This window comes from Zingiber officinale, chromosome 5A (assembly GCF_018446385.1).
Source record: "Zingiber officinale cultivar Zhangliang chromosome 5A, Zo_v1.1, whole genome shotgun sequence".
NCBI lineage: Eukaryota > Viridiplantae > Streptophyta > Magnoliopsida > Zingiberales > Zingiberaceae > Zingiber > Zingiber officinale.
In genome coordinates, this window is record NC_055994.1 from 132642735 (window position 1) to 132786913 (window position 144179).

General features: G+C 40.5%; 5 protein-coding genes, 1 long non-coding RNA gene and 1 other non-coding gene across 7 annotated transcripts in view; 2 read left to right on the forward strand and 5 right to left on the reverse strand.

Annotated features, from left to right (window-relative positions):
- Window positions 1-31364: 31364 nt before the first annotated feature.
- LOC121981891 lies at window positions 31365-32860 on the reverse strand. Its single transcript, XM_042534663.1, has one exon. It carries the CDS (start codon window positions 32843-32845, stop codon window positions 31523-31525), a length of 1323 nt encoding a protein of 440 aa, XP_042390597.1. The 5' UTR covers window positions 32846-32860; the 3' UTR covers window positions 31365-31522.
- Window positions 32861-33808: 948 nt separating this feature from the next.
- On the reverse strand, window positions 33809-54266 carry LOC121981892 (COP9 signalosome complex subunit 5-like). The gene is made up of 10 exons (XM_042534664.1): window positions 54019-54266; window positions 51590-51715; window positions 51418-51505; window positions 49989-50074; window positions 49720-49917; window positions 35431-35627; window positions 34609-34767; window positions 34436-34516; window positions 34290-34344; window positions 33809-34226 (listed from the first exon to the last, which is right to left on the reverse strand). The coding sequence occupies exons 1-10, from the start codon at window positions 54223-54225 to the stop codon at window positions 34035-34037; spliced, it is 1389 nt and encodes a 462-aa protein (XP_042390598.1). The 5' UTR covers window positions 54226-54266; the 3' UTR covers window positions 33809-34034.
- Window positions 54267-55639: 1373 nt separating this feature from the next.
- LOC121980033 lies at window positions 55640-70015 on the reverse strand. Its single transcript, XM_042532006.1, has 5 exons — window positions 69886-70015; window positions 69069-69351; window positions 60784-61001; window positions 57990-60670; window positions 55640-55941 (listed from the first exon to the last, which is right to left on the reverse strand). The coding sequence occupies exons 1-4, from the start codon at window positions 70013-70015 to the stop codon at window positions 57999-58001; spliced, it is 3303 nt and encodes a 1100-aa protein (XP_042387940.1). The 3' UTR covers window positions 55640-55941; window positions 57990-57998.
- A 13344-nt stretch (window positions 70016-83359) lies between these two features.
- LOC121983486 lies at window positions 83360-83465 on the forward strand. Its single transcript, XR_006112536.1, has one exon. It is a non-coding gene; the product is annotated as a small nucleolar RNA R71 (small nucleolar RNA).
- Window positions 83466-135107: 51642 nt separating this feature from the next.
- Window positions 135108-136417, reverse strand: LOC121980034 (F-box/kelch-repeat protein At1g16250-like). Its single transcript, XM_042532007.1, has 3 exons — window positions 136395-136417; window positions 135540-136086; window positions 135108-135356 (listed from the first exon to the last, which is right to left on the reverse strand). The coding sequence occupies exons 1-3, from the start codon at window positions 136415-136417 to the stop codon at window positions 135108-135110; spliced, it is 819 nt and encodes a 272-aa protein (XP_042387941.1).
- Window positions 136418-142170: 5753 nt separating this feature from the next.
- On the forward strand, window positions 142171-142920 carry LOC121981893 (transcription initiation factor TFIID subunit 15-like). The gene is made up of 2 exons (XM_042534665.1): window positions 142171-142598; window positions 142690-142920. The coding sequence occupies exons 1-2, from the start codon at window positions 142231-142233 to the stop codon at window positions 142766-142768; spliced, it is 447 nt and encodes a 148-aa protein (XP_042390599.1). The 5' UTR covers window positions 142171-142230; the 3' UTR covers window positions 142769-142920.
- A 256-nt stretch (window positions 142921-143176) lies between these two features.
- LOC121981895 overlaps window positions 143177-144179 on the reverse strand; it is a 5082-nt gene continuing 4079 nt past the window's right edge. The window contains exons 2-4 of the long non-coding RNA XR_006111949.1: window positions 143793-143854; window positions 143565-143620; window positions 143177-143481 (exon numbers count right to left, since the gene is read on the reverse strand). This is a non-coding gene — a long non-coding RNA (uncharacterized LOC121981895). The remainder of the gene's footprint in view (window positions 143482-143564; window positions 143621-143792; window positions 143855-144179) is intronic.

Below are 144179 nucleotides of genomic sequence, written 5' to 3' on the forward strand. Positions count from 1 at the left end.
TTGCAAGTTAGAAATTTTGTCGAAAAACTTTTGTAAATTGCAAAATATTTTTTCGAAAGAATTATGCAAATTCGAAATGATGTCAAAAACTTTCTTCGAATATTTTTTCAAATTACAAATTACTTTCTCGAAAGAGTTTTGCAATTCAGAAAATGAGTCATCAAAAAAGTGTTTCGGATTAAGAAATCTATTATTAATAAATCCTGTAAATTAGAATTTTTATTAAAAAATTCTTGCAAATTACAAAATATTCTTTCAAACGAATTTTACATATTGTCGAAAGAATTTTTTATAGCGTCGAAAAATTTTATCAAGTTAGAATCTATGCTATCGAAATATTTTTGTGAACTTAAAATTCAAAAAATAATAGAAATTAACATGATACAAATTGTTGCATGTTTAATATTTTTTGCTTTAAATCTGAAAAAGTGTGACTTAAGAATTTCTGATAAATTAAAATGGAAATTTAAACCTTCTGATTAAAGCATAAAATATATAAATAAATAAATGCATAGAAAATTTCTCTTTATGTTATTAATTCTCTGAAATTTTCTTGCATAAAGCTTTCTGTTCAGAAACTTCTTAATCTTGATGTCGAGTGACTTAGAAATTTGTCTTGACTTAGAAATATTTCCCTGAAAATTATTGAAATATATTTTCAAATTTTTTTAATGTCAACCCTTAGATTTCGTTTGTACCCCATTTTTATTGTGATCAAAGGGGGAGAAGGGAAAGTATAAGTCTAGGAGGAGGTAGAAAAAATTGAAAATTAAAATTTGGAATGTTTGAAATTTAATTTTTTCTATCATGTTGCATGTTATTGCAATCAACTGGTTAATTTCATATCTATTGTTGACCCTAGCTTAACTTGGGTTGATCACACCAAAAAGGGGGAGATTGTTGGAACCCCAAGGTTTTTTTGGTGTGATCAACAAGTTAAGTTAGGTCCTGCGTTGTATCTAACCTTGTGTCTAAGTGTGCAGGAGCTTAGGAGCACAGGTACTCGAGTGGAAGACGCAGCTAACGAGAAGGGCGGCACGCTGTGCGTCCGAGGGACGAGGTGCTGCAGAAGAGTACACCGGCGGACGAGAAGGAAGTTCGCGCGGTGGTTCCGAGGTACGAAAGCCGGAGCGGAAGATTGCTCGGGGAGCAAGAGACGCAGCTAGCGCGAAGGTCGGCACGGGGTGCGACCGAGGGACGAAGTCTGCGGATGAGTACGCTGGTGGACGAGAAGGGACACGCGGCAATTCTGAGGGACGAAAAGTCGGAGGGAAGCACGCTCGAGAAGACCGGAAGATGGGTTCGGGTAAGCCCTATTCCGGATGTCAGAGATCACCCAAGCAAGCGGAGCCGGAGCAGAAAGACCCGGACCAGAGGCGATCTGAACCGGAGAAGAGAGCACGGACCAAAAGTCAACAGGGTTGACTTTTGGCTTCGGGGCGCCCGGAACTGACTTTTTCCCAGGATCGAGCTTTGACTCGATCCAACCGTTGGGGGATAAATTTTATCCCCCCAGGGCGCCCGGAACCCTTCCAGGCGCCCCGACCAAGGCTATAAATATAGCCTTGGTCCAGAAGCTTTTCAATAATCACGATCATTCTATTTCCAAACACTTGTATGCTTTAGTTGTAGTTAAGCTTCTGTTTTCTGTGCCTAAACGCTGTAAGAGGCTTCTCCGCCTGAAGGAGTTTTTGAGCTTAATCTTCCTTGGATTAACAACCACTTCGGTTGTAACCAAGTAAACATCTGGTGCCTTGTCTTTTCTTTTATGCTTTTATTTATCTGCTTAATTCATTTCACAAGTGTTAGCTTAATCGTTCGAGGAAGGGTTGTTTGTTTTATTCAGGGCTATTCAACCCCCCTTCTAGCCGGCCCAACGGTCCTACAGATGGTGCCTCGACTATTCGACTATGTGACAATCTGCTATCTGTGCCCAATCAGGAAGATGAGATATAACACTGGGTGAATTTTCTCCTTTCCTTGTGCTCCCTCGGCTGAACGCCTTGACGTCATCCAAATTTCTTGAAGATCGTGCAAATCTTTGATCATTATGGCCGAGCACACGGAGATACCTTTTAATTAAGCCTCATTAATGTCTTCCACTAGCTGAACGTCACGTGTCCCACTCTCTGTCGCCGCACGTTTGACGTGACAGGCGGATATCCGCTGGCGACGTGACAGGTGCCTTTTCAAATTCAACGGCTAGATCTTCTCCTAGTTATTCGCAACCCTGGCTCGGACGACTCAGGTCAATCGGTCGCGAGGCTTATAAACCCCGTGTGCGTCGCCGTCTTCTTCTTCCTCACGCCTTCGTCTTCAAGCTTTCTCTACGACACTCCGCTTCTTCTTCTTCTTCTCTGGCGATCTTTCTTGTAAGCTCCTTCACCTTTTTTTCCATTTGAATATGTTCGTTGTTCTTCCTCGACCCCTTTTTTCGATGGCCAATTCCTCGCAACCCCCTGTCCATATCCCTGGGCTCTGGTATACTTCCACTGAGTCTAGGTTCGACGGGGACGATCTTGAAAGCTTAAAATTTATCTATGAATTTCCGTCCGACTACCAATTTGCTATTCCTTCTTCATCCGACCGGCCACATGCACCCATGCCTGGTTTTTTATGTTTCTTTAAAGACCAGTTTATTGTCGGTCTGTGGTTCCCTGTTCATCCATTCTTCTCCGCTATTTGTAAATATTTTCATGTTTCTCTTAATCAATTAGTGCTAAACTCCTTTCAGCTATTATGCGGGGTCGTAGTGTTAGAGTGTATACTAAATGTCTAGCTTTTTGTAAACATTTATTTTGGAAATAAAGAATCACATTGGTCAAATGTCTATATTTATATACTAAGTGTAGTTGTTCAATTAATTTATATTGTAGATAACATGGTGTGTGGTGTCACACACAAAAGATCATGTTATCAATTCCTTATAAATTATAAATAGTAGCTCACGACTAAGATGGATAGGAACAAACTATTGGAATAAGTCGTAGTGTAATTTGATATTAGTTTATCTTGACTATAAAATTACACTAGTATACTCTGAGTGTATTGAGCAGAATTATTTGAGGTAGTACTTTTTATACTGACTATAAAAGAATAATACCTCTGTTATTATGAAAATGTGTACTCTTAATCATGATATAATAACAAGCACATATACTTAATACTTATTTCTTTAATTTATCAAAGGGTGTGATTTAGCTCGTTAAATCAATAGATCCGATAAGTTGGGAAATGATATTATTTATATGGTGTGTTGTTGATTATAGAATGAAACTATGTCCTAGTAATCTAAGTTGATAATGCCCCCTTGAGGAGCTCATAAGGATTATTATGTAAACCTTGCAGGTGGACTTAGTCTGACATAACGATAAGGTTGAGTGGTACTACTCTTGGAGCTAGATATTAATTAAGTGAGTTGTCAGTAACTCATTTAATTAGTGGATATTCAATATCTTAAACACAGGGAGACTAACACACTCATGATAAGAAGGAGCCCATATAGTAATATGGGATTGGTGCGGTAATTCAATAATAACTCTTTAGTGGTGTGAGTTATTATTGATGAACTCGAGTTGGGTGTTCGGGGTGAACACGGGAAGCTCAAGTTCATCGGGAGACCAAAACCAATTCCTCCTCTCGATCCTTGTCATAGCCTCTTATTTATAAAGTCTTATACCCACCTAAACTCAACTTATTACCCACCTTAAGGTGGCCGACCAAGCCTAGCTTGGAGCCCAAGCTAGGGTCGGCCAGACCAAGGAGAGATGGGTTCAAGTGGTGGCCGACCTTAGCTTGGAGCCCAAGTAGGTGGCCAGCCACAATAAAAATAAAAGGGATTTTAATTTTAAAATCTTTCTTTATGTGAAAACCATGATTTAAAAGAGAGTTTTAAAATTAAATTTTTCCTTTTATAGTTTCTACAAAGGATTAAGAGAAAGATTTGATATCTTTCCTTATTTGTAGTTAAAAGGAAAATTTTAATTTTGGAGAAAACTTTCTTTTTTGTAATCATCCACATGTTTTAATAGAGAGATTTTAATTTATAAAAATTTCATTTTATAACCAACCATGGAGGGAATTTAAAGAGAGAAATTTTTATTTTAAAAATTTCTGGAAATAAATTAGGAAGTTTTAATTTTGTGTTTAAAACTTTCCTTATTTGGAGGACTAGTAGGGGCCGGCCACAAGATGAGTTAAGAGGAAATTTTAATTAAATTTTCCTTATTAGCCATTAGCAAGGAAAATAAGGAAATTTTAATTATGTTTAAAACTTTCCTTATTTGCCAAAACCAAGGAATATAAAAGAGAGGGTAGAGGTGTCTCACCTTATAACCTAATCTATTATTTCCTCTCCTCTCTTCCTTGGTGTGGTCGACCCTCTTCCATTGCTCTTCCTCTTCTCTTCTTCTTTGGTGGCCGGCAGCATCTAGTCTCAAGGAGATTTTTGGTGGCCGGATTTTGCTTGGAGAAGAAGGAGAGATAGGAGGCATTGTTTCTTAGCATCCCTTGAAACTTGGTTGGTGGCCTAAGTTCTTCATCTCTAGGAGATTGTTGGCGGCCGAAACTTGCAAGGAGAAGAAGGGGGCTTGGGTGGATTCTCCGAGATAAGAAGAGGAATACGATAGAAGATCGTGAGGTCTATAAGCTACAAAAGGTATAACTAGTTATTAGTTTCCGCATCATAACTAGTTTATTCTTTTGTTTAGATCTTGAAATACCAAACACAAGAGGCTAACGATTCTAGGTTTCGGATTTATGATTCGATTTTATGTTTCTTTTATTTTTTGATCTTGTGATTCGATTGTTCTTAATGGTTAAATCTAGGGTCACTGTAAGGAGATTAAATATTGAATTTCGTTAAAGACTTTGTCTAGGAAGTGGTGGATGATCCCATATCCAAAAAGGCCTAGTGTCTCGCCATGTTTAACCTGGAAGCCGGTCTCTGAAATAAATATTTAATCAAATTTATAACATAGGTGGATTTGGATTAATAATGTTAAGCATCGTTTGCAATCCAAGTCTAAACCTCTAAGAACATATAAGTTGGATTTGGAATCAATAATGTTAAGTTCTGTTTGCGATTCCAAATTTAATTTCTAAATAACACAATAGGTTGTTAGGAAAGGTTTAGGACTTGTACAAAATTTTTGTACAAAGGAACCGGTACGATATTCCGAGTAGCAACCAACACGTAGTTTTGTTCCACCTACACGGCATTCCTATCCATAACTGTCCGAGCCGGGGCCCTTTTGTTCCAAGCCAAAGTGGGCTTGGTCTTTTTGATAAAATCTCGTTCTCCAATAAGCATTGGAGGGACCACTACTTCTTTGTTCGATTTCTCGAGCGACCATATTTCCCAACCAACTGGCAGCTAGAAGTGACAAGCCCACCAGGCTCAGGAAGTACAAAAGTCAATCAGACTATCTTCTGGCAGCTTCAAGCTTAGCCGGTCAGAAGTACCACATTCATAAGTTACTGCTGGAGGGCGTCTTTTACCTGTTCGGCTTGAGTCTCATCCGCACGAAGCTTCTATCCAGCCTATGTATGCTCTTTCTTTCCCTAATCTTTGACTCTAACTGATTTTTCCTCCTCTTTTGCAGCTTGAATCATGTTGCGAGCATGTCTGACCGGCAAGTGCAATCTCACGAACGCAGAGATCAACGCTGCGGGTGTGGCCAAACTGAAGAGTGCAGCTTGCAACCGATCGACTCCCACGAGGATCTGCTCTACGAAGAGGAGGGAACGTAAGCGCTGGGGAGCGGAGGGAGAGCTAGCCAGACGACTACTAGTGGAGCGGCTGCTACAGCGGACCTTCCTCCCGAACGACCGTCGATAATTCTGATCGTGGTGGCTTCGGAGTCAGCCACTTTTGCCGAACCCCTACGACATCGCAAGAGATGTTGCGCTGAAGCGTCTTCCCGTTCTACCACTTCTTCATTGCAAACTCTAGCACGAGGCGGTTTGCAACCATCCTCCAAGCGGGGTGAGACATCTACGCCCGCTCCCCTCGAACAAGCAGAGGCAGCGCTCTACACCTCCCTTTCATCTGACCGGGTATCGTCCTTATCTAGGCTGCCGCAAGGGACCATTTGTGTATTGTCGGTCGCCTTCATGTCGCCTGCATCCTTGCCGGCGGCCCAAGTGGCTCGTATCCGACCAGTTCTGACATCCCGCTCTACGGGCAGGGCGACCTCAGACCCTTCTGGCCCGAGCAGCCATAGGCAAATAATGACGATTATCCATTTATCGACCGACGAGTATCGCGATGTGGACGACCTAGCGTCATCCACCCCCAAGCATCAGATAAGGATTCAAGGGCCACTCACATAAATATGGGCCGATGCTCGGGCCTATGCGATGGTCATCTCTCCAGGGGAGCTCGCTAACAATCATACACATATGTCCACTGGGGTATGTATACAGTTTTTGCATTTATTTTTTATCCATTCGGATCTTAAAATTTTCTTGTTGCTGCAGTTCTGGGTAGAGAGTCTGGTCATGTACCATAGGCTCACCTATTTGGAGCACGAAGTCCAGCAGCTGCGCGCTCCGAGCGGTCAATCATTAGCTTCACAGGCGCGCTTGGAGTAGATGAGCGCCGAGGCGGCCCAATTAAAGGTCGATCTATAGAGGAGCTCTAAGCTGCTGGAGAAAGAAAAGGGCAAGAGTGCCGAGCAGGCAACGCAGTTGGTGAGGCTGAACAAGCAGGCCACCTCCTTCCAAGCTAAGATCCACTTGGCCAACAACAGGAAGCTCTGAGCCATCAAGGATTTAGAGATCAAGAACAAAGAAACTCGAGTCCTAACTCAGAGTTTGAAGGAGACGGAGGCTACACTGAACGATGAATAGGAGGGTCGGTCAGCCAAGCGGTCTGCAACGAGGGCCTAGCTCGACGCAAAGGATGAGGAGCTGGCCACTCTGAAGGCAGACTTAGAAGCATCTTGATCAGCCTTGGAAGTTTACCAAAGCGCAGAGTCTAGCCGATTCAAGATACAGAAGCAGGCTTACCTCTGCTCGGACCCCTTCAATGACCGGCTCACCGATCGGGCGCTTCGCCTCTTCAACCTGGACATCGATGGAATGCTCGACTAGCTTAAGGACGGCAGCTATATCCCTACCACTCTGAGCAACTAGGTCATCAGTCAAGATAAGCTAACCAAGTCGCTGCTTGATGATGTGTTGGATTACCTCGAGTGAACTAGCCTCTTGCAGAGCTTGCCTCTTTTTTGTACTGCCCTCCTTATCCTGTATAAACTTGCAAGTGTTAATGTAAGGTCGCTCGTTTGACGTACCTTTTTATTTATTGTTATTCCATCATGATGCACCGTTCGGTGCTTCTTTGTTTAGCTTTTGTTGCAACCAGTCGTGCAATCATCGTTGCTCTGCTAGAATAGGGCTAAGAGCCACTTACTGCTTTGTGGAAAATTTCTAAGTGTGGCTCCATGGACTACTGATCGGCGACATAACTAATCATTGAGATGTCCAAACGACCACTTCAACGTTGTCGAGCAGCCTTTTCAAGAGAAACTATTGCTTCTCGGAGCAACATGAGTCTCAGCCGACCTTATTCTCGGCTCAGATACTCATCGATCCGTTACTCTTGACGTAGATTTAGTTTAAGATAGGCCAATTATACGTTAGTCGCTATAGACTCAGGTTTATAGCCGTTGCTCGGCTGTTGATTTGTCAACTTGGGTTTAAGGTCATCGCTCGACCATCGGTGAAGACCAGGGTTTAAGGTCACCGCTTGACCGTCAGTGAAGACTAGGGTTTAAGGTCACCGCTCGACCATTGGTGAAGACCAAGGTTTAGGGTTATCGCTCGACCGTCGGTGAAGACCAGAGTTTAAGGTCACCACTTGACTACTGACATAGACGAGAGTTTAAGATCGCCGCTCGACAGCTAATGTAGACGAGGGTTTAAGGTCGCCACTTAACCGCTGAAATATATGAGGGTTTATATTTATTCACGCACCTCTCATCCGATCCTATAGGGTTGAAGATGGTTCGCGCTCCACGGCCACTCGAGCTGTCTTTCATCTTCATCATGCAGGTAGTAGGCTCCCGAGTGGAGCTTCTACACGACATTATAAGGTCCTACCCATGGGGCTTCAAGTTTGGTGATGTCGTTGACCGGCTTTATTCTCTTCTATACCATATCGTCGACCTGGAATGACCTCGGGATTATCCTCTGGTTGTAGTTCTGCTTCATTCGCTGTCGGAACGCCATCAACCAAACGACAGTCTTATCCCACTCTCATCCACCAAATTAAGTTCCATAAGTCTTCACTTGGCGTTCCCCTCATCATAGAGCTGTATCCGATCGGATTCTACTCCGACTTCCATCGGGATTAACGCTTCACCATCGTACACCAGATGAAATTGTGTTACGTCGGTCACCTCCTTTGAAGTTGTACGAAGGGCCCACAGGATATTGGGGAGCTCATCGACCTAGCTTCCTCCTGCGTGGTCGAGCCGAGCTCGTAGTGTTGGGATATGCCCAAAGCGGTGTGTGCTAAAACATGTTTCATAAACATGCACAGCGGAAAATAAAATAATAATAATTCCAAAATTATTACATCACACGCACCACACATATACAAGGATACAACATACCAAACATGATCACATAATTAAATTTTTTTATAGAAAGTAAATTTATGCTAGGTGTACCTTACGGATGACATATAACCAGAAGGGCATCAACCGTAGCAACGTTGTCAAACCTAAACCCTAAAACCCTAAACCTCGCTTCTATTCGTATCCACGCTGATCCCCTCAAGATAACTCCTTGAGTACAAGCCTTTCCTTTGGAAGTTACTAGCCACGAGCGAAGAAGAGGGATCTAGAGAAAGAGAAAGAGAAGCACACAAGAAAGAGATTTCTTCCTTGTGGTGGTCACGGCAACTAGGAGAAAGGCTTCCCCTTGTTGGCGGTGACAAAGAGAGAGGGGAGAGGGAGAGGAGAAGAGAAATTGGGTTAAGGTTTTCCAAAAACCTTACAATCCAATTAATGATCTCATGTGTATAATTTTCTCTCAACCATATCAATATATATCCCTTATTAATGAGTTAGATTAGAAAGCACAAATCCAACTCATTATTCCTTAACCAAAAATTAGCTCATTAATCTCTTGATTTGGATAACAACTAAACCAAGTTAGTTCATTACTAATTCATGATTAAACCAAATATGGTTCAACTCTTCTATAAGAGATATGGCACATCCACGCTTCCATTGCGACAAATATTTCCATATTTGTCTTATGTATGGTTCAACCAATCATTTATCTCTTAATCTAAGAATCATATTTTTTTAACTTGTTTTACGTCTTTTAGAGACTCATTAGTGCATGTGACCTAATAGGTTCTCGGTTTATTTTAGCCGTCCATAACTAACTACTTAATTATAAAACGATCATGAGTGACACCTAGTAGTATATCATGATCCTCAATTAGTCAGAAAATCATAGTTGATCTTTGAATTAATTCTAAACCCTTCGGTAGTTACAGTAAGTTGTGTCTCGTTCCTTTCACTCATCTTATACCCACTTGGTTCAGGACATGGTCTATGTGTCTTGTCCCCACTAGGCTGATTACGTCACACCTAGCCCAAGTAATACTTTCTCGTTCTGTGGATTCAAATTACTCATTCATGTGTACAAGAGTCTCGCACTCTTAACATGTGATACTTTGGCCAAAGAGTTTGAGTAATAATTCTAATGAGTGGTCATAGGGTATACATCTCCTCACAAGGAGCGGTGAATCCTCTGTGGGCTATCCAAACACCTTCGAACATTTCAACTTGTAACGACCCGGCCCCTCGGCCCCTTGGGCGGCCACACTAGTGGCCCAACTGGCGGCCCAACCTTGGTCCCTTGGGCGGCCACAATGGCGGCCTAACTGGCAACCCCTTTTGTCGTCAACTGACGACCCTTCGGCCATACCGTTACTCACAAGGACTTCCCACCCTGGCCAGTGGATTTTTGCCTTCCCCAGGATTCGAACTCTAGATCTCTAGGTTAAATACTAGAGTTTATGAATCCTGGTATAAGGCAAAAATCCACTTGCTAGGGGTGGGAAGTCATTGTGAGTAACGGCACGGCCGAAGGGTCGTCGGTTGACAACATAAGGAGTCACCAGTCGGGCCGCCATTGTGGCCACCCAAGGGACCAAGGTTGGGCCGATAGTGTGGCCGCCCAAGGGGTCGAGGGGTCGGGTCGTTACAATAAAAAGGCGCCTTTTATTGTAACGACCCAGCCCCTCGGCCCAACTAGCGGCCCCTTGGCGGTCCCTTGGGCAGCCCATCTGGCGGCCAAACTGGCGACCCCTTATGTCGTCGATCGACGACCCTCGACCGTTCCGTTACTCACAAGGTCTTCCCACCCCTGGCCAGTGGATTTTTGCCTTCCCCAGGATTCGAACTCTAGACCTCCAGGATAAGTACTAGAGTTTATGAATCCTGGTAGCCAAGTGAGTTGTCACTCACTTGGCTACCAGGATTCATAAACTCTAGTACTTAGCTTGGAGGTCTAGAGTTCAAATCCTGGGGAAGGCAAAAATCCACAGGCCAGGGGTGGGAAGACCTAGTGATTAATGGCACGGCCGAGGGGCCGCCTTGGGGTGTCCAAGGGGCCGAGGGGCCGCCTTGGGACGTCCAAGGGGCCGAGGGGTCGGGTCGTTATAATAAAAAGGCGACTTTTATTGTAACGACCCGACCCCTTGGCCCCTTGGGCAGCCACACTACGTAGCGGCCCAACCTTGGTCCCTTGGGCGGCCACAATGGCGACCCAACCGACGACCCCTTGTGTCGTCAACCGACGACCCTTCGACCGTGTCGTTACTCACAAGGACTTCCCACCCTTGGCCAATGGATTTTTGCCTTCACCAAGATTTGAACTCTAGATCTCCAGGATAAATGCTAGAGTTTATGAATCCTGGTAGCCAAGTGAGCGCCACTCACTTGGATGCTTGCTTATAAGTCCACACCTCAATAAGATGCTTGCTTAAGATGTCAAAGTATAAGTCTCCATAACCAAGATGACTTGTATACCTCAAGTCGAAGGAAACTTGCACTCGTGCTACAGTAAGAACTTCACAGACATATCTGTTGGTTGCTAATCGGAATATCGTACTGGTTCCCCTGTATAAAAATTTTGTACAAGTCTCGAACCTTTCCTAACAACCTACTGTGTTCTTTAGAAATTAAATTTGGAATCACAAACAGAACTTAACATTATTGATTCCAAATTCAACTTATATATTCTTAGAGGTTTAGACTTGGATCGCAAACGATACTTAATATTATTAATCCAAATCCACCCATGTTTCAAAGTTAATTGAATATTTATTTTAGAGATCGGCTTCCAGGTTAAACATGACGAGGCACTAGGCCTTCTTGGGTATGGGATCATCCACCACTTCCTAGACAAAATCTTTCAACGAAATTCAATATTTAATCTCCTTATAGTAACCCTAGGTTTAACCATTAAGAACAATCAAATCACAAGATCGAAAAACAAAAGAAACACAAAATCGAAACATAAATTTGATTGCCTAGAATCGTTAGCCTCTTGTGTTTGGTAATTCAAATCCCATACAAAGAAAACTAGAATGATGCGGAATAAGACAACTAGTTATACCTTTCTTTGTAGCTAAAGACCTCTTGCTCTTCTGTTGTATTCCTCACCTCCTCTTGGACGTCGTGTGGGCGACAATCTAACAAGATGAATTCCACCGGGACCACTTCTTCTTCTCCAAGACTCTTGAACCTTCAAGAGATGCCAAAATAGGAAATTTTCTTCTCTTCTTCTTCCTCTCCAAGCAACCGGCCACCAAGACGATGAAGCTTGAAGAAATGCCAGCCTTGAAGGAAGAAAACAAAAGAGAAGAGCATGGAAGAGATTCAGCCACCAAGGAATCAAGGCTTGTGTGTCGCCGGACCTTAAAAAAACAATAAGGGTGCTGGCCACACAATGAAGAGAGGAGAAAACCTAGGTTGTGTTATCTCATGAGGCACCCTCTCCATCTCTTTTATAATCCTTGATCTTGGTAAAAAAAAAAAGGAAAGTTTAATTAAAACTTCCTTTTCTTCTTCCTATGGTCGTCCACATCATGGAGTCTAAAAAGGAAAAATTTTTACAATAAAAAATTAAAGCTTCCTTTTAAACCATGATGTCTACAAAAAAGAAAGTTTTAAACATAATTAAAACTTCTTTATTTGTGGTCTCCCTTTAAAAGAGGAAATTTTAATAAAAATTAAAATATCTCTTTTTAAATTTCCTATTGCACATGGCAATAAAGGAAAGTTTTAAAAATTAATCTCTCTCTTTTAAAACATATAGACAACTGCAAAAAATGAAAGATTAATTAAAACTTCTCTTTTTAAATCATGGTTACAAAAAGGAGAGTTTTATTAAAATCTTTCTTTTAAACATTATAGACAACTACAAATAAGGAAAGATTTTAACAAAATTAAAATCTCTCTTTAATCTTTTGTATATAGTTATAAAAGGAAAGATTTTAAAATCTAAAACTCTCTTTTTAAAACCATGAAGATGACTATAAAAGGAAATTTTAAAAATAAAATCTCTTTTAAATCCCTTTCATGAATAGCTACAAAAGGAAAGATTTTAATAAAAATAAAATCTCCCTAATCCTATGTGGTCGGCCCCATGCTTGGACACCAAGCATGGTTTAATTTGGTCGGCCACTACTTGGGCTCCAAGCCTATGCTTGGGCGGCCCCCTTGCTCCAAGCAAGGTTGTGTCCGGATCATTACTTGGATAAGAAGTGGACTTAGTGGATACAAGATTTTATAGAGGCTACAACAGGGACCGAGAGGAGAAATTGGTTTTGATCTCCCGATGAGCTTGAGCTTCCTATGTTTGCACAGAACACCTAGCACAGCTCAAGTTCATCAATAATAACTCATACCACTAAAAAGTTATTATTGAACTACCGCATCAATCCCAAATTACATTATGGGCTCCTTCTTATTATGAGTACATTAATCTCCCTGTGTTTAAGATATAAAATGCTTACTAATTAAATGAGTTACTGACAACTCACTTAATTAATATCTAGCTCCAAGAGTAGTACCACTCAATTCATTGTCATGCCGGACTAGGTCCACCTGCAGGGTTTACATGACAATCCTTATGAGCTCCTCAAGGGGCACCATCAATCTAGTTTACTATGACACAGTTTCATTCTACAATCAACAACACACCATATAAATGATATCATTTCTCAACTTATCGACCCTATTGATTTAACGAGCTAAATCACACCCTTTGATAAATCAAAGAAATAAATATTAAATATACTTGCTTGTTATCATATCACGATTAAGAGCATACACTGTTGATACAGTCTGACCTGGCTGTTGTTTTGATGTTGACACTGATTTAAGTTTGTATCAGATATTAATTAAACTCAGACTGATTGATGATCAAGGTTGATCATGAGGAGAGGAAAAGTCCAAGTATGGATACTTGGCACGCAAAGTCAGAGAGGGCTCGGTAGCTCGTTCTCTGGACCGGACGAAGTCGGAGAGGGCTCGGCAGCTCGTTCTCCGGACTAAGTCAGAGAGGGCTTGGTAGCTCGTTCTCTGGACCGGACGAAGTCGGAGAGGGTTCGGCAGCTCGTTCTCCGGACTAGGTCAGAGAGGGCTCGGTAGCTCGTTCTCTGGACCGGACGAAGTCGGAGAGGGCTCGGCAGCTCGTTCTCCGGACTAGGTCAGAGAGGGCTTGGTAGCTCGTTCTCTGGACCAGGAAGACGTTAGGGTTTAGGGCTGGGAGGCTCTAAAACTAACACAAGGACATTGGATCGGTCTGTTGACCGATCCAGTGATACTCTGGTTGTCTGGATCGGTCGGCAGACCGATCCAGTGATACATTAGTCACCTGATCGGTCTCGTGACCGATCAGTGACCACACAGAAAGTCTCTGTGGGTTATCTGATCGGTCTGGGGACCGATCAGTAACCACACAGAAGCATTCTGTGGGTTATCTGATCGGTCTACAGACCGATCAGAAAGAAGCGATCAGAAAGACGCTGGACTCAAAGCGAGAGGGGGGATCGGTCTGTGGACCGATCCACCCATAGGCTGATCGGTCCACAGACCGATCAGACTCTTCCCAGACCGATCAGGATGAGTCCTGATCGGTCCAGAGAGCTATGGATCGGTCTGTTGACCGATCCACAACATGTCGTTTGTTTCTGCTGCTTCTCTGATATTTCTGATTCACTTCTGATTCACCTGATCAAATCATCTACTGTGAGATTTTTAAGTTACAGGTTGCAGGTATCGTGCCATTGGTTAATTTCAAATGAAGCTCCATCAGAAGAATAAGAACAAGTGCCCTTTATGTTGTATTTCACTGCAAGTGATGTAATTCGAGCTTCAACGTTCACTGGCCGCGATCAGTTGGACTCTTGCTCATTGGTTCGAGCTCAGAGACACCAGGGAAGACCATGGATGGTATTGGTGTGAGTTCAGAGAACCAGATGAGAAGGAAGAGTGATTGGCGACGCCTGAGTTGGTTGCAGTGATTTGACACAGGTGACAGTGATTCGGGACAGTGAGAAAGCAGAATAAGAAGAAGGAAGAAGAGAGATTTGAAAATGTTCTGGAAAAACTCTCTGTCGATCAAGAGGCTGTGTTGTTGAGCTCTTGACTGAAGACTTCCTTCTGTCTTTGCATGCGTTTTGCTTCGTGGCTATAAGTTTCATTTGTTCATTCCGTTAGCCACAAAACTCTATAAGTCATTGTGCTTTGTTTTCAAATCTATTCTGTGACTTTTGTGGAGAGGTTACTCCACCGAGAAGGAGAAACACTTAGCCGAATTTTGTCCGGGGTGTGATCTACCGAAAGATCAAGGGATCGTCCACCTTACGGACACGCCGAGGAGTAGGGGCAAGTTATCCCCGAACCTCGTATATACTTGTGTAAGCTGTGGGTTGGTTTTTCTTTCCTTGCATCAGTTTTTGTTTTGTTTATTTCCGCTGTGCTAACAAAGTTTTGTGAGGAAATTGATTGGATTTTTAGTGGAGGCTATTCACACCCCCCTCTCTAGCCATCCGAAGGTCCTAACAAGTGGTATCAGAGCTTGGTGCTCTTCATCCGGATTAACACCCTAAAGAGCAAGAAGATGGCTATGAAGGAAGGTTTTAGTACCAATCGCCCACCCTACTTCGATGGAGCAGATTTCCAATATTGGAAGAGTCGTATGGAGTATTATCTCAAGACTGACATCTCCATGTGGTTCTCGGTCAAGGAAGGTTTCACACCTCCGAAGGATGAAGAAGGTAAGGAACTAGAGTCGTCAAGGTGGTCCGCCGAGCAAACTCACAAAGGACAAGCCGATGCCAAGGCGGTGGTCACACTACAATGTGGAATAGCCAAAGATCAGCTTGTCAAGGTAGGTCCATTCGTGAGTGCAAACGATTTGTGGAACAAGCACATCGAGCTCCAAGAAGGAACTCGAGACTCTTGGATCGCCAAGAGAGACTTGTTCCTAAACCAACTACAAAATCTCACCATGAAGGAGAACGAAACGGTAAGTGAACTACACGGAAGGTTCAAGGAGATCATCAATGGTCTTCATTCCGTGGATGAACGCGTAGAAAATCGCGATCTCGTAAGGTACGCTCTCAAAGCTTTTCCAAGGAATGTCTTGTGGTCATCTATGGTAGATGCCTACAAGGTCTCCAAGGACCTCTCAATTGTTAAGTTAGATGAATTCTTTTGTGAAATGGAACTTCATGAGCTTGCTAACAAGGGTCAAAAAGAGAAAGACATTGCTTTAGTTGCAGGAGAAAAGAGCAAGGATGGAAGAAGGAAGAAAGAAAAGAAGAAGGAGAAAGAAATTCCTACATCCTCATCCTCCTCCGAGTCCGATGATGAAGGAGGATCATCATCAAGCGAGATGGCCAACTTTGTGAGGAGAATCATGAGAAGGAGCCGAAGATACAAAGGGAAAGGTAAGTCTATTGATTAAAATATTGATAAGACTAACGTTACTTGTTATGAGTGTAGCAAGAAAGGACACTATCGGAGCGAGTGTCCGAAACTCAAGAAGAAGGAAGAAAGGGCCAAGAAGAAGAAAACTCTCAAGCTTCTTGGGATGAATCCTCCTCAAGCTCATCGGAGGAAGAGAAGGAGAAAAGCACTCGTCAATTAACACTCATAGCAAGGGAGGAATCGGACTCCGGAAGTGATACATCAGCCGCGGCTTCATCATCTTCGGATGATGAAGAGGTAACCTCTCCACATTTAGAAAAATGCTCTAAGACTATTGCTCATTTATCTACACTGCTTAAGAAATCAAAAACTGAAATCAAATTATTAAAAGAAGAAGTAGAACACTTGAAGACTCTTAGGGAAGATGAGGTTGATGACCTTCATCAAGAGCTTCTTGAGGATGAAAATAATGCCCTAAAAAGTGAAGTTGAGAAACTCAAGAAAATGCTTGAGAAATTCTCAACTAGCTCTAAGACCTTAGATATGATTCTAAATGCCCAAAGGGCGGTCTACAACAAGGCTGGATTAGGATACCAACCTAAGGAGTCTAGTTTCATTTCCTTAGTGTCTAGAACCCAATTTCATAGATCACATGCTTCTAGGGTTCATGAGACTAGGAAGGGTGTGACCAAGGCATGGGTTCCTAGGTCTTTCATTGTAGATGCATTAGGTCCTAAGATTTGGGTACCTAAAACATCTATCTTTCGTGTCTTGTAGGCATTTGTCAAGGGGGAGCATCTATCAACTTGGTTTGTTGATAGTGGATGCTCCAAGCACATGACCGGGGACAAGTCACTCTTTACTACCTTTCAAAACAAAAATAGAGGTAATGTGTCATTTGGTAATAATGGTAGCCTTAAGGTTATAGGAGTTGGAGATATTCAAATTTCCGAATGTCTTCAAATCAAAAATGTCCTTCTAGTCAAGGGGATGACTTTTAATCTCCTAAGTGTCAGCCAATTGTGTGATACGGGTTACACAATTGAGTTTCATTCAAGTCAATGTCTGGTCAAACACATTGACACACTTGACACGGTACTAGTAGGCACAAGGGTAGATAACATTTACCAAGTATCCTTTAAAAGTGCTACTAATGCCTCTGCTAAGTGTTTCATGTCAAAAGAAGAAGAATCATGGTTGTGGCATAGAAGATTGGCCCACGTAAACATGAAGAATATTCTAAAGCTGGCCAATAAAGGACTAGTGCGAGACTTACCAAGCATCAAGTATCAAAAGACAAAATTATATGATGCATGTCAAAAGGGTAAGCAAACAAAAGCAGCTCATAAAGGTAAAAGCGTTGTAAGTACATCTACTGCTTTAGATCTATTGCATATGGATTTGTTTGATTGCAGTAATGTTATTTCATTGAATGGAAGTAGATACTGTTTAGTGATCATTGATGATTTTAATAGATATACATGGACTTTCTTTTTGAAAAATAAGGATCAAACCATAGATGTTTTTGTTTCTTTTTGTAGAAGAACTGAAAATGAAAAATCAAGAACAATTAAAACAATTAGAAGTGATCATGGTGGAGAATTTCAAAACCATAGATTTTTAGAATTTTGTCAAGAAAAAGGATATAGGCATGAGTTCTCTACTCCAAGGACCCCACAACAAAATGGGGTTGTGGAGAGAAAGAACCGAGTCTTGCAAGAGGCAGCACGAAGCATGCTCAATGAGTATTCACTACCGAACTACTTATGGGCTGAAGCGGTAAATACCGCTTGTTATGTGCAAAACCAAGTCTTGATACATAGGTCTTTAGGAAAGACTCCCCATGAACTTTGGTTTGGGAAGCCCCCTACAATTAAACATCTTAGGGTGTTTGGTTGTAAGGTGTTTATCTTGAACACCAAGGATCATCTTGGAAAGTTCACGGCTAAGGCTGACGAAGGGATACTAGTCGGGTACTCTCTCACCAGCAAAGTCTATCGAGTCTACAACAATAGGACTAAATTGATTGAAGAGTCCTCTGATGTAGCATTTGAAGAAATCCCTAAATCAAATGATCAATCAAGGGATGTAGGAGAAATTCAATTTGAACTTAGAAATCTACGTTTAAATGATCAAAACATAGAAAGAGTCGAAGTTGACTCTGATGACGATGAGCAAAGGCAAGAGAGGACTCAGTCTGATCCTTTACCTGATATTGAGCCCTTGCCTGTGTCTAGTGAGACCATTCATGAGGCACCGCCAACACCAAGGCAATCTAGGATAGCCTCTAGTCATCCCCAAGACCAGATTGTGGGAGACATTCAACAAGGGGTTAGGACTAGGTCATTCTTTAGAAATGAGTCTAATGAGGTCGCCTTGATCTCAGAAATCGAACCAAAATTAGTTGATGAAGCATTGCACGATCCTGATTGGATCATAGCTATGCAAGATGAGTTAGGTCAATTTGAAAGGAGCCAAGTGTGGGACTTAGTTCCTAGACCTAAGAAGACCACCATTATTGGAACCAAATGGGTCTTCAAAAATAAGTTAAATCAAAAGGGAGAAGTAGTAAGAAACAAGGCAAGACTTGTAGCCAAGGGCTATAGTCAAGTCGAAGGCCTCGATTATGATGAGACTTATGCTCCCGTGGCTCGATTAGAATCCATTCGCTTAATGCTAGCTTTTGCTGCACATAGAGGCTTCAAGCTATATCAAATGGACGTTAAATCGGCCTTCTTAAATGGTTTCATTAAAGAAGAGGTCTATGTTGAACAACCACCGGGGTTTGTAAATACCGAAGCTCCAAACCACGTGTACAAGCTCAAGAAAGCTCTTTATGGGCTTAAACAAGTACCTCGAGCTTGGTACGAAAGGTTGTCAACTTACCTATTAGAAAAGGGTTTTGTAAGAGGTCAAATAAACCCAACACTATTTCTGCGTAGAGATGGTGAAAATATATTTGTAGCCCAGGTGTATGTCGATGACATAATTTGTGGCTCAAATAACAAGGGTTATTTAAATGAATTTATCACTCACATGGAAAGTGAGTTTGAAATGAGTCTGGTGGGAGAATTGACATTCTTCCTTGGACTTGAAATCAAACAAACTCGAGATGGCATTTATGTCCATCAAATAAAATATACTCAAGAGATGCTTAAGAAATTCAAAATGAGTGACTCTAAGGAAGTATCCACTCCAATGGCGACAAACACTCGCCTTGACAATGATGAGAGTGGAAAACCAGTTGATCTAACGCAATATAGAAGCATGATTGGTAGTCTTCTATATCTCACAGCTAGTAGGCCGGACATACTTTTTGCTGTGGGCATGTGCGCTAGATATCAAGTCTATGCCAAGGAATCTCATTTAATTATAGTTAAGAGGATTCTGAGATACCTTAAGGGCACAATTAGAGTAGGTCTATGGTACCCTCGCACGGAGTCTTTTGACTTGATAGGTTATACCGACTCCGATTACGCTGGGTGCAAATTGGATCGGAAAAGCACTAGTGGGGGTTGCCAATTTTTAGGTTCATCATTGGTTAGTTGGTCAAGTCGGAAGCAACATTGTGTTGCTCTCTCCACGACCGAGGCTGAATACATTGCCATGGGAGAGAGTGTATCACAATTGTTGTGGATGATCCACACTCTAGAAGATTATGGACTTTCGTATAAGGGAGTGCAAGTGTTGTGTGACAACATCAGCACAATAAACCTAACAAAAAACCCAGTCCATCATTCAAGGACCAAACATATTGAAGTGCGTCACCACTTCATTAGAGATCACGTAGCTAGGGGAGACATTGCACTCACCTATGTTGAGTCAAAGTCAAACATAGCCGATATTTTCACCAAACCTCTTCCGGAAAATGAATTTAGTCATTTGAGGAGAGAATTGGGAATGCGTTTGGCTCAATAGGCCATTAGAACCCCATCATGATCAATAAGGACAATTAAAACAACAAGAGAAATAGGGAAATTAATTTGGACAACTTGGGAACATCTCACACAAACCATAAGGTTTAACAAATGATTTTTGTTTGCTAGAAATGGGGTGAGATGCTAGGATCAGCTGAATTATTCAAAATGTATCATGCATCCCTTGAATAATTAGGTTGAAGAGACATAAACTGAGTATGGGGAAGACCATTACATAATTCATGTGTAGTTGGTTCCTAGATCTTACTCATATATGCCAACCAAGGAAACTTGGTTGGACCTTTACCTAGAAATTATGTAACTTTGGTTGATGGACTGTTTGATACATTTGAACGATGCTTTTCATGATTTTGATTGATACTAGGACAAGTCCTTGAAAGAATGATAGCAAGCTGGTTATATTTTGACAAACTTGAAACTAAACATAACAAAGGTCGAAAATTTCAGTTTTCAGGCCTTAAGTTGTCTGTTTTCTAAATGTCTGCAACTTTAGGGCTATAAACAAGTTCAGACCATAATTTTTAGGTAATAGTTATGCTTGTAGATCCTCCAGGTTCTAGGTTCTGAACTTGGAAGTTTTCCTAGAGAAACTTCCACGAATTATCGAACATCTCTATGAATTTCAGTTACTGAAATTACTAATTTCGATTCTTGAAATTCTGGAGAGATCTAAGTATCGAACGATCGGTCTCACGGACCGATCAGTCACCACCCGCCATCGATCACTTTCGATCGGTCTGACCGATCGAGAGTTCCCGATCGGGAGACCGATCGATCAATTCGCACGCAAGGCCATCGATCATTTTCTCGATCGGTCTGACCCGATCGAAGTTCCGATCGGTCGAGGACCGATCGGTAATCTTGATCGTCTCCTGATCGGTCTGCGGACCGATCAGGATGTTCCTGGATCGGTCCAGGGATCGATCAGGAGGCTCCTGATACCTCCTGATCGGACAGCCGTCCGATCATTTCATCAACTGTACACCCATCAGGAAACCCTTAAATCTTCCCGATCTTTTCTTTCCTTCTTTCACGCAGAAGCCCTAGCCGACTCTTCCCTACACCTCACCTCTTCTCTTCTCTTTGCACGTCAGAACCCTAGCCGAAGCCCTAGCCAAAGCTCAATGGCACCAAGGTAACTCCTTACTTCTCTAGAACTTAGCATTTCGATTTCATTTCTCACCATATTTGTGCTTTTTGTTTCGGGTGTTGGTGGCTCCGGTGCTCATTTACTTCCCATTGTATCCCATTGTTAAATCTTAAGAAGAAACAAGTGGGTGAGGAGACCTCTAAATCACCTGAGAAGTCTAAGTCTAAGGCTCCCTCTCGTCCTCAACCATCTGTCTCGGGGAGATTCCCTAACCACCATTTTGAACAAGCTTTTAAACAACGGACCTTTAGATTACTTCCTTGTAGGTCTGTAGATCGTAAATTCATGGACGAATTTTGTCTAACTGTGTCAGAAATCATTGCCTACTACAAACTTGACTCACTTGTCTACTTAGAACGGGATATCAACTATGACTTGGTCTCTGAGTTTTATAACAACCTTCATCAGACTAATGATGTAAGTTATAAAACAAAAGTTGCTAAGCAGACTCTTGATTTCAGTTTCTCATCCTTCTTTAACTATCTCGGTTGTCGGAGGTGTTTGGTAATGTCTTTTCGATATATCCTGACTTACCAGATCCTTTACCTCCACCCTTTGATATCTCATCTGACAATATTTATGAGTACTTCTTCAGACATCCTAGACCGGGTGGCCTTGATGAGCTAGATGTTGACTTCCCTACTTTTGCAGCCTTGAGATTATCTCCTCAAGACTACATTCTTTTTAAAATTGTCACAAACTGCCTTCTGCCTATACATCTAAACCATTGTCTGAGATCCGACCATATCATTGCCTGATGCTTTATGGATTGCATCGGCGTCTCAACTTTGACATCATGTCTAGCATCTACTCTTCGATCATCTCCTATAGTGAGCCGAGCGGTTACACTGTTTATATGTCTTATGGGCATATAATTACAGATTGGCTCAAGACCCTTCAGATTGATGTCTCTAAGGGCAGAATAGTCAAGATGGTCAGACAGGATTGCAGACTTGGGAAACGGGCATTTTCCAAGTCTGGCATCATAGGACAAAATGGGGATGTTCGGTGGAAGGATGGGAGAGCTCTAGGTGAGTTACCATGGGGACCTCCACGACAGGTTGTGGCTGCTCCTGTTGCTCCTCCTGCTGCTGTTGCTGACGATGGAGAGGCAGACCCTGATCTGCGCTGGCAGATCGCCGAGCTGGAGAGTCGTTTTGATCGGCACGATGAGCTGCTAGTCGCTGAGCTCCACGGGCTGCGCGTCCGGATTGACCAGCGCTACGATGAGTTACGCAGTCAGCAGTTGGCGACACATCAGGCGATTATGGGATGGATGGCCAGATACCCACCTCCGCAGGATTTCCCGGGCTATCCATCCTCGAGCAGTGGCATGCCACCTCAGGGACCCACTCCTCCCATTGATGATGTTGATGTTCCTCATGATGAGCAGGCTGATTGATATACATTATTCTATGATGTCATTTTGACTGTCTATGTTTTGGATGTTGTTTGTTGGATATTTATGTCTGACCTGGATACTTGTTCATTTCATCTATGTATGCTGTTCATTCTCTTGTTTTCCTTATGTTTCACTTCTTGTTGGTTTTTAATATGCTGTTCATATGCCATGTCTTGTATGTCTCTTATTTCTTTATCACTGTCTTATAATACACGTAGAGGTATTCTAAGTGAATTAAGAAAAAGACAGTATGGGTTAAGGGGGAGTCCTTAACGTTCTCTTACCTAATTCGCACTTTTTCGGTGTTTGACAAAGGGGGAGAAGATAACTAAGTTTAGAGATAAATGGAAGTTTGGCTTTAGAGGGAGGACCTTGATTCCTCTATCCTTACATGGTGTTGTATTTGTCTTAGGGGGAGGATCTTGATTCCCCTAAAATTAGGGAAATATGGAAATATGAACATTTCTGATCTAAACTTAAATTGTGTTGTCAAACAACAAAAAGGGGGAGATTGTTGATACAGTCTGACCTGGCTGTTGTTTAGATGTTGACACTGATTTAAGTTTGTATCAGATATTAATTAAACTCAGACTGATTGATGATCAAGGTTGATCATGAGGAGAGGAAAAGTCCAAGTACGGATACTTGGCACGCAAAGTCAGAGAGGGCTCGGTAGCTTGTTCTCTGGACCGGACGAAGTCGGAGAGGGCTCGGCAGCTCGTTCTCCAGACTAGGTCAGAGAGGGCTCGGTAGCTCGTTCTCTGGAACGGACGAAGTCGGAGAGGGCTCGGCAGCTCGTTCTCCGGACTAGGTCAGAGAGGGCTCGGAAGCTCGTTCTCGGGACCGGACGAAGTCGGAGAGGGCTCGGCAGCTCGTTCTCCGGACTAGGTCAGAGAGGGCTTGGTAGCTCGTTCTCGGACCAAGCCTAGGGTTTAGGGCCGGAGGCTCTAAAACTAACACAAGGACATTGGATCGGTCCGTTGACCGATCCAGTGATACTTTGTATGGATCGGTCGGCGGACCGATCCGGTGGCATTAGTCACCTGATCGGTCTCGTGGCCGATCGGTGACCACTGAAAGTCTCGTGGGTTATCCGATCGATGCGGGGACCGATCGGTAACTCCTGAAGCGTACATGGGTTATCGATCGGTCTGCCGATCGGAAAGAAGCGATCGAAAGACGCCGGACTCAAAGCGAGAGGGGATCGGTCGTGGACCGATCAACCCATAGGCCGATCGGTCCACGCACCGATCGGACTCTTCGAACCGATCGGATGAGTCTGATCGGTCCAGAGCTATGGATCGATGCATGCTGGCCGATCCACAACATGTCGTTGTTTCGCCGCTTCTACGATATTTCGATTCTCTGATTCACCTGATCAAATCATCTGCTGTGAGATTTTTAAGTTACAGGTTGCAGGTATCGTGCCATTGGTTAATTTCAAATGAAGCTCCATCAGAAGAATAAGAACAAGTGCCCTTTATGCTGTATTTCACTGCAAGTGATGTAATTCGAGCTTCAACGTTCACTGGCCGCGATCAGTTGGACTCTTGCTCATTGGTTCGAGCTCAGAGACACCAGTGAAGACCATGGATGGTATTGGTGTGAGTTCAGAGAACCAGATGAGAAGGAAGAGTGATTGGCGACGCCTGAGTTGGTTGCAGTGATTCGACACAGGTGACAGTGATTTGGGACAGTGAGAAAGCAGAATAAGAAGAAGGAAGAAGAGAGGTTTGAAAATGTTCTGGAAAAACTCTCTGTCGATCAAGAGGTTGTGTTGTTGAGCTCTTGATTGAAGACTTCCTTCTATCTTTGCATGCGTTTTGCTTCGTGGCTGTAAGTTTCATTTGTTCATTCCATTAGCCACAAAACTCTGTAAGTCATTGTGCTTTGTTTTCAAATCTATTCTGTGACTTTTGTGGAGAGTTTACTCCACCGAGAAGGAGAAACACTTAGCCGGAATTTGTCCGGGGTGTGATCTACCGAAAGATCAAGGGATCGTCCACCTTACGGACACGTCGAGGAGTAGGGGCAAGTTATCCCCGAACCTCGTATATACTTGTGTAAGCTGTGGGTTGGTTTTTCTTTCCTTGCATTAGTTTTTGTTTTGTTTATTTCCGCTGTGCTAACAAAGTTTTGTGAGGAAATTGATTGGATTTTTAGTGGAGGCTATTCACACCCCCCTCTCTAGCCATCCGAAGGTCCTAACATATACTTCCATAATAACAGAGATTTTGTTCTCTTATATAGTTAGTATAAAAAGAAACTATCTCAAATGGTCCTGCTCAATACACTCATAGTGTACTAGTGTAATTTTATAGTCAAGATAAACTAATACCAAATTACACTACAACCACTCCAATGGTTTGTCCATTCCATCTTGGTTGTGAACTACTATTTATAATTTATAAGGATCTGATAACATGATCTTCTGTGTGTCTCCTTACACCATGTTATCTACAATATAAATTAAATGGGCAACTACACTTAGCATAAATGTAGGCATTTGACCAATGTGATTCTTATTTCTAAATAAATATTTATACAAAAGCTAGGCTTTTAGTATACTTTCCAACAATATCTATATATATAGAGAGAATCATATGAAGTCTTACAGCGAGTCACTCCAATGAACTAGTTATCATAACCAGCATCTACGTTTAACTCTCTATATCCCAATGTCTCCAGCGAGTGAGAAAATAGCTGCTTGGTCGAACCAAGGAGTATAACCCGTACTAGTTTTACAGAATTGATGATGTCTGAATATATCAATTCGACAACTAGGGAAATTTCAATATATTCATAATTGCACATATAGAGATAATCACTAGTTGTGATCCAATCACAAATTCTCTCATTCTATGAATTATATTACGGATATTTAGTAAATGAGTTTAAGACAATCAAATATATGATATGCACTCAAATAGTAAATCTATACTTATCAAATAAATAGAAAAAAAAATCGTAAAGCGATTGCCTTAGGACATCCCTCAAATTTTAACACGTAGACCTCTGAGGATCTCTCAGTTGGTGACTTCCTGTTGGCCATTGCTCTGGGGGTAAGCCACTGAGGTGAAGGCTTGCTAAATGCCATAGCCCTCACACCACTCCCTGAGCCTCTGACCGGCAAACTACCTCCCATTGTCTGAGACGAGCCGGTGGGGGATGCCGAACCGGCACAAGATGTTTTGCTAGATGAATTTGATGACCATCTGTTCGGTTATCTTTGCTAACGGCTCGACTTCCACTCATTTTGAAAAATAATCCATGGCGACGAGCAAGAATCTTCGTTGAGCGATCGCCATTAGAAATGGTCCAACAATGTTCATGCCCCATTGGTCGAACGGGCAAGACACTGTGGACGTCTCCAAATCCTCGGTTGGTTGGTGCGGGATATTATGATATCTTTGCAAGACAGGCAAGTGGCTACTGCCCAAATAGCGTCTTCTTGAAGCGTGGACCAAAAATATCCGGCCAGAAGGATCTTCTGGGCTAATGATCGACCACCCAGATGGCTTCCGTAGGAGCCTTGATGTATTTCTTAGAGGATGTACTCTATGTCTTATAATCCAACACACTTGAGCAGTGGCCTCGAGAAAGCTCGCTTATAAAGCTGGTCCCCGATCAACATAAATCATCCGACCCTCTTTTTCAATAGACGAGTCACTTCTTGATCGGACGGGATGCCACGTGATCAGAGGAATTCAATCAACGATGTTCTCCAGTCACTTGGGAAGGAGACTCCCTCCATCCAATCGATGTGCGCCACCAGTGAGACCTGCTTGATCGGGTGGTTTATTACAACCAGGGATAATGAACTAGCTAACTTAGCCAACTCGTCTACTACCTAGTTGTCTGATCGGGGGATCTTCTGTATAATGACTTCTTAGAAATTTGCCTTCAGCTTCTAGAAGGCTTCTGCATATAGCTTGAGTCAGGAGCTACTTATTTCGAACGTCCTTGATAACTGCTGAGCGGCTAACAGGGAGTCCGAGTGGATGAGGATTTTTATAGCCTCGATGTGCTAAGTTGCTTGTAGGTTGGCTATCAAGGCACCGTATTCGCCTTCATTATTCGTCACCTGAGAATCCAACTGAACAGATAGCTGCATTCGGTACTCTCGGGGTAAAATCAACAGAATGTCGATCCCATTGCCTTACCAAGTGGATGAGTCGTCAACGTATATTTTCTAAGTTGCATCTGACTTGGTGTTCTGGACCTCTATGATGAAATCAGCTAAGGCCTAGGCTTTAATTGTCGTTCGAGGCTGATACTGAATATCGAACTCACTGAGCTCGGCCATCCACTTGATCAGCCATCCGAACACCAATGGAATTTCGTTGCTTGACGCAGCACCTTGAAGAACTGATGACTTCAGTCGGATGACTTGGAAATGAACCTTGACAACACGGTGATCCATCCGGTCAGCCGTTGGGCCTCCTTCAAGTTGCGGGGCAGGGGCATGTCTTGTAGCGCCTTCACCTTGCTCAGATTCGCCTCGATGTCCCATTCGGTGGCGATGTATCCGAGGAAGTGACCACTCTTTGCGCTAAATAGACATTACTCGGGTTCAGTTTTATCCCATATGCCCTTAAGGTTCGGCATGTTTCTTCAATATCTACACAAAGATCAACAGCTTGAAGTGATTTTATTAATATGTCATTGACATATACTTTCATGTTACGGTCGATCTACCGATGAAACACTTTATTCATCAGCCTCTGGTAGGTGGCGCCGGTGTTCTTCAATCCAAACGGTATAATGTTGTAGCAATACGTTCCGTCGGCCGTGATGAAACTGATATTCTCTTGATCTTTCAGGGCGAGCGACACTTGGTGGTATCCTTGGTACCTGTCGAGCATGCAGATCAGCTCGTAGCTTGCTATAAAGTCCACCATCTGATCGATCCTAGGCAGCGGATCAAAATCCTTCTGGCATGCTTTATTCAAGTCACGGAAATCGATGCAGCTCCTCCACTTGTTGCCCAGCTTGGAGACCAGTATGACATTAGCGAGCCATCTCGGGAATTGGACTTCCCAAATGTGTCTGGCCTCCAGTAATTTTTCGATCTCTGCCCGGATGATCAAGTTCTGCTCCGCGTTGAAGTCCCTCTTTTTTTGCTTCACGGGTCTAACGTCCGGTCGGACATGAAACTCATGCTGACCCACGCTCGGCGAAATCCCAAGGATCTCATGTGTCGACCAGGCGAACACATCGTGATTTTGTCTGAGGCGAGCGACCAACTTTGCCTTCTTATCACTTTCCAAGTCGGCGACGACAAAGGTAGTTGCCTCCGACCGGCTCGGGTGAATCTGTACCTCCTCCTTTTCATCATATACCAGCGTAGGAGGCTTCTCTGTGATAGCGTTCACCTCCAAGTGTGGGTTCTTCCAAGCAGCCCTTGCTTCGGATTTGACCCTCGATGTAGCACTACTGAGCGGCCAACTGGTCGCCTTTGACTTCGCCCACCTTGTCATCCACCGAAAATTTGATTTTTGGGCAGAAGGTGGACACCACTGCTCAAAACTCATTGAGTGCTGGTCAGCCCAATATGACGTTGTAGGCCGACGGCGCATTCACGACAATGAAATTTGCGGTCCTTGTCCTCTTTAGCGGCTCCTCCCCAAGCGAGATGGCCAAGCGGACTTTGCCGATTGGCAACACTTTGTTGCTTGTGAACCCGTAGAGTGGAGTCATCATAGGTAGCAAATCATTCTGGTTGATTTGCAACTGATCGAACGCCTTCTTGAATATGATATTCACCGAGTTCCCTGTGTTAACAAAGGTTCGATGAATAACGTAGTTAGTGATTACCGCTCGGATGATCAAAACGTTGTCATTAGGGATCTCCACTCCCTCTAAATCTTTTAGGCTGAAATTGATCTCAGGTCCTTCGGCCTTCTCCTTACTGCAGCCAATGACATGGATCTCGAGTCGCCAAGCATGTGACTTCCTCGCCAAGTTGGAATCACCACCGGTCGGCCCACCAGTGATTATTTCTATTTCTCCCCGAGTGGCGTTACTCCTGTTCTCCTCCTCTCGAGTTGAAGGTCTGCTCCGCTCGGCAGAGGTTCGGGTAGGACTCTAGTTGTTCCCCCTTTGAGATTGATGAGGGTGTGGTTCAACCACTGTCCTTTCTTCCTCCCTTTACCCGACTGATCGACGTCTGTGTCACCATTCAAGAGATGGGGATTAGGGTGATATCCCCGCAAAGCTGGCCTAGTAGCTATTAGCATCAGGTCATAGCAGTCCCGTGTGTTATGCGTCACCGACTGGTAGAAGGAACAGAACATTGGCGTCCACACTTTGCCTTTTGCAACCATTGGGTGACCGACCACCACATGCTGCACGTCATGTGTCCTGGGCTCGTTGTGTGGCTGCGCTCTCCCGAGCGAAGCCCCTTGGGAGGCTAATAGTTGCTCGACGAACACCGCTCAGGAACTGCTGCAGGGTTCGACTGACACCTCCTTTCTTCTGTTCGCTTGAACTTCTTCCACGTTTATATATTTTGTGGCCTTCCTTTGCAAGTGGTCGAAGTCTCTTGGCGGCTTTCAAATGAGCGATCGGAAGAACTCTCCTTCAGTGAGCCCCTGGGTCAAGGCGTTCACTAATACATCTGAGCAGACCGCTGGGATGTCCATTGCCACCTGATTGAAACACTCGATGTAGGCCCTCAATGCTTCCCTGGGCCCTTGCTTGAGTGAGAACAAGTTTACGCTCGTCTTCTGGTGGTGACGACTGCTAACAAAATGGTATAGGAATGCTGCTCGGAAGTCCTTGAAATTGTGGATGGAGCCTATCAATAGTCTCTTGAACCAACGTTACGCTGATCCAGAGAGGGTGGTGAGGAAGACCCGACACTTCACCCGTCGGTGTACTGGTGAAGTGTGGTTGCGTTGCCAAATTTAGTCAGATGGTCATCCGGGGTCGATAGTTCCGTTGTATTCTCCGATCGCCAGCGGAGTGTAGTGTCGGTGCAGGGGATCGTTCAGAATCCCTTGCGAAAATTATTGATTGATTCGCTTGGGCAAATCATCGTCCCTTGGCGCCTTGCCTTTCCTTGCCTCCCGAACGAATGCATCATCCGATGAAGATCCCCGATCTTTATCCGCTCGGCCTCTTTCCTCCGATGGGGTCCTGAACAGTGCTCGGTGGAAGGGGATTGGCGCATTGGACGCTTCCCCATACGTGTTGGTCGGCTTCTTGTTATTCTCTCAAGCGGATATTTGATCCGCTCAGTCAACGTGTTCAACCAGTTGACCAGCGGCTGATGCTGCGGGTTCCTACGCTTGGCGCTCGACCAGCGCTTGTTGTTGTTGCTACTCCACTATGTTTGTCGCTCGAGCTTATATCAGCATGTCAAGCTCCTCTTGCGTCAACATCATCGTGGTGAATCGTCCAGTATCCTCCATCTTCTCGTTCGGATGTAGACTACGTTCGCACAGGCGACACCAAAATGATCCTGTCCGAAAGCGGAAAGGTGGAAAGCTAGGGATGTGGTGACTTCACTGACCGTAAACCACGCTCCACTCTACAAAACAAGTAACGTCAGTGCCGAGCCAGGGAAGGAGTCCCCGACGTTGGTCCTCCGACGCTCATGTCAATCACCAGAACTATAGAATAACTATAGAACTAGCGCAAACATTAATAACGCATACCTCCACTGGTGATGGACCCCCCTTTATATAAAGCCTTGGTGGGCGACGTGCACGCTTCTGGAAACATGAACGTGTTCTCCAATGTGTCGTATGAAAGGACATGTCAGGAAAGTACCTCTGACAGCCTACATTAACAGGGCATGCATATCCCTAACAAGACAGTAGAAGCTTCTGCTATACGATCCGCTTATGGATCATGTCTCGTGCCAATGACACTATCTCTCAAAAGGATGTCGAGAGATACTATAGTGATCTCGTTGCTTGATCGAGCGGGATAGTCGCTTGGCCGGAACTTCTACGCTTTATCCCTAGCCAGTTCTCATTGCTTGGCCGAGCGGGGTAGTCGCTCGACTGGAACTCCTCCGTTCTGTCGGCCTCAGTTGCTCTTCCCTATGGTGACTATGTAGTAACAAGCCCTCCCCCGTTCAGACAAGCTATCTGATCTCCTTTAGCGTCCTGCTGCTCCGTACTAAGCGTCGGTTGTCTTACGTATCATCCCGAGCTGGACGGATGGTCTGCTCGGACATGTCTCTAGTTGATCGAGCCTTGATTGACTCAACCGACCGTTATAATTATCCTCCGTTCGGCCCTTCAACATTCGGACATTGATCATCTTGACTTTGACCTCCACTTTGACAGTTAACCCCGTACCAAATGGACCTCCATATATATATATATATATATATATATATATATAATTTAAAACGCCTACAGAAATAACTATACGGCAACATGTTAAAGAAATTATTTATCAAGATTTTTTTTCTGGCCAAACGATTAAGGTCAATACTATAATAAACTATTTGTTTATGAGGATGTTGGTGGGCGCATGAGAATGAAAACACTTAAAAAGTAGACGTGCCAATGAAGAAAACCTCAAGAAGATTGACACAGCATCAGGAGAAGAAGGCAAGGATTCATTGTGCAAGCCTTAAGTTAGACCTAGAGAAGAATTCGAGGGAAAGCCAACCAATTGAATCCTCAGGCGTCCCGGCGGAGACAGGTTGTTGGCAGCTCTGCCACTTGTTCAACGGAAACTGCGTGCAGAGTGCGACGGTTACTTCGTTCCCTGAATTGTTTGCGATCCTTTTCCTTCCTTCACCTTTGACATGCATCTTATCGAGTATTTGCCGTGCTACTCTGTCCAACATTTATTTTTCGGGACAGCGACGTGGTAGAGAACAAAATTAGTAGGGCAATTGTTTTCGTCGACATTATGCAAAAGGCTTGTGATGCAAGAGAGAATTGAAATAAGGAGACGGCAAGAGAATCTTGATTCATGACATTATGTACACAAATTGCAGGCACGACGAACTCCATCTTCGCGCACACACGCACACACAGTTTAGTGCTACTGCATCTTATTCGCGTGCTTCCGATATGTGGAAATTTGCACACGGAATTCAAGCGGCGGAGAGGGAAGACCAGAGGGAACGGGAGAAGGTGGAGGAGAGGGCGATGCCGGCCATGTTAAGGCCGGTGGTGCCGCAGTCCGGCACGGGGACGCACGCCCACTTGCCCTGGGCCCGGTGGTAGGAGAGCCACGCCAGGTCCCAGCATCCCCTGCAGTTGGACATGAGCGCCATCCGCACCACGCCCTCCCGTTCCACCAGGCATCCCATCATCGCCGTGTACGGACGCCACCGCAGGGCTTCCACAATCGCCGCCGGCGCACTCGACGTCAACTCCCACTCCGTCCCGTCCCCGCTCAGCCCCAGCAGCTCCACGCCAGTAACCACGCGCGTCCTGGTAGTGCCGCCGCCTCCAGCGGTCTCCGACACCGACGAGCGCACCACCGCCACGTTTCCATCGCCGTACACGTGGAAACGGTCGCTTGTGTTGAATCCCACAGGCGGGCCCCCTTGGAAGCCAGCTGGGAACCTCGGGCGGTGCGCCAGTACCACTGCCGGCCCCTCCTCTCCTCCGCCGCCGCACGAAAGAACCACGCTTTCGAGCCCCAACTGAACCACGTTCAAGCAAACATCCCTTCTGCTGCCGATTCCCGTCGAGCCAGCCCCAGTCGGCTCCGGCTCCGCCTCGACCGCACGCCACGAGTCTGTTTCCGATCGATACTCGAAGAGCACAGAGCGGTTATGAACCATCTCCGCAAAGAGGAAGCGAAAGTGATCGACGCCGGAGGGATCGGCGACCAACTTCAACCCCGATCTCCTCCACGACGCGGTGCCGCGCGGCCCCATAGGGCTGGGCGGGATCCGCCGCACGGAGCGCGTGGCGATGTTGACCGCGACGAGCTCACGGCGGCTGTTAGAGGCGAAAAGGAAGACGCCCCCGGAGGCAGCGAGGAAGTAGAGGTCCTCGCCGGGGGCGACGGCCGCGCTCACGACGGGGATCTTGAACCACCGGCCGAAGCGGTCATTGAATCCGCGCAGTACGGAATCCCTAGGAGGCCTCTTCTTGTAGATGAACAGCCATCCGCCGCCGCGATCGGAGCGGAGATCGTAGAGGCGACGGAAGTCGTGAGCGGAGACGAGAGAGGCGAGGGCCTTGGATACGGATCGGACACGGAGAAGCTCCGGGAGGGCGAGGCGGAAGAAGATCTCGTGGAGGAGCTCGGAGGGGAGAAGGCAGAGACCGACGGCAGTGGAGCCGCGATCGGCGTCCCTCATAATTTGGGGTGGAAGGAAGAGGGGTGGGTTGATGGGGCGATCCCCGAGGGGGAAGGGCTGGGGTTTGGGGGTATTTATGGAAAATAACGGCAGCAACATAGTGGCATCCTGGTCTCCGCGGTATTCTTCGCCGTATCAGCTTCGGAATTTCTCGTTTATGTTCTCTGTAACAAAGCGTGGTAAATTAAATAAGTGTACAAAGGCAGCGTAGTTTATGTACTGTTAGTCTGCTACCTGCTTTATCGGTCTGCCTACGTTTTCCCCACCCCACGACTAATCCACGATGCCCCCTTTTCAGTGTGCACCACTGCCTTCACCGTTACAGTGCTCACCTACTCAGTCCGCTCGGCCTGATCGACCCGATCCGTGCAGTGGCTTTGACGATTGTAATCGTTTCTTTGTTGGTGGTGACGAAGATGCCATTTCATTAAAAAAAAATTAACATATGGATTAGTTTAATAAGGCGAGACGGGTGACGATACGAAGCACGCGTGAAGTGGTATTGTTCGATGCTGTTTGTGTTCTCATAAAATACTAAGGAACCGCAGCAGGTTTTGGATTGGTTTCTGAATCGCTTAGTGACATCAGAATCTGAATAAACTAACCAAGACGTTGAGGAACACATTTGAGATTAAAATTTTCAAGAGTTTTTAGAAGGTAAATAAACTAAATCATTGGAAATATCGCCACTCGCCGGCCTTTACCTAACTTTTCCTCTATGGAACTCGATGAATCTTGTCTTTCCAATTTCTTTACTTTTTCTTATGGAGGTAATGATGACGGCGCCGGCCAATCACCAGTCCAAACCAGCTCCAACTCTCCAAGTAAATTATGTCCCATCGGAGCCAACCAAACAAAAATGGTTCAACTGCTCTTTCGATTGAATAGTTACTTGTCTTATTAATTGGTGATAAGGTTCGAAGCGAATTATCAAGGTGCTCATCTGCTGTCTAACAACTGGTTACTTATGACTGAGCGAGCCAATTAGCTGCAGCTGGTTCTGGGATAATTATAGTAGTTCATGTTGGATCAACATCTTATGCTAATCACTAAGAAAATAGGTTTTAAAGGAATCCTCCACCTGATATCTTCATGGTTGAGAGCTGCTGTATGATTCCATTACCAGTTAATCTATAACAAACTACACGTGCAAATATGCCCAAAGCTCCCGACGAGTTCCACAAAACTCAGGAAGAGATCGAGGTAGAAGAATACATGTTTGACAGAAATCAGAAGATCATTGCGAGGATTGACTATCCAAATTATCTTACTTCAGGATTGTATATAATCATGGAACCTTTCTCCTGCTGCCAATGCTGCTGGGGCTCCTCGGACCAGCAGAATCATGTGACTCCTTAGTCGTTGGAACGGCGGCACTGCTACGATTTCCACGATGGTGAGGATTCTCAGACTTAACGCCACTTTTCACACTTTGTGCGACTGGCTCCAGAGATTTCGCCTCCTCCATTAGCGTAGCTAGCTGGTACAACAATGATGTATCAGTAAATAGCAAGCAACCATGAATTGGCATCTTCAAACTTACCTTGATTTCATTTTCCTTCAGACGGTCTTGCAGAATGCTGATTGCTGGGTTTAAGCTGCAAGGATTAAAATAACCAGCTCAAGTAAACAAGATTATAGTTCTCTGAGTTATCATAATGAAAGCAAAAGGATATGAAGATCACCTACCAATATTCCATCAGTTTACAAAGTGAAGCCTGATATGTAGAAGTGTGATGAATATAATTCAAGGGGTGTATTCTCCCGTCACTTGTTAAAACATGGAAGCAATTAAGCAAACACGAGTTATATGTTTCAACTAAAGATTGTAAAGGAGTTTGTGAATCTTGCAGAAATAGTACCGCATGTTTTGAAGTATGGCTTGCTTATATGCTGATCGTTCTTCCTCAAATAATACATGCTGCATGTCTGTAAATGATGACAAGGGAGAGTCGAGACTCCAGAGATATCTAGCTGGCAAAACTTGAAGTGGTACTTCCTTCCTAACATACTCTGCACCACTGTCAGCCAAGACAATTTAGAGAAATAAATTAGGAACCTTGTTAAGGTCAGCTTTTTATCAGCTTTTTGTGCTCCTGAGAATAAGAATGTATTAAGAGATTTCATGTGTTTCCAGAACCTTGTTGAGGTCATACATAATCCAATAGAAATCACAATTGACTAGCAAGCCATGTGAGCTAAAGGAGAGAAAGACAAAGGATGTTTAGAACCATTCACATTAAAAGCTTACTGTGCGCCTGCAAGCACATACAATGGAAAGCAAAACTGAATATGTAAAAGAAAATGAACTAAGAAAAATACATATAGAAGGAAAGTATGTCTGTTATGTTCAAAAATAGAACGCCTATAGTTATGCACAAGAAAATGTCAAGCCAACGTTTCCAATAAAAAATATATTGTGAATGACTTGATCTCTTGTGTCCAATGGTCAGGTACTAGAACTTCGTGCTTAAACAATTAATTCAATGCAAAATAGCTAGAAATTACTCTCAAGAAACCTATGAAGACATACAAATCAACACAAAATTCTAGTAATATAAAGTAACAACAGGTTGTCCAAGTTAAAGAATGAATCATGGGCCGAAAATTCCTACACGCGAGATCAAGTAAAAACCAATGGCACAAAAATGTCTGGCAGAAGCAAAATTCAATTTTCTAAATACCTCATATCCATGTTCGAACGATGCAATGCCTCCTGCATGCTTGGAGTCATATCGGAAGAATCTAAGCTGGCACCTGCATTAGTTACATTACCTTCATTGTAAACAGTCAGAGAGCTTTCTCTTGCCTTTTGCTTTGCCGAATAATCTACATCAGCATAAGAAAATAGTTCCCCTAGCTCTGGAGATCTTCCCCCGACCTAAAGAAAGCATGTTGCTTATGTCATATTATTAATTGGTGGAAGTTTCTCAACAAGTTAAGATCATTTGCTCACATAATAAGTTTTACTCAGTAGAAACATGCATCACAATGCAACAAAGTTCTACCGAACATAAGATGTTACCGACTCTGCAAAAGAACAATACTAATAGCAAAACATTAAGAATGATAAGTTTTTCAAAACTCTCTAAATCCAAAAAAAAAACACTTTAGTTTGAGAAGCCAAGTGCATTTTGGTGATCAGCCATTAAGTCACAGGTACAGTACCTAAAACTAAAATGTTAAGTATGAAAAAAAAAAAAACTAATACAGCCATAACCACCCACGTGCACACACCCTCCCCCATACCTTCTCCTTGTTCCTTCCTCTTTTCTTCTTGATCCTGGACGGCCAAAAGGATAAGGGTGCCGAGTCAGTCTGTCCTATAAAGCAAGCAATAATGGTAAAGCATCTACTTTAGAGTCTGTACAAATCTATAGTGGGTACAAGAGATAAGAATCGGCTGAATGATGATGGGGCCCAATGCGCACCCAGTTCACCGATGAAACTCTATAAAACCCATAGTTCTCTCGAATGCAAGACACATAGCACATCTTGCTACAAGTCTTACTTCGAGAAGCACCTAAGCTTGTAATCTAAGCTTGTAAGTTTCTTACTTCAGTTCTTAATCTTAAGTCTCAGTCCTGTATATTATTTCTAGTTCTTGTATACATTATCTGTGAGTTAAGATTAAAAGACGTTTCCGCAACTTTTTGGTATCAGAGCTAGTTTTATGGCTAAATAAGTTTTATAACACGGTACTTAGGGGACAGGTCCCTGAGTTACGTATCACCTCCTGAAATTCCTGAGATTCTTCTTAAAAACAATAACGAACATCTTTCTTTAAAACTCAGGCTTAGCGAATTGCAACTGTTGATCAGTTATAGCAACATCTGAAGGCATGTCTAGTGAATTGCAACTGTTGATCAGTTATAGCGAAAACATGAACTGATATAATGTCTTATTAACTAATTTTCCTTAAAACTATGGTTTTTAATTTTATTGTGATAAGGCGACCGGGGAACGACGGGTGGAATGCAAAAGAATAGGTCCTAACTTGGCAACAAAGGCTTGGGAAGCCGCTCTAGTCCAAGGGCACACCTATGTGAGCATGAAAGCCTTTAGAACCCTCTAAGCCGTAAGCAATAGGATTATAAAAGATAGAAAAGGAAAAGAGGTTATAATTGTGTCTATGTCTAGACAATGGGAGGAACGAATTCAGGAATGATATACAAACTCTCATACCTCGAACCTTGAGTACCTTGATTTAGCAAAAACTAGTAAGAAGCCAACCCAAGAAGAACTAGCTCATAATCTTTCAGTAATTTACGACCGAGTTTGCTTGTCTTGTAGAATCCACTTAAAAAAAAACGTCAAACAAATTCAAGAGGAAATAGAAGTTCTCAAAGAAGAAAATAAGAAGCTGGTCAAAACTCTAGCAAATTTGACAAAGGTGAAAGTAGAAAATAAACCACTCACAGAAAGACAACTTAAAGAAGTGGTCTTAAACCAGATTCGACAGCCCAAAATAATCGAAGAACGAACTCTACAATTATCAGAAGAGTTAAAGAGGAAACTTGATAGGGTTGAGACCCTGTTGCATAAAATCGAGACCTGGACGTCTTCATGAATGAGCTACATCAATACCCAGGTTACAAATTCATATAAAGAAGCTCTCCAAGCAACTGAAAGTCTAGAAGCACCTTCTTTAGGCTTTTGTCGACCAGCTGAATGTAAAGGAGCTATTAGTAGCTCTATAGCTACTATTAAGCAATCAAACACTCAGATTCAGCTATTAGTAACGATTCTTGAGAAGTTAGAAACTCTTGATGAACGGCTAAAGAAGCTTGAAGCCATAGTCCAAAAATCAGGAACACCCTCTTTACCAGAAACAGTTATTGACAATTTAACTGAAAAAAATCAAAAGCCTCAAAATACAAGAAAAACCAAAGGAGCAAAAAGGAAAACTCCGAGTATTCTCGGATCCATTTACCCTGTTCAAAGAACAAAAAGCCAGGGAGAAATAATGGCAACCAGAACAAGGTTGCAAAATCCTCCTGTAACAACCCTCACCAGAAGAGCAGAAACAGCGGAGCACCCACTGTTCGAAGATCAAGTAAGAGAATACAGGCAAGGATAGAGGCGTAGATACAATGCTAAAAGAAGACTCTAGAGGATTACCAGAAGCATCACTGGCCAAGGACCTTTTAACCAGTCTCTAGAGTAGCAAGCTTGATCCACGAGTACAACTAAGGTTATCTATGCAAGAGAGAGCATCAATAGTACCAGCTGAGGTACTATATCACTCGCGAAGAGATGATGCCCATCACCGAGTTTATATGCATCGATCAGAGGAAGCCATCCTGGTCACCACAAACCAGGTTGATCGAGCACTTATTCAACCAGAAAGCTTTATGCAACTTCAAAGGAGCGGGATGCGATTTATCCATATGGGAATCATTCAAGTCAGAGTTCAAATACTCCATAGACAAGAGGAAGGTACACTTCTATTAATTGTCTTTCGAGATAACAGGTGGCAAGGAGACCAAGCTATCTTCGCCACTATGGAAGTAGACCTCACACAAGGGAGCCAGCTAGTATATGTGGTACCTGACAACATGCTAACTATTTCAGATTTCTATAAAAATATACAAATTTCTATCCTAGCCAGGGGTTATGAAGGCTGGCAGAACGACGAGGCCAATATTCTAGTCACCATAGGAATGGTTGGGCGGCTATCCAACACCCCAAATGTCGGGTTCGCCTATGAAATACAGAATGTGGTAGACTACCTAATCACTCATGGAGTTAGAGCCTTACCAGGCAGGAGGTATAACACCAGAGAAGTACAAGGGCAAAACTGGATTATTCACCAATCCGGCATCAACATTCCTATGCAACTAACAGAAGTAAACACTCGGAACCTGCTAGATGGACGTGTCTCAATACATTTTGATAGTTATCAGGCAGCAATTACAGCAAACCCACCACACTATAATCAAAGGGATGAAGAAAATTTTTCTGATGAGCAAGAAGTTCAACATCAAATCATTGATGTCCTTCTTCAAGATCCGGACGTACTACAAGTCAGAAGAATTAGTAGTACAGCATTACTTCCCCAAAGAAAGACTGAAGGATCCGCTGGTTATGACCTAACTATTAACAGAGAACAATTTGTACCTAAAAGGGACAAGAGCCTCTTAACCACCGGCATTTGCATCCAGATTCCAAAAGGAACTTATGCTAGAATAGCACCAAGATCTAGCGCCGCCTTGCGAGGCCTTATTATCATGGGAGGAGTTATCGATGAAGACTACCGAGGGGAGGTAAAAATTATTGCTTACAATATTACTAATAAGCATGTTTACCTTCAAAAACATGAATGTATTGCTCAAATTATTCTGGAGAAAATAACAACACCAGATTTGGTTCCACTACAAACCTACAGAAAGAGGAAAGCAAGGGTTTGGCTCCACTACAAATCTAGCATACCCCTCTGAAGCCCCCCCCCCCACCAAGAGTATGCACAGAAGAAGAAAGTCATCCTGAATGCCCTGGATGTGCGTACTGTCATGATGGTGAAGAAACAACTAAGCCTTATGAGTTTTTACGTATCCCCCTAACCAGGCTACATTGATGATCGTGAATATATAGAATACATGCCCTCATGCCATCAAACAACGACAGAACCAACTTCAAAGGACAAACAAACATTTGATGAAAGTCTTGAAGAATACCAACAATTTTGTCAGGAGAGTGATTGACTGTACCGACGAGCTATGGTATCAGAAGATGAACCTATGGAAATAGTTATTTCCTCGACAAGACAAACCCTGAGGCGGTCCCGGGATTACCGACAAGAGTTGCAACAACAGCTTGATGCTTTAACTCCTTCCTCTTCTACCAACCACTATGGCATGACTATTACTAGTGATACTGATGATGACTATATTGGTTATCTACAATATTTAGCCTTGCAGGATTCTTCCCCTTCTACTGAAGAATTTATTAATCCTTTCGCAGAAGGTGGTGGAAAGATGCATATCATTGCAGAGGCACAGAAGACACTATTGCAGGCGGCACCAAAGACACTACGATGGAAGAAGAAGAATGGATTACTGATTATCCAAAACTCAAAACCCTTACAGAGCAAATCTATTCAACAGAAGTTGTCTCACGATATAGGCCTCCAATGGACACAACGATGAACCTCATCGGATATCCCCCAACAAACAGGGCAAAGACAGAACCTGTTAGTATTGTTCCCCCAATTGAACCGGGAAAAGGGAAGCATTTCAAAAGCAGGGATACATCTGAATGGTGGAATCTACCGTCAGCACACCAACAGACATGCGCCATCTTAACCCTGCCGACGCAGCTTGGTAAAGTTGAGGATGTATTTTTAAGATGGGAAGGCATTACTAAAAATATGGTTGCTTTGCAGAATTTCACAGACAACCAGGACAAGACCGATTTTATTGAAAATCTTTTAGGAGAAGCAGAAAGACTGACTTGGATTCAATGGCGAATGGCCTACCCTGAAAAATATCAAGAATTGGTAAATTCGGCTGAAGGACGAAATGGTACCCAAAACATACTTTCTCAAATAAGAAGGGTATTTATTTTAGAAGATCCTTTTCAAGGTTCTACAGATATGCACCCATCTTAAAAATACATCCTCAACTTTACCAAGCTACGTAGGCAGGGTTAAGATGGCGCCTGTCTGTTGGTGTGCTGACGGTAGATTCCACCATTCAGATGTATCCCTGCTTTTGAAATGCTTCCCTTTTCCCGGTTCAATTGGGGGAACAATACTAACAGGTTCTGTCTTTGCCCTGTTTGTTGGGGGATATCCGATGAGGTTCATCGTTGTGTCCATTGGAGGCCTATATCGTGAGACAACTTCTGTTGAATAGATTTGCTCTGTAAGGGTTTTGAGTTTTGGATAATCAGTAATCCATTCTTCTTCTTCCATCGTAGTGTCTTTGGTGCCGCCTGCAATAGTGTCTTCTGTGCCTCCTGCAATGATATGCATCTTTCCACCACCTTCCGCGAAAGGATTAGTAAATTCTTCAGTAGAAGGGGAAGAATCCTGCAAGGCTAAATATTGTAGATAACCAATATAGTCATCATCAGTATCACTAGTAATAGTCATGCCATAGTGGTTGGTAGAAGAGGAAGGAGTTAAAGCATCAAGCTGTTGTTGCAACTCTTGTCGGTAATCCCGGGACCGCCTCAGGGTTTGTCTTGTCGAGGAAATAGCTATTTCCATAGGGTCATCTTCTGATACCATAGCTCGTCGGTACAGCCAATCACTCTCCTGACAAAATTGTTGGTATTCTTCAAGACTTTCATCAAATGTTTGTTTGTCCTTTGAGGTTGGTTCTGTCGTTGTTTGATGGCATGAGGGCAAGTATTCTATATATTCACGATCATCAATGTAGCCTGGTGAGGGGGTTACATAGAACTCATAAGGCTTAGCTGTTTCTTCACCATCATGACAGTACGCACATCCAGGGCATTCAGGATGACTTTCTTCTTCTGTGCATACTCTTGGTGGGGGAGCCAAACCCTTGCTTTCCTCTTTCTGTAGGTTCTAAGTAAGTTACTTCCACCAAATCTGGTGTTGTTATTTTCTCCAGAATAATTTGAGCAATACATTCATGTTTTTGAAGGTAAACATGCTTATTAGTAATATTGTAAGCAATAATTTTTACCTACCCTCGGTAGTCTTCATCGATAACTCCTCCCATGATAATAAGGCCTCGCAAGGCGGCGCTAGATCTTGGTGCTATTCTAGCATAAGTTCCTTTTGGAATCTGGATGCAAACGCCGGTGGTTAAGAGGCTCTTGTCCCTTTTAGGTACAAATTGTTCTCTGTTAATAGTTAGGTCATAACCAGCGGATCCTTCAGTCTTTCTTTGGGGAAGTAATGCTGTACTACTAATTCTTCTGACTTGTAGTACGTCCGGATCTTGAAGAAGGACAGCAATGACTTGATGTTGGACTTCGTCCTCATCAGACAAGATTTCTTCATCCCTTTGATTATAGTGTGGTGGGTTTGCTGTAATTGTTGTCTGATAGCTATCGAAATGTATTGAGACACGTCCATCTGGCAGGTTCCGAGTGTTTACTTCTGTTGGTTGCATGGGAATGTTAATGCTGGATTGGTGAATAATCCAGTTTTGCCCTTGTACTTCTCTGGTGTTATATCTCCTGCCTGGTAAGGCTCTAACTCCATGAGTAAACAAGTAGTCCACCACATTCTGTATTTCATAGGCGAACCCAACATTTGGGGTGTTGGATAGCCGCCCAACCATTCCTCTAGTGACTAGAATATTGGCCTCGCCGTTCTGCCAGCCTTCATAACCCCTGGCTAGGATAGAAATTTGTATATTTCTATAGAAATCTGAGATAGTTAGCATGGTGTCAGGTACCACATATACTAGCTGGCTCCCTTGTGTTAGGTCTACTTCCATAGTGGCGAAGATAGCCTGGTCTCCTTGCCACCTGTTATCTCGAAAGACAATTAATAGAAGCGTACCTTCCTCTTGCCTATGGAGTATTTGAACTCTGACTTGAATAACTCCCATATGGATAAATCGCATCCCGCTTCTTTGAAGTTGCATAAAGCTTTCTGGTTGAATAAGTGCTCTATCAACCTGGTTTGTGGTGACCAGGATGGCTTCCTCCGATCGATGCATATAAACTCGGTGATGGGCATCATCTCTTCGCGAGTGATATAGTACCTCAGCTGGTACTATTGATGCTCTCTCTTGCATAGATAACCTTAGTTGTACTCGTGGATCAAGCTTGCTACTCTAGAGACTGGTTAAAAGGTCCTTGGCCAGTGATGCTTCTGGTAATCCTCTAGAGTCTTCTTTTAGCATTGTATCTACGCCTCTATCCTTGCCTGTATTCTCTTACTTGATCTTCGAACAGTGGGTGCTCCGCTGTTTCTGCTCTTCTGGTGAGGGTTGTTACAGGAGGATTTTGCAACCTTGTTCTGGTTGCCATTATTTCTCCCTGGCTTTTTGTTCTTTGAACAGGGTAAATGGATCCGAGAATACTCGGAGTTTTCCTTTTTGCTCTTTTGGTTTTTCTTGTATTTTGAGGCTTTTGATTTTTTTCAGTTAAATTGTCAATAACTGTTTCTGGTAAAGAGGGTGTTCCTGATTTTTGGACTATGGCTTCAAACTTCTTTAGCCATTCATCAAGAGTTTCTAACTTCTCAAGAATCGTTACTAATAGCTGAATCTGAGTGTTTGATTGCTTAATAGTAGCTATAGAGCTACTAATAGCTCCTTTACATTCAGCTGGTCGACAAAAGCCTAAAGAAGGTGCTTCTAGACTTTCAGTTGCTTGGAGAGCTTCTTTATATGAATTTGTAGCCTGGGTATTGATGTAGCTCATTCATGAAGACGTCCAGGTCTCGATTTTATGCACCAGGGTCTCAACCCTATCAAGTTTCCTCTTTAACTCTTCTGATAATTGTAGAGTTCGTTCTTCGATTATTTTAGGCTGTCGAATCAGGTTTAAGACCACTTCTTTAAGTTGTCTTTCTGTGAGTGGTTTATTTTCTACTATCACCTTTGTCAAATTTCCTAGAGTTTTGACCAGCTTCTTATTTTCTTCTTTGAGAACTTCTATTTCCTCTTGAATTTGTTTGGAGATTTTTTTTAAGTGGATTCTACAAGACAAGCAAACTCGGTCGTAAATTACTGAAAGATTATGAGCTAGTTCTTCTTGGGTTGGCTTCTTACTAGTTTTTGCTAAATCAAGGTACTCAAGGTTCGAGATATGAGAGTTTGTATACCATTACTGAATTCGTTCCTCCTATTGTCTAGACATAGACACAATTATAACCTCTTTTCCTTTTCTATCTTTTATAATCCTATTGCTTACGGCTTAGAGGGTTCTAAAGGCTTTCATGCTCACATAGGTGTGCCCTTGAACTAGAGCGGCTTCCCAAGCCTTTGTTGCCAAGTTAGGACCTATTCTTTTGCATTCCACCCATCGTTCTCCGGTCGCCTTATCACAATAAAATTAAAAACCATATTTTTAAGGAAAATTAGTTAATAAGACACTATATCAGTTCATGTTTTCGCTATAACTGATCAACAGTTGCAATTCACTAGACATGCCTTCAGACGTTGCTATAACTGATCAACAGTTGCAATTCGCTAAGCCTGAGTTTTAAAGAAAGATGTCCGTTATTGTTTTTAAGAAGAATCTCAGGAATTTCAGGAGGTGATACGTAACTCAGGGACCTGTCCCCTAGGTACCGTGTTATAAAACTTATTTAGCTATAAAACTAGCTCTGATACCAAAAAGTTGCGGAAACGTCTTTTAATCTTAACTCACAGATAATGTATACAAGAACTAGAAATAATATACAGGACTGAGACTTAAGATTAAGAACTGAAGTAAGAAACTTACAAGCTTAGATTACAAGCTTAGGTGCTTCTCGAAGTAAGACTTGTAGCAAGATGTGATGTGTAAGGGCTTTGAATTTTGGATAATCAATAATCCATTCTTCTTCTTCCATCGTAGTGTCTTTAGTGCCGCCTGCAATAGTGTCTTCTGTGCCGCCTGCAATGATATGCATCTTTCCACCACCTTCCGCGAAAGGATTAGTAAATTCTTCAGTAGAAGGGGAAGAATCCTGCAAGGCTAAATATTGTAGATAACCAATATAGGCATCATCAGTATCACTAGTAATAGCCATGCCATAGTGGTTGGTAGAAGAGGAAGGAGTTAAAGCATCAAGCTGTTGTTGCAACTCTTGTCGGTAATCCCGGGACCGCCTCAGGGTTTGTCTTGTCGAGGAAATAACTATTTCCATAGGTTCATCTTCTGATACCATAGCTCGTCGGTACAGTCAATCACTCTCCTGACAAAATTGTTGGTATTCTTCAAGACTTTCATCAAATGTTTGTTTGTCCTTTGAGGTTGGTTCTGTCGTTGTTTGATGGCATGAGGGCATGTATTCTATATATTCACGATCATCAATGTAGCCTGGTTAGGGGGATACGTAAAACTCATAAGGCTTAGCTGTTTCTTGTTTCCGAGGTGACCGTTGGAATGTCCATGGCCACCTGATTGAAGCGTTGGATGTAAGCTCGGAGCGACTCCCTCGAGCCTTGCTTGATGGAGAACAGATTGACGCTGGTCTTCTGGTGGCGCCTGCTGCTCGCAAAATGATGGAGGAACGCCGTTCGGAATTCTTTGAAACTCGTAATAGATCCGTCCGGCAGCCTCCGGAACCACCGATGCGCTGATCCCGAAAGGGTGGTGAGGAACACTCGGCACTTCACACCATCTGTGTATTGATGCAGAGTGGCAGTGCTGACGAACTTACCCAGATGGTCGTCTGGGTCGGTTGTCCCGTTGTATTTCCCGATTGCAGGGGGCACATAATGCCTCGACAGTGGATCACGCAGGATGGCATCTGAGAACTGCCGGTTGATTCGCTCGGGTGACGCGTCCGTTCGGGGCGCTTTTCCTTTTCTGACGTCCCGGACGGGTGCTTCGTCTGATAAAGATCCTTTGTCCTGATTAGCTTGCGCGACCTCCGAGGGCGTCTGGAACATAGCCCGATGAAAAGGTATCGGGGCGGGCGGCGCCCCCATCTGGGTGCCGGTCGGTCCCTTATTTTGCCCCCATATTGAGAGCTGCTCCGGCTACTCTTCGGGTGCCGCTCGGCCCCCCGATGCTGATGTCGCCTGCTGCGCTGCCCGCTCAGCCTGAGCTTTCTGCTGCTGCTCCACGATTTTTGCTGCTCGCGCTTGGATGAGTGCTTCGAGCTCCTCAGAGACAGCGCCAATTTGATCCTGTCCGAGCGCTGAGTCGGCGGACGCTGGGGACATGGCACGCTCCGCTGTCTCTGACTGGTGGGGTAGATTTCCGGCGAACCTGCAAAGAAGCCGAGCCGGGAGGGGTTTCCCGGCGACAACCCTCCGACGCTCAAGTCAGGCAACGAGAAATGAGAGAGGCAGCATAACTGTGGCTATAGTGAGAATTGCGCATACCTTCGTCGACGTCTGGGGGTCCTTATATAGGACCCCGGGGAGGCGCGGGCACGCTTCTTGATGCGTGCACGCTTCCCTAAACATACCTTAACGAGCCCATGTCAGAAAAGTACCCCTGACGCCATTCCGCAATCGTCCAAGCATATCCCGGATGTGACGGTAGAAGCTTCCGCCGTATGATCCTGTGTACGGCTCGGCCGCCAACTCTGCTGCTTGTCGGCAGCAGACGTCTCGAGAATGATGTTATCCCCTATCTCCTTTGTCCTCTTGCGCCTCCTGTCTGTTCGAGGGCCGAGCGGTTCGGCCGCTCGGCAGGCATATCACTTCTGCCCCGGTTGTAGGTATCGGTCCGACCGGGAGGACTCTCGGTCGTATGCTCGGATGAGATTGCTCCTGCCTGTCTTTGTTGCCTTATGCCCCGGCCGAACGGACAGCCCGCTCGGCCATGAAACCTTTTTACCTTGAGCATCGGAAACCCGACCCCTAGTTGGGTTGTCTTTCATTCGGCTCGGGAGATTCCCGACCGGTCAGCCTTCTCAGCCCGGTTGGTCGGGTGGCCGGTCGGCCCTCTCAGTCCAGTCGGTCGGGTCTCAGGGTTGAATCTCTTGACCTTTGACTTCCACGTGTCGTTGATCTTCCGCCAACGAGGGTCCCCTGTCCTTACCACCGGATCACTTCTCTTCCCCACCGAAGCCTCAAACCCCACTCTCTTCTTCTTCTTTTCTCTTCTCCAAGGGCAACAAGCTTCCCCTCCTTGCTGTCTTGCTTCTCGACAGCACTGTCGGAGCTCCTCGGAGTTTGCCGGAGCTCGCCAAACCACCAGAAAAAGAGGAGAAAACAAAACCCTAGTTGGCGTTCTCTTTTCTAGCCAAGCACAACAGCTACCAACGCTAGCTGTGGCAATCACCGGAGTTCACCTAGACAACACTGAAAAGGAAAAAGGTTTCCTCTCCCCTTTCTATTCCAGCATCCTCTCTGTTTTCAGCCTTCTGCAACTAACATTGCCTTTCTTCTCCAACAACCAAGAGCAACAACTCTAGTTGCTCTCTCCTTTTCCCCACCAACAGCAGCATCTTGCTGCCTTTTGTCTTCTCCAACCAGCAGCCTTAGCTGCTGTCCGTTCCTTGGCAGCACCACTAGAGTTTGCCGGAGTTCACCGGAACTAGCTAAGACGGCCAACGACGAAGAGAAAACAAAACCCTAGTTGCTGCCCTCTTTTTCCAGCAACCACAGTACCCATAGAAGGTATATTTTGGGTTGCTTTGTATTAAATTGATGTGTAGTTAGGAGGGCTATCTAGGTTAGAGAAGAGTTTTCATTTAGGAATGTGAAGTGATACGAGATAGTGAGATCAAAAATAATGATCTAGTGGCTTCGAGTCGTAAATCATGTTCAGATTTTGTCATGATTTTATTATCATTTTGCTTATTTGAATTATTATATTTTGTAGATACGAGCTCGAATTGAGCACGGTGACCTGCCGACACTCGAAGATTTTTGCTGTACATAAGGTGGATACATCTACTCTTGTATATTTCCTTGTGCATGAATAAATATATAAATTGGATTATGTATATGTTGTATCATTGTTTTCAAAATGGGGATTAAAGTGATATTATAAATAGCGAAATGAATTAAAATATTAAAATCATTGGAGGGTAAATAATTGATATTATTTCTTGTTCACATGTGAGATCATACTGGGATTTATATGGGAAGGGTTGTTTTTAAAATTAAAGAAATATTCTGAATTACTCTTCTGTTGATACCTTGTCTTTTTGACTTGCTTGACCTTTCATACTCCATGCTTTTGATACTCTATCTGTTGATACTTGTAGCTTTTATACGTGGACCCTATAATGATAAATTAACAGACTTGATACGAAAAAAATACTTTAATTGACCATTCAATATGAAAAGAGAATAATCATGATAAATGGATAAATATAATCATAAAGGTGAAATAATAAAGATGGTAAATGAAGAATATTAAAAAGTGAAGACGGTGAGCCTAACTTTGCATCAGAACTTTATATTAGAGTACTGGATCGCCCACATATTATTATGGTAGCGCGGCGGCTCGTGGTCCAGAGTACCTGACTATACACCCGAGGCGTGGTGGCGTGATGTAGCCCTCGGTCAGTGTTTATTGTGTCTTCCACCGGTGAGGGCTGATAGCCCGTACGACAGATGACGTATGCGACAATCTTATACTCTAAGGAGGCTTTTAGCCTATCCATGTGATATTACACTCTGATGATATTGGCTCAAGTGATTCACTTTTTAGTTGATTTATCAGATTTAGACTATGGATATACATGTTGATATTACTATGATAACTTGTATATCGATTGATTAAATAATAAGATTGAAGAATTGTTTTTAATTGATGATGACAAATGGTGATAAGGTGAAGATCCTAAACTCTAATATAATAGATAATGAGAAGATAGTTATACATATATATGTATAAATGTAGAACTTTAAGAATAACCTAAAGTTGTAACAAAAGATTGTGAATTACTCTATTTCTCTGACTTCTTAAACAAGATTAAATTCATGCACATTTTTCTTAAGTATCCACTTAGCCATTTGGCTAACTTTCTACATTTCTTGGCCTCTAGTTTTGCAGGCACAGGGATCCTTTTGATATTGTAGTTGATTTTGGACTTCCATAGGGTTGCTCAGAGATCTCGATGTGCTGATTTTCTGGTTTGTTTTACTTTTGTTTCGTTGTATTTACGTTCTGAAATTTTATTCCAAATGTCGTTGATCTGTATAGTCTTGTAGTCTACGAAAAACTAAGACATATATATAAATTTGATACATTTCTTGGTTATTCTGTTTGGATAGTTCCTAGGATTTCTTATATTATATTGTCACCGAGTGGGGTACCAGGAACTATACCCCCGGGGCGTGACATAGAAAGTGAGTCACTAAAGTAAACAGATAAAGAAGTGTAAAATCTTAACTGTTTGTCAATGAGCAGCACTATAATAAGGCAACCATACTATAACTACTAGTTTCTGCACCATATGTAACTGACTCAGCATTTATGTTTTTCCATGCACAAACTACACAGTAGCGCGTGATGTTTTTCACCCCAGATTGATTTAACAAAATAAATAGGTACATTAATCATCAAAGGCCAATGGTAAAAGGCTGCATGAATCATATCCATCCATTAAACTCTATCAAAGGATATATCACTAGTAAACAAGATTTTACTGAACAAAAATAATAGTTCACTAGGCAAAGCCATCCCACATCTATTTTAATATAGTATTAACATAAACAGCTGGCTGAAGGCTAATACTTGATGGAAATTTATACTTATAGGAGATTTGCAAGTTACACCAATAACTATTCTAACAGTAATAACTAAAATAACTTTTACCACATCAATGTAGTTTTAAGTACTCCTTTCACAGAAACTGATCACAATAATTGCCTAGAAACCATGCCACAAGTTTTTTCTAAATCAATAAAAACTATTGCAAATCCTCCATTTTTCATAATTTCCCTCACTTGTCTTATGAGACAAGTACTGTCCTCTTTTGACATAAATCCTAATTGATTTTGTAGATTTTGCAAAAATCATTTCACCCTCTTATTCTTTCTTCGTTCACTCTTTTCCAAAATTCATGATGTGATTCAACCATTAAAGAGAAAATTGGAGTTGTGCCTATAGTAGATTAGTAGGGGATCAAACTCAATAGCATAGGAGGATCCATATAGTCATCCCCACTTAGTAGGATAAAGGCTTGGTTGTTGTTGTACTCATTAACTTAAATGCAAATATAATCCTCTAGGAAGGATTTATGCATAAAAAACATATTTTAGTGCATCATAACTATGGATAAAATTGCAAATCAACAATATAAATACATAGATAATAAGATAAAGGCATCCTGTTATGTAATAGGTTTATTAGGAACTGTGTTCAGAAGTAGAAAACAAACTGGCTTTGATGGGCAAAAAAAACTGAATTCCACATGTTACCCTAGTACTTTTGGATGCTCTAGAATCTCCAGTATCCTGTTCAGTGTTCTTGATTAAACTGGAATTGAATGGTGACATGCTATTCTCCGAGGAAGTCCAAGATGTTTCGACTTCTATGATGGAGCTGTTGGTATTCAATGGAACTTGTCTCTGTTTTCCATCCATAGATTGGAAAGCAATTACTTGAATTCTTCCCACCTGTAAAAAATTATATCTGGTATCAAGCTAAATGAAGCTCTATGTTGTAGAATGGTCACTATACTACAGACCTTCAGGGAATCTTCACTATAACAAGAAAATATCAAACCAAGGAAACCATTGTCCAGAAGTTGATACATTGCCTGAGTTCTAACATCTGCAGATGGCAAACTCAAGTCCAATATGTCAATGATAAATTTGAGAAGAAAAAATAAGTTAAATCAGCATGTATCACATAAATCAAATCATACACATGTTCTCCATAATTCAAGGTACAAAAGTAGAAAAACTTGATACATTATCTTATGGATATGTACACCACAGAAGAATATATCAGATGGACAATCTGCTAATATATTCTTCAAAAAATTGTTTCCCATTCATATGTTATTAACACACGAATTGGATACATTTATATACAGAATTTTCTTATAGAGGAAGATTTAGAGGTGCAAGATTTTTTTGGAGAAAAGGTGACCTGAGATGCAACAGTTACTTTAAGAAGTGTATTGTTTTAAGCTAACCCATTTCTTCCTTTGTTCATGACATGCATGAACCAATCACTCTGAATCTACAACAGATGCATAGACAACTATGCGTGGGAACCTTGGAGATAAAGACTGAGCTTCTAGCACTTGACATCATGAATAAGTTGGTCTTTATTGGAGTTTGTAACGTGGACGACTGCAGAAGCACGCACTAGCTTGTGTCAACATTATCAAAGGTAGAAGTTGTGAGGAGTCGGTGAGCATGAGCTACTATGGTGGTGGTCCACATGATGGAAAATCTCGGTGTCGATGTTTGCAGACTTGCAGTGTTGCCAGATAGGAGGAAAATGATCATTATGCCAGCTTTTGCAGCTTGTCAAAGAAGGAGGTAGCTTAAGCGTGATGATCAAGAGCAGAGATGAGCGTGCTTAATTCAAAAGAAGCATAAACAAAGGCATTAGGATGATGGCTCACATGGGTGCTTTTTCTCTAAGTGAGCTAAGGTGTAGAGAAGGATGGTCACAGGATTGTTGCAAGCAGATTTAAAGTCATCAAGGTGGCTTCCTTGTCAAGGAATCCTAAGAGCAGTAGCAAATGAAAATACGGCAGCGCTGCTGCACTGCACAGGAGGGAATCCAAGTACTGCTGGTTTAAACAGAAAAGAGAGGTTGGGATTAAGCTGAGAGATTTATTGATGCATGAAGGTTATGTTGCAATTTGAAGTGAGCATAGGCATAAGCATAGAACCAGAATGGGATAAAGAGAAGGGTCCCATCCACTACATCATGGATGTTGCCTCCCCTTTCATAACCCTGATCTTTGATACAAAACTGAAAGAAAAATGGCTGATTTATAAAAATAAACAATCACGCTTATATATAAGACCTTGGTATAATAATTAATATAGTAATTCTGCATGAGGACCATATATTCTAATGGCAATACATTTATAGCGAGTTGGACAAAGTACAGTCAGTTATGGCACAATCAGCAATTAAAAATTTCAGCTTACCTACATGAGATGGAAGGACTGTAATGTGAGGATGAGAATGGTACCAGCCAATGACCCTTGTTGTTTTTCCTGTTACCAAAGTCATTCTGTGCTAAAAGGTCAAGTTTCACACTCAAAGGTCACCATACATTAGAAACAAGAAATTAGTAATGAAGAAACAGATGATGGATATCTCAGCTTGAGCTGAAGCAGCTGCAAGCAACTCCGGATTAGTCTCCACACGGTCTTTACGACGGTCAGATCGCATCTGTGGTGATGCTCCCCAGATAAGTGCAGTTGCATGACCACCATCTGAATACTACAATATCTGGAGTCAGAATATGAACTAAAGATAACTAGCTAAAAAATAAAGCAAGCGTAAAGATAAATAAAATTATAATTGTGACACAGAGCTAACATGCAAAGTATCCATACAAACTCACAAGACCCAAGAGTGCCATCGTATGAAGCAGAAAATTATCGATGACAAAAATAATACAAACATACAGGTAATTGAATCAGTTGTGCCAAAGTAAGAGGCAACAATTTCACCCAAACAGTTGGGAATGCGCTCTTCGGTTCTGTTAAAGACATTATCCTTTTCTTTTTCCAGGAACAACAACAGCTTGCATAACTAGTGAGCATATGGACAAAAATTCAGTCTTTATCATTTGCGTCAAAGGAACTATGGATATTGGAGCTTCAATTTCTTAATACATATTGCAATTTTCTCAACTACCAAAGTAACTGATGTGTGACAGAATTTGCCAACAATTCATTTAACCACTTAACATATCCCAAAATTGCTGTTTTGTTTCGGATTCAAAAGACAAATCCTGGTTCAAGTTTACCAAAAATCTCAACAAAAAAGCACTCAAGGATCATGATGATCTTGGTAAACAAACAACTGGCAGAAGACTTGCATGATTCCATTGTACAGCAACTTCAAACTATAATTATCTTGATAAGTCACCTTACCGTATTTGAGGCTCCTAGTGTAATTTTTTTATCAAATTTTTTAAAAGCATATGCAAATGGTATAAAGCCTCTATGTGGATCATACAAAGCCAATATTAAAAAAAAACATAAAAATTTTATATTGACAATAATGCATAAATTGCCTATAATAATATGAATAAATTTATCGTTACTATTGGTTATAGTTGATTCACTAAGCGCTTGTCCTAAAAGCTCGAGTGGTAAAGAAAAAGACCAATTTATATTTATATTTACAATGGACCACCACACTTGACCATATAGGACCAATAGTGTGGAATCTTCTAACTTTAATACGGAAGCTCATATCCACATCATAACTTAGAGGTAGGAGATTTTTTTTTTTTTGACACGGGAAGGATTTGTACCTTAGATCTCCTACTCTAATACCATTTTAAAGTATATGATTAATCACTTATCCCAAGAGCATGGAAATAGACTGTTTTAGATTTATTAATAGACCGCCGCACTTGACCATGTACAGCCAATGAGTGTGGAATCTCCTAGCATCAATAATTACAATATCAAAAAATGATCCAAACAAATAAATACAAAATGAAATTAACATAAATGGCTTAACATGTCAATCAAATCAACTTAAGTAATCAGTAATTCCACATAAAACACTCTACATTACCAACATGTCCTTAACATGCAAATGTAGGCCTAAGGAAGGCCAGAAGTGGAAGGTCAGAGAACAATGTGAACAAGTCCTACATTGCACATTTCCACAAATTCCTTTGAAAGAAATTCAGCAACGCATGGATAAAGTCATAAATTGAACCCACTAAATTTTCCCTATGTATGAATAAAGCATCAGTGCTTGTCCCAAGCCTGGATTAGAAGGGCTGAAGAGTGAAGTTAGACTTTAACAGACATCCTACAAAATATCTAAATACAATCAATATGGAATGTAGTTGTATGTCTTGGATAGAGTTTAGTAGAGGGATAAGTTCCGTGTAACTGACCTAAAATAGTTGGGTTTATAGGTTTCGTTTCAATAAGTTGGCTTTCATGACAGATTAAAACCCACAGCATCTTTAAGAAGAAGAAGTAACAGTGAACACCCAATCTACAACCTGACTCTTAATCACGAAATGGAAGTTCCTTGAACAACTCCCAACTCACTAGATAAATGCCCCACGTACAAATGAACTGAGCAAAATTCCAGAAATCACGTCATTAAGAAATCTTAACCAAGTTGAACTCCACTAAAATAGTGCCGCTACCCACAAGCCAAAAGGAGAAATTTTGCACCTGATGAAATATATGAAATGGCGGTGCCCAAAATGGAGCTTCGTATTTTGACCTAAAGTGATCCTGGTTCATCTACTCGTGAAAAATAGCACTACGTTAAAAGTTAATCAAAACCCTAGTGACCAGAGCGCCATCCACAATACGATCAAATAAACAAATGGATCATCGATTATTTCCTACATCTCAAGAAAGAGAGAAATCAACAGGCTTTTCTACGATTTCTACAAATCCATTTTTAAAAATAAAATACTGATGAGATTAGAGAAAGAAACCCCGCCGGAACATTGAAGCCCACGAGAACAGATCCTAAATACATATACTAGAAAAAGAGGATTGCAAAGGGGGCGGGGGAGGAGGTGGATGGTTTACTTGGATATCACCGAGGAGGAGGCCCATGATCTCCTCGGTCTCGGTGGTCAGTGCGTGGGTGAGACAAGTGAGCCACACCTCCTCCGCCATCTTCACCGACCCTAGCGACATGGCCCGGCGGATCTTGCAATGGCGGAATCCGTCGCCGTTTACTCGCTCTGAGGATGGATTTCCGCAGACGAAAGAAGAAGAAAAATTTAAAAGCATATCAATTTTACTTCCACTAGCTATACGATAGATCTTGTCGCAGCTGGTTCTTTTGGGCGTAATATTGCCAACTTTCTATTATCATCCGCAATCTTTAGAGTATTCTCTAAACACTCTTATTTGCTGTGGGAGGATTGAACTTGTTTCCGCAAGGACAACATATAGAGAAAATTTTATTTTGCTACCTAGAATTTTATGTATTTTTAAAATGCGCCAGCGTATTGAAATTATCATCGTTTCATCTTTTATTATGTTGTCCAGATACCTAAAAATGAAGAAGGCAAACTTTGCCGGAAGTTTTCAATCGTAATTTAAATTTTACATAAAATTTTCATATTTAAAAAAAATTATTTTCACTCCCTAATTAAATATAATGGAGACTAATTTATCTAATTATTTTTCATATTTTTTAAATACAAAAAACTTAAAAATGAGTATAATTCCTCTTAAATTCAGCACATTAAACTAGAATCTAATATATTTTTTTTATCAAATTGAACATGATTTTTTTCCATCTTAATTGGATGAAAAATATATCAGATTCATTTTTAATTGTGCTCAATTGGATGAAAAATATATTAGATTCTTTTTAAATGATACTAAATTTATGAGAAATTATATTAAGTGGAAAAAAAATCGTACTCAATTTAATAGAAAATATACTTGATTCTAATTTAAAGTGTTGAATTTAGTAGAAATTATACTCATTTTTAGACTTTTGGTACTTAAAAAATATGAAGGACAATTTTAATAGAAAATATATTCAATTCTAGTTTAAAGTGTTGAATTTAACAAGAATTATACTTATTTTTAAACTTTTTGTATCTAAAAAATATCAACGGCAAATAGATAATGATGTTTACATGAGAGAGTTAAAGTAAATAAAATTTTACATTCGGTGAATGAAAATAAAATTGCTTTTAACATAAAGACGGCATGCAAAATTAAAATTATGATTGAAATTTTTTTTCTAATTAACCCAAAGAATAATCTCGAGTTAATTTGCAAATCAGCTTGCAAAGGAATGTTTGTGTAAGAGATTAAAGCTAAAGATCAAATTATGATTTAAAAATCTTTAGAGGGCATTTTAAACAGCAACTAGATTCTACCTAAACTTTAAATTTTGTTTGGCAATTAAACAGCACCTAGATTCTACCTGTTTAAAATTTGTTTGGCAATAAAACAACACCTAGATTCTACCTAAACTTTAAACTTAAGTACTAGTGTAGGATCAATAATTAATTATCGAATACATATTCCTAATTTCCACTGTTTTATTAAATTTCATCACAAAATAAAATCCAATCAGCAACTATAAATATTTAATAATTATTATATATTAATAAATTTAACTTCCATTTTTTTGGAAATCAGGGAGATTTTTTTTTTAAAAAAAATGCACTGGTACGTTCTCTAAATAACAAGTTTGCGTATTTATATTCATCTGAGTTCAATTAGCCGGGTTACTAATCTCTGCTTCCACAGAAGATTTCTTCGACCAGCAACATCTGATACAATATAAATAAGAATCAAAATTTGGTATACAAACTAACAATCTAGCGAAATATCCTCTCAGAGTAAATTGCCTCCTCCCAATAAATTATCGAACTCTAGCTTGATATCTGTAACATGCTCCACCGCTGCTCCAAAGGCGACGATAAATAACTTGCTCTTGCGACAATAATCTTGTCCTTCTCAGCAATCTGTCTCTGCAATCTGTTGTATCGGAATAGGCTAATCAGTATACTTCCAAGAACTCATAAGACAAGAGGCAAAACAAAATCAGCTCAAAAGGTTAAGAGAAAGAGAACACAAAAGAACCTTAGCAAGTTGTCAAACAAACTTTTCACCAGTGATTTAAAGCAATTAGATGGATGGAGAATCAATCCACTAGAAGAGAAAAACCGCAATCTGCACATGTTCGAGAGATTTTGAAGGTTTCTATCCTAAACTGAGTGGGTAGGACAACCATTTCAATAGGAAAGGTGCATGGAACAAGAATATATACACTGCTTTCTCAAGATATTTTGTAGAGTTTGTATCCACATTTTACTGGACATATGCAGCACATGGGGAAAAGAAAAGAACTCCCAAAAAGCAAATAAATATTAGTAATACAAAGAGAGGGAGGGGGGACAAGCATGTAATGTGTAGTGAAATAGAGTTGTGGAATAATAATTGTGTTTCAAGCACGGAAAATAATTAGTTGTTGGCAGTTTGAAAGCTACTGAAACAGTTTGAAAGCTACTGTAACATTTTTAGTGTAAGTTACCACAATGAGAAATCAAGAAACATCAACAATGTTCAAAAGAACAGAAGTACAAGCAAAGTAGATGAAATAAAAGGAATGATAGTACAGATGAGAAAAGAATATTAAATGAATGATAACATAAATTCAAACAATCAAAAGTTACTGCATACAACAGAAGATGTCAAAATAATCAGCATTAGAAATTTGAGCCAGATTCCAACTTATTCATAGGGTTGTCCCAAATAGTTGAGACAAAAACGGTAAGACAAAAAATTAGAAAATTATTATATCATAATTCTTTGGTATTGTACCTAGCTGTGAATTATCAAAGAAATTACCATCCCACAGAATAACAGTGCTTTAATTTTCTGTATCACATAGCTTGCTTTGCTGTATAGGATCACAAAACTACCTAAAATAGCTCTAAATTTCAGCTGAACGTTTAGTCCTCAAAGTTTCATTTCTTATCGAAAGATCAATGAAAAACCCAACCACTATGAATGACAAAATGACAATTGAGAAACAAGGGAAAGATCAGGAACATAAAACAATGGGAAGATCATTCCCTGACTTTCCTCCACAATGCTGCTTTTGCCCGAGTCAATTGCAACTGATAAGTTCATAGAAACAACTAAAAGTTCAAATCAATTGATTCATCTGAATATTAATTATGAATCTAAGTTTGTAATAAAAAATTATTCCACCTCTCCTAACATATATGTGAATTCTTTCCTATGAACTTTCTCTGCCTTAATAGAAAACATTGTGTTAGGGAGGAAATGAGCACTAACAAGCAATCGATGACTTATATAGAATTCAAATCGTGTACTTGAATCATGAAAGTGTCAAATATCATGCTGGAGGTATAGAAGGTTGATTGTGCAATTTGATGTGTCACATATGCTTTCAAGCAGGTTGAGCTGCTAGATGATCTTGCCAAGCGTACAAGAAGCAACAGAACCTTGATGAGGATGAATGGATAACATCCCTGTTTGAGGTGATTCAGGAAAAGATTAGAGCAAGTTGGTCTCTTCCGCGACCTGAAAAGGTGTTCTATTGAGTCAATCAGATGTTGACCAAGTGATTCCCAATGAAATTATCTCAACTCCAGACTTCAAAAAATTGTGAATCATTCTTCTAAGAACCCAATAAGTTCAATCTGTTATAATAATAAGAATTGCATCCCTAGAAGCTGATGTCTAATAGGTACAGTCCTAACATACTCAAGAGAATCCATGTATTGGGATTGGATCAATTTTGTCCAATTTGTTTTCTAACATAAAGTATAGAATGAATCTAGCTTCATGTTTTTGGTACAAGTGATCACTAAATAACATTTAACAATGTAAAACATCAGCACAAATGATTTAATTAAGCATTATTTAATAAGTAATAACTAAGAAGAACTTAAGTAGTAATAAGAAAATACCAATTAAAAAAAAAGAACTTAACATTTACAAGTATCAGGTTTGTCAAAAATTTAAGAAAAACAACCTAAGCCGTGGAAGATTACCTGTTAAGATTACCAATAATCTTTGCATGAGCATACTCCATTCTCAAAATGATGAAATCTCTTAGCATCTCTTGCAATGATTAGCCTTCCAACTAGCTTTGATATGATTTTCAAAGCATTATGGCAATCTCCACAAACACGAAGATTTTTCATAATCTTAATATCTGATCGAACAGAGGAAGTCATAAGGGCATAAGAAAGAGCCAGCCTCTCACTGTGAGCAAGTAAAGCATCCTCCTTAGATTCCTGGTCAACATCATGGAGCACAAATCTTGTGTCTGGCACATATCCAGCCTCCTTCATTTGTTGTTGCAAACATCTTAGCTGCGCATAAAGTTTGTCATTTTCAGGATGAGATCTGTCTCCTGCTCTGTATTCACGAATTCTGCTCTTAAGTTGAAGACCCTTCTTCTTTTCTTTCTCCTTTGCCAAGTCTGAATCTTTCACAAGCAACAGACCCTTCTTAGATTGTTCATTTAGCCTAGAAGCATCTAAATGCTCTACAACCTTAGCACATAGATCCCCTAGTTCCAAATTTCCATTTAATCTAGAAAGAGTCATTAGTGTTTCCCAAATATCAATACTCGGCTCACATGGCATCTGGTGAATGAATTCAAGAGCTTCTTCCAAATATCCTGCTCTCCCAAGCATATCTACAATGCCAAGATAATGTTCCATGCCAGGAGCAATACCAAAATCTTTTTCCATTGATGCAAAGTGTAACAGTCCTTCCTCAATAGCTCCTAGACAACCACAGACATAAAAAATTGATACAAACAATCCTCCATCAGGTGCCAACTCTTTCTGTTTAAACCCGGTGAACATTTCAATTGCATCCTCTCCGTACCCATTATTTGCAAGACCCATTATCATGGTCTCCCAAGATGTCAAATTTCGATGAGGCATATTATCAAATAACTGAAAAGCATCAGATGTTGAACTGCATTTGAAGTACATATCCAAAATCTTGTTGTTTACTCTAACCTCAACATTTTCAAATCTTTGTAATATGTGGCTATGTAATTTTCTTGCTTCTTCTATAAACTTGTCATCATCACATGCTACCATCAAATTCAAATACCTTGGAAGGTCCACCATAAACCCATTCTTCTCAAGCATAGCCAACACTTCCATTGCTTCTTCCATCTTCTTTTCTTTGCAAAGCTCGTCCAGTTCATCAATTGTACCTTTGTATCTACTAGAATAGCCAATTTCAGCAGATCCAATAGAAGATTCAGAAGTATTTTGTCCTGCTGAACTACCAGAGAAAGCAGAGTTCTGATGAACTACAGGAGGATTCTCTCTTTGATATCCAGCATGGTCATACAAAATGTCAGTTGGCATTTCTTTTAAAAACCCATGTGACCTTTGATGAATATTTCCTTCTCTATCTGTATAAGTTCCTTTCTGGTTATTTGGAAAAGTTCCAGCTGTGTTATCCAGACAATTAGGATTTGGATCATGTTGCACATTTCCTGGATTGTGTCCATATTTTTCATTGCCGAAGCGTGGATATGTGCCCGAGGGTTTTGGATATCTCTCTCCATAATGGCCACTAGGATCTTGATATAATTCCTCCCTTCTATGACATTCTTTCCAATTTCCATATGATTCACCGTTGGCTATGGTGTTATGGCCACGAACAACATTTGAACTATTGGAAAAACCTTCTTGTTGGGCATCTCCACCATGTATGCTAGGATTATGTGCCCAAGTTCCTGCTCTGTTATCCAGACAATTAGAATTTGGATCATGTTGCACATTCCCTGGATTATGTCCATATTTTTCATTACCAAAGCTTGAATATGTGCCGAAGCGTTCTGGATATCTCTCTCCATAATGGCCACTAGGATCTTGATATGATCCTTCCCTTCTATGCCATTCTTTCCCATTTCCATATGATTCGACATTTGTTATATGGCCAGGAACAACATTTGAATGATGCAAAATACCTTCCTGTCGGACATCTACACCATGGATGCTAGGATTCTGGTGGAACTCTGCTGTGTTATTTTGGTAATGCCAACTTGTTTGTGGACTATGGTAGTGCTGATTAGTAAAAGCACTTGTACTGTGCCCGCCAGGTCTAGAATAGCCCTGATTGTATCTATCAGAATTGACAGAAAATTCATGTTTGTTTCTCCATTCCTTGCCGGTGGAACTCACATGCGCAGGGCTGCTAGTGTCACATCCATTTGAGTTTGAACTGAACTCCTCGTGGATGCCACTTCTGTGGCAATTTAACTGATCATGACTATACGTTGGAGTTCCTCCCGCCTCTCCACTCCTGTAGCCATCTGGACCCTGATACATACCACTGCGAAACGATGAACGGGAGTTGTAATGGGGTTCACTGACACTCTCCTGGTGGGCATAGTGGTCAGGTGGAAAATCATTTCTTTGAGTAGCAGTGCTCAGCCACCGAAGGCACAGGGGTGTAGAAAGTGCATTGTGGGCAAAAGTCTCATGCAAACTCCCAGGGTTTCGCAGAGGAAGTCGGAGAGAATATGCGAGAAATGAAGGAGAATACAATCGAACCTGAAATAACAGAGACCGGGAACTCTTGGCGAGGATCGGTATCTTATTCTTGAACATTATACGCCGCCTCCAGTCAGTTCGAATATATTGCCTTCGACAAGAACAATTGAGAGCCCGAGTGAACAAGGACAGTAAACTGGCTCCTTCGAAACAAAACCAATAATTAAGCAAAACTTACAGAACGGATAAACAACGAGCAAAAATTTAACAAAAGAAGAAGAAGGAAAAAAAACTCAAGCTTGAGTTCGGAAAATACCTAACAAGTGGAGCGAGAAGACGGAGGCGTCGTCAGTCAACCTGTCCTTGCTGCCATCATCATGAACCAGGAAGAGGGGCAGATCTAGTGAGGCGGCACCGCCGCCGACAGCAGGTAAAATGAGAGGAGAAAGTCTAGCGTTGGCGGCGGCGAGGGAGGGCCGGAATGTCGAACGGAAGGGGTTATTAATGGGGTTAGGGTTGTTTACGAAAAAGACACTTTTAATAGTAATATTTGGTAAATATTTGGCAAAAGATGAATACGTTCGCCCTGCGTCCTTGTCGGTAGGGGTGTAATCGAGTCGAACCGAGCTGAACTCTTTGATGTTTGAGTTTGGCTCGTTTATAATCGAGCCGAGCTCGAGCTTTATTTAACGAATGTATTCATGACTCACGAGCTTATTCGAACTTTTATCGAGCATAAACGAGCTTAATAAATATAAATTATAAATTTAAATATTTATTAAAAACTAAATTATATATTTTTAAAAAATTATAATATTCTTGTTAAAATTTATAATTTTATTCTAATAAATAAATTTAATATATTTGTCTATGTTTATCATAAGTAGAGTGTAAAATCTATAAATTCAATATCAAAACTATTATTTTTTTATTTAAAAGTTGATTTATGATCTTAACGAACATGCTCACGAGCTAACGAACCGAATATTGTGAAGCTTGAGTTTGGTTTGTTTATCTTAACGAGCCTCATTAAACGAGCTCAAACGAGCTTTTATCGAATCGAGCTTCGAATAGCTCACGAGCGGCTTGACTCATTTACATCCCTACTTGTCAGTCTACCTCAAAACCAACACGAAGGAAGTAAATTATAATAACTGAGAAGACAAGTGGCAGGTGAGGTGGGTTTACACGGATTGCAGGGATTTACGTCCCGCCAGTTCCGATATTCAACCTCAAGACTTTATGTGGCAATCAACATAGCACTTACCAACTCAGCTAAGCCCGTGGGATAAAATTTTGGTAAATATTGCCAGGATGGAAGATATACTAGCTTTTTTTACTGTAGATTACTTTAATTTCAAAATTACTCATTACGTAACTACTTCCATTCTTGCCTCATTTACTTTCTAAATGTCGTCGTAAGTACTTCTTGATTTATTTTAATGGTCGATAGAAAATTTCTATAAGATCGGATCGATCACCTCAGGCTCAATATTTCTCAGCCCGATTAATCATTTTTTTAGTTACTTCTTAACTGAGTATTAGTCTAATCAAATTTTTTTAGTCAGTTTTAATTTATTTTTATTAAAAAATCTTTGCTCTCAATATATTGGGTCAAATTGATATTTGAGAACATTTTTAGAACCACAATAACTAAACAAACACATAGGAACTAGATTCGTATCATTAATGTTTGAGGATATGGATATAATTATAAGAACTAGACGAACTCATATGATCCAGTTTCATGTTATTTTAAGCACACTAGGTCCATTAATCAATTTGGTCAAATGAACCTTAAAAGTTTAAGCCAAAATCAATTAATGGATCTAAAGAGCTCAGCATGATGTGAAATTAGATTCTATAAGTTTGGTCTAGTTCTTATGATTATATTCATGCCTTCAAACATCAATTTGACCTAATATATTGAGAACAATTATTTTTTGAACATGAATTAGTTTTTCGGACATATTCATATTTAAAAATCATTGCTCTTAGTATATTGAATCAAATTGATGTTTAAGGACAATTTTATAATCATAAGAATTGATTTCGTGTCATTCTGAGATCTCTAAGTCCATCAGTCGATTTTAGCTGAAACCGATTGATGGACTTAAAGGCCTTGGAATGACACAAAACTAATTCCTATGTATTTGTCTAGTTCTCATGATTATAAAAATGTCCTCAATTATCAATTTGACTAAATATATTAAAAACGGTAATTTTTTAAATACAAATTAGTCAAAACTGACTAAAAAATCAACTCAACGGCTAAAAAAGGCACTTGATCAGGAATAGAAATAGGGGTAAAAAGAAAGTGGATATATGATTTAGTAATTTTAAAATTAGGATACGTGACTTGGTAATTTGGGAAATTTGTCTATATGGTTTGGTAAAAAGCTGAAGATATATTATGGTGGGAAGAAGTTGAGGTATAAAAATGGTTCGACTGCCTACCGTAGAATCGGAAAAAACACTAGAAGGGGGGCAGCAGAAGAATAAGAAACAATGCTAACACGACCAAGTTTTTTACTTGGTTCGGAGCCTTTAACGACTCCTATTCCAAGGCCCGCACTCGTCAAGTGCTTTCGTTGGGCAATCCACTAATAGTTCGAAATGGTTACAAATTTCAAGTACAAGAAATATATATATAAATTACCGACAATAAAAGAAACTAATTAAAGCTGAAGTGCGGTTGTCGGTGGAGCGTAGCAGTGCTGCGGGAGCCTTTTCGAAGCACCAAGTAGCAGAGAAGGTCGTTGCAGTTGTTGTTCTAAAGCTCCGGACCGAAGGCCTTTAAATAGGTCCATTCTAAATGTCTGAAACCCCTCCGGGCACCTGGACCACGTGGCTCGGTCAATCGACACGCTCCACGTAAGCTTGTGGATCAATTTTCGGGTCCGGGTGCCTGACTGAGTCCGAGATCCTAGATCGCTTGGGCACCCAGACCGCTTGGGAACCCACAGCCCTACCCAGGCAAGCCTACTCCGGATGCCTGGACCAACTCCGAGTGCTCAGACCCTTTTCTTCAGCAACTTCCACCTGCAAGAAAAGGTTACTCCAGGCAATCAAAAAATAGATTTTATCTTGCAAAACAGATTTAGCACAACATAATAGATTATGAGTAGTAATTAGATCCTGTCTTTTTGATACCAGGATCTAGTCAAGGTCTCAGCTTAGGTTTTCCAAATGGACCTAAGCTGGACTGAATCCTACAGTCCCCTCAATGGGGAATGCGTCCTCACTGGATCTCTCTTTCAATTGCATACCTTTACTTACCACTTGCAGTCACTCGACTTGTCGCTAACCCACTAGGTCTTCCTGCCAGTTGTCAGGTCCGCAAACCCAACTGGACTTTGGCCAGTTGTCAGGTCCACAGACCCAACCGGACTTCCCGCCAGATATCGGGCCCTGCGGACCTATCTGGACTTCGCACCAGCTATCGGGCCTCACGGACCTAGCTGAATTTAGCATATTTGTCATACATCAAAACCAGACTGTTAATGTAATCTGCACCGACAATCTTCTCCCTTTTTAATGTAATGACAACCTGAATTAAAGTTAAAAAAAAATGCAATAAAGTAATAAAGCATAAAATGTTTTAAAAGTTAGTTCAATTTTTCTAACTTAACTCACTATCCTCCCCCTTTAGCATACATCGAAAAATTAAGACATAATGCATAAAAAAGTGAGAAAATATTGCAAGCAAGTTTCAAAGAGTTATGACAATATAAGAAATTTTGAATACTAATTACTTTAAATAATTAGGGTTTAGGGTTAATTGGAGGGTGGAATAAATATTTTGAGAAATTTTGCAAGTAAGATTTCAAAAGTAATATCTTTTTAAAAATATTTTGAGAAATTTTACAAGTAAGATTTTCAAAAGTAATAACTTTTCAAAAATATTTTAAAGTTGTTTTTCAAAATGATTTTAAAAAATTCAAAGTTTACTTTAAAAAAAAAATGGTTTAAAGCAAAACTTGAGTTATGTATATAAGAGCATTGTTGAAGTAAAGGTTTGAAAAAAAAAACTTCTTTAAAAAAAATTCAAAGTGGAATAACTTTTCAAAATATTCTAAAAGTATTTTTCAAAACATTCGGCTAAAGTTTTTCAAAATAAGTTTGTCAAGAATTTTTAAATAAACAAATTATATTTTTCTTGAACAATCCAAAGTACTTTGAACTATGTAAGGCTAATTTTGAAAGTACTTCAAAAAAAAATGAGAAAAATTTTTGAAGTAAGAGAGATGTTTTAAAGAAAAAAATATAGAGAGATGATTTTTAGTAATTATTTTTAACTTATATAAGTAAATTCTCCCCCTTAATCTGATAACATAGTGAGATCAATCATTATGTAATAAACAATAGCAAGTCAAATCACTAAAGTAAAACTGGCTAAAGAGAGATAGAATACTAGTAACTGAAATGAAAGTAAAGTCACATCAAGTCAATATGTACAAGTAAAAAGAAACAATCAAGGACTGTACTACTGTGAAGACGAGGAAGATGGGTCAAAACCCTAGGAGCGCAAGAAGTCCATCAACTCAGTATGACAAGTCCGGTTCTCCTCTCGAGAACTGGACATGTCCTATCAAAGATCGGAGACCTTCTGTCGAAAACTCGTCATGGCAGCCTCAAATCTGATAACTTGGTCGTCTAGAGTACGAGGGACTGGAGGTCGCAGTGCCCTAAAGAGATCAACAATGTACGCATCTAACTCTGCCTCCTCACCTAGAATTGGATTAGGCTAATCCTGGGCCTCAAGGTCAGGCTGGGGCGAGGCAGCTAGATCGGGCTGGTGTTGGGCCCCTCTCCTCTAAGACAGGACGCCCTCATCATCTATATGTACACCTCCTAAGGAGAAGTACCTAAGATCTACCATGTCAAACTCATTTAGGGCTCTAACATCACCTACAGTGATATCAACATCCAATGAGGTAATGTATGCAATCAAAATATAGCAATATGGCATGTGGACCCATCGACTAGTGGTAATACTAGCCGAATAGTATATATCTAATCTATGACATAATGCATAAAGGAGAAAGGAATGAAAAGGACGCATCATCACTACGTCGCGAGTGGTGGGGGGGGCAAAATGCATGTAACTAGGACTCGATATAGGACATAGTCATGGACTCTAAAGGCAACTGATCGAAATAGGGTCACAATCGATACACGTTGACCCCCAAAAAATATGAATAGATCGTATCAAGTGTGATATATGAGTAGGGATCACCAAATGGTGGATCTCGAGGAGGGTAGCACTAGAAGGGACATGTGGATGGACGCAAACCCAAAAAGTCACGAATAATAGTGGGAGATAAGGTCATATCTATACCAGCGACCCTAGTAGTATAGATAAAATTATTGACTCTAACTAGGTTGTTATACAGCTCAGCACACAAACCTATGTTAACTGAACTGAGCAATAAACTAATCGCTGCAAGCTGTAATAATTAATAATTTCTACGGTAGGAATGCATGATCGCATGAAAAATTATCTATCTAAAAGTCTAGAAGGTATAGGAACATATATGGTAGAGGAAAATCTAACCCTAAGTTCATCAATAGGGAACCTAGGGTATGTACTAGCGGTCGAGGGGCCAGCACCAGAACGGGATCATTTCCTAATTAACAAATAACAGCCTAAAAATAAAATTTTAAGAAAAAAAAATTAAAGTTTAAGGTTAAAAATAATTTACCAAGGCATCGGGAATATTTATAAAAGAACTGGCGATCTCGATTGATCCGTAACACACGACTTGATAACCGAAGTAAGAAAGTTTTAGGAAAAAAATATTTTTCCTTTTCTTGCTTTTGCTCGTAAAACCTGATGAGGGGTTTTTTACAAAAGAGAAAAGGTTGGGGGCGCCCCTACCCCCCCCCCCCCCCCCCTTCTTCTTTTTTATAGGGCTTTTCGGGCGCCCGGACCCAGTCTGAGCGCCTGGAATGGGGGCGCAGTGTCCGGGCACCCAGATCACGATACCAGGGGCAGGCACCCCTGGGTTTGGGCTCCCGCTCATGATTTATTTACTTATTTTTTATTATTATTATTATTATTAATTAATTAATTAATTAGTTAGTTAGGGGTTAAGTTTAAGGATCTATTTAAGTTAAATTGATTAAGTTAAAGATTAATTTAAGTGATAAATTGATTCAAGTTAAATTGTTTAATTAATTTTTATTAGGTGAAATTGGAAAATTAAGTAAAGAAGATGATTAAGTAATTGTCTTATGTTAAACAGTTGTGGTATTTAGTTGAATTGGAGAAAAAAAATGATTAAGTTAAAATGGTTAATTTAGTTATTAAGGTTAAGGATTTTAATTGAGAGTTTTAATAGATTAATTAATTTGTTAAATAAGTTAAGAGATAATTTGGTTAGGTCAATTCTTTAATTTGGGTTAAGAATTAAGTAAATTTATAGAATTGATTAAATAAAATAAGTTGTGTAAGTTATAAGTTAATTTCAAGTTGTGAAATTAAGTTTAAGTTAATTAACATATATTAGAATTAATTTTGACGATTAATTAACTTAAGAAGATTGATTTACGAAAAAGTATGAATTTAATTAATGGTTAATTAAATTGATTAACTTGAGGATTAATTAATTCAAGTTTAAAGCTTATTTTGAGTTGATTTCATTAATTAATTAATTAATTGAAGATTAATTTAAGTTAGTAATTAAGTCAAAGATTAAGTTAACATAGGTTAGAAGATTAATTGAGATAAAAATTTAAGAAGAGTAGTAGTAATAAAAGCTTAGTTGAAAATATTCATCTATTATTGGTCCTTAACTATCTAACCCTTGATTACTAACTAACTATCAGAGGATAATAGTGTTTACCTAGTTAGTCAAATCAAGTATTTATGTCCAATTAGATATTATTGAAAAAAAGATTACTTGATTTGATTAATATTTTATTGTATTTTTCACCCAGACTTTTGTTGATGCACTAATATAAGCATCTGAAATCCAAGCAAAATGTCTACGCATCTCATACCATTCTATGTTTATAGATACACAATCAAGGTAATCTACTGTGTTTGTGAGATGTTCAATTCCTAGATCTATATGATCATACTTTCTAGGGGATTAATCTAGGCTAAGGCCAAAATAAATTTTGGAAAACTAATGAAATAGGAAATTTTTAGAAAATATAAGTAAATAAATTTTCCTAGAATTTTAAAAATTATCTGAATAAATATCTTTTCCCTTAATCTAAGATTTTTCAGACACAAGTAATATCTTTAAACTTATTTGTATAAAATTTTAATGAATTAATTATTTAATTTCAATTTAATTATTTAGATTTAATTTACTTTTAAATTATCCTTATTCATCTCACTAGTCTAAATTTTCAAACAAGAGGGATCCTATGATTTTGTGAGACGAGTCAAATTGAATTTCAGGATTTTGTTTAACTTTGTGTTAGATTCAAGTTTACCTTTGGGTTCAACAAATAGACATTTTTCGGATAAACTTCTGGGCTACGGTGAGTCACTTGAATATCATTAGAGTAACCATACCTTCGAGGTTTTCCAAATAGTCCTATCCACTGAACTTAATAACAAAACTTTGGTCTAACTATCTAGGATTGGTAGAGGGTAGATTCAGTTAGTTCCACTAAGCTAAATGCACTAGGTCGAAGTTATATCTTCCTAGACATGTATAGACAGAGATTCCCTAACTTACTATCATCCAAAACTTCTCCAGTGCTATTTTCAAGTTAAACTTTTGTCTCTATTTGATCTAATTCTACTTACCCAACCGGGTAAACTAATATTTTAGAGGTGCCAACTAATTTGGAGCCTCCCCTAAATTATTAAGTTTTTATGTTTTAGGTTTATGTCGTTTATTTTTATAGTTATAATAAACTTGATGGTAATTATTTGATTTATTTGAGTTTGAATTGTTTGACTTTATTTTATTATTTTATTGATTTGACTTTATTTGATTCTTTAGTATTGAGTTAATAGGTTTAGTTAGTTTTAGATAATGAATTTCAGTTTTGGGTACATAGAATTTATTGAGCCCTACTTACGTGGTAAGACACGCTTTTGGAACCCCAGCCTTAGTTTGTTTCTTATTTTGGCTTATAAGTGATATAAATGTTTTATTTGTTGAGATGGATTTGTATCCAAGCCCAGATTTATTGTAAACAGATTTTTGAGTTTTAAGAATTAAATTTAAGTTTTTAGATCTAGTGGTAAAAGCTTCTAATAATCCTTTAAGTTTGTTAATTTTATTATTTAATATTGTGTTTTCCTCTTCAAGTTTTATAACTTGATTTGGATTTGTACTTTCAATCTATTCCTTGAAGTGTTGATTTTTCTCAAGGAGCATTTCATTTTGTTTTCCATAGTTAATTAATTTTTTATTTAAACATGCAATAATTCTAAAGAATTTTGAGGTTAGGATAGAAGATACCTTGTTCAAACCTTTAGAAATGAGTCCATACTCGTGGCTTGATTCGTCTTCGGACTCATCGTCTTGTTCCAACTCGCTTTTTGATTCTGATCCTGTTGCGATCAGTGCGAGGTAGTTGTGATGTTTTTGATCTTCGACATCTGATTCTTCTGAAGATGATTCGTCTCACATCGCCTTGAGTGCCTTTTTCTTTCTGGTTATTTTAGATTTGTCGTCTTTCACCTTTGGGCACTCGTGCTTGTAGTGTCCTTTCTTGTTACACCCGTAGCATGTGATCTTCACCTTCGTGTCATTTGACTTGATTACCTTTTGTAGATCCTTCTTCGAGAAGCTGTTCTTTCTTCTTGTGAACATTTTTCTGACCATGTTCACAAGTTGTTCTTCTTCGTCTTCTGAGTCAGATTCAGATTCTGACTCTGGTTTGTTCTTTTGTTTAGTTTCTTTTGAGGGACCTACAAAAAGAGCAATACCTTTCTCGACTTATTTTGAGTTAGTCTGTTCATGGAGTTCAAGTTCACAAAATAATTCATCGAGTTTTAATTTAGTTAAGTTTCTAGAAATTTTATAAGCATCTACGATAGATGCCCATAATGCATTTCGAAGAAACACGTTTAAAGCATACCTTATCAAGTCTCGATTTTCCATTTGATGACCGATTGTATGAAGCCCGTTGAGGATGTCCTTTATCTTTGCATGTAGTTGACTCACATATTCTCTTTCCTGCATTTTTATGTTAAATAATTTATTTAAATAAAGGTCCCTTTTTGCTACCTTTGCGTCGTTAGTTCCCTCGTGAAGTTACATAAGTTTGTCCAACAACTCCTTCGCACTTTTGTGTGAGCTGATGCGGTTTAGCTCCTCCTTTGTTAATCCACACTAGATTATGTTGAGAGCCTTGAAGTCGACATGGGCCTTCTTCTTCATTTCCGGGTTTCAATTTTCCGGGTCTATTGGAATTCCGACATTGTCGACAGGAGCCTTGTAACCTTTGGTGATGCTGAACCATTGGTTGAAGTTGGTCATCAGGTATACCTCCATCTGCTTCTTCCAGTACAGGAAGTCATCACCGTTAAAGAGGGGAGGACGGATGGTGCTGTATCTCTCATTTTGGGCCATGAATCTTGCACACAAAGAGAAAAAGAAAAGGCGGTCCCAAGATTGGGTCTTGGATTAGCAGCGTGGGAGAAAAATTAAAACATTAAGACTGAATTGGTGTTGCATCAATTTAGAGTAGTTTGCAACAAAAAAATTATTCAAAGAGGCAACTGTACCAATTTGGATTATATCGTGATGCGGCGATGGAGGGAGGCCCACCTGGCATAGGGTCAACTGCCAGGGTGGAGGATTGGTCAACTCTTGGGTGTTAAAGGACCAAACGGAGGACAATTACAAGGGTCAATCGGGTAGTCAGGCCCCTACCGACGGGAGACAGGTCCAAGCAGACCTCCAATCTAGCTTGGGATGATACGTAAGACAGCCAACGCTCAATACGAAGTAGTAGGACACCAAGGAAAACCACACAGCTGGTCTGAATGGGGAAGGATATGTTACTACACGTGCTCCTTCCTGAAATCTACGAAGATGTGCGCTAGCTCCGGTGAATGACGATCTCTGATGAAGAGAACCTCCTGTAGTTTTGGGAGAAGCCCTCCACAACCCTGCGCACAGCGAAATAAGCCAATGAAGCGCTAGTGACCTAAGACTGGGGTGGAGATCCCTGGCTAGGTCCTCCGACGCTCAAGTCAGTCTCTCTCTCAAAGGTGGAAGAAAGGAAGAAGAAGAAGAAGAAGAAGAATAACTGCAGTGAAACAGAGTTTGGATGCTAAACTTGCGTACCTTGCCAATGGAGAGGATCCCCTTTTTTATACTACCTCACGTGACCTCCATAGTCGTGAAGTGGTCTCGGTTCGTTAGGGTTTGTTAGGAGATAAAGTCATCTTCTATACTTCGTGCAATAATCTTTTAAGGAATCTTTTCTGTGCCCCAGATATACCCGTTTTTCATTTATGACTTGTATGTATAATGGGGACACGTCATCATAACTGAATAGACCTGCAAAAATAACACGAACTTTCCTCGAATGTTATAACTTAATTAAACTAACACTGGCATAACTTAAATAAGAAACTAGAAAGAAGAGGCACAACGAGGTTTACTTGGTTACAATCGGAGAGGTTGTTAATCCAAGGAAGTTGAAGCTCACTATCAAAGTCTCCTTTAGGTGGAGAAGTCTCTTACAACAGTTAAAACACTCAAAATGCAAAGCTAGACAAAGGAAATTATTTGCAAGTGTTCTGTCTAAGCTTCTGGGACTAGGGCAGTATTTATAACCCTGGTCGGGGCGCTTGGAAGAGTTCTAGGTGTCACGCCCCCAGAGGAGTCCCTACCGACAAAATTTCGATAGCATCTCCCCTGTACCGGTGACAATATGAAGCATAAGTACATATAACCACAGACATACTCATCAGCAGTATACAATAGCCCACACAGCTGGATAAATAACACAACCACGTAGTTTTAATAGCAGCCCACACGGATGAAACATAACACAGCGAAAATCACAAAATAAGGAACATAAAACAACAGAACAACTAACTGCGAGCCGACTCGGCTTGACACAATATTAACAAACCAAATACAAGATACCACAAACGATACTCCAAATAAAAGAATACACAAGTACAAGAACAAGTACAAAACCAAATACAAATAGCGTAAGGAATACCAAAATCATAAGGTCGTCCTTGAATGTGACGTGGGACTGACGGACAAGACCTCTAGGCGACTCCATAAATCCTTTACGTGCTACCTGGCGAAATAACCAGTTTACGGGGTGGTGAATATAAAGACTCAGCGGGTAATAGACAGATAGTGCATGAGTATAGTAAAGAACTAGAGATACAAAGGTATACAGTCTCGTAAGGAATATAGCAGATACTAAAGTGATATCATAGTAAATGTCCATACCTGAAACAATATCCTAACCTAGTAATAGAAGGTCAGGAGTAGTAAAGACCTGCTACAGTACTGCTCATAACTACATGGATATCATGTGAGTCATATACATGTTATCAATAAGTAAGCTAGTGTCTAAACACATACAACAAATGTATATCTCAACATATGTAAGCATAACAGCATAAAATAGCAATAGCAACATAAGTAAGCAGCAGCAGCATAAGTGAAATAACAACAGCATATGCACAGATGGTCACCCTGCCCACCTCTCTGCACCACGACCCCTGTATGGTCGAGAGATTGGATCAATGACAACTGTACGACACTCTAGCCGCCACTACTCTCGAGTGACCGAGTGGACAGTTTGCATAGTAGCTATCTAGCCACGTAGCAATAGGGTCCCTGCTACTCACAACTCCAGCCGCCACTACCCATGAGTGGTCAAGTGCGGCACGATAAGATAAGCGGCACACTCCAGCCGCCACTACCCATGAGTGGCCGAGCGTGCGGCCCTAGCCAACGACCCTCTCAACCACAAGGGAGACATGGTTGCCGGCATACATGCAATGACATGATGCGTCAAATGCAGCAGTCATCATATATATATATAAACAGAAATCAGGTATGCTACATGAAGCCAGCATGCTCAATAAGAAACATGTATCGATAGCGATTAAAGCAAGTAAACATGGTATCAGGTGTCCATATCCAATATCTAATATCCAGTATCTAATATTTGGTGTCTGATATCTGCTAAATATCATATAGATAGCAACGAGAGACTGTATCGACATAGAAATGAGTAGCTCAAAGATTGAGTGGAAGTATCAAACGCAGGAAAAATAAGAGTGGAGTCAAGATAAACACAATATCTATCTGAATATAAAGCTCATGCACTAGGGGCAAAATATTAAAAAGATAAAGCAAGAAGTACCCGCCTTTATACGTAGATCGTGTCAAACAATCCCACGTCAAGACGCTCGTTCCGAATCCAAGTCCTGTGATCACATAGTATATTTAGCTAATTACATAGAAAGTAATTAACTAACAACTCCCTCACTTAATTAAAGTAATTCTAATTACACATGGTTATAGATTAATCCCCAATTAACCTTAAGCATACTACAACCTAATTAGATTAGGTTTACCATGAATCATCTCTATATAGCTCCCCAAATCAACACATCATTTAATCCAATACAAATTCATCTCTTAATTACCAATCCACTATATAATATGACCAATTTCTACAATCCATCAATACTAATCCCAAACCAACATAGAAATGGAAATCAACTTCCAAAACTCACCGAAATTGAACACTCCGCTATAGACTCACAACCAGAGAAACTCGCTGCTGGAAAATGATAGTCGGTGCTACACTTGCTGCAGAAACTTTGTGGCTAGAATACAACGGAGTTGCTGCCCCCTTCAACTTCAACATCCCAATTCGTAATCAATACCATCATAATTAGGAATTAAACCCTAATTCTTAAGCCACAACTTTTAAACTAACAACGTACCATCAATCGATCATCAAATCTGGCGAATCTTGTTGGAAACTTCACATATGATCAGAAGCAAGATCCAATACTGGTGCTGGAACCAGATGGACGGTCGAAGGATGATCTTGAATAGTCCAAGATCCGGTGAGAAGGCGTCGCTGGACCTCCTTGATCCAAATCCAGTGATGAGGAGGGGCGATCGACCTCCACGAGCAACAGCTAGGGCTCGGCTCGGAGAGGAAGAACACACCCCCCCCCCCCCAAGAGGGAGACAACGACGTTGCTCCAAGAAACGATAGTCGTATGGCATTCGAAAGTTCTCAAGAATCGGCGTTAGGGAGAGGTGATCAACCTTCGGGCGGTGGTCGACGATGAGCTCGTGACGGCTAGGCCAAGGCGGTAGCGGTGACTAGCCGGAATCACTGCGCGGCGCGACATCGAGCTGAGATGCATGGCGTGGCATCAGGAGGAGATGCGCAGCATCAAGCGAAGACTCGCCGCGCAGCATCGGGCGGCGATGACTTTCCGAGGAACACCTTGTGTGCATCCATGGTAGATGCCTACAAGGTTTCTAAGGACCTCTCTACTATTAAATTAGATGAGTTATTTTCTGAGTTTGAGCTTCATGAACAGACTAACTCATGTCCGGCCGAGAAAGGGTTGACTTTGATTGCAGGTACAGGAAGAGCACGCGAGTCAAAATTAAAACGCAGAACCGAACAAGAATCAGAAGAGGAACAAGATTCAGAAGATGACGACGAGCTCACAACCGAAATCGTCAACCTGATGAAGAAACTCTACAAAAAGAAGGGCTTCAACAAAAAGGATGTCAAAAAGGCCATCCGAACCAAAGAAACCCAATCAAGCTCAAAGGTCAAATTCGAGGTGACTTGCTACGAGTGTAATCAGAAGGGACACATCAAGGTGAACTGTCCGAACCAAAAGGATCCAAAGAAACCAAGAAGGAAGAAGGCTCTGAAGGCAACTTGAGACAAGTCTTCTTCCGAGGAATCCGACGACGAAGAAGTCGAGTAGGCAAGCTTCCTCGCATTGACAACCCGGGACTACACAAGAAGCGAGGACGAATCAGAAGCCGAGTCCGAAAGAAGCCACGGATCTGCATCCGTTTCTGAAGGGCCAAACCCCTCTATAAGTAAATGTTGTTTATACAGTTTAATCAATTATTTAATGCATAAAGTAGCTAAGTCCAAAGTTCGAATCAAGTTGCTTCTAAAGGAGATAACATTCCTTAAAGAAGTGACTAATACCGAATCCTTAACTGATCCAGGTCAGACTGGAACCTCAACTCAACTTCAAAAACTTGAGGAAGAGAATTCCAACCTGAAAAGTCAAGTCAAGGACTTGAAGACCGCTTTGGAACGATTTACATTAGGCTCCAAGAATCTTGACTTGATTCTTGGGACACAAAGAGCCATTTATACTAGAACTGGACTAGGTTTTAAATCCAAAAGGAAATATCGATCCTATCTATCCTTAGTCAACAAACCAAATAGTAAACTAGTCCAAGCATGAGTACCCAAGTCCAACTTGGTCAATCAAGTTGGACTTGATCAATATTGGGTCCCCAAGGATCAAGTTCATTACCTTGATAAACCTTATCAAGGCTATGATCCAAGGGGAGCCAAAAGAAAAACTGTCTTAATAAATTAATAAATAAATAAATAACTATATTAATAAATAAATAAAAATCATCTCAATAAATAAATTTATATATATATATATATATAATTCAAACTTTAAATTAAATAAAAGTTATAAAGGAATATGAAGGGAGACTCCAGAATAGCTGGCACCTCCAAAAGGTACCTACCCGACAGAGTAATTAGGACTAGAATAAAAAGGGTTAAGTTTAACTTGACCCACGGTACTGGTGAAGTATTGGATGATAGTACGTTATGGAAGCTTAGTCTATGCATGTCTAGGAAGATATGACTTCAACCTGGTGCATTTGGCTAAGTGGAACTGACTGAAGCTACCCTTTATGGATCCTAACTAGTTAGACCAAGGTTTTGTACTAAGTTCAGTGGATAGGACTATTTGGAAAACCTCGAAGGCATGGTTACTTTAATGGTGTCTAAGTGACTCACCATAGCCCAGAAGTTTATCCAAAAAATGCCTATTTGTTGAGCCCAAAGCTAAACCTGAATCTAACATAAAATTAAAACAAACTCAACATTGTCATGTAAACCCTGCAGGTGGACTTAGTTTGACATGACAATAAGGTTGAGTGGTACTACTCTTGGAGCTAAGATATTAATTAAGTGAGTTGTCAGTAACTCGTTTAATTAGTGGACATTCAATATCTTAAACACAGGGAGACTAACACACTTATGATAAGAAGGAACCCATATTGTAATATGGGATTGGTGCGGTAATGCAATAATAACTCTTTAGTGGAATGCGATATTATTGATGAACTTGAGTTGGGTGTTCAGGGCGAACATGGGAAGCTCAAGCTCATCAAGAAACCAAAACCAATTCCATCTCTCGGTCCCTATTGTAGTCTCTTATTTATAAAGCCTTATATCTACTTAAAGTCAAGTCTCTTACCCATCTTATGGTGGTCGGCCAAGCCAAGCTTAGAGCCCAAGCCAGGGCCGGCCAAGCCAAGAATTGGAGCCATGTTATATGGTCGGCCAAGCTTGGAGCCCAAGCTAGTGTTGACCACCGCAAGTGTACGAAAATGTCACAAGTAATATAAAAGATTATCGTATCCATAGGGACTGGAATAAGTACTAGAAATGTTTCAACACGAGTTAGCTAAACAACTAATCAATTAGTTTCCAAAAGCTAAATGTAACTAATGAAAAGTAAACATAGAAATGAAAGATCAACAAACAAGATTATGGGCTATGATAAAGGAATGTTCTAGGAGTTTTGGTTTCTTTGTAAGACTCCTCAATGTAAATGATCTACCAAATCCTGTTTCTCAATTGCCCAACATTTATAGAAGGTTGTCGGTTCTCTCTTGCAATAGACAACCGGCCTAGGACTGAAATCTATACCTAAATGTGATCAATTAGATATGAACTTATGTTGTCCTTACACGGACATGTTCCTGTCAAGAAGATCCCTCAGACAATCAACACAAAGATCATACTTCTCAACCCATAAGATATAAAGATTAATCCCTAAATCTATCCTACCCTCTTAAATTATCCTATTTTCCCTAAATCTTATCCCTCAAACATCCTTACATGGGCTTGCACCTTTCGCGTGCTTCTCTCGGAAAATTGAGTGGGAGATAATCTCTACAAGATTTATAGGACATTCAAACAATCAATCTAAAATGAGAATTAGGTCCACATCACAACAATTCATTCAAGATTGAATTGATACAAATAAGACAATATCATAGAAACAAGGAAATGGCAAATCCACAAGAGTTTACATCAATTCATCATATAAATACTCCCTCCATCCTAAAACAAAGAGATCTACTCCATGAATCGAAGAAAGAAATCCGAAAATACAAAGATTACAAACATTTCTTTGATCCCTAATCCAAGAAGAGGAGAGAAAGAAAACTTATCTAAGATGAAGCTTGGTCTTCAGATCCAATCCACGCTTCCGGAGTCGAATCCGTTGAAGATCTTCCTTAGATCACCAGAAATCCTCCCAAGATTGGAAGGAAAGACCCAAATCTCGCTTTCTCCCCAAGAGGGAGAAGATCCCCTTTGAAATGAAGAAGAAATCTTTATATAGAGGGGGAAAATCGGGTGCCACACGGCCCCATGACCTGGCCGTGTGTGGGACATGGCCTGGCTCACTCCCCTCTCTGCCTATCTCACATGGCCATGTGTGAGATACGACCATGTTTGGCTCTGCCACTGCACTCCTTGCACAGCCGTGTAGATCCACACGGCCATGTCATTCTTCTCCTCTAGAAACATTACATGGCCATGTGGCTCACACGACCATGTCATTCTTCTCCTCTGGAAACCTTACACGATCGTGTGGCCCACACGGCCGTGTGGAGCTCACACCCCCCTCCATGACATGACCATGTGGCTCACACACCCCCTTGATTGGCCCTGCATAGCTATGTCTTATTGCAACGTCTTTTACTCCATCAATATGGGATTTTCTCTAGTTGAAGTCTTCATCAAAGTTGTAGATCCAGAAGTATCTACACATTGGTTCAAAGAACAGTCCAAAACTCCAACGGATGACAAAGTTATGCCTATTTTACTCTTGGTGTGCAGTGCAGGGATTCCACACGGCCCTATGCTAAGGTCGTGTCACATAGAAATGCATTTTAGACCTTCAAGACGTAGTTTTCTCTGGATGAAGTCTTCATAAGAGTTGTAGATCTTGAATTTATCTACATTTTAATATCTGGAACAACTCATAATTCCAATCGAGTACAAAGTTATGGTCATTTTACTTTTGGTCTACAGTGTTGAAAGTTCCACACGGCCTTCGCACGGCCGTGTGAGGTTCACACGGTCTTTACACGCCCCCCACACGGCCGTGTGGGTGCCACACGGCCAGAACATGAAGAAAACTTAGTTTTTCATGACCCTGTCACTCTAGAAGCTCTCGACTTCATTTAAATTCCATTTTTGCTCCAAATCATGTCCTATCAATCAAAACAAACAAAGAATAGATCTCCGAACAAAATATAATGGAAGTATGATATTATAATGAAATAGGGTGCAATATGTTGGTTGCTACTCGGAAAGCCTAGAGGTTCCATTGTACAAAAATTTTGTACAAAGGTCTGAACCTTTTCCTAGCTACCACGTGTTCTTTTAAATTAAATTTTGGATCGCTTGTGGAACTTAACACGTTTGATCCAAAACTTAATCTATTTGTTCTTTTAGGTTTTGACTTGGATCTCCTGCGGAACTTAACACGTTCGACCCAAATCACCTTAAGTTATTAATTCCATTAAATATTAATTTCCATAATTGGTTCCCAGTACTGACGTGGCGAGGCACATGGCCTTCTTGGATATGGGAGCAACCACCACCGACTAGACAAAACCTTTTATAGAAATCTAATATTTAATTTCCTAAAATAACTTTAGGTTAACCGAAAAGAACAATCAAATCACAAGGAAAAATAAAACAAAAAAAAAACACAACTTCGAAAAACATATTCGAAATACTAGAACGTAAACCTATTGTATTTGGTATTATTTACATAAATAACTAGTATGATGCGGAAAGGAAAAATTACTAGTTATACCTTCTAGAAAGACCTCTTGATCTTCTACCGTATTCCTCTTCTAACCTCGGACGTTGTGTGGGCAACGATCTTCCGAGATGAGAAACCACCAACCACCTTCTTCTCCTCCTAGCTAGGTTCGACCACAACAAGGAAGCTTCACCAAGGAAGAAGATCAAAACACCAACCAAGCTCCAAGAGATGCTAGTTTTCTCTCCTTCTTCTTCTTCTTCTCCAAGTAGTATCCGGCCTCCACAAAAACTCCAAGCAATAGGGATGTTTCGGCCACCACAAGAGGAAGAGAGGGAGAGGATGATGATGGCCGGCCACAACAAAGAACAAAAGAGGGAGAGAAATAATAGAGGTTGTATCTCATGAAGGCACCCCCACCCCTTCTTTTATATTCCTTGGCCTAGGCAAATTAGGAAATTTAATTACAATAAAATTCCCTTAATTTCCTTGACATGATTTAATTGAGAAAAATAAAATAAAATTTTCAATTAAAACAATATTGGCCGGCTACATCAAAAGAAATAAATTAGACAAGTTTTAATTAACAAATTAAAACTTCCTAATTTGTTTCCGAAAATTTTAAAAATAAAATTTCTCTTCAAAAATCTCTTCATGGTTGATAAAAAAAAATTTCTATAATTTTAATTTAACAATATGTGAATAATTTTTAAAGAGAAAATAAAATATCTCACCAATCTACAAATAAGGAAAGAGATCTAATCTCTTTCTTTAATCTTTTGTAGATCTTTTACAAGAGAGATATTTTAATTTTAATTCTCTTTTAATAAATTATATCTTCCACATAATAAAAATTAAAATTAAAATCCTTTTTAATTTAATATGGCCGGCCCCTCTAGCTTGGGTTCAAGCTAGGGCCGACCACACCAATTTATGCTTAGGCCAGCCCTAGCTTGGTTCCCAAGCTAGCTTGGCCGACCCCTATTAGGTGGGTATAGAAAGTGGGTATAGGTGGGTATAGTGCTATATAAATAAGAGGCTACCATAGGGACCGAGAGGAGGAATTGATTTTGGTCTCCCGATAAAATTAAGCATCCCGTGTTCGCCCCGAACACACAACTTAATTTTATCAATAATAATTCATTCCACTAGAGAACTATTATTGAACTACCGCACCAATCCCAAATTACATTTTTGGGCTCCTTCTTATTATGAGTGTGTTAGTCTCCCTGTGTTTAAGATATCGAATGTCCACTAATTAAGTGAGTTACTAACAACTCATTTAATTAATATCTTAGTCCAAGAGTAGTACCACTCAACCTTATCATCATGTCGGACTAAGTCCACCTGCAGGGTTTAACATGACAATCCTTATGAGCTCCTCTTGAGGACATTATTAACCTAGTATCTCTAGGACACAGTTTCCTTCTATAATCAACAACACACACTATAAGTGATACCATTTCCCAAATTATCGAGCTTATTGATTCATCGAACTAAATCTCACCCATTGATAAATTAAAGAAATAAATATCAAATATATGTGCTTGTTATTATATTAGGATTAAGAGCATACACTTCCATAATAACCGAGGTCTTTGTTTCTTTATAAAGTCAGTATAAAAGAAACGACCTCAAATGGTCCTACTCATTACACTCTAAGTGTACTAGTGTAATTATACAGTCAAGATAAACTGATACCTAATTACACTACAACCTTCTAATGGTTTGTTCCTTTCCATTTTGGTCATGAGCTACTGTTTATAATTTATAAGGTACTGATAACATTATCTTCTGCATGTGGCACCACATACTATGTTATCTACAGTATAAATTAATTGAACAACTACAACTAAATGTAGACAATTTGACCAAATGTGATTCTTTATTCATAATGAATGTTTACAAAGCTTAGGCTTTTCAGTATACACTCAAACACAATAAACATAGATTATGCGCATGAAGTACAAGTAGATGTGCGTCAAAGTATGTATAAAAGTGTATATAATCTACGCACATCACACCCCCAGACTTAAACCTTTGCTTGTTCTCAAGAAAAATGCCGCAATCACGATTCATGTATTCAACAATGCATCATAATCCTTAATACACTCTCCTAACTCTATCCACAAGTTTTATTAATGAGCATGATCATAGAAATAAACCTAGTATGGCTTAAGCATAAGTTTCTTGTGCACGGTGCAAATAAGTAACTCAAAACCCTTCAAGTTTCAATCTTTGTCCTAGTCAAGTCTTCATCCAATTTGAGTTCCTAATGTTTTCGGTGATAGACATTTACCTGCCACACACTTGGTTCATATTTCTCAATCAACCCAAGGTCTCAAAGGCGTGCTCAATATCAGGAGAACCATAGAAGTCATTTCCCCAGTAACCTAACTCAGTCTCAAAGGGGTGACTTTCTAGTTTTCACTCACGACAACTGTTTTTTATATCCCTTTTTTTCACTCTTTTTTTTCCTTTTTTTTCATCATGCACCTTTTTAAACACAGAGTTTTTAGGCACATAAGTTGGGATATTTTGATTTTTTTTCAAATGAGTTTTTCAAGATTCGAGCCTCATCCAGCAACCAAAATGAAGTTTGAGAAATCACCATAGAAACCAAGTACTAAACAAATAGAATGAATCATGACTATTTCAATGATATCAACTATTCAAGTATCAAGTCAAAGTGTAGTGAAAGTAAGATCCTTAAGGTTAGGTCAAGACTAAAACTTATTTCTAATTGATACTTAGCTCAATTCATGCTACTCAAGATAGAGAAAAGAAGTACACTAAATATACTATCATCATTTACAATATCATGAATCAAGATAAAGAACGTGCTAACAATTTGCTTTAGGACAAGAAAACATAAAAATGGAGTTTCATGTTCTCAAGATGTATGCCACAAAAAATCAAAGCAAAATGCAAGGCATAAACAAAACAAAAACAAACAAAGTAAATCAAATGCATCTAATACATCCCTCCAGACTTAAACTTTTCATTGTCCCAATGAAAACTAAAAACAATGTGGAGGAGATTTTAAGAGAAGTTACCAAGTGTTGAGCTCCAAATGGTTGACATTCATGTTTTTAAAGATACTTCTCCATCTAATACTCACATTCCTCCACAACTTTGAATTCTACAACAATAAGATAGACAAGAAAAATTAAGTAGAGGATACATGTTTATTATAAACTCAGAACTAAAGACATAAAAGAAAATAAGGAAAATGAACTTGGGTTGCCTCCCAAGAAGCGCTTGTTTAAGGTCATTAGCTCGACCACCTCATTAGATTTATCTAAATCTCACTCTTGGAGGGGTAAGATACTTTAGAACCCTCCTACTAGGGGTTCTTGTTATAGAGAGAACTTTCATCAATGGAGCTACAAAGTAAAGTATAACTCTCTCCATCTTCGTCTTCTTAAAAGTTTTTTCAGGTGGTCGAAGACGGTTCAGATTGAGCTTCCAATCATTAGCCCAAGTGAAATCTGCACATGCAAAGAAAGTACAAATCTCCCATAAATATATTAGATAAGATAGAGTCATAACCATATTAAGATAAGCAAAATAAGAAATAAAAATTGAATCACATCTAACAAAGTCAATGATAGGTACCTCTATAAAATTTTCCAAAAGATCACAAGAAGTACTAACCTTGCTTTGCTGAGAAATACCTGATATCTCTAAACATGTGGATATGATTTCCTCTGAATCAAATGATGGTTCTGGCTCAGACTCAACTGTTGATGATATCAAAGATGGTGATTCTTGAGACTCTGCTAGCTCTGCATAAGTCCCTACACATTGTTCCATAACATGATCAATTCTTACAACCTCTAAGGGTTGTGTGGACAAAGGTTGTGATCCTTGAGATGCTGCTTCCACAACACAACTCCCTACACATTCTTCTAAAACATCATCATCAACACAAACATCAAAAAATAAACCAACATCTATGTCCTCAATAGGAGAATCAATAACAAGAGGATCAATAACTTCACTTGCAGTTTTAAGTTGATCTACCACATCACATTTATCATCTGAAAACTTATTTACCACTGCATTATCTTCACAATCCTCATCTGAAGAGTCTTCATCTTTATACAAATTCAAAAATCTGCAGTCAACCTTACCAGTGTCACAGAATTTTTTAAAGTCATAGTTCTCATTGACACCCACTATCCTTTGTGGAAAAGGAACCCTTAGTGAAGGTCTTGGGAAAGGTACTTCTAATTTCCCATATTCCCTTTTAGCTTGTGGAGGAGATTCAACTTGCTTATCTAGTGTTGGTATGATCAATTGTTGAGGGAAAGGTACTTGTGGCATTTGGGAACCTCCTGGAATAATGGAATTGAGTTCATGTGATCTTCTATTGTTCTTCTCCTCAATTCTAAACATGACCTTCTTCAGAAGTTCTTCATGATTTTTTTCAATTCTCAACCCAACATCATCACACTTTTCACTAGATCTTGTCTGCGAAGGAGGGGGATCTTCTTTAAACCAATTTGAAACAATACTTTCAATCTTTGCCCCTAAATGTTTGAACTCCCCGTTCTATGACTTGTGATTTTCAAAACTCATAGATGGTTGAGTTATAATTTGTTTGACAGGCTCTATAGCATTTATGGCTTACACTTCTTGAATGTTTGAGGGAGATTTCATCCAACTTATATTCGACCATTCATGGAGGTTCAATGTCACTTGATCAATTAACATATATGCTTCATCTACACTTTTGTCCATAAAAGAACCTCCAGCTAATTAATCCAATAAACTCTTGTCTGAGAAAGAAATTTCCCCATAGAATATGTGCAGAATTAACTATTTTTCAAAATCATGATGAGGGCACTGTCTTTGAAGACTCTTGAATCTATCCCATGCTTTAAACAATGATTCTCCGTATGCTTGAGCAAAATTTGTTATGAAATTCCTCATATACACTGTTCTGCTTGGAGGAAAAAAATGATTCAGAAATTGAGGATGGAGAAAATATAACCAAGTCCTTGCTTTATCCTTGATACTGAAAGGAAATGTCATCAATCGAAATGCATCTGATGACACTCCTTCACATTTCACCATATCACAAATCTCTAGAAATGTTTCAAGATGTAGATAAATACTTTCTGATACTTCTCCTCCAAATTTGTGACCTTGTATCATGAAAATTAACTCTGGGTCTAGTTGGAAACTTTCTGTTTCAATTTGAGGTTGCACAATGGGAGATAAAAATCTTGTAGAAAAGGGTGTAGAAAAATTTCTCATGGGCCTGCTTGACATGTTAGTGCTCATGGATATTCAAGAATCAAAAACAAGAAATGAAATGTAATATGAAAAGTAGGAAAGAAAAATGTAGAAATTAAATTGCAAGAAAGAAAGTGCATAATGAAAACAAGAAATAAAAGACAAAAGGAACAAGAAAAATGTCTAGAATAATTCATATGCTAAAGATTGCAAGATATGTTTACAAAAGAAAAGAAGAAAGAAACTAGATCAAAAGAGAAAACAGAGAAAAGTTAGATTAGAGTGCTAGAAATCAAGAATGCAAAGTTAGAATTAGAATTAGAATTGCAACAAAAAGAATTGTCAAGAATTAGAAAGATATGCAAATGATGAAAATAGAATTCTAACACTTAGTTACAACTATGCAAATGAAAAGAAAAGTTACGTCTAGTCTAACTCAATTAATAATTCCTAATGTTATAGCGCAGTCCCCGATAATGGCGCCAAAAACTTGTTGACCTCCGCAAGTGTACGGAAATGTCGCAAGTAATATAAAAGATTATCGTATCCATAGGGACTGGAATAAGCACTAGAAATGTTTCAACACGAGTTAGCTAAACAACTAATCAATTGGTTTCCAAAAGCTAAATGTAACTAATGAAAAGTAAACATAGAAATGAAAGATCAACAAACAAGATTATGGGCTATGATAAAGGAATGTTCTAGGAGTTTTGGTTTTTTTTGTAAGACTCCTCAATGTAAATGATCTACCAAATCCTGTTTCTCAATTATCCAACATTTATAGAAGGTTGCCGGTTCTCTCTTGCAATAGACAACCGGCCTAGGACTGAAATCTATACCTAAATGTAATCAATTAGATATGAACTTATGTTGTCCTTGCACGGGCATGTTCCTGTCACGAAGATCCCTCGGACAATCAACACAAAGATCATACTTCTCAACCCATAAGATATAAAGATTAATCCCTAAATCTATCCTACCCTCTTAAATTATCCTATTTTTCCCTAAATCTTATCCCTCAAACGTCCTTACACGAGCTTGCACCTTTTGCATGCTTCCCTCAGAAAATCGAGTGGGAGATAATCTCTACAAGATCCATAGGACATTCAAACAATCAATCTAAAATGAGAATTAGGTCCACATCACAACAATTCATTCAAGATTGAATTGATACAAACAAGACAATATCATAGAAACAAGAAAATGGCAAATCCACAAGAGTTTATATCAATTCATCATATAAATACTCCCTCCATCCTAAAACAAAGAGATCTACTCCATGAATCGAAGAAAGAAATCCGAAAATACAAAGATTACAAGCATTTCTTTGATCCCCAATCCAAGAAGAGGAGAGAAAGAAAACTTATCTAAGATGAAACTTGGTCTTCGGATCCAATCCACGCTTCCAGAGTCGAATCCGTTGAAGATCTTCCTTAGATCACCCAGAAATCCTCCCAAGATTGGAAGGAAAGACTCAAATCTCGCTTTCTCCCCAAGAGGGAGAAGATCCCCTTTGAAATGAAGAAGAAACCTTTATATAGAGGGGGAAAATCGGGTGCCACACGGCCCCAAGACCTGGCCGTGTGTGGGACACGGCTTGGCTCACTCCCCTCTCTGCCTATCTCACATGGCCGTGTGTGAGACATGACCATGTCTGGCTCTGCCACTGCACTCCTTGCACGACTGTGTAGATCCACACGACCATGTCATTCTTCTCCTCTAGAAACCTTACATGGTCGTGTGGCTCACATGACCATGTCATTCTTCTCCTCTGGAAACCTTACACGGCCGTGTGGAGCTCACACCCCCCTGCATGACATGGCCATGTGGCTCACACACCCCCTTGATTAGCCCTGCATAGCTATGTCTTATTGCAATGTCTTTTACTCCATCAATATGGGATTTTATCTAGTTGAAGTCTTCATCAAAGTTGTAGATCCAGAAGTATCTACACATTGGTTCAAAGAATAGTCTAAAACTCCAACGGATGACAAAGTTATGCCTATTTTACTCTTGGTGTGCAGTACAGGGATTCCACACGGCCTTGTGCTAAGGTCATGTCACATAGAAATGCATTTTAGACCTTCGAGACGTGGTTTTCTCTGGATTAAGTCTTCATAAGAGTTGTAGATCTTGAAGTTATCTGCATTTTGATATCTGGAACAGCTCATAACTCCAACCGAGCACAAATTTATGTCCATTTTACTTTTGGTCTGCAGTGCTGAAAGTTCCACACGACCTTCGCACAGCTGTGTGAGGTTCACACGGCCTTTACACGCCCCTCACATGGCCTTGACACGGCCGTGTGGGTGCCACATGGCCAAAACATGAAGAAAACTTAGTTTTGGATGCCCGTGTCACTCTAGAAGCTCTTGACTTCATTTAAACTCCGTTTTTGCTCCAAATCATGTCCTATCAATCAAAACAAGCAAATAGTATATCTCCGAACAAAATATAATGGAAGTATGATATTATAATGAAATAGGGTGCAATAAATATAGATTATGCGCATGAAGTACAAGTAGATGTGCGTCAAAGTATGTATAAAAGTGTATATAATCTACGCACATCAGCTAGGTGGCCGACCACATCATATTAAAAGGGTATTTTAATTTTTAAAATCTTTCCTTTTGTGGAAGTCATGGTTTTAAAAGAGAGCTTTAAATTTTAAAATCTTTCCTTTTATAGTTTTCTACAAAGGATTAAGAGAAAGGTTTGATATCTTTCCTTATTTGTAGTTAAAAGAAAAATTTTAATTTTTGATAAAATTTTCCTTTTTGGTAACCATCCACATGTTTTAAAAGAGAGATTTTAATTTATAAAATTTTCCTTTATAACCAACAAGGGATTTAAAAGAGAAAATTTTCTATTAAAATTTCTTACCGAAAATAAATAAGGAAGTTTTAATTTTGTGTTTAAAACTTTCCTTGTTTGGAGCACAAGGAGGTGGCCGACCATGACAAGAAGAAAAGAAAGTTTTAATTTTTTGTTTTAAAACTTTCCTTTTTAGTCATTGGCAAGGAATATAAGGAAGTTGTAATTATGTTTAAAACTTTCCTTTTTTGCTAAGACCAAGGATTATAAAAGAGATGGAGGGGTGCCTCATGAGATTAACACATCTTCTATTCCTCACTTCCAATCCTTGGTGGTCGGCCCTTGTCCTTCTCTCTTCTCCTTTTGCTTTCTCTCTTGGTGGCCAGCGGCATCTTGTGTGGAGATCTCTTGGTGGCCGGTTGCTTGAAGGAGAATAAGAAGAGAAGGAAGCTCTCTTGTCTAGCATCCTTTGGAGGTTAGTTGCTGGCCGAATCTTGGAAGCCTTAGAAGAAGCTTGAGTGGATTTCATCTTGGAAGATCGTCACCCACACGACGTCCAAGAGAAGGAGAGGAATACAATAGAAGATCAAGAGGTCTATAAGCTACCAAAGGTATAACTAGTTATTAGTTTCTGCATCATGACTAGTTCATCTTTTGTATAGATCTTGAAAAATCAACACAAGATGTTATCGGTTTTAAGTTATCATTTTTGTTATCGATTTTATTGTTCGATTTTATGTTTCGATATTGTGTTTCTATTGAGGTCTCTATAGTTAAACTTAGTTTACTGTAAGAAGTTAAATATCTAATTTCTTTGAAAGGCTTTGTCTAGGAAGTGGTGGATGATCTCATACCCAAGAAGGCCTAGTGCCTCGCCATGTTTAACCTGGAAGCCGATCTTTGAAATAAATATTTGATAACTTCTGTAATATGATTTAACTTAGGAAGATCACATCGGTTAAACTTGGAGTAAAAATGTTAAGTATCGTTTCCAATGCAAGTTTAACTTCTGAAGGACAATTTGGATTAATAATGTTAAGCATCGTTTGTAATCCAAATTTAACTTCAGTAGAGCACATGGGTAGCTAGGATAGTTCTATGCTTGTACAAATTTTTGTACAGGGGAACTAGGACGGTATTCGAGTAGCAACCAACAAACGGTCCTAAAAAGTGATATCAGAGCCAAGACGCTTCAGGAGGACTAATCGCTAATCGAAGCACCAAATCAATGGTCGGATCGAACATATACCCACCGAAGTTCGAGGGAGAATTCGCTAGCTGGAAAAAATGAATTAGAAAAAGAAATTAAAGAATTAAAAGTAATTCTAGTAAAATCTTGTCCATTAGAAGATTTTGATAAATTAAAGCTAGAAAATGATAATTTACAAAATGAAATAAAAAAACTTGAAAAATCATACATGCACATATAGTACAAGTATTGGAAGATATAATTTGAACTGATACTTTAAATATCACAAAGGACAAATCAGGAAAATTTCAAAGAAATATGTTCTTAAAAAATTCTTAATTAATCTAGTTTGCTGGAACCTATATTGAATTCCAAAGTCTTGTTTAACTTGAACTTTAATTAGACTTAGCGCTTTTAGCTATAAAATTAGACATTTAATTTCCTTATAAGACTTTGTTTAGAAAGTGGTTGTTGCTCCAATAATCAAGAAGGCCTAGTGCCTCACCATAGCCTGGAAGCCAAATATTGAAATAAAATGTTTAATTGGCTAACTGATAGAGCATTAAAATTGAAATTAGATAATGATTTAAATAGTTACTCAATTTTTTTTTGAAAAAATTTTCTCTGTAAATTTGTTTAACTGAGGAAAATTATTGATTGTTTCAAAAAATTTTTTGTTTTACTTAGAAAATTTTTCTAAAAATTATTGCATTTTTAGTGCTATCAAATTATTTTAAATATTTTCAAAATCTTGATAAATTTTTCAAAATTATTTGAAAATCAGAATTTTATTAAAGTTACCCTTAGATTTTTTTTTACCCCATTTTTTATGTGATCAAAGGGAGAAAAGGGAAGATTAAGTCTAGAGGGAGGTAGATTAATTTTTTTAAAAATTTTGCACTTGAATTGCAAATTTATTACTTTTATTTTATATTTGTTTACCCTAACTTAATCTGGGTTGCTCACATCGAAAAGGAGGAGATTGTTGGTACCCCAAGGTTATTTTGATGTGATCAAACAAGTTAAGTTAGGTCCTATTATGTTTAACCTTGTGTCTAAGTGTGCAGGAGCTTAGGAGCACAAAAAGTCGAGCAAAAGACGCAGCTAGCGAGAAGAATGGCACGGGAGAGAGCCGACGGGCTCGGTGCATCTGAGAGACAAAGTGCTGCGGACGAGTACACGGGTGGACGAGAAGGAGGCACACGACGTTTCCGAGGGACGAGAAGCCGGAGCGGAAGGTTGCTCGAGAAGGCCGGAAGTTGGGTTTGGGTGAGCCCTATTCCGGATGGCCGAAATCACCCAAGCAGGCGAAGCCGGAGCGGAAGTCCCAAACCGAGGCGAGCAGAGCAGGAGCAGAGGGCTCAGACCAAAAAAACCAACCATGTTGACTTTGTGAGTCCAGGCGCCCGGAACCCAAAATTTATCATGATCGACTTGGACTTTGATCGCGTCGGGGATAGAATTCTATCCCACTCCAGGTGTCCTAACTAAGGTTATAAATACAACCTTGGTCCAGAAGCTAAAATACAACAAACATTCTTGTACCTACATTTATACACATCTTAGTTTTCATTTAGCTTTTCATTTTCTGTGCTTACACTGCTGTAAAGAGGTTTCTTCGCCTGTAGGAGAATTTAGTGCTACTCTATTCCTTGGATTAACAACCTCCTCGGTTGTAACCAAGTAAATCCTCTGAGCCTCTATCCTTTTGTTTATTCAATTATTTTATGAAAGTGTTCTTTTAAGTCTAAGAATGGTTCATTTGATTTTGATTTTATGCAGGGTTATTCAACCCCCCTTCTAGCAAGCCAATAGTCCTAACAAGTTATATCAGAGCCAAGACGCTTCAGGAGGACTAATCGCTGATCGAAGCACCAGATCAATGGCTAGATCGAACATATACCCACCGAAGTTCGAGAGGGAATTCGCTAGCTAGAAAAAGCAAATGCAGGTATTCTTTAAAATTGACTTTGAATTACTTTTAATAATGAAGTTTGGTTTTGTAGCACCCAAGGGTAAGGAAGAATACCAGTGGACATAGAAGGAGCAGGTCGATTACGTGTCAAACGGCAAAACAGAGTTTCATCTACTGATCGTCCTTCCGCCACAAGAAGTCAACCGGATCGGTACCTACAACTCAGCAAATGAGCTTTGAGAGAAGTTCCTTGAGCTACACGAAGGGACGTCTGAAGCCAAACTCGTGAGATGGGACTTACTTCGCAACCAGCTCACCAATCTACTATTTGAAGAAGACGAAATGATTACACACCTTCACTCGAGGATTAAGGAGCTCATCATCGAACTTTCGAATCTCGGAGAAAAGGTAAGCAGCTGAGATTCGCTAAGGTACGCTCTTAATGCATTCCCTAGAAATACAAAATGGGCATCACTAGTAGATGCCATCTATATCTCTAAGGACTTAGAATCTATTACCTTAGAAGAATTATTTTCAACTTTTGAAGTGCATGAATCGAGATGTGTAGGTATGAAGGAGCCGAAACACAACATCATCTTTAAGGCAACGAGAGACGAACATGAGTCAGAATCCTCTCTCTCAACGATGAAATGGTAATGATGGTAAGGTATTTTAAAAAGGAATTTAAATCAAGAAAAACAAACCATTCGCAGGGTAGAAAGAAAAGGACAATCAAATGCTACCACTGCAATGAAGAAGGGCACATTAAGGGCAGCTGCCCTAAGTTAAGGAACAAGGATAAGAACAAAGGAAAGAAGTCTATCCAAACGAACAAGTACACGACTTTAAAGGCGACGTGGGACGAAACATCGTCCGAATCGGAAGTTGAGGCTTTCTCCGTACTTGCATTAATGGCAAGTCATCAAGAAGATGAACACGAAGCAAGCTCGTCTGAAATTAGCATCAAGAGCATCGATCAAGAAGGAGCTACATCGGAAGAAAGCAGCACTTCAGGGAGAGCTACGGACAACAAGATCGACAAGGTAAGTCAGGTACGATCTCTTCCTCCTGATAAGTTATTTAAATTTGTTAAATTGTTAACTAAAGATTGTTGCAAATTAGAAAAAGAAATTAAAGAATTAAAAGTAATTCTATCAAAATCTTGTCTATTAGAAGATTTTGATAAATTAAAGCTAGAAAATGAAAATTTACAAAAAGAAATAAAAAACTTGAAAAATCATACATTCACATACATGTATTAAAAGATGTAATTTGAACTAGTACTTTAAATATCACAAAGGACAAATTAGAAAAATTTCAAGGAAATATGTTTCTAAAAAATTCTTAATTAATTCAGTTTGCTGGAAACTATATTGGGTTCCAAAGTCTTGTTTAACTTGAACTTTAATTAGACTTAACGCTTTCAGTGAGAAAATTAGACGTTTAATTTCCTTATGAGGTTTTGTCGAGAAAGTGGTTGTTGCTTCAATAATCAAGAAGACCTAGTGCCTCGCCACAGCCTGGAAGCCAAATATTGAAATAAAATGTTTAATTGACTAACTGATAGAGCATTAAAATTGAAATTAGATAATGATTTAAATAGTTACTCTTTTTTTTTTTTGAAAAATTTTTCATTGCAAATTTGTTTAACTAAGGCAATTATTGCTTGTCTCTAAAAAATTCTTTGTTTTACTTAGAAAATTTTTCTAAATTTTTTTTTGCATTTTTAGTGATATCAAAATTATTTTCAATATTTTCAAAATCTTTATAAAATTTTCAAAATTATTTCAAAAACAGAGTTTTATAAAAGTTACCCTTAGATTTTTTTTTGGTACCCCATTTTTTATGTGATTAAAGGGGAGAAGGGAAGATTAAGTCTAGAGGGTGGTAGATTATTTTTTTTTTTTTTACACTTGAATTGAAAATTTATTCCTTTTATTTTATGTTTGTTTACCCTAATTTAATATGGGTTGCTCACATCAAAAAGGAGGAGATTGTTGGTATCCTAAGGTTATTTTGATATGATCAAACAAGTTAAGTTAGGTCCTATTATGTTTAACCTTATGTCTACGTGTGCAGGAGCTTAGGAGCACAAGAAGTCGAGCAAAAGACGCAGCTAGTGAGAATGATGACACGGGAGAGAGCCGATGGGCTCGGTGCGTCTGAGGGACGAGGTGCTGCGGAAGAATACGCGGGTGGTTGAGAAGGAAGCACGCGGCGTTTCCGAGGGACTAGAAGTCGGAGCGGAATGTTGCTCGAGAAGGCCAAAAGTTGGGTTCAGGTGAGTCCTATTCCAGATGGTCGAAATCACCCAAGCGAGCGAAGCCAGAGCGAAAGTCCCGGACCGAGTCGAGCAGAGCCGGAACAGAGGGCACGGATCGAAAAAGTCAATCATGTTGACTTTGTGAGTCCGGGCGTCTGGAACCCAAAATTTATCATGATTGATGTGGACTTTGATCGAAGCGTCAGGGATAGAATTTTATCCCACTCCAGGCGCCCCGACCAAAGCTATAAATACAGCCTTGGTCCAGAAGCTAAAACATAACAAGCATTCTTGCACCAACACTTATACACATCTTAGTTTTCATTTAGCTTTTCATTTTCTGTGGTTACACTGCTGTAAAGAGGCTTCTATGCCTGTAGGAGAATTTAGTACTACTCTATTCCTTGGATTAATAATCTCCCCGGTTGTAACCAAGTAAATCCTCTAAGTCTCTGTCCTTTTGTTTATTCAATTATTTTATGCAAGTGTTCTTTTAAGTTCAAGAAGGGTTCATTTGCTTTTGATTTTGTGCTGGGTTATTCAACCCCCTTCTAGTCGCCAACGGTCCTAACAAGTGATATCAGAGCCAAGACGCTTCAGGAGGACTAACCGCCGATCGAAGCACCGAATCAATGGTCAGACCGAGCATACACCCACCGAAGTTCGAGGGGAAATTTGCTAGCTGGAAAAAGCGAATGTAGGTATTCTTTAAAATCGACTTTGAATTACTTTTAATAATGAAGTTCAGTTTTATAGCACCCGAGGGTAAGGAAAAATACCAATGGACATAGAAGGAGTAGGCTGACTACATGGCAAACGACAAAGTAGAGTTTCATCTGTTGAGCGTCCTTCCGCCACAAGAAGTCAACCGGATCGGTACCTACAACTCAGCAAATGAGCTTTGGGAGAAGTTCCTTGAGCTACACGAAGGGACGTCTGAAGCCAAGCTCGTGAGACGGGACTTACTTCGCAACCAGCTCACCAATCTACGATTTGAAGAAGGCGAAATGATTGCACACCCTCTATAATGACCACCCTTCTTACTATACTATACTACTCTCTAAGGTGACCGTTAATTAACTATTAACTCTACTTAACCGGTGTGATCGAAACCACGAGGAATCCCTACCGAAAAATTTCGACAGAGTCTCCCCTGAACCGGTGACCATAAACATCAATACATACACAGTATACACAACCACAGGTGGCTGGAACATATATCAAACACCCATGTAGTTCATATATAATCAAAATAATTAACTTTCGCAAAACACGATAAAACAATCCATAGAGTAGCATGTACAAGTTCTAAATTCTTTAAACAATTTAACGGAAACAGTCTTAATAAATTTTTGGCGAATCCCCAGGTCTCTCCATTGTCCTGGCATCACACACCATCCACACCGCCTTGTCGCCTTCCTTGCTACATCTTTTCCTTTTCTTTATCTGCAGTAAAAGGAAATGCAATCTATAAGCAAAATTTGCTTAGTAAGCGCTATCTAACTCACAAAAACACGAATGTGCATGTATACAAGAAGAACTAGAATTGTATGCTTAAAAAGAAGCATATATAGCTACTCATGTTAATCTCATAGCAATAAAGGTTACTCATGCTCAACTAATAGCAAAGCAATAAAATTAGCATACTCATGACATACAAGAATAAACTGCATGCTAGAAGATAAAGCTAATCATGCTAAATAAGAATAAAACTGCATGCTAGTAGATAAAGCTAATCATGCTCAATAAACTAATCAGGAAACAAATAAAACTAATACTGCATGCTAGAATTCAAAAGAACTAAACTTACTGATTCTAAGCATATGTGAAACTTGTTTCATTTGTTTCAAATCTTATACTTTATTACTTCAAAACAATAATAAAGTTCTTCTTGGTTAAAAACTTATACTTTAATACTTAAAAATAATAATCAACTTCTTTCTTGGGCCCAGACTTAGTACCAATGCGCGCTCCCTAATAGAGACTGTGGTAGCTAGTCATCAGTCATACGAGGGTAAAGACCTTGGTCTTACCAGGGTCAAGACCTTGGAATTGGTCACCTAGATTTGTTTAACGACAACCTCGGAAGTCGGGTACTAGCCTCTTAAAAGTAAAATACTTATTATCTTTTATTACTTCTTCTTTAAATGTTTTGACATTTTAACAAGCACCTTGTGTGCCAAAATTTCTAAAGTTTTGACTTTGAGAATCTACTTAAGGTCTTGACCTTTTCCTTTCTTTTCTTTATCTTTCTTATACTTGTTCAAGTAAAATACTAGCCTATTCCAACATGCTACAACAGATTTAAAACCAAGGAAAACAAATCTGAAATCTTTAGGCATGCTACAGCAGAAATAAATCAAAGAAAGAAAGATCTGCATTCTTAAAAAAAACTACATACACTTAGAGAGTAGTTGTTCATGCTTGTTAAAGTAACGAAGTAACTAAAACTGCAATGCTAATAACAGGGCTGATCATGTTTGTTAAAATAGCAAAGAAAAACTAATACTATATACTTAGATTAAAGGCTGTTCGTGCCCTCTAAATAGCACAAAAAAGTCTAAACAAAAAATGCTAAACATAGGGCTGTTCGTGCTCATTAATGGCACAAAAAGATCTAAACTTGTATGCTAAATATAAGGGTTGTTCCAACCAGTTAAGAAAGCATAAGAAACTAAATCTGAAACTGAAATCTTATACTTAGATACAAGGTTAACAAAAGGAAAACTAAAGAGAACTAAATCTGAAACTTGAGCACGAAGAGGAAAACTAAAACTACAAGGTTACAAGGTTTACATTTTCTAAATTGTAACCTAGCTAAACAAAACACGACTGCTTTGTGTTTACTAAAAGACTTATAATGATTATCGAGATTTTTTTTCAAGAATATCCCAGCGGTGCTTGGGGAATAATTACAGTTAACCTGCATCAAGATGGATCTGCCAATTCCAGAGTTTGAACAAAGAAGATGCATATGTGTAGATATTGTATTCTTCACAGATTAAGCTTCACAGAAGGATTTTGTTAAGCTTTTTAAAGTACACGGCAGCAAAACCCTAACCATCAATCTTCACAGTTTAATTCGAAAACAAGAATAAGCAAAGTCCAAAATCTAATCCAATCAAAAAAACCCTTCCATCTTCCTTAACAACTCACGACAGCAAGCCCTAAGCCAAGAATCTTCACAGCAAAACTCGAAAAACAAGGAAAAATGCAATCCGAAACCACTCCTACCGCAGGTGAGAAGCTACTTACACTTGTTCTTGCACTTACAACCGACGGAATGGGTTCTAGGGTTCGGAGACTTGCAAGCTTTCGGCCTCTTCTTGTGCCCGTGACTCCGCCTCGACGAGGGAAACCTTGTACTGGTGAAGGACCTCCGGAGAATCCCCTCGCCGGCCACCGGAATCATGCCCTAGCTGCGGTCCTGTTTTGCCCGAAAGAGGTAGCACCGACGTCGCGTGAGAGGAGAAAGGGAATAGGTTTCGGGAGAAAATTAAGCCCTCTTTTGTAACTAGGGTTTTTTATTAGCCAACTACTACTTAAATATTATTCGCTCTTTCTTTAATTAACACCGCCTGCTGGTACACTTGGTTGACTACATTTTCGCCAAGTCAAAGGTCGTGGTTTCAAATCCTCAGCCGAGCGTTTTATTCCCCTTTTATTTAAAATGTTCCTAACTACTGCTTAAATGTATTTCGTTTCATATTCATTCACAAAATATTTGCAGAACAGTTGGTTGACTGGATTTGGTTAAGGCTTGGTTCAGGTCCGAGGCCCACGGTTTGAATCTCGACTTGAACATTTTTTTGTCAAAACTTCCTTCGTTTAGTAAAAATACCAAACGACCTCCAAAAATTACATAAAAATACTCTAAAAATTCCTAAAAATCTCTAGAATATTTTAAAAACATTTCCAAATATTTTTAAGGACATTTAGAACTCGAAATAGGGAAAGTTAGGTCGTTACACCCTCACTCGAGGATTAAGGAACTCATCATCGGACTTTCGAATCTTGGAGAAAAGGTAATCAACCGAGATTCGCTAAGGTACGCTCTTAATGCAATCCCTAGAAATACAAAATGGGCATCACTAGTAGATGCCTTTTATATCTCTAAGGACTTAGAATCTATTACCTTAGAAGAATTATTTTCAACTTTTGAAGTGCATGAATCGAGATGTGGAGGTACGAAGGAGCTGAAGCACAACATCGCCTTCAAGGCAATGAGAGACGAACATGAGTCAAAATCCTCTCTCGACGACGACGAAATGGTAATGATGGTAAGGTGTTTTAAAAAGTTATTTAAATCAAGAAAAAATAACCATCCACAGGGTAGAAAGAAAAGGACAATCAAATGCTACCACTGCAACGAAGAAGGGCACATTAAGGACAACTGCCCTAAGTTAAGAAACAAGGATAAGGACAAAGGAAAGAAGTTTGTCCAAACGAATAAGTACATGACTTTAAAGGCGACGTGGGACGAAACATCGTCCGAATCGAAAGTTGAGGCTTTCTCCAAACTTGCATTAATGGCAAGTCATCAAGAAGATGAACACGAAGCATGCTCTTCCGAAATGAGCATCAAGAGCATCGATCAAGAGGGAGCTACATCGGAAGAAAGCAGTAGTTCAGGGGGAGTTACGGACAACGAGATCGGCAAGGTAAGTCAGGTATGATCTCTTCCTCCCGATAAGTTATTTAAATTTGTTAAATTGTTAACTAAAGATTATTACAAATTAGAAAAAGAAATTAAAGAATTAAAAGTAATTCTATCAAAATCTTGTCTATTAGAATATTTTGATAAATTAAAGCTAGAAAATGATAATTTACAAAAAGAAATAAAAAAAACTTGAAAAATCATACATGCACATATAGTACAAGTATTAAAAGATGTAATTTGAACTGGTACTTTAAATATCACAAAGGACAAATTAGGAAAATTTCAAATAAATATGTTCCTAAAAAATTCTTAATTAATCCAGTTTGCTGGAACTTATATTGGATTCCAAAGTCTTGTTTAACTTGAACTTTAATTAGACTTAGCGGTTTTAGCGAGAAAATTAGACATTTAATTTCCTTATGAGGTTTTGTCTAGAAAGTGGCTGTTGCTCCAATAATCAAGAAGGCCTAGTGCCTTGTGATAGTCTGGAAGCCAAATATTGAAATAAAATGTTTAATTGACTAACGATAGAGCATTAAAATTGAAATTAGATAATGCTTTAAATAGATACTCAAATTTTTTTTGAAAAATTTTTCTCTGCAAATTTGTTTTACTGAGGTAATTATTGCTTGTCTTTAAATTTTTTTTGTTTTACTTAGAAAATTTTTCTAAAAATTATTGTATTTTTAGTGCTATCAAAATTATTTTCAATATTTTCAAAATCTTGATAAACTTTTCAAAATTATTTGAAAATCAGAGTTTTATAAAAGTACCCTTAGATTTGTTTTTGGTATCCCATTTTTTATATGATCAAAGGGGGAGAAGGGAAGATTAAGTCTAGAGGGTGGTAGATTATTATTTTTTTTTTTACACTTGAATTGTAAATTTATTACTTTTATTTTATATTTGTTTATCCTAACTTAATCTAGGGTACTCACATTAAAAAGGGGGAGATTGTTGATATTCCAAGGTTATTTTGATGTGATCAAACAAGTTAAGTTATGTCATATTGTGTTTAACCCTGTGTCTAAGTGTGCAGGAGCTTAGGAGCACAAGAAGTCGAGCAAAAGACGCAGCTAGCGAGAAGGACGACACTCGAGAGAGCCGACGGGCTCGGTGCGTCTGAGGGACAAGGTGCTGTGGAAGAGTACGCGGGCGGACGAGAAGGAGGCACGCGATATTTTCGAGGGACGAGAAGCCAGAGCGGAAGGTTACTCGAGAAGGTCGCAAGTTGGGTTCGGGTGAGCCCTATTTCGGATGGCCGAAATCACCCAAGCGAGCGAAGCCGGAGCAGAAGTCCCGGACTGAGGCGAGCAAAGCCAGAGCTGAGGGCCCGGACCGAAAAAGTCAACCATGTTGACTTTATGAGTTCGGGCTCTCGGAACCCAAAATTTATCATGATCGACGTGGACTTTGACTGACGTGTCGGGGGTAGAATTCTATCCCACTCCAGGCGCTTGGAACCCTTCTAGGCGCCCTGACCAAGGCTATAAATACAGCCTTGGTCTAGAAGCTAAAATATAACAAGCATTCTTGCATCAACACTTGTACACATCTTAGTTTTCATTTAGCTTCTCATTTTCTGTGCTTATAGTATTGTAAAGAGGTTTCTCCGTCTGAAGAAGAATTTAGTGCTACTCTATTCCTTGGATTAACAACATCCCCGGTTGTAACCAAGTAAATCCTCTGAGCCTCTGTCCTTTTGTTTATTCAATTATTTATGCAAGTATTCTTTTAAGTCCGAGAAAGGTTCGTTTGCTTTTGATTTTGTGCAGGACTATTTAACCTGTAATGACCCGGCCCTTTGGCCTCTTGGGCGACCCTTGCGCGGCCCATTGGCGGCCCTTATGTCGTCGACCCATTTGGCGACATCTCATGTCGTCGACCGACGACCCTTTGGCCGTGCCGTTACTCACTAGGACTTTCCACCCCTGGTCAGTGGATTTTTGCCTCCCCCAGGATTCGAACTCTAAACCTCCAGACTTAAGTATTAGAGTTTATGAATCTTGGTAACCAAGTGAGATCATCTCACTTGGTTACCAGGATTCATAAACTCTAGTACTTAAGTCTGGAGGTCTAGAGTTTGAATCCTGGGGGAGGCAAAAATCCACTGGTCAGGGGTGGAAAGTCCTAGTGAGTAACGGCACGACCGACGGTCGACGACCCGAGGGTCGCCAAATGGGCCGCCAAATGGGTCGGGTCGTTACACAACCCCTTCTAGCCTACCAACAATCCTAACAAGAACAACGTCACATTGTCGCCATTACTAGCAACCACACTAGGGGTGAAGGATCCGATAACCTAGGTTGTGGTTGTCGGCCCCATGACTGCCCGCTGGGTCTAAGAACAAGACCAAGCCGCCCGTCATTGCCATGTGTGAGAGCCTCAATGCGCTGCACTCACTCGTGCTAAATATCGCTGTCGGTGCTTACTTGATGGAAGTTGTCACCTCCTTCGCCCCTCATAGGTAGCATAGCAGCATCGTCGCCAACGTGATAATCCGCCAACCTACAGTGTCGTTTGGCATGGTCGTTGTTGTGCTCTATGGTCGCTTTTGTTAGGACCTTGATGTTCGCTAGAGGGGGGGTGAATAGCGTCTCACCCAAATCGTCGCTTCCTACGCTTGTTAGTGCACAGCGGAAACAAAAATACTAACAAACAAAAGAAAAGCTAACCCTAGAAAATAATAAACAAGAAGCAAACCCAATGACACGTTGTTTAACGTGGTTCGGAGATGAAGCTCCTACTCCACGGCTGTCCGTAAGGTGGACGATCCCGATCCGTCGATGGATGACTCCCCGGAAAACCTCCGGCTAGCTCGTGTAGCTCCTTGTGGGTGGAGAAACCTCGACACAACCTTGTACAAGCACGCTAGATCACTTGGGCACTAGGAGACTCTAATTAGGGTTAACCACCACTAATTTCGTCAACTTCAACCAAGCTTCCAATGCTTGGTTATATAGGCCACGGGTTAGTAAACCCCGCCTACCAGTCGACTGCCAAAACATGCAGTCGACTGCCCTTCGTGGAAATTCGACCGTTGCAGCCCAACGGCTCGATACCAACTCTCTGTTCGCTACCAGTCGACTGCACCAGTCAACTGATGAAACCACCAGTCGACTGCTACAGTACTGCTACAGTAACACTACAGTACTGCTACAGTAACGCTAATTTTGGGATTTTACCCCGAGTACATTCACTCAGCACTCGTTCTCGCCCGACCAACCTAGACCTAGCCTTCTAGCCTCCTCCATCAACCTTGCATCCCTCGGATGCCTCCCCATCCTTCACGTCTTACCTTCTAGAGCTTCCATCGGCCTTGTCATTATTGTCGGGTCTCCCTTTGCCAAGAGGTCGCGCCTCCGGGACTTCATCTATTGCCAAGTCACACTTGGACTTACGTTGCCAAGACTACATGCTTGGACTTACACCGTCAAGACTCATCCTTGGACTTTCCTCCTTTGCCAAGATCACACTTGGACTTACGTTGCCAAGACTACATGCTTGGACTTACACTGCCAAGACTCACCTTTGGACTTTCCTTGTTGTACCTGTATCCTGCACACTCACAATGCATATCAAATACAACAATAAACCTAACTTAAACTTTTGCCCAAACATCAAAACCTAGGGTACCCAGATTGCTCCAACAATCTCCCCCTTTTTGATGTTTGACAACTCGTTTAAGTTAGGGAAACAATATAGCAATACATATGCAAATAAATATATGTAATCTACACATGCATAAATCATGGAACTTAATCCTAGGCTCCCCCTTCACCTAAGCTCCCCCTTGAGCTAGGATTTCTTGCAAAGGTAAACTTCTCCCCTTTTGCTAATAAATGAGCAATCGCTCCCCCTTCACCTAAGCTCCCCCTTGAGCTAGAATTTCTTGCAAAGGTATGTAAGTTTCCCACTTAAACCTAAACTTCTCCCCCTTTGCCATACATCAAAAAGAGCTCCAACAATATCCCAATTATTGGACTCTTTGACCTCTAATGACCATAAACATCATGTATTAATCCCCCATAAGATTACATACATGTTCACCACTCTTTTGTTCATTTTCTAATGCTTGAAAAATATTTTTAGACCGTATCAGTCGACTGCAAGAAGTACCTGTTGGAGTGTATACTGAAAGCCTAAGCTTTGTAAACATTCAGTATGAATAAAGAATCACATTTGGTCAAATTTTCTACATTTAGTTGTAGTTGTTCAATTAATTTATATTGTAGATAATATAGTATGTGGTGTCACATACAGAAGATGATATTATCAGTACCTTATAAATTATAAACAGTAGCTCACGACCAAAATGGAAAGGAACAAACCATTAGAAGGTCGTAGTGTAATTAGGTATCAGTTTATCTTGACTGTATAATTACACTAGTACACTCAGAGTGTGTTGAGTAGGACCATTTGAGGTCGTTTCTTTTATACTGACTTTATAAAGAAACAAAGACCTCGGTTATTATGGAAGTGTGTGCTCTTAATCCTAATATAATAATAAGCACATATATTTGATATTTATTTCTTTAATTTATCAATGGGTGAGATTTAGTTCGATAAATCAATAAGCCCGATAAGTTGGGAAATGGTATCACTTATAGTGTGTGTTGTTGATTATAGAAGGAAACTGTGTCCTAGAGATACTAGGTTGAGAATGTCCTCAAGAGGAGCTCATAAAGATTGTCATGTTAAACCCTGCAGGTGGACTTAGTCCGACATGATAATAAGGTTGAGTGGTACTACTCTTGGACTTAGATATTAATTAAATGAGTTGTCAGTAACTCACTTAATTAATGGACATTCGATATCTTAAACACAGGGAGACTAACACACTCATAATAAGAAGGAGCCCAAAAATGTAATTTGGGATTGGTGCGGTAGTTCAATGATAGTTCTCTAGTGGAATGAATTATCATTGATAAAATTAAGTTGTGTGTTCGGGGCGAACACGGGATGCTTAATTTTATCGGGAGACCAAAACCAATTCCTCCTCTCGGTCCCTATCGTAGCCTCTTATTTATAGAGTTCTATACCCACCTATACCCACCTTCTATACCCACCCAATAGGGGCCGGCCAAGCTAGGGCCGGCCTAGGTATAAAATTGGGTGGCCGGCCCTAGCTTGAACCCAAGCTAGTAGGGCCGGCCAAATTAAATTAAAAAAGAAATTTAATTTTAATTTTTATTATTATGTGGAAGATATAATTTAAAGAGAATTAAAATTAAAATATTTCTCTTGTAAAAGATCTACAAAAGATTAAAGAAAGAGATTAGATCTCTTTCCTTATTTGTAGATTGGAGAGATGTTTTATTTTCTCTTTAAAAATTATTCACATGTTGTAAAATTAAAATTATGAAAATTTCTTTTTATTAACCATGAAGAGATTTTTTGAAGAGAAATTTTATTTTTAAAATTTCTGGAAACAAATAAGGAAAGTTTTAATTGTTGATTGAAACTTGTCCAATTTGCTTCCTCTTGATGTGGCCGGCCATTAGAGTTTATTTGGGAAATTTTATTTTATTTTTCTCAAATAAATCATGTCAAGGAAATTAAGGAAATTTTATTGTAAATAAATTTCCTAATTTGCCTAGGCTAAGGAATATAAAAGAAGGGGTAGGGGTGCCTTCATGAGACACAACCTCTATTATTTTCTCTCCCTCTTTTGTTCCTTGGTGTGGCCGGCCATCCTCTCCCTCTCTTCCTCTTGTGGTGGCCGAATCTCTCTCCCTTCCTTGGAGCTCTTGTGGTGGCCGGATACTACTTGGAGAAGAAGAACAAGAAGGAGAGAAAGCTAGCATCTCTTGGAGCTTGGTTAGTATTTTGGTTTTTCTCCTTGGTGAAGCTTTTCCTTTGTGGCCGAACCTTGCTTGGAGGAGAAGAAGGTGGTTGGTGGTTTCTCATCTCGGTAGATCGTTGCCCACACAACGTCCGAGGTTAGAAGAGGAATATGATAGAAGATCAAGAGGTTTTTCTACAAGGTATAACTAGTAAATTTTATTTCCGCATCATGCTAGTTATTTATGGAAATAATATCAAATACAAGAGGCTTACGTTCTAGAATTTCGAATATATTTTTCGATGCTGTGTTCTTTTGGTTTTTCTTTTCCTTGTGATTTGATTGTTCTCTTTGGTTAACCTAAAGTTATTTTAGGAAATTAAATATTAGCTTTCTATAAAAGATTTTGTCTAGTCGGTGGTGGTTGCTCCCATATCCAAGAAGGTCATGTGCCTCGCCACGTCAGTACTGGGAACCAATTATGGAAATTAATATTTAATGGAATTAATAACTTAAGGAGACTTGGTTCGAACGTGTTAAGTTCCGCAGGAGATCCAAGTCAAAACCTAAAAGAACAAATAGATTAAGTTTTGGATCAAACGTGTTAAGTTCCGCAGGCGATCCAAAATTTAATTTAAAAGAACACATGGTAGCTAGGAAAAGGTTCAGACCTTTGTACAAATTTTTATGCAGTGGAACCTATAGGTTTTCCGAGTAGCAACCAATAAGGTATCGCTCTAGGGGTTTTGCCTCTGGTATTTGGTATTTAGTTTAATGCTGTCATACATAATTTAGGCAGGTTAATAGTAGGATGTGCTAACTTTGTGGATGCGGGATCCAACTATTATGGCTTTTAGTTATTATGTGTGTGATTGGACCCTTGGACATGTCAAGGGCATTTATATGTGTGTGCATGATTGTATTAAAATACGGCAGGCTGTATTTAGTTTTATTAGGATTTTATTTTGATCTAGATACATGTACATTCCTTTTATGGAATATAGGATCAAAATGTAAAATTATATTTATGTCATGGATCAAATCTTGCAAAGCGTGGAACCTTCTAAGGACCGGAGGCAGTGGAACAAGGAGCAAGATGGATGCGAGAGGACCCGATGGCGGTGGCCAAATATGGCGTGACTTGTGATAACACACGGAGGACAACTAGAGATAAAAGCCATAATAGTTGAAAATTAGTTTCTCTATTGCTTTTATATTATCTTGTGTGTGCATGTTAGTTTACAAGTAAAGTAGGCTAGCATAGTTAAAATTCCTCATTTATAAATAACTAAGTGGGAGAGGGATTTTAAATAAATCCCATGGTCTCCATTCTTGGTTTGTAAGTGATGCAAACAAGCTTGCGCGTTGGCTCTGAGTGCCTTCCTCCATAACGGATGAGCTTGTTTGCGGATCACTAGAACAGACTTCCATTTTTGGATGACTATAGGAAGTTAATTAAGAGCGTGTGATCTTCCCCAGCGGAAGGGGCATAATCTTATTAATGGACTTAGTGTCAAGTAATGGTATACACTTAGACACATCTAATAGTATCCTCCCAACGGAGTCACTGCTATTATTTGTGTGATCAAATGATACCAACTATTAATTTTATTTGTCAAAAGTTAGGTTGACAAGATAATAAAATTAATGGGTTAAAACCCTCCTTTTACAAATGTTGAATTTGTATACGTCCACACTAACGTGGCATACAAAATTCACGGTGTTATGAAGTGTTGGTTAATTTAAAATAGTATTGTTTGAGGAATCAATATTATTCTAAATTTAGAGTTCTGACCAAAAGTTATTTGTGATTCTTAGGATGTCTTTCAACCCACTGTCCATCATACTTCAACAGAATAGACTTACTGGACCAAACTACATAGATTGGAAAAGAAACCTGGACATTGTTCTTACTGCTGAAAGCTATAAATATGTACTGACTGAGATGCACCCTCTTGGTGAATCTACCCAAGAGGAGATTGAATATCATAGGAAATGGGTAAAAGCAGATGAGATGGCGCGGTGTTACATTTTGGCTTCAATGTCAAATGTATTGCAACATCAGCATCAAGATTTACCAACAGCCTATGATATTATGAACAATCTCAAGGAACTCTTTGGTCATCAGGATAGGGCTTCTAGGCAAGAAGCCATGAGAAAGATAATGGCCACCATGCAAGAGAGTACTTCTGTGAGGGATCATATCCTAAAGATGATGGCTTATCCGAGCGAGATAGATCCTTGGAGGAGAAATTGATGGGAAACCCGGATCGATATGATCCTCCAACGCTACCTAGAAGTTTTGAGCGGTTTGAACTATAATATGAATAAGAGGGTTTATTCATTAGCGGAACTCTGATGAACTTCAAGCAGCTGAAGGATTATTTCGTCACAATGCTCAAATTCACTATGCTAAAATGGTTCTACTTCTAAACCGAAGGAAAGAAGAAGAAGAAACAATTTGGTTCAAGAAAGAAAGTGAATAAATCTCGAGTATGGATTTAAAGTTGGAATGAAGAAGCAAGGCAAGTGCTTCATCATGTGAGCGAGGACATTGGAAGGCTGTCCTCGTAGGAACCAAAACAAAGGTATATCTCATACTCTAGTTGTTGAAACATGTTTAGCGGTGTTATCTACCAGCACCTGGTGTGTAGATACGGGAACCACTGATCATATCTGCAATTCCTTGCAGGGGTTCCAGGAAACCCGACGACTATCTGAAGGAGAAATTACCGTCTACATGGGCAATGCTACTAAGGTGGCAGCTGTTGGGAGACGTCTACTTATCTTTTAGTAGAAATAGGAATTTGGTTTTAAGAAATTGTCTTTATGTACCCAGTTTTAGAAAGAATTTAATTTCAGTTTCTAAACTGTTTTTAGATGAATATTCAGTTTCCTTTAGTAACGATGTAGTTATTAAAAGAAATAAAGTGATTATCTGTTCTGGTGCATTAGTTGGCAATTTGTATACTTTAAATCCAATTTCTTCCACAAAGCAAAACATGGAAATTTATAACTCATCTTCTAATTCTAATAAGAGAAAAGAACTTTCGGAAATGAACCAAGCATATCTTTGGCATCTAAGGCTTGGTCATATTAACTTAAGTAGGATTCAGAGGCTTATAGCCGATGGACTTTTGGGTTCATTAGAGTTGGAAAATTTTTCAACTTGTGAATCCTGCTTGGAAGGTAAAATGACCAAGAGGCCGTTCAAGGCCAAGGGGTATAGAGCCAAAGAAGTGTTAGAGTTGGTTCACTCTGATTTGTGTGGTCCTATGTCTGTCCAGGCAAGAGGAGGTTTTGAATATTTTGTCTCTTTCATAGACGATTATTCAAGATATGGATACATTTACCTAATGCGCCGCAAGTCCGAGTGCTTTGATAAGTTCAAAGAATACAAGGCTGATGTGGAAAAACGACTAGGTAAAAGTATCAAGACACTACGGTCAGATCGTGGTGGCGAATACATCTTAGGAGAGTTTAGGAATTACTTATCAGAGGCCGGGATTCAATCCCAATTGTCTGCACCTGGAACACCCCAACAGAATGGTGTAGCAGAACGAAGGAATATGACTCTTATGGAGATGGTTAGATCAATGATGAGTTATTCAGAATTACCAAATTCATTTTAGGGATATGCTCTGGAAACAGCAGTATACATTCTGAACTTAGTACCTTCTAAATCAGTTTCTTCTACTCATAGAATTGTGGAATGGGCGAAAGCCCAGTCTAAGACATATTCGGATTTGGGGTAGTCCAGCACATGTGCTGAAACCAGATGCTGATAAGTTAGAATCCCGTACAGAAGTTCGCGTGTTTGTAGGATATCCCAAAGGAACGAAAGGTGGTTTATTTTATAGTCCTAAAGACCATAAGGTCATTGTTAGCACCAATGCCCAGTTTTTAGAAGAAGACTATATAATGGATCACAAGCTCAGTAGCAAAGTTGTTTTAGAAGAACTTAGAGAGGACATGTCTACTTCCAGAACAAGATGAAGTACCACAAGAGCCGCAACACGTGTCACACATGATACACAACCACGCATGCCTCGTCGTAGTGGGAGGGTTGTAAGCGACTGAAAGATTCATGTTTTGGGAGAGTCTTGGACTTGATCCGGGTAAACATGAACCCGATCCACGAACATCTGACGAAGCACTCCAAGATATAGATGCAGCATCTTGGCAAAAGGCAATGAATTCTGAAATAGAGTCTATGTACTCTAATAAAGTCTGGGAGCTTGTAGAACCACCTGATGGTGTAAAAGCCGTTGGATGGAAGTGGATCTACAAAAGGAAAAGAGGGACAAACGGGAAGGTAGAGACCTTCAAAGCTAGGCTTGTTGCGAAAGGGTACACTCAGAAAGAGGGAATCGATTATGAGGAGACCTTTTCACCGGTAGTCATGCTTAAGTCTATCCGGATACTCTTATCCATTGCTGCTCATATGGATTATGAGATTTGGCAAATGGATGTCAAGACGACATTCCTTAATGGAAGTCTTGAAGAGAACATTCATATGAAGCAACCAGAAGGGTTCATTGAAAAAGGCAAAGAGCATCTAGTGTGCAAGCTCAATCGGTCCATTTATGGACTGAAGCAAGCTTCAAGGTCTTGGAACATCCGGTTTAATGAAGTAATCCAGTCGTATGGATTTATTCAGTGTCCGGATGAGTCTTGTGTATACAAGAAGTGTAACGGAAATGTGGTGGTATTTCTTGTACTATACGTAGATGATATTTTGTTAATTGGCAACAATGTTAAGGTATTATCAGACGTAAGGGTATGGTTGTCCAAACAATTTGATATGAAGGACTTAGGAGAGTGTGCACACATTCTTGGGATCAAAGTGATAAGGGATCGCAAGAAAAGAATGTTGTGTCTGTCCCAAGCTTCATATATAGATACAATCCTTGCTCGTTTTAGCATGCAGGATTCCAAGAAAGGTTTCTTACCTTTTAGACATGGAGTAGCTCTATCTAAAGAGATGTCTCCAAAGACGTCGAAAGAGATAGAAGACATGAAAGCAGTTCCTTATGCTTCGGCTGTAGGAAGCCTAATGTATGCAATGCTATGTACGAGACCTGATATCTGTTTTGCCGTGCGCACCCTGGACAAGGACATTGGACTGCGGTAAAGCATATATTAAAGTACCTGAGAAGGACTAGAGATTATATGCTAGTTTACCAAGCAGACGATCTGCTCCCTGTGGGTTACACGGATTCAGATTTCCAATCAGATAGGGATAACAGTAAGTCTACATCAGGCTATGTGTTTACTTTAGGAGGTGGAGCCATTTCATGGAGGAGTGTTAAGCAGAAATGCGTTTCGGACTCAACCATGGAAGCTGAGTATGTAGCAGCCTCTGAGGCAGCTAAAGAAGCAGTATGACTCAGGAACTTTCTAATGGACTTAGATGTGATTCCTGGTTTACCCAAAATCATCACAATTTATTGTGATAATAGCGGTGCAGTTGCAAACTCGAAGGAACCACGAGCTCATAAGGCAAGTAAACATATAGAGCGCAAGTACCACCTGATACGAGATATCGTGAAGCGAGGAGAAGTTGTCATCGCCAAGATTGCATCAGCGGATAACCTGGCAGATCCTTTCACTAAGGCCCTTCCGGCGAAAGCTTTCGATTGACATGTGGAGGGAATGGGAATCAGATGTATGGTAGAAGATATGGCAGCTTAGTCATTAGTATAAGTGGGAGATTGTTGGAGTGTATACTGAAAGCCTAAGCTTTGTAAACATTCATTATGAATAAAGAATCACATTTGGTCAAATTTTCTACATTTAGTTGTAGTTGTTCAATTAATTTATATTGTAGATAATATAGTATGTGGTGTCACATACAGAAGATGATATTATCAGTACCTTATAAATTATAAACAGTAGCTCACGACCAAAATGGAAAGGAACAAACCATTAGAAGGTCGTAGTGTAATTAGGTATCAGTTTATCTTGACTGTATAATTACACTAGTACACTCAGAGTGTGTTGAGTAGGACCATTTGAGGTCGTTTCTTTTATACTGACTTTATAAAGAAACAAAGACCTCGGTTATTATGGAAGTGTGTGCTCTTAATCCTAATATAATAATAAGCACATATATTTGATATTTATTTCTTTAATTTATCAATGGGTGAGATTTAGTTCGATAAATCAATAAGCCCGATAAGTTGGGAAATGGTATCACTTATAGTGTGTGTTGTTGATTATAGAAGGAAACTGTGTCCTAGAGATACTAGGTTGAGAATGTCCTCAAGAGGAGCTCATAAAGATTGTCATGTTAAACCCTGCAGGTGGACTTAGTCCGACATGATAATAAGGTTGAGTGGTACTACTCTTGGACTTAGATATTAATTAAATGAGTTGTCAGTAACTCACTTAATTAATGGACATTCGATATCTTAAACACAGGGAGACTAACACACTCATAATAAGAAGGAGCCCAAAATGTAATTTGGGATTGGTGCGGTAGTTCAATGATAGTTCTCTAGTGGAATGAATTATCATTGATAAAATTAAGTTGTGTGTTCGGGGCGAACACGGGATGCTTAATTTTATCGGGAGACCAAAACCAATTCCTCCTCTCGGTCCCTATCGTAGCCTCTTATTTATAGAGTTCTATACCCACCTATACCCACCTTCTATACCCACCCAATAGGGGCCGGCCAAGCTAGCTTGGGAACAAGCTAGGGCCGGCCTAGGTATAAGCCCTAGCTTGAACCCAAGCTAGTAGGGCCGGCCAAATTAAATTAAAAAGGAAATTTAATTTTAATTTTTATTATTATGTGGAAGATATAATTTAAAGAGAATTAAAATTAAAATATCTCTCTTGTAAAAGATCTACAAAAGATTAAAGAAAGAGATTAGATCTCTTTCCTTATTTGTAGATTGGAGAGATGTTTTATTTTCTCTTTAAAAATTATTCACATGTTGTAAAATTAAAATTATGGAAATTTCTTTTTATTAACCATGAAGAGATTTTTTGAAGAGAAATTTTATTTTTAAAATTTCCGGAAACAAATAAGGAAAGTTTTAATTGTTGATTGAAACTTGTCCAATTTGCTTCCTCTTGATGTGGCCGGCCATTAGAGTTTATTTGGGAAATTTTATTTTATTTTTCTCAAATAAATCATGTCAAGGAAATTAAGAAAATTTTATTGTAAATAAATTTCCTAATTTGCCTAAGCCAAGGAATATAAAAGAAGGGGTAGGGGTGCCTTCATGAGACATAACCTCTATTATTTTCTCTCCCTCTTTTGTTCCTTGGTGTGGCCGGTCATCCTCTCCCTCTCTTCCTCTTGTGGTGGCCGAACCTCTCTCCCTTCCTTGGAGCTCTTGTGGTGGCCGGATACTACTTGGAGAAGAAGAACAAGAAGGAGAGAAAGCTAGCATCTCTTGGAGCTTGGTTAGTATTTTGGTTTTTCTCCTTGGTGAAGCTTTTCCTTTGTGGCCGAACCTTGCTTGGAGGAGAAGAAGGTGGTTGGTGGTTTCTCATCTCGGTAGATCGTTGCCCACACAACGTCCGAGGTTAGAAGAGGAATACGGTAGAAGATCAAGAGGTTTTTCTACAAGGTATAACTAGTAAATTTTATTTCCGCATCATGCTAGTTATTTATGGAAATAATATCAAATACAAGAGGCTTACGTTCTAGAATTTCGAATATATTTTTCGATGATGTGTTCTTTTGGTTTTTCTTTTCCTTGTGATTTGATTGTTCTCTTTGGTTAACCTAAAGTTATTTTAGGAAATTAAATATTAGCTTTCTATAAAAGGTTTTGTCTAGTCGGTGGTGGTTGTTCCCATATCCAAGAAGGTCATGTGCCTCGCCACGTCAGTACTGGGAACCAATTATGGAAATTAATATTTAATGGAATTAATAACTTAAGGAGACTTGGGTCGAACGTGTAAAGTTCCGCAGGAGATCCAAGTCAAAACCTAAAAGAACAAATAGATTAAGTTTTGGATCAAACGTGTTAAGTTCCGCAGCCGATCCAAAATTTAATTTAAAAGAACACATGGTAGCTAGGAAAAGGTTCAGACCTTTGTACAAAATTTTTGTACAGTGGAACCTATAGGTTTTCCGAGTAGCAACCAACAGTACCAGTTGACTGCCCCCATGAAAACGAGCTTACAGAGACATTCTGTGCTCGTGAACAGTGTTACCAGTCGACTGGTAACTGTACCAGTCGACTGGTACACTATTCATGAAAAAATCAATCTTTTCTGGCCAACTTCAGAAATGCGCCAAAAATTCCACAAACCTCCAAAAATTCCCAAATTTTGTGGAGAGGTCTATTATATCAATATCTAATTGGGAAAAATATATATATAAATATATCTATCACCAATCCCAAGATTGACACAAAACACAAAACTAGCTAAAAAGTTCAATTGAACCTTGACCTAAAGTCCTAGTTTTGGCTTCCTCTTGATGTATTTGCCCATACTAACCCACAATGCATCCCTAGCATTGGTTTATATGACATCTATACATCTAAAACCAATTATCATGCTATATGACCCCAATGTCATATTTTCAAGCATGAAACACAACCCATGTGTGCCAATTCCCTAGGTTTGAGACTCAAGTCCGTCTCCAAACCACTTGGCACATTTGATAACCCATCTACCATGGGTCCCAAAGGCTCTTCCTAACCTTAGGATTCTTAACCTTAGTCACCTCCCTTGGTGACTCATCTACTATGGCTAGGCCACTTCGGTGCACCTCGGGTGACACTTGGCCTACAAAACTCACCTTCTTAACCTTAGACATCTTGTCTTTGGTTAGTTTCTTCTTTCCCTTCACCTTAGACACATCATCCTTGCCATAATTATATGTCACCCTAGTATATTCCTTCTTATTGGCCTTGGATGACTCTCCCTTGTCCTTGGTCACACCTCCCTTACCAATGTCATGTGCTACCTTAGCACTTGACCTCCTTTTGGTCTTGGAGGGACCTAATTTGGCATTTTTGGATCTTTGACCACTCAAATACATGTCAAGTTCTTTAGGTCTAATAATGAACCTCTCTAGGACTTTCTCCATTTCTTCAAGCCTTACCTTCAAGGCTTGATTTTCTAATTCTAGGGTTCTAACCCTAGAGTCAACATGTCCACTTTGGACATCCTTAGACCTACCCACTTTCCTAGGCATATGTCTCCCTTTCTTGGGATTAATGCTTAGGTTTTTAACCACCTTCTTCTCCTTAGGAAAGATAGGTTGTTTCTTTTTAGGTCTATCATTTGAAAATGATTTCCTAGGTTTATCACTTACATTAATCCTATTCCTATCATTATATCTAAAACCATAAATATGCATGGGCAAATAATTCATATTATTTCTAACATGCATGGAGGAATTTGAATTTGAACTTGAATTCAAGTTAGGGTTTACCTCCCTTACCCTTGAAGCTCTCTTCTTCTCCCACTTTCTCAAGTGCGCCAATTTCTTGAGTTCTCCTCTCCTTGGGCACTTTGTGTGGTAGTGACCCCACTCACCACATGTAAAGCACCTAATGTGCTTCTTCTCCTTCTTCTTCCTACAACTCACATTAGTTTCTAAATTAACTTTAGTGAGTTTAGGGTTTACCTCCTTTACCTTCTTGAGCGAAGGACACCTACTCTTGTAGTGCCCCATCTTACCACACTCAAAGCATTTGATATGGTCCTTTGTGCTCTTCTTGGTAGTTGAGGTGGAGGTTTGAGCTTCCAAGATCTCCTCATCATTGGATTGCTCTTCTTCATCTTCACTTGAAGATGTGGATGATACCTCCTCATCTTCCTTCTCCTTCTCGGATGTTGAGCTCGTGTCAACATTCGATTGGTCCTTCTCCTCTTGGACCAATGAGCCCTTCTCCTTGGGCTCCTCCTCTTCTTGGATTTGTGTATCACTCTCATGAAGCGCAATTACCTTTTTCCAAAGGTCACTTGCATTCTCGTATTCACCTACATTCAATATCGCATTAAGAGGTAATAAATTAATTAAAATTCTAGTTACCTCATTGTCCGTCTCCGATTGCTCCCTTTGCTCATCGGTCCAATATCGACGTCGGAGACGCTTTCCCTTCTTGTCCGTTGGAACTTTAAATGGTTCCTCCAACGCAATCCATTGGTTCCAATTCATTTGGAACCACATCTCCATGTGCTTCCTCCAATAGTCGAAGTCCTCGCGCTCGTATGGAGGTGGGATTCGGATATCCCATCCGAGAGGTCCCTCCGACTCCATCTTCTTCCTCTAGCCGCTCTCTTGGCGATTAGTCCAACAAGAGCTCACCTAGATCTGATACCACTTGTTAGGACCTTGACGTTCGCTAGAGGGGGGGGTGAATAGCGTCTCACCCAAATCGTCGCTTCCTACGCTTGTTAGTGCACAACGGAAACAAAAATACTAATAAACAAAAGCAAAGCTAACCCTAGAAAACAATAAACAAGAAGCAAACCCAATGACACGTTGTTTAACGTGGTTCGGATATGAAGCTCCTACTCCACAGTTGTCCGTAAGGTGGACGATCCCGATCCGTCGGTGGATGACTCCCCGGAAAACCTCCGGCTAGCTCGTGTAGCTCCTTGTGGGTGGAGAAACCTCGCCACAACCTTGTACAAGCACGCTAGATCACTTGGGCACTAGGTGTAACGACCCACCTTCTACTAACTAGGTTGTGAGGCCAATCGTTACATTAATCTATGCTAACTAATCCATGACCATCATTAAATACTAAGTGCGGAAGCTGTACTAACTGAAATTTTGCTAAACTACTAACATTTCTTGGTACTATACATGCTAAGGGGTGTAAACTAACTATTCATGACATGTTTTACCTTCCCCATGGTCAAGGAACTGAACTTAAATATTTTTCCGCTGATATCAGACCTCCCAATCGATCCATTGATCGATTGGAATATCGGATCGATCCGGCGATCGATCCAGCACGCTACTGTGCTCGGGCAATATTCTGGATCGATCGGCTGATCGATCCAGACTGGTCAATCGATCCAGTGATCGATCCCAGAGCCTTCTGTTCGCGACGGAATTGGCTGGATCGATCGGCTGATCGATCTAGACGCCTACTGTTCACGAGACGAGTTGCCCAGTCGATCCATCGATCGATTGGAAACTCTCGAATCGATCAGCTGATCGATTCGAGTTTCTGATTTCGTGCCAATGATCTGATTTCAGCACTATTTCGTGCCTCAATCTCATTACAGGTTCTAAAATGATTAAGAAACACTCTAACAATAACAACTAACATTCTAACATTATAAAAACAGTGTTCTAAGCATAATAAAGTGCATGGTTAACTAATTCGTAGCAATTATCATATTAAAGTGCAAATGATAAAATACTGAAAGGTTTTAATGCTTAAACCAAGCTTGCTAAAATTCCTTAGATCTCTATCCCAAGTTCCAGCCCACACACATCTTCGTAGCATTGTCCTCCAGCCTCCGCTAGTCCATCTTTCCTTTACCTTTATCTGCAGTATAAGGAAAAGAAAGTATCTATAAGCTTTCGCTTAGTAAGAAACCATCTACCTCACTAAAACATGCATACGATGCATTTATGCTTTTTAAAACATGCTATCAAACATATGATGAACTTGTTAACACATGGCATACTGAAATCACTGAACATGAACACTAAAGCATGACATACAAGCTAATCATAAACTATCATGAGTATCAATAAAGGAAACTGAACTGAACATAAACTGAGCTAAGCTGGAACTGAATTCAAACTCAACTATCATAACTAACCCTTGTGAGTTTTGAAAAACTATAATATAATAGATTAAAATACATAATCATACTGCTAATGGGCCTGGCAACTGTACATGCTATGCGCGTATCCTTAACTAAACCCGGGGTTACAAATCCAAATTTTGTAAGGTTTACTAGGTTATCTAAACCTAGGGACCGACTATGGGAGCCCAGCCCAATGGATATCTAATCCTGTACAGTGCCCCTACTGAAAATAAAATACTGAATCATAGCTAACTAATTTATCTTGCTTTTACTAGGTTATCTGAACCTAGAGGCGACTGTGGGTGCCCACCCATTGGACCATAGTCCCATATAAGCTGTAGCAAGATTAACTAAACTATTTAAATGCTTCTATTGCATTTACTGAGCTATTAAAAATTGTCTACTGTAGCATTTTACTGAGCTAAGCATTTTATCGAACACTTAGTGTGCTCCAACTCTCCTCTCTATTAGGGAGACCACCTCTAGGCACCCGACAACGTCTAGAATCTCCAACTGAAAGGAGGAAACGTGTCTGGTCCATCTAGAGGTGCTCAACTAAATCCCTAAACCTGCGAGAAGGGTTAAATACACCCTATGCGTCGAAAAGTCTGCATATAACTAATTTAAAAACATAGAATGGTACGAAAAGCTACTTATACTGCAGGTGAGGGGTTTCTTACCTCCTGCTCGAAGTTTCTTACGATTCTAATCGCTAGATTTCCGGAGGAGACGATCCTTTCGACGATCTTCTCGCGTCTAAGCGTTCCTCTCGCGGAGGGGAGCGTCCACGTGTCGAAGCCGTTGTCGGAATTTGCCCTTGGAACCCTTGGGACGGAACCCTTGCTTGTTCTTGTGGTTGGCGCCGAGAGGAAGAGAGGAGAGGGAGGCAGCGTGAGGTTAGGGTGAGGAGAAGAGGTAAGTCACGGTAAAATTAAAACTCCTCACTTAATTCCCTATTTATATTAAGGGATCAATTAACCCAACTCTAACTTAAATAAAATTGTTTCCCTTTCCTTTCAGCACGGCCCTGCTGGGTTCACTTGGTTACTAGAGTCCACTATAAGTCGTAGGACCCAATAGGTCTCGGGTTCAATTCCTGCGTAGGCTATTTTCGTTTTCTATATATTTTTGCTACTTCCGCTATTCTAAAAATTCCATAAAAATATTCTAAAATTCTAGAAAAATCGTAGAATATTTCTAAAAAATAGTTTTGAGAATTTTCGGGCGTTACAATCCCCCATACCTTATAAAAAGTTCGTCCTCGAACTTAGAATAACTCTGGGTACTTCTGTCTCATACTAGCTTCTGTCTCCCAAGTTGCCTCTTCTGCTGTGTGACTGTGCCAAATGACTTTGACTAATGGTACTTCCTTATTCCGCAATTTCTTAACTGCTCGGTCTATTATCTGAATAGGCCGACTGTCATAGCTGAGGTCTTCGCGGATCTGTACCGACTGAGGCTCAATCACCTGGGTGGCATCTGGGGTATGCTTCTTCAGCATAGAGACATGAAATACATTGTGAACAGTTGACATTTCCTGGGGTAGCTCTAGCTCATATGCTACCTTGCCCACTCTTCTGCTGATGAGGTATGGTCCCACATATCTGGGACTTAGCTTGCCCTTCTTCCCAAAACGCATTACTCCCTTCATGGGAGCTACTCTGAGGAACACTGAATCCCCAACTGAAAACTCTAGAGGTCTGCGCCGTGTATCGGCATAGCTTTTCTAGCGGCTCTGAGCTGTCTCTATCCTCTGGCGGATCTGCTGTATAGCTGCTGTGGTATCTGCCACTAGATCTGTCTGAAGTTCTAGTTCTTTCTGTTCACCACTCTCATACCAGCAGATTGGAGATCTACACCTCCGCCCATAGAGAGCCTCATAAGGTGTCATACCGATAGTGGCCTGATAGCTGTTGTTGTATGCAAATTCTGCTAGACTCAGATATTTGCACCAACTTCCTTTGAAATCTAGGGCACATGCTTGGAGCATATCTTCGAGTACCTGATTTACCCGCTCCGTTTGTCCATCTGTCTGAGGATGGAAGGCTGTGCTAAACTTCAACTTCGTGCCCAAAGCTGACTGTACACACTCCCAGAAGTGTGATGTGAATCTGCTATCTCTGTTTGATATAATGGTTCGTGGGACTCCATGTAGTCTAACGATCTCCTTGAGATACAACTGAGCTAGCTGTTCCATGGAGTAGGAGATCCTGATAGCTAAGAAGTGGGCTGATTTAGTCAATCTGTCGACTATTACCCAGATGGTATCAAAATCATTCGTGGTTCTGGGTAATCCCACGATGAAATCCATAGAAATGTCTTCCCACTTCCATTTTGGGATCTGAATAGGCTGCAAAACTCCTCCTGGTCTCTGATGTTCTGCCTTGACCCTCTGACAGGTTAGACAGGTACTGACATATCTAGCGATGTCTCTCTTCATCCCAGACCACCAAAAACGTTTCTTCAAGTCCTGATACATCTTGGTGGAGCCAGGATGCATCGCATAGGGAGTCTTGTGAGCCTCATCTAAAATCTTTCTCCGTGGTTCCTCCTGATCTGGAACACATAATCTGTCACCGAAGTACAATACTCCACTATCGGACACTCTGAATTCTCTACTTTCTGATCCTGCTATCCCTTGCTTGATTCTCTGAATTTCAGGATCCTGCTCCTGAGCTATCTGGATGTCACCAAGCAAGGTAGACTATAATGTCATAGTAGAGAGCTGTCCGACTATGAGTTCGAGACCGAAATTTGTGATCTCTTTCTGTAGGGGTGGTGACATGACTACTAGAGATAATAGGGCAGCACTGGACTTTCTGCTAAGTGCATCTGCTACCCTATTTGCTTTTCCTGGGTGGTAGAGGATGCCTATATCGTAGTCTTTGAACAGCTCTAGCCATCTGCGCTGTCGCATATTCAGATCCTTCTGAGTGAAGAAGTATTTCAGACTGATGATCTGTATATACTCTGCACTGAGCTCCATACAAGTAATGTCTCCAAATCTTGAGAGCGAACACTACTGCTGTCAGCTCAAGGTCATGAGTAGGATAATTCCTCTCATAATCCTTGAGTTGTCTGGAGGCGTAGGCGATTACCTTACCGTCTTGCATCAGCACCGCTCCTAGTCCCAACTTAGAGGCATCACTATATATATCAAAGTTGTCTGTGTTTTCTGGTAGAGTCAGAATAGGTGCACTGGTCAATCTCCTTTTTAGCTCGCTGAAGCTATTCTCACAGTCCTCTGTCCACTGAAATTTTCTATTCTTCCTTGTGAGAGCTGTCAGTGGGGAGGCTATCCTGGAGAAGTCCTCTACGAATCTTCTGTAATAACCTGCTAATCCCAGAAAGCTTCTGATTTCACTAGCGTTCTTGGGTCTTTTCCAATTACTCACAGCTTCTATCTTACTGGGGTCTACCATAATACCATCCTTTGAGATGATATGGCCCAGGAAGGACACCTGATCTAACCAAAATTCACATTTCGTGAACTTGGCGTACAGCTGGTTCTGCTGAAGGGTCTGCAATACTATTTTCAGGTGCTCTGCGTGTTCTTCCTGAGTTCCTGAATAGATAAGAATGTCATCGATAAACACAATAACAAATTTATCTAGGTAATCCCTGAATACCCTGTTCATGAGGTCCATGAAAGTAGCTGGAGCATTTGTCACGCCAAAGGGCATGACTACGAACTCGTAGTGTCCGTATCTAGTCCTGAATGCTGTCTTGAGTATATCCCCTTCTTTAACTTTCACTTGATGGTAACCTGAGGTCTATTTTAGAGAACACTGCTGCTCCCTTTAACTGATCGAACAGGTCATCTATTCTGGGAAGAGGATACCTGTTCTTGATGGTGACTTGGTTCAGTGCCCTGTAGTCTATGCATAAGCGCATGCTCCCGTCCTTCTTCTTCACGAACAATACAGGCGCTCCCCATGGTGAGTGACTAGGACGTATGAAGCCCTTGTCAAGCAGTTCTTGTAATTGCCCATGAAGTTCCTTCAGTTCTGCTGGAGCCATGCGGTAGGGCGCTTTGGAGATAGGATTTGTACCGGGAATGAGTTCTATCTCAAATTCAATCTCCCTGTCTGGTGCTAGTCCTGGTAACTCCTCAGGGAAGACTGCTGGGTAGTCACACACGACTCGGACCTCTGCTAGCTGTTGGTCCTTGTCCTGACTATTATTGACTACGTGTGCTAAAAATCTCGTACATCCTGTATCCATTAATTTCTGTGCTTTTAGAGCTGAGAGAAACTTCTTGGCCTTTCTCTTTGGTTCTCCGACGAACTTGAACTGTGCTTCTGCTTCAGGTTGGAATACGACTTTCTGCTTACGACACTCTATAGAAGCGCCGTATCTGATTAGGGAGTCCATTCCAAAGATGACATCATAGTCAGTCATATTCAGCACTATCAGATCACAAAAGAGTTCTCTGTCTGCTATAATGACTGGCACTGCTCTGAGCCAGTGCGTGGATGCCATAATTTCTCCTGAAGGTAACGTCGTCAAAAACTGACTACTGAGTACCTCTGGAGGTATTGCTAACTTCTCGGCAAATGCCCTAGATATATATGAATGGGTTGCCCCAGTATCGAATAAGACAGTTGTACTTTGCTGTAAAATACTAATCTGACCTGTGACAACCGTCGAGGCATTTGCTACGTCCTCTCTGGTGAGTGAGTAGATCCTCGCATTCGTCATAGCTGGAGGGGCTTCTAGTCTGCCCTGGTTGATGTGTGGACCATCCAGAGCGGCCTGCATCTGATGTAACTGAGCTGGCTGGCCTCCATACTGAATCGGCTGTGGTAGAGGAAGACTGGTCTTGTTCGGGCACTGCTTAGCCATATGTCCTTCCTGTCCGCATTCAAAGCATCCTCGTGTGCCCTTACGACAAACTCCAGGGTGGAATTTCCCACAAGTAGCACACTTTGGATAGCTGGGCTGTTTACTAGCCGGTCCTCCTTTTGGGTAACTCTCCGGTTTGCGCTTGTTGTTGGAGTTCCCTTTCCAGTTAGAGACATGGGAGCTGTGACCCTGCTGTTTCTGAATACCTGAGCCTCCTTGACCTTTAGATTCTGAGAGGACTTGCTTCTACTGCTTTATACTGTTCTGGTAGTGCTCGGTGGTCAGAGCACTGCTGACTAGTTCTTCGGTGGTTTGCGGCCTATGAACGCCACCAGCCACGTTCATTGCTATTTCCGGCCTCAGCATCTTGAGCATCAACCAGACTCGTTCTTTCTCTGTGCTGACTAGTTCAGGGCATAGACGAGTCAATCTGTTGAATTTCTTCACGGCTTCCTCCACTGAAAGGTTGCCCTGACGAAACTCAATGAACTCGTCGTAGTGGCAGTTTGTAACCCGCATGTGAAAGAATTCCTCAAAGAACTCCTTCTCGAAGTCATCCCATGTCATCTGGTTTACTGGGCGCTTCGCTCTAATTCTCTCCCACCGCATACGTGCATCTCCTGTCAGACAGAAGGAGGCGCACTTCACCTTCTCATGTTCTGGCAAGTCCAGAAGCTCCATCGTACTCTCCAGTGTTTAAAATCAGGCCTGTGCATCCCATGGTTCACTGCTGCCTGAGAAGTTCTCTGGTTTGACTCTTTGCCACTGGATCAGATAGGCTTCTCTCTGGGTTCCTGCTGCTGGGGCCACTGGTGTTGCAGGTTGGACTGGTGGAACCTCTAAAACCACTAGTGTCGCTAAGTTAGGCTCCGGGGTGACAGTGGGAGTGTTCTGCTGACTAGCCTTTAAGGTGGCTATTTCCTGTTGCTGTTCAGCTAGCTGCTGCTGTAACTGAGCCACTAATGCTGTAAGGTCTGGAGGAGGCACTGAACTGCCTGCCTCATGCTGGGGCTCAGTGGCTGCTGCCCTTCTAGCTGGGCGTCCTCGTGCCATTTCTAAAGACATGAAGGACATACATGACTACAAGCATAATAGAGTAACTATTGTTATCATGTTAACTACTATCATAAACAAGCATGCTTTAGTTATATCTGAACATGAAAACAAGAAACATAACGAAAGTGAGAGATGTTCTTACTTGGAAGTTGCAGGTTCAATGCTGATGTGTGTGTAGGAAGTATGGGAACTTGCTCTGATACCACTCTGTAACGACCCACCTTCTACTAACTAGGCTGTGAGGCCAATCGTTACATTAATCTGTGCTAACTAATCAATGACCATCATTAAATACTAAGTGCGGAAGCTGTACTAACTGAAATTTTGCTAAACTACTAACATTTCTTGGTACTATACATGCTAAGGGGTGTAAACTAACTATTCATGACATGTTTTACCTTCCCCATGGTCAAGGAACTGAACTTAAATATTTTTCCGCTGATATCAGACCTCCCAATCGATCCATTGATCGATTGGAATGTCGGATCGATCCGGTGATCGATCCAGCACGCTATTGTGGTCGGGCAATATTCTGGATCGATCGGCTGATCGATCCAGACTGGTCAATCGATCCAGTGATCGATCCCAGAGCCTTCTGTTCGCGACGGAATTGGCTGGATCGATCGGCTGATCGATCCAGACGCCTACTGTTCACGAGACGAGTTGCCCAGTCGATCCATCGATCGATTGGAAACTCTCGAATCGATCAGCTGATCGATTTGAGTTTCTGATTTCATGCCAATGATCTGATTTCAGCACTATTTCGTGCCTCAATCTCATTACAGGTTCTAAAATGATTAAGAAACACTCTAACAATAACAACTAACATTCTAACATTATAAAAACAGTGTTCTAAGCATAATAAAGTGCATGGTTAACTAATTCGTAGCAATTATCATATTAAAGTGCAAATGATAAAATACTGAAAGGTTTTAATGTTTAAACCAAGCTTGCTAAAATTCCTTAGATCTCTATCCCAAGTTCCTGCCCACACACATCTTCGTAGCATTGTCCTCTAGCCTCCGCTAGTTCATCTTTCTTTTACCTTTATCTGCAGTATAAGGAAAAGAAAGTATCTATAAGCTTTCGCTTAGTAAGAAACCATCTACCTCACTAAAACATGCATACGATGCATTTATGCTTTTTAAAACATGCTATCAAACATATGATGAACTTGTTAACACATGGCATACTGAAATCACTGAACATGAACACTAAAGCATGACATACAAGCTAATCATAAACTATCATGAGTATCAATATAGGAAACTGAACTGAACATAAACTGAGCTAAGCTGGAACTGAATTCAAACTCAACTATCATAACTAACCCTTGTGAGTTTTGAAAAACTATAATATAATAGATTAAAATACATAATCATACTGCTAATGGGCCCGGCAACTGTACATGCTATGCGCGTATCCTTAACTAAACCCGGGGTTGCAAATCCCAAATTTTGTAAGGTTTACTAGGTTATCTAAACTTAGGGACCGACTATGGGAGCCCAGCCCAATGGATATTTAATCCTGTACAGTGCCCCTACTGAAAATAAAATACTGAATCATAGCTAACTAATTTATCTTGCTTTTACTAGGTTATCTGAACCTAGAGGCGACTGTGGGTGCCCACCCATTGGACCGTAGTCCCATATAAGCTGTAGCAAGACTAACTAAACTATTTAAATGTTTCTATTGCATTTACTGAGCTATTAAAAATTGTCTACTGTAGCATTTTACTGAGCTAAGCATTTTATCGAACACTTAGTGTGCTCCAACTCTCCTCTCTATTAGGGAGACCACCTCTAGGCACCCGACAACGTCTAGAATCTCCAACTGAAAGGAGGAAACGTGTCTAGCCCATCTAGAGGTGCTCAACTAAATCCCTAAACCTGCGAGAAGGGTTAAATACACCCTCTGCGTCGAAAAGTCTGCATATAACTAATTTAAAAACATAGAATCGTACGAAAAGCTACTTATACTGCAGGTGAGGGGTTTCTTACCTCCTGCTCGAAGTTTCTTACGATTCTAATCGCTAGATTTCCGGAGGAGACGATCCTTTCGACGATCTTCTCGCGTCTAAGCGTTCCTCTCGCGGAGGGGAGCGTCCACGTGTCGAAGTCGTCGCCGGAATTTGCCCTTGGAACCCTTGGGACGGAACCCTTGCTTGTTCTTGTGGTTGGCGCCGAGAGGAAGAGAGGAGAGGGAGGCGGCATGAGGTTAGGGTGAGGAGAAGAGGTAAGTCACGGTAAAATTAAAACTCCTCACTTAATTCCCTATTTATATTAAGGGATCAATTAACCCAACTCTAACTTAAATAAAATTGTTTCCCTTTCCTTTCAGCACGGCCCTGCTGGGTTCACTTGGTTACTAGAGTCCACTATAAGTCGTAGGACCCAATAGGTCTCGGGTTCAATTCCTGCGTAGGCTATTTTCGTTTTCTATATATTTTTGCTACTTCCGCTACTCTAAAAATTCCATAAAAATATTCTAAAATTCCAGAAAAATCGTAGAATATTTCTAAAAATAGTTTTGAGAATTTTCGGCCATTACACTAGGAGACTTTAATTAGGTTTAACCATCACTAATTTCGTCAACTTCAACCAAGCTTCCAATGCTTGGTTATATAGGCCATGGGTTAGAAAACCCCGTCTACCAGTCGACTGCCAAAACATGCAGTCGACTGCCCTTCGTGGAAATTCGACCGTTGCAACCCAACGACTCGATACCAACCCTCTGTTCGCTACCAGTCGACTGCACCAGTCGACTGATGAAACCACTAGTCGACTGCTACAGTACTGTTACAGTAATGCTAATTTTGGGATTTTACCCCGAGTACATTCACTCAGCACTCGTTCTCGCCCGACCAACCTAGACCTAGCCTTCTAGCCTCCTCCATCAGCCTTGCGTCCCTCGGATGCCTCCCATCCTTCACGTCTTACCTTCTAGAGCTTCCATCGGCCTTGTCATTGTTGTCGGGTCTTCCTTGCCAAGAGGTCGCGCATCCGGGACTTCATCTATTACCAAGTCACACTTGGACTTACGTTGCCAAGACTACATGCTTGGACTTACATCGCCAAGACTCATCCTTGGACTTTCCTCCTTTGCCAAGATCACACTTGGACTTACGTTGCCAAGACTACATGCTTGGACTTACATTGCCAAGACTCACCCTTAGACTTTCCTTGTTGTACCTGTATCCTGCACACTCACAATGTCAAATACAACAATAAATCTAACTTAAACCTTTGCCCAAACATTAAAACCTAGGGTACCCAGATTGCTCCAACAGCTTTGACATCCTCTTCCTCTCTGGCTTCTTCTTTCCACGAACTCACAATGCATCACGACCTCTCCACGGCTATTGTGATTATGAGCTTGAGCTCAGAGTGACACGCGCGTCATGGGTTGTTGAAGGATTCCTTTCCCTCTCCTATTTTTTTTTTCTTTTATTTGTTTTTCTTCACCCGTCTCTTCCCTTCTTACGAGGATAATTTTCCACCGTTAATTCATTTCCATTCTTAGTATGTGCTTTAGAGTAATTCATTTCCATTTTTAGTATGTGCTTTAGAATAGGCAGAGCATTAAGGAGCGTCCAAATTCTACCTTTTGAGTTAGGGTATCTCTAATAGTTAGAGTTCTATATGAGTTATTCTGTAGTCTCCAACATGTCACCTCAATACCACATCAAAAATATAAAAACCTATTGATTTGGAAAGTTTTGGAAGTCTTCATGTGTATGAAGGTCAATGGTCAAGTTGAGATGAAAATCAAAATCAAAATAGGTCAACAGGACTACCTCCACTCGGCCTACCCACAACAAGTTGCTCCACCATGCGACTCAGTTGCTTTGAGACAAGAGGCTCCTTCATTCCTCCTGGCCCCGTCGATCAGACTCTTCTCCCGTCCCGTCTATCAGACTCTTTTATCGGCCTCATCGATTAAACTCCCCACTCGATAATGTCAATCGAACATTTTACTCATCCCTCGCTCGATATACCTTCTAATTCTCTCTCCAGTTTTGAGATGATTCAACCGATTGTCCCTTCCGTAGCATTCAATGGTTTCATCGACGTAGAAAATTAAATAAAGTAGCAGTTGCTCACTTATCGATGTCTTGAGACAAAAACACCTAGCACTATCTCTACCATAAAAAACTGTCTTATAACTGTTTTTTTGACACTATACTATTATTTTTTTTTTACATCATTAATACCTCAAATCTCATAATGATTAGAATTTTTTTTCTTCAATATTTTAATTTCACAAAACTCTTTAAAAATGCTCTTAGATATCAAACTAAAAATTGAAATTATCGCTTTACATGGGTCCAAGGTTGACGCAAACAGCTGAAAAGTATGTGTACTTTTTGGCAAAATTATTTTAATTCGTTTTTGCTGGCGTGGCTGCACGAATCGCACGGGGTCTGGCCAGATCGGCTGTTTCCGCAGACTGCCCCTGCTGTTTTCTACCCGTCCATTGGCCAATGACCGTGCCTTGTGTCTGAGATCGTGACGGGATCGCGCATGCCAGACGAAGACGCCGAGAAACCGCGTCGGGCGCGGCGTGATCTGGAGCCGAGTGCGGAGCTAGATTCCTAAGGAGACGCACGAGACGGATTGCTGTCTCGGTGCCCACATGGCGAGGATGGCACGGAAAAGCGACGCGAGGGCAGCGGGAGCGACACGCGTTTCACGCTATCGAGCACGGACTCCTCTGTCCGATTTGCGCGAGTGACGCGACTGTACGGACAGCTTGCACGATGCATGCCGCTGTTACGGTGAGGCAGCGAGGAGGAACGGTTTTATTATTATATTCACTTAATTAAAATTTCAATTAAATCAGATCGTTCATCTCGTCTCACTAGCTGCGACATTGCCCCCCAAGCACAAAGATCGTGTAAATATTTCGAAAAAATTGAGATAAATATCTTATTTATATGTTAGTTATTATTTTAAAGATTAGTAACGTCCGTAATTTATTTCCTTCATGTTAATCCTGAGACAAATTAATAGAGGCGCTGAGGACGAACGTATTTATCTTTTGTCATCCGTATCCCACTTTTTTAATTCTTTTTATCCTGTTTTTATTGGGTTTTTGCAAAATTAATATATATATATATATATATATATATATATATATAAACCGACATCTTCTTCCAATTTTGCTTTCAGAATCTCTTTAATACTCATTGTTAGCTATTTTGAATAGGATACTAATAAACAAGCATTAATACGAATATAAAAATAATAGTTAGTATGGTCACTTAGACTTCAAAGTGGTCATCAAGCAAAACTGTGTGCGCGAAAATGATAATATTAATATTCTAACATTCATGGTGATTTTGTGTGGGAAATTTCGGTGCAAATCTAAAATTAAACAATTTTGATCTAGAGATTATAGATTTGAATTGTGAAAATAATTTCTTGCAATATAAGGTAATATTGTGCACAATAGAAAATAGATTATTTTTTGGAATCCTACATTGACAAGAGCTTCATGCATTGGATTTGATCTAAGGTCACATGTTCGACTCATAGAAATAATATTTTGCAATATAGGGTAAGGTTGTGTAGATTTGAGTTGTAAAAATAATCTCTTATAATATAGGATAAAACTATGTGCAAAAGACAATAAATCTTTTTATAAAATCCCGCATTGAGAGGTGCATCAAACTGTCCTTTTCTTTGTTGATTTTGTATCCACCTCATATGAAAATAAATAAATGACCCCGAGACTATGGTGCAACGGTTAGACCCTTTAAGTGGTTAACCAAATAACTAAGATTCAAATCTCAACTATAATACACTGTAGAAATTTTTCTCTGGTAGGATGATAAACCTAAGAAAGTTGGTCGGTTAGATACGCCTTTGCAAGCATTTCCCGATTTATTTTAGTTGATTATGTCTGAAATCGAGAAAGATGGTGCGCTGGGCAAGTGACTCTGATGTTAACCGTGAGAAGATTGTGAGCTGGAATAAAGTGATGTCGAGCTCTCCTGCACATCAAAAATAGAAAGTAGAGGGAAAAAACATCATCAACAAGGTCAAGGAGGGGTCCTCGACGCAGGCACTCCGACACTCAAGTCAGACAGGTAATCTCGGGGGAAAAAATGCAAGGAACAGTAGTGAAGAACAATGACCTCTAAATGCGTAATATCGCGTATTATAATGTACCTACGTCTATAGATAGATACCCCCTATTATAGTATTATTTTTTCTCTGTGCATGAATCTTGAGACATTTCCAAAAAAGGATCAACCATTATGCACACTTTTCAAAAATGGACCTATCACTTCTGTGATGTGCAGAATAGAAGCTTCCCTTGTAAAGAATGCACAAGGAATATTCCTTTATTTCTCTGATAATTGTTACACAAGACGCCAAAAAGGAATATTAGGTCATTGAATTGATGGAACCCTGATATGCTTTGCTGACAGGTTGATTGTGCCCCCTCTATCGTCCGATCAGACCTCATTTGCGGACGAGGCCCAGTCGGCTACGGAATGATGCCCCCTCAAGAACTCGATCCCTGCTCGGCCTCTCCACTTGGCTATAGAGTCCGGTTAGGCCATCTGTCCAGCACTTCTAATCAGACTATAGGTCCAAGCTGATAGCCCACCGAGCCGAGGTAATTGGCCAAGCTATCTCCGGGTGACCCAGGGGACTCGACTCTGAAGGGTGCTGATGCAACTCGAGGTTCCATCATTCCTAAGGGACTGAAGATCTGATCGGACCTCTAGTTCGATCGGCTAGGCCACTTGGCCAAGGCATTTTACCATGCTAGCCCCGAGCTCGACTTTGACCACCATGTCACCCGTCTTTCTTGACTTTGACCAGACTTTGGGACCCTCTATTATTCACCGTATCACATGCCTCCTCTTCAAGTCTAGCTGAAGAAGACTGCAAGTCTGATTGACTAGACACTTGAGTTTTTTGCATCTCTCGTTCTCTGATCATCTGATCGGGCGCTCGATCCCTGCTCCGTCGATTGGATGCTCATTCCTTGCTCCATCACTCAGCTCGAGCTGACGTCACACCAGTGCCTCAAATATAGGGGGTGTCACTTATCATTAATGCTTGGATGATGAGCACGTCTTTTCATCATAAGCTCGCTTAACACCTCCCATCCCTAATAAATATAGCCTGTATCCTTCCACCACGTGTCGCACGCCTATAAAAAGAATTATCTGAAATGACAGACAACTGTTGAAATTTGATGTGACCTCTGACAATTCAAATTCAATGGTCCTAATCAATCCTCTCTCCTTCATTCCCATGATCGAATGGCCACCGGGACCATCCCTAAGGTTTTTAAGGACTACATCCTTTGACACAACTTTATCATTTTCGTATTTCTCATCTTCATCTTCTTTTTCACTTTCTTCCTTACCCTTCTCCACTATCATCGACGATTGTTCAAGTTCCCTGCTTCCATCTTCCATCGTAAGTTACTTTTCCTTCTTTCCTTCATGCACTCTTTCTTTTTTCATGGGTGTTACTCCTCTTGTCACCATCCATGGACTTTGGTACATTTTCACTGCCTTTGATTTTAATGGTTGAGAAGTGGACCATATGCGCCTTATGTACCATCTTCCCCATGACCACCACATCATTATTCCCTCTGGCCACGATCGTCCCAATCTCCCTCCGACCGACTACTTAACCTTCTTTAAAGATCAATTCCTTGACAACCTTCATTTTTCCCTACATCAATTCTTTACTAAAGTTTACAACTACTTCCATATACCGCTCTAACAGTTAGCCCCTTACTCTATTAAACTACTGTGTGGAGTCATTATCTTATTCCGTCTATATCAAGTTCTCCTACATCCCCGATTCTTCCACTATTTTTATTACTTGAAGAAATTTGAGGCGAGCGTCTTTCTCTTTCAGGCCTGGATGGGCGTTATTTTCTTCGTCAAAATAATCACTTCCAACAAGGGTTGGAAGTCCCATTACTTTTACCTCCGAGCCATACCTCCATTAGCCTTCCCAAATGGCTAGTAAATGGAATTACTCCTCCTCCCAAGCTAGGTGTATTCTGATGGGAGCCGGTCTATCTTAATGCCTCTAACTAGCTAGCCGGTCTTAAATTCAACATTCATAAGTTGCTCATAGAGGGTGTAATGTATATCTTCGAGCTTAGCCCCATCCGAGTCCAATTGCTTGACAACTTTGGTGAGAAATTTGACCTCCCTTTACTATTTTATCTAACTTATTTTTCTTCCTGTTCTATACCGAAAGTGATGTGAAAAACTTGCCTCGATGATTCTACCAAGTTGGATGACTAAGAAATGGACGATCGTGGTGAGGCCAAGCTGGAAAGCCATGGGCTTTTGCCGATAGGCTCGACCGAGGAGCCAATCAGCGAAGAAGGCGCGAGGCGAGTCTCAGAGACTGATGCGGCTGCAAATACTGAGGAGATGCCACCCCTCTCAGCCTTCTTTGCCTCCTGTGGTGGTGCTCTCTGAGTCTGCTATATAAGAAGAGTCCTTGGTCCTGCACCAACACCACAAGATGTGTTGGTCCGCTACACCAACACAACAAGTTTTTACCAAAATGTCGGCCCTGCATCCTTCATGCAAGCTGGGAGAGAGTTCCCAATCATCCCTCCTACGCTTGGAGCTAATCATCCCACGCCTGCTTCGTTCGAGCAGACGCCTTCACTCTTTGAACTATCACCCGATGTGATCGCCTTGCAGCTCGTCTTCTTTTTGCTGCCGCCTCTGACCAAACAGTTGCAACCTCGGTCCAAGATATCCTCCACTTATTGCTACGCTGCAGCTACCTTCGTAAGAGTAGCTCTCCACCAGCCCTTTAGAGCCACTCGTCCCCAAGCACACAATCAAGATACAAGGCCTCTTGGCTCAAACTTGGGCTGATTCTCGAGCGTGCATGGTTGAGTGCTCTCCAGAGGAGCTAGCCAATCGGTTATCTCGAGATGCCACAGGGGTAATCTTTTCTTCAATGTCATACCTTTGTTTTTCTCATGTGACTTTCTTTAATTTCTCCTTGATTTGCTAGTTCTAGGTGGCAGACGTGTCCATATACCAAAAAATGGCAAAGCTCAGTCATGATTACCGAACCTGGGAGGGCTCGGTTGAAGAAGCGGCCACTTCACAGGGCTTGATCAACCGGATTCAAGTTGAAGTGGCTCAACAAAAGGGCAAGCTCGAGAGCTAATTGGAGCTATTGCTAAGAGCTGAGCGGGCTCTTATGGAAGAGAAAGATGAAGGACACGACCAGGCAGTCTAACTTGAGAGGCTCCAAAAATAGTTGCAAACTTCTGAGTCCCGCCTCCAGTCAACGACCACTCAGAAATTAAGAGCCATTTTCAACCTAGATTTAAAGAACATGTTGGTGCAGCAGGGCTGACAATAGGAGGTGAATTGCCTATAAAATGAAATGTCTTTCTCGATCTTTCAACTCAAATTAGTAGCAACAGTATAATTATAAAAATTAAATTAAACAACTATAAAATAAAAGAAGAGGTACAATATTTACTTGGTTACAACTTACGTGGTTGTTAATCCAAGACAAATGAAAAGCTCTTAAAAGTCTCCTTCGATGAAGGTGGAGAAGCCTCTTACACTCGTTGAATGCTCAGACAGTTGCTAGGAAATGAATACAAGAGTTGATCCTTAATTCCTAAGTCCAAGGGTCTTTTTATAGTTCTTGTAAAATCTTATTTAGGGTTGGAAGACGCCTCCAACAAGCTAGAAAGCGCCTCCAGCAAGGCAAGAAAGGATAAAACTTTATCCTTCACTAACGACAGTTTTTGTCTAGTCAAAGGCGCCTTCAAGTGATTGAAGGCGCCTTCCATGAAGGGTTGAAGGTGCCTTCAATAGCTTGAAGGCGCCTTCCACCAGAAAGGCGCGAGGGTGCCTTCAATCCACTTGAAGGCGTCTTCAGCAGCTACTACTGGGCTCTAAGTCTTCTCCTTTGGCTCTTTCGCTGCTTCGCTCGCTTGGGTGATTTCAACCAACCAGAATAGGGCTCACCCGAACCCATTTTCCGGCCTTCTCCTTGAGTAGTCTTCCTTTTCGTCTACCGGTGTCTCTTCGCATCACCTTGTCGTTCGGATGCATCTAGCCTGTCAACTCTCTTACCGTATCATCCTTCTCGCTAACTGCATCTTCTGCTCGACTTCTTGTGTTCCTAAGCTCCCGCACACTTAAATACAAGGATCAAATACACAGAATCTAATTTAACTTGGTTGATCACATCAAAATTATCATGGGGTGCCAACAGAAAGATGAAGCTCGAGCCCTCGCCGAGAAACTTGAAGAGATAGAGGCTAGCCTGATCTCCGAGTAGGTCAAAAATGAGGTTGAGCTGACTGTCCGAGACCTACAGCTTTAACAAAAACAACAAGCCCTAGATTCAAGGGGTGCCGGGCTAGAGGCTTTGTAGGCTAAGATGGAGGCATCAAAGACTGAGCTAAAGAATTATAAGGCAGGAGAGCTTGAGAAACTAGTAGCATTCAGAGTCGATTATCTACGCTCTCGGGACTTCAAGTATTGTTGGCCAATCGAACATCTAAGATGTTCAACTATAGCATGGAGGGGTCCCTAAAGCAACTTAGGGAGGTAAGTCATCTGACCGCGAACATCTCTAAGAATTTTATCTATCACTAGAAGATTTTAGAGGACATTCTGGATGACGCCTTCCTAGATTTTTCTTAGAGATTTTTCAATTGGGGTTCCACCTTTAGCTCTATAAAAAACTTAAAAACTTATGTTGTCTTGATGTATGCACTCTTCCAATGCTTCTTTGCCCTAGAAGTTTTTTAACTTAGCATCGTGTCATGCATTTTTTTCTCTTGGAGTGGTGTCAATTTATCTATTTAAATTCATGCAAGTGGCACTTGAACAGCTGCCCATTCACATAAGTATCACTTCGACTAGTTGTAAAGTTTTAACCACATGACTGGACAGTCAGAGGACACAAGAAAAATCATTTATTACATGGCGCTAAGGTGTGAGTGCTTGAGACGCATGAGAGGAAGCTCGTTTATAACTCGGTCGATCGACAAGAGAGTTTGGAATATAGGCGCGAGTACAAGTTCGCTTATAACTCAGTCGAATGGTCCGAGAGTTTGAGACATAGGTATGAGAGTAAGCTCACTTATAACTCGGTCAAACGTTGTGAAGTCTAGGATATAGGTGTGAAAGTAAGCTTACTTATAACTCAGGTGAATGGTCTGAGAGTCTAAGACATAAGCATGAGAGCAATCTTGCTTATAATTCAGTCAAGTGGCATGAGAGTCTAGATCTTAAACACGAGAACACTCTTACTTATAACTTGGTCGAATGATACAAGAGTCTAGAACTTAGGCGCTAGAGTAAGCTTGCTTAAAACTTGGTCGAATGGTCCAAGAATCTGGGACATAGGCGTGAGAGCAAACTTGCTTATAACTTAGTCGAGCAGTACAAGATTCTGGATCTTGGGCGCGAGAGCACGTTCGCTTATAGCTTAGTAGAATGACATGAGAGTTTGGAACATAAGAGCAAGAGTAAGCTCGCTTAACTTGGTCGAACAATCCGAGAGTCTGGGACACAGGGATGAGAGCAAGCTCACTTATAACTCGGTCGAGCGGCATAAGAGTGTAGGACATAGGTGTGAGAGCAAGCTTGCTTATAACTCGATCAAACTATCCAAGGGTCTGGGACATGGGCGCGAGAGCAAGCTTGCTTATAACTCGGTCGAATGGCACAAGAGCTTAGAAAGGTCACATGAGTAGACACGCTTATAACTCGGCTGAATGACGTAAGAGTCTGGGACTTAGGTGCAAGATCAATCTTGCTAATAACTTGGTTGAACAGTTTGAGAGTCTGGGATTTAGGCGTGAGAGCAAGCTTACTTATAACTCAGCCAAGTGATATGAGAGTCTAAGACATAGGCGTGAGAGCAAACTCGCTTATAACTTGGTCAAATAATTTGAGAGTCTGGGACATAGGCATAAGAGAAATCTCACTTATAACTCAGTCGAATAATATGAGAGTCTATAACTTAGGCGTGAAAGCAAGTTCACTTATAACTTGGCCGAACGGTTCAAGAGTCTGGGACATAGGTGCGAGAGAAAGCTCACTTATAACTCAGCCGAGCAACACGAGAGTCTGGGACATAGGCACGAGACCAAACTCACTCATAACTCTGCTGAACAGTTTGAGAGTCTAGGATAGAGGCTCGAGAGCAAGATCATTTATAACTTGGTCAAATGGTCTGAGAGTTTGAGACATAAGCACAAAAGCAAACTTGATTATAACTCGGTTGAACAATACGAGAGTCTAGATAATCAGACTCTGTTCCTAAATTTGCCTGCATTTTTACTGAGCACAAACATTCAACAAGCTACATGTTTATACAACAAATGCATACCCTCAAGCCCGACAAGGATGCAAGTGGTTTGCACTCCATGATCACTCCAAGTTCTTCCCTTTAGCATCCTGGAGATAATAGGAGCCCAAGGTGAGTCTTTGCACCACCTTGTATGGCCCACCCCACTGCGGCTCCAATTTGTTAACATCCCTGATCGGCTTGATCCGCTTCCAAACGAGGTCACCCACCTGAAAGAACCTTGGGATAACTCTCCGATTGTAATTTTGCTGCATCCACTGACATTACACCATCAGCCGAATAATGACTTTATCTCTGTTCTCATCAATCATATTGAGCTCAATAAGACGCCGACCAAAATTATCCTCATCGTACAATTTCCTTCGATTAGACTTCATGCAAACTTCCACCGGGATGACTACTTCTCCACCATAAACATTATTAAAAGGAGTTATACATGTGGCTTCTCGGGGTACAGTAGGCACACGACACACTGGGTAGCTCCTCGACCTAACTTCCTCCAACATGATCAAGCTTAGTTTTGAGTCCTCTGATGATTTCCTTATTGGTGACTTTCGCCTGAATATTGCATTAAGGATAGGTCACAGATGTAAAAGCTTGTGTGATGCTATAACTTGAACACCATTCTTGGATCTTTAGATCCTGAAATTGCCTTCTGTTATCCTAGACGAGCTTGTGGAATTCCAAACCAGTATACGACGTTCTGTTAGAGAAACTTGATAACCATTCCCTCGGTTATCTTTGCAAGTGCCTCAGCCTCCACCCACTTATAAAAATAATCCACGATCACTAAAAAAAAATTTCTTCTGAGAGGACGCTATCGGAAAGGATCTATAATGTTCATACCCCATTAGTCGAACAAGCATGAAATAATCGAAGTCTTCAATAATTTCGTAGGGTGGTGCAGAATATTCTGATACTTTTGACATGATAGACAAGTGGATACTAGCCGAACCGAGTTAGCTTGCAGAGTGAGCTAAAAATACCCAGCCAGTAAAATCTTTTGAGTGAACGATCAACTGCCCAAGTGGTTTTCGCATGAACCCTGATGAACTTCTTGTAAAATGTATTGCATATCCTTCGACCCGACATACTTGAGTAAATGATGAGAGAAATCCCTCTTGTATAAATGATCCCCAACCAATGTTAACCTATTGGCTCTCTTCTTGATTATTCATGCGTGCTCTTGATCGGCTGGTAAAATTTGTTGCTAAAGAAATGAAAGTAATGGTGCTCTCCAGTCATATTGTAGCTCTAGCTCGGCTTGCCACTCAATGTAAGATGTCAGCAATGCCTGCTCTACCAGCTTATCTAGAGTCTACAAGATTAAGGAGCTAGCCAATTTAGCTAACTCGTATGGGGAATTTTCTGTAAAATCACTTCTTGAAACCCTGCTCTCAACCTTTCAATACAATCTTAGTCGCTCACTGTTAATATCGAACTTTCCCGACAGTTGCTGAGTTGCTAACTAAGAATCTGAGTAGATTAGGACTTGGGAGGCTCCCACATGCTTTGTGACTTGCAGTCCGACTATCAATGCTTCATACTCCACTTCATTATTGGTGGCTCAATAATCCAACTAAATAGATAATTGCATTCTGTCTTTGTGGGGTGATATTATAAGAATCCTGACACTACTGCCTTTGCGAGTGGACGATCTATTTACATACATTTTCCAAGTTTCCTCTGGCTCTGGGCTTGGTATCTCAATCATAAAATCAGCTAAAACTTGAGCTTTGATGATTGTTTAGGGTTGGTATTGTATATCATATTCGTTAAGCTCCATGGTTCACTTGATCAATCTTTCCGAAGCCTCCATGTTAATGAGCACTCGACCTAGAGTGCTATTAGTCAATATAATGATTGGATGAGAAAGAAAGTAGGGGCATAACTTGCAAGTGACAAAGACTAGCCCATATGCTAATTTCTCAAGAGCGGTGTAGCAACATTTAATATTTTTTAATAAATGACCTAAGAAATACACAAGTTGTTGCTCTTTGCCCTCCTGCGTTACTAATAACGACCCAACTGTGCTCTTGGTAGTTGACAAATATGCCCACAACGGTTCGTCCATTATTGGTTTAACGAGTCACTACAAGAAAAAAACCTAACAACAACAGTTTTTCACCGTTGTCGTAGCCCATTTAGAACTGTTGTTAAATCCCGTGTTGTTAAAAGGGGTGCCCAAAGACAACAGTTTTTAACCATTGTCTTTGAAGGCAAAGACAACATTTTTACAACGGTGAAAAACTGTTGTCTTTTCCTTCAAAGACAACAGTTTTTCACCGTTGTCTTTGAGCATCTACCTTTAATAACAGGGGCTTCAACAACAGTTTTAAACTATCTACGACAACGGTGAAAAACCGTTGTCTTTTTTAGATAAAAATTAAAAAAAATTAATACACAATTTTTCAATATTATAAATCATTCAAAATACTAAATTTCAAAATAAAATTTAATATATAATTTTCTAACATTCAAAAAAAAATATCTATAACATTCTGAAGAAATTTCATAAGCAACCAACAAAATGATAACACTATTAAAACAAAGGTAGAACAATATAACAAGAGATTTTCTACTTAGATGTCGGTGAAGAGGAGGGATTGTAGATTCTAGTGCTCCTTAATTTATCTTTATAGAAAATATAAAGATCATTCTTCGTAAAAAGCTATTGCCGCCAACTCAAGGAACACTGGCTTAAGACTGTAAAAAGCTAGCATACTTGGCCCCAAGGAAAAGCCTTTGGATGCAAAGAAGAGCATTCTTCGTCACCTCAGCATTTTCATGATTCATGAGCTTCATCACTCTGTCCTTGGCCTTCAGGTCTGACACGATGATTCTTCCAGCAGGATGATACTTGATAAACTGAGAAAGATCATAACATGCAACAGCAAGAGCCCTAGGATCGGTAGAAGTGTCAAGGATTGTGATCAGAACACGTAGAATCTGCACAAAACATTCTGAAATTAAATGCGGGCCAACATTTTCCCCATCTTCATGTCCATTAATAAAGATGGTGCAATTTCAATAAAGATAAATTATATTATAGAAAATATTATCTTAATTGTTATATTATAGAAAATGAAGATCTCAATAAGAAGCTTACAAGTCCAAGTGAGGGTCATAGACTTGAGCGCTAGCAAGTCCTTGAAGCTTATCTGAGTTCCTTCCACCAGCTACATAAACCTTCTCGCCTATTGCAGTACATGCAAAATCAATTCGTTTTGTGCTCATGCTGGCTGCAGTGCTCCACTCCTTCTTGAATGTATCAAAAACTATGACGGAATTCACTTCCGATAAATTTGTCTCCGACCATACAGTTGAACGTGGGATGTAGCAGCCACCAATCACCAAGAACTTGTTACATATATTTGCACATGAAAACCTACAGAATTCTTCATCAGAAGTGGGCCCTGGCATTTGCGGCAGCGGACGCCAACGATCTACATCAGGATCATAAGCAAGCCACATAGCCGAATTATTGGATCCAAGAACAAACAACCAATCTCCACTCCACCCTCCCTCCGCCTTTAAATCTGCATAATACTTGCTCCTGATTGCACGTTTCCATCTTTTCGAAACACACTCTAGCAAACCATGATATCCATGCGAGATCATTACCAAACATCTCAAAGCCAAATCATTTGGCAGACCAGGAATAATAGATTCAGACATCCTGTTTCACAAAGCCAATAAGTTAGAAAATCATAAATCACTCGAGCAGAAATTATATGGAACTTGATCACCCAAATCAACCCTGCGGATCTATCCATATTCAGATCTGTAGACAACATGAGCATCTAGAAGGAACTCACTCGCCATGTTCAGATCTCTAGAGCACAAATTATATGGAATAAAAAATCTCCTACGCATTGAAGATGAAGTAGCGATCGAATTGAAGGCGACGAGTTGGGAAATGGCTCTTGGATTGAATCACGCAAACAACGCAAAGCATATGGAAGAAAGGAGAGGTGACTAGCTTACTCATCGACACCCACGGACTCCATTTTTGTTTTTTTTGGCTTCGATTCCTCGCAGCGAGCAGCAGAGCGAAGGGGAGGGGCGGAACCGAGGTTTCTTCCCTGATGGTAACGGAAGAAGTGCGCCTTCAGCCACTTCTTCCGTAAGCCAGTGCGCCTGAACCCCAGTAGGAAGAAGTGAAGAAGACCGCCGTAAGGTGAAGGATCTTGTCGGAGAACCCCTTCGACAAGGTGGATGCTCGTTGCTGCTGTCGTCGCTCGCTATTGCCGCCAAAAGATGTTTGTTGCTGCCATCACCGATTGGAATCCAGAAGAGGAAGATTGGGCAGTGGATGGCCAGCCGGCGACAATGTGTGGGCAAAGGTTGCCGCCGGCCGTTGGTGAAGGAGAAGAAGTGGAAGGGCGGTGGCGTCGCGAGCCCTAGCTCGAGGAGAAGCCACGCGAGATCAGAATCGGGGGTTCTGGTACTGTGTCATGCGAACAAATAAAGGAAAGGGAATGGTTTTCTCCTCCTTTAATATGGGTCATCCGATTTGATGAAGATGGATCCATTTGATCTAACTGATGAAGAGATGAGTGGTGCGGATCTAGTTGCCTTCTTGTTTCGATCCAATGGTCCATGTAGCTTCAAATCTGGATGGAGGGTTGGATGGCTTAGATCTGAATGAAGAAGGAAGATTTCTCTTGATCTGGATCAACGACTCATATTAAGTCTGCTTGATCTCCATCATTTGACCTCCAAATAAAGTCAAATTTGGAGGAAGAGCGTCTTTCGCGGAGGAGTCACAAAGGAGGAGTCGGAGATAGGTTTTTGTTCATTTGAAGAGTCACATAGAAGTGGGTTTTAGGTTTTTTTTTATGAAGTTAAAAAAACTGTTGTGTTTTTAGGATTCAACAACATTCAATAGATAACAGTTTAATAAAACTGTTGTATATTATCATATAAGCAACACTAAAAGACAATAGTTTTTTAAAACCATTGTCTTTGACACACATTAGACAACAGTGTTTTAAAAAACTGTTGTTATTTAAAAAATATTATGGTGAACAACAACAATTTTCAATAAAACTGTTGTTAAAAGGAAAAAAAATAACAATTTCTTGAAAAACTGTTGTCTATTAGGTGTGGTTAAATCCAGAAATTCTTGTAGTGAGTATAGGCAAAGTAGACAAGTAATTCTTTAGTTCCTCCATAGCCTTGTTGCACTCAGCATGTTACTGGAATTTGGTTGTCTAACAAAGTATTTTGAAGGATAAGCTTCGATCGACCGATCTTGAAATGAAGCGAGATAATAATGTGATCCGTTTGGTCAGCCGTTGTACTTCTTTTAGGTTACATTGGGGCATCATGTCCCGGAGGGTTTGTACCTTACTCGAATTAGCTTTGATTCTCCACTCGATCACTATATAATCCAAGAAGCGTCCACTCCTGGATTTGAACAAGCACTTGCAAGGGTTAAACTTAAGTCTGTACTTCCTCAATGTTCGATAAGTTTCATCTATGTCGGCACACATATCGACCACTCAGAGGGACTTAATTAGAATGTCGTCCACATACAACTCCATATTTCATCCGATCTGTTTTTGGAATATTTTGTTCATGAGTCGTTAGTAAATAACCTTTGCATTCTTTAGTTTGAACGACATAATATTATAATAATAAATTTCTTCTGTAGTGATAAAGCTAATCTTTTCTTGGTCTTCTTTGGCCAACGGGACTTGATTGTAATCTTGGTATGCGTCCAACATACAAATTAGTTCGCAACCTAAGGTTGAGTCCATAACTTGATCGATGTAGGGAAAAGGATAATAGTCCTTTGGACATGTATTATTTAGGTCGTTGAAGTCCATGCAAACACATCACTTATTCCCGTGTTTAGATACCAGGATCACGTTGGACAACTAACTTGGGAACTACAGTTTCTAAATGTGTCGTGTCTCGAGCAATTTATCCACCTCCACTCTCGGATGATCTTGTTCTGTTCAATTCCAAAGTCTCTCTTCCTCAGCTTGAATGGCTGAGTGTTTAGGTGTACGTGGAGCACTTGTTCTATAACTACTGCATTATACCTATGCTTTTTTGGGGCATTCCGACGAAGACATCATTGTTGCATGTTAGGCATGCGACCATTTCTACTTTGAGTTTTGGGGTTAGATCGACTGCTATTTGAGTGGTGGCCTCTGATCTGCTGGGTTGGATATGCATCTCCTCTTTCTTTTCATAAACTAACGTTGGGGGTGCTTCATAGATGGTGTTAAATTCCATTCGTTGAGTCTTTCGAGCAGTGCGAGCTTCTGTATTAATTATATCCATGTAGCACTTACATGCTACCAGTTGGTCTCCCTTCACCTCGCCCATCAAGTTATCGACTGGAAACTTGATCTTTTGACAGTATGTGGAAACAACAGCTAAGAACTTGTTTAAGGTCGGTCGGCCTAAAATCACATTGTAGGCTGAAGGCACGTCCACCACGATGAAAATTGACTAGTGGGCCGTCATTAGAGGCTCCTCCCCCCAAAAGATAACTAATCAGATTTATCCGATTGGTTGTATCTCATTTCCAGTGAATCCGTATAGGGGTGTTGTCATTGGTTGGAGCTCACTCTTCTTTATTTGCAGTTGCTTGAATGCCTCCTTGAAGATGATGTTGAGAAAGCTCCCTGTGTCAACGAAAGTGCGATATATGTTGTAATTGGCTATAACCACCTTGATGATCAGGACATCTTTGTGCGGTACACCCGACTACATGAATATCTAGTCGGTAGACATGTGACTTTCTAGCTCAGTTAGAGTTATCGTCGGTTGGGCCACCCACGATCATGCCAATATCTCCCTGAGCATCATTGTCGTGATTTACTTCTTCACGTGTCGGTTAAGAACTCAGCAGGAGCTTGGGCAAGAGCTCAATTGTTTCATTTCCGGGGCCACTGCTGGTTCCGATGGGCATTTTCCTTGCCCAGCCTAGCCCGGGGGCCCACTCGGTGGCCGATAACACCTATTGTGTGGAGATGGTGATCTCTCGCAGGACCCGTGGCCACCCTCCCGACGTATCTCCTTATTATACTGAAAACAATCTACTATGTTGTGGGTTCTCGACTGATGGTATATACAAAATGACAGGGTCCATCGGCGGCGCTTAGGGAATGGTACCTGATCGACCTTTAAATGTTACGTAATGTGGGGCCTTGACTCATGATGATGCAGCTGATGTCCCATTCGGGATCCTTTGTGTGACAGTGGAGCAGAGAAGCTTAGCGCTTGGGGGTAGAGACAAAAGTAGGTGCAACGACTTCCTTTTTCTGAGTGGACTGCGTCTCCTCTACATTGATATAGTTGATCGTCCTTCTGACCAGATGGTCGAAGTCACTAGGAGGTTTTTGATCAGGGACCAGAAGAAGTCCCCATCAGTGAGTTATTGGGAGAAGACATTCACTAAAATCTTTGGAGTGACCAAAGGAACGTTCATGGTCACTTGATTGAACCTTTTAATATACGCTCTCTGTGCCTCCTTAGGCCCTTGCTTGAGGGAAAATAGGCTCAGTGTGGTATTGTGATATTGGCGGCTGTTGCAAAGTAATGAAGGAACACCTTGCGAAAATTCTTAAAAACTAAATGGACTCTACCGAGAACCGGTTGAACCATCTTTATGCTGAGCTAGAGAGAGTGGTAAAGAACACTCGACACTTAACATCATCTATGTACTGATGGAGGATAACGATATTTTTAAATTTGAGTAGATGATCTTCTGGGTCGGCCTCTCCTCCGTACTCTCTGATCGTCAAGGTTAGAAGTGACTCAGCAATTTGCCCTCCAATATTTCCTCGGAGAACAACATACTGGCTCGCTCGTCGCTCGGGAGAGCTACTAGCCATTGGAGCTTTCCCCTTTCGAATGTCCCGAGTGGGCACATTTTCAAAAGATGAGCCTTGGGGTCTCTTCGCTCGGCCCATATCATCAAAGGGTGTGTAGAATAGTGCTCGATGATACACGATCGAGGATGGTGGCATGAGCGGAAGGCTAATTAGCTGTGCAAGTGCTTGCATGAATCTGACCAGAGGAGGAGGAATCGGTTGGAACCCAGTCGGACCCTCCACTCGGGTCCCTCGCTCGGTACGAGGGCCTGCCATCAATACAGCTGGGTCGTTTGGCAAAAGATCCCCGGTTGCTGCTTGTTGTTATTGCACGAGCCTTTGTGCTCGAGCGGTTATTAGGAGCTACAAATCTTCTTGCGACAAAGTAACTATAGTAAGTCATTTAGTCTCCTCCATTTTTGTATTTTAAATTCAGGTGAAGTTTCTCATAGATAATACTAAAGTTGATCCCATTTGAAATCGAGGAAGATGGTGTGCTGAACAAGTGGCTTTGATGTTGACTTTGAGAAGACTGTGAGCTAGAATAAAGTGACGTCGAGCGCTCCTGCATATCAAAAATAGAAAGTAGAGGGGAAAAATGTCAGCAACAAGGCCAGAGAGGGATCCCGAGGTAGGCTCTTTGACACTCAAGTCAAACAGGTGATCTCGGGAAAAAGAATACAAGGAACAGTAGTGACGAACAATGGCTTTTGAATGCATAACTTCACGTAATATTACGTACTTGCGCCTATAGATAGATACCCCTTTTATAGCGTTACTTTTTCTCTATGCACGAATCTCGATGTCATTTTCAAAAAAAAAGGACCGACTATTTTGTATACTTTCCAAAATGGATCCACCACTTCTATGATTTGTAGAATAGAAGCTTCCCTTATAAAGAATACACAGGGAATATTCTTTTGTTCCTCTAACAACTGTTACTCAAGATGTTAAAAAGGAATATTAGACCACTTGGTTGATGGACTCTTGATATGCTTTGCTAGCAGGCTGACCGAGCCCCCTTTGTCATCCGATTAAACTTCATTTACGGACGGGGGTCTGGTGGACTACGGAATGATGTCCCTCTTGAGGACTCAACCCCCGCTTGACCTCTCCACTCAGCTATAGAGTCTGGTCGGGCCATCTGTCCAGCACATCTGATCAGACCATAGGTCTGAGCAGATAGACCACTGGGCTAAGGTAATTAGCCGAGCTATCTTAGAATGACCTAGAGGACTTGACTCTAAAGGGCGCTAATGTACCTTGGTTTCGTCATTCCAAGGTATTTGATCATGATAGCCCCGAGTGTTGACCCTTTACTCGACTTTGACCATCATATCACCGGTTTTCCTGACTTCGAGGTCTCCCATTATTCACTGTATCACTGGTAATAAGTAAAACTTTCGTAAGATTGAATAAGTCGCCTATAAAATTAATGGAGAGCTGGATACTTGAATTAAAAAACAAAACAAAAAAAAAAAAAAAATCCATTTAAGGACTCGTAACTGTTTTGACTTCCATAAACAAATGGACGCCCATCATTCATTCACAAAGCGAAAGAAATAAGCACGGGAATAAAATGGGTGCATGGGTCGGATTTAGAAGGCTTAATTAAATCGCAGATATATAAAGAAAAGTCACACATACGTGAAGGTGCTGAAAGATATGTTCTTGCTTGTGCGACGTTCGAATGGCATTATACAGGTCGTGCTCTGTTACTGTGACTTAGAATATATTTTCATCCCCACATAAAACCTTCCTTGGTTTAAGCAGAGCCAAGATGCATAAACGTTGCTGGGGATGGGGAATCGTTGTGAGAAAAAGTTGATGTAGTGATCCTCTTCTTCATGGATATTAAATTCCATATGTTTATTCCACTCACAGAAATGAAATTTAATGAGCGAATTAATTGCCTATATATAAGTTCAATCTGCAAGCCACTTCCCGTGAACTACTTGCTTGATTCTCCTAGTTATAGAATTGAAGTCATGAGCCGGAAGAGTGGCGACTGGATTTGCAGGTGGTGCCAGTACGACAACTTCTGCCGGCGGGATGCGTGCGTGCGGTGCCACAGGGCGAAGTTGGGCTGCGGCGAGCGGGAGTTGATCGGCGGGGAGGAGAACGGTGACCATGCGATGGTGAACTGGGACGTGAAGCCTGGAGACTGGCACTGCGCCTGCTGCGGCGTTAACAACTTCGCCAGCAGGGACTCCTGCTTCAAGTGCGGCGCGTGCAGGGACGGCGCTGCCTCCGCGGTCGCACAGTCGTGGGGGTCGGCGGCGACCGTCGGGAGCAGCGGTGGCCAGTTGCGGGCTCAGCCGGCAGGGTGGAAGTCCGGAGACTGGATTTGCACATGGTAATATAATGAATTGCTAGACGTAGTTATAGACTTATAGTTAATTAATCGATGCCGAGTGGCGATCTCATTGTATACGTTGTGATCACAGGGGAGGTTGTAACAAGCATAATTATGCAAGAAGGATGGAATGTTTCTGGTGCAACACACCGAGGAATTATAGCGAGTAATGGTAAGTTGGTTCTATCTCTATATTAAGGAACGAAGAACAGTGTTCACTTCTTCTTAGTGATGAGGACTCTAGTCGCTTTAATCCGCTATTGGAGTTCGTTGTGAATTATGATGCTTCTGTCAATTGATTGAATCTGATTATGTAGGTGCAGCTCTTTATAGATGACCCTTGGGAGAATCTGATATAAAACTAGTTAAGCTTTCATCGTGAACTCTACATATGTAATTAAGAGTTCGAGTTCAGGAGTCGTTTCTTTAATGGATATAAACGAAGAGATAATGAATCACTTTTGGCTAATTTGATAAGATTTTATATTGTACCTTTGACACCTCTCCAAATTAGTTGATGACTTTACTCGGTTAAAAATATTATTCGAGATCGCCCCCGAAGGCCATAAGAAATGTGATACTCAAACAATGTGACTGCAAGCTAGATAAGCTGTCATAAACAACTTGAGGATCGAAACACAAAGGCCGGTGATAAGCTAGATAAGCTCTTGTTCAGAGAGTTGGGCATGTACCCTTTACTCAGTGAAACAGTGCTAAGTAATCATAAGTTTGACAGAACTCAATAGCATTAATACTCATCACAAATAGTGCACTAGCTCTCTATGTTTAGGCATTAGCAAATACTATGGACACGTAACTGCAAACACATGACCTTGCCCATCAAACAAGCTCCTTTGTGGGGAATTCAATGATTCTTGTATGGCTGCAAACAATGAAAACCGAAAACCATTAGAAACTTTTGCATAAGCAAATTAATCAACAAGCTGCGATACAAAAGTGCCAAACATCATCTTTTGTAGCATTCTTCAATTGCTCGACAAATTGTTCTTTAGCCCGAGAAGCTGCAAAAATCATCAAAAGCATTGAATTTATTTCACGTGCAGCTAAATAGAGAACTGGCCAATAGATTCATGCTAAAGCTCAGTTAGAAACCTGTGCTAGTGAATATATCTATAGATACATCAGCACCATTGACTGCAGTGATTACATAAATAGAAAGCAAATAGTAATCACCTTTGGTAGATGCTTCTTCAATAGCTTTAGACGTTCTCACAGCAAACCTTTGAAAGCTAGGGCTGTCCACAAAGATATCGAATTAGTTCAGGAGATTTCAAGATTGGAATAAGATAATAGTGAACAGTCTAACAAAGTATCTGCAATGATGTGGTTTTCACAAATTATTTGCTACATATATCCAACATAGCATTATCCGTCAGTGAATATAACCCATTGTTCATATAAACAGATTTGGCAACTAAGCCAAAGTAATTGTATGTGCACGTATAGCTCATTTTTCATTTAAGCATACAATTTACAGTAGCAGGGCATACACTTCAACTCTTCACAAAAACAAAACAAAATAATAATAATAATAATAATAAGTAAATTTTATATATGCAT

Excerpts from the sequence above, each read along its gene's own strand:
- LOC121981892 (XM_042534664.1), bottom strand. The coding sequence starts at position 54,225 with ATGCTTTTAAATTTTTCTTCTTCTTTCGTCTGCGGAAATCCATCCTCA. Across the intron at positions 51,716-54,018 it reads TCCTCCTCGGTGATATCCAA|TATTCAGATGGTGGTCATGC; the intron begins GTAAACCATCCA and ends CAGATATTGTAG. Across the intron at positions 34,768-35,430 it reads CGTTCGAACATGGATATGAG|TGGTGCAGAGTATGTTAGGA; the intron begins GTATTTAGAAAA and ends CTTGGCTGACAG.
- LOC121981893 (XM_042534665.1), top strand. The coding sequence starts at position 142,231 with ATGAGCCGGAAGAGTGGCGACTGGATTTGCAGGTGGTGCCAGTACGAC. Across the intron at positions 142,599-142,689 it reads GGAGACTGGATTTGCACATG|GGGAGGTTGTAACAAGCATA; the intron begins GTAATATAATGA and ends TTGTGATCACAG.
- LOC121980034 (XM_042532007.1), bottom strand. The coding sequence starts at position 136,417 with ATGGAGTCCGTGGGTGTCGATGA. Across the intron at positions 136,087-136,394 it reads GAGTCCGTGGGTGTCGATGA|GATGTCTGAATCTATTATTC; the intron begins GTAAGCTAGTCA and ends TTTGTGAAACAG. Across the intron at positions 135,357-135,539 it reads AAGGACTTGCTAGCGCTCAA|ATTCTACGTGTTCTGATCAC; the intron begins GTCTATGACCCT and ends TGTTTTGTGCAG.
- LOC121981891 (XM_042534663.1), bottom strand. The coding sequence starts at position 32,845 with ATGTTGCTGCCGTTATTTTCCATAAATACCCCCAAACCCCAGCCCTTC.
- LOC121980033 (XM_042532006.1), bottom strand. The coding sequence starts at position 70,015 with ATGGCCCAAAATGAGAGATACAGCACCATCCGTCCTCCCCTCTTTAAC. Across the intron at positions 69,352-69,885 it reads ATGGTTCAGCATCACCAAAG|GTCCCTCAAAAGAAACTAAA; the intron begins GTTACAAGGCTC and ends CTCTTTTTGTAG. Across the intron at positions 60,671-60,783 it reads CTTCTCGCTCCACTTGTTAG|GAGCCAGTTTACTGTCCTTG; the intron begins GTATTTTCCGAA and ends TTTGTTTCGAAG.